We start from the raw sequence: 142,647 nt of genomic DNA, 5'->3' as shown, positions 1-142,647 counted from the left end.
CCAAACTATTTTGGGGGGAGGGGAGGGGGTTGTTTCTAGACAGGATTTCTCTGGGCAATGCCTCTAGCTGTCCTGGAACTTGATTTGTAGACCAGGCTGGCCTCGAACTCACAGAGATCCACCTATCTCTGCCTCCCGAGTGCAGCACCATGACTGGCTGTCTCAAACTTTTATATTGTGATAATCTTAATATAAATTTGAACAACAAAGCATGGTTCTTTGGAAGAAATGAGTTAGTATCTCTGAACGCTTCAGACTGTATTATCCATTGGGGTAACCTGTGCTTGTTAAACTCTTGACACATGGCTCCTCTGAACTGAGGTACGCTATGCACATAAAATCAATTTTGATTGTGGAGACTTAATACAAAATAATTTATATAAAGGGGATAGAAGAGATGGCTCAGCATGGATTGCTCTTGCAGAGGACCCAAGTTTGGTTCCCCATACCACATCAGGTGACTCACAGCTGCCTGTAACTCCAGTTCTCAAAGATCCTATCTATGCCTCTGCATACTCATACACACTACACATAGAGACCTGCTGCTCTTGCAGAGGACACAAGCTTGATCCCAGCCATTACAGAGCAGCAGCTCATAGCCACCCCTGACTCCAGTTCAGGGCATCCCATGCCCTTTTCTGGTCTCATTGGGCACTGCATGCATATGGTACACTGACATACATGTAGGCAAAACACTCATACACAAATAATAAAAAAATAAAATCTCAAAAAACTAAAAAAAAACCCATAAACTTCCTCTAATTCCTCAGTGATAACATGGTGCAAAAATTATATTCTGAATATTTGTGAATTTATTTATCTGTGTGTATAGTTGTGTGGATAGTGCCTCTGTGTGTGTGTATGTGTGTGTGTGTGTGTGCCTGCCACACACATGTACTGCCCAAGGAGGTCAGAAGACAGCATTGGATCCGCTGGAGCTGGAATGACAGGCAGTTAGAAGCTTCCAGACACGAGTGCTAGGAACTGACCTCAGATTACCTGGGAAGAAGAGCAAGCAAGTGCTCCTAGCAACTGAGCCATCCATCTCTCCAGCCCTGTGTATTTGAGTTGAATAGACTGTCTTACTGGGTGTGGTGGTGCACACCTTTGACGCCAGCACTTGGGAGGCAAAGGCAGATAGTTGGATTTTTGTGAGTTCCGGGCCAACAATAGTGAGTTCTGGGTCATCTAGGGCTACATAGTGAGACCCCCCCCCTCCCTCTCCCTCTCTCTCTCTCTCACACTCACACACACAAATATTTTAGTAACAATTAGTGTTAATTGTGAATTTGCCTTTGCTCTTTTATAGTTTGTCACTGGTTCTCACAGAACTCAGACTGGCCTCTTGAATCCCCATCCTCCTGCCTCTGCCTCCCAAATGCTGGGATTACGGGTGTGTGCTGCCATGCCCAGCCTTTTTGTCCAGGTCTCTGTCCTTGTCCTTGTTTTGACATAGGTGCTCAGTGAGTAGTCAAGGCTGGCCTACTATGTGTCTTCTTGCCTCACTCTCTCACATGCTGGGACGGCAGACCTGTGTCGTCCCATACTGCCCTGATACAGGCAACTTAAAATCACAGGGGAGCCCCGCATGCATGCTGTTTCTTGGTCAGCAGCGCTGGAACAACATCTCACATGTGGCAAACAGGTATACGTGTCAGTTCTTGTCACCATTCCTGCCTAGGCCGGTGAAGGTTTATCAGGTGGCAATTTTCACCGGGCACACGTCTCACCTCCGTCTCTAGCCTCTGATTTGAAGGTGGATCCCCACGAGGCATCTGTTTCCCCTCCAGCCTTGGGTATGGTCCTTCCTTTTAACTTCCTGTCCTCCCCCAGACTGCTCCAGAGACAGAGACACCCTCCGACCACCCACCTCCCCACCCCTACCCCTTCACCACCATCCCACCCCACCCCACCCCCGGCCGCCTCCAAAGCTCAGGATTTCCACAAAGGTGAGACTTTCTTGCTGTCTTGTCTTCCGTCATCAACTCACCCCAGCTGGCTCTGTCTGGTCCCAGGGGCTCTGAGCTGCAAGCATTCCCCCACCTTCAGACTGAGCCCCTCCCTCCTCACCTGGACTTCATGATCAATTCAAAGACCCAGTGTCTCTCCGTTTCCCCCGCAGCCCTGCCCTTTTGAGGTCTGGCTTATAATAGAGAGGTGGGACGGTGTTGCAGGGGCTGTTGGCAGGCTGCCCTGTGGCTGCCCCCCCCCCCCCGTGCCTTTTCCCCTGACCCGGCCCCCACCCCTGAGGCTGTGGGTCTGCTCTCTGCCTGGCAGCTGGCAGAGAGGCGATCAGAGTCTCAGCTGTGACTGCCCCCTCATCGGTTTCTCGCGAGACCCATGTAGACACCAGATGGCAAATTTGCAGTGCATTTAGCAGGGTGAGAACAGGTTTTGTTTGGGAAAATATCTCGATCAGCCAGTTGAGCTGAGAAGGGGAGGGGGCCAAGGACACGGCTGAGGAGAGCTGGTTATGCACGCGGGGAAGGAAGTAACTGGGCAAAGAACAGATTGCAAGACAGTGGTGAGAGACCCCAACAACAGAACAGGAGGAAAGCCAGAGAAAGGGGGAGATGCAGAACAAGAGGACAGAGAGCTCTGCGGGTGCCTTGATTGGACAATTTTTGTCTTTTTTTTTTTTTTTTTTTTTTTTTTGTTTTTCGAGACAGAGTTTCTCTGTGGCTTTGGAGCCTGTCCTGGAACTAGCTCTTGTAGACCAGGCTGGTCTCGAACTCACAGAGATCCGTCTGCCTCTGCCTCCCGAGTGCTGGGATTAAAGGCGTGCGCCACCACCGCCCGGCCTTGATTGGACAATTTTTACCTTTATTTAATTTCGTCTGTCTGTCTGTCTGTCTGTCTGTATGTATGTATGTATGTTTGCATGCATGTATGCGTACATGAATGCTTGTGGAGTGTGGTGGTCAGAGGAAGCCAGTTTTCTCCTAACGGGGGTTCTGTGGATGGAACTCGGGATGTTTGGCTTCCGTCCCCCTGGCTTCCTCCTTTTGTTAAGGGGTTGGGTCCTGGCCTCAAAGTTTCAGACTTCAAACTTGTTAGCTTCTTGCCACAGCCTCTTAAACCCTAGGATTACAAGAGTGCACTACTGGACCGGGTCCTAACTTTCATTCATTTATTTATTTGTTTACTTATTTATTATTACTTTCTTTTTAGACTAGGTCTCACTTTGTAGTCTTGGCTGGCCTGAAACTTACTATGTAGCCCAGGCTGGCCTTGAATTCATAGAGTTTCACCAACCTCTACTTCCCAAGTGCTGAGTACCCAACTTTTGTCTTTTTCTTTCTTTTTTTTGAGATTTATTTTTATTTGACATGTATGGGTGTTTCCACCTGCATGTATGTCTATGCAACATGTATGTGCAGTGCCTGAGGAGTCCAGGAGAGGGGGTTAGATCTCCAGGAACTGATGCTACAGGCAATTGTGAGCCACCATGCTGATGTTGGGACCCAAACCTTGGTCCCTTGCTAAAACAAGTGCTTTTAACCACTGGGCTATCGCTCCAGCTCCCTGATTATGTTTTTTGTTGTTTTAACTGTGCTAAAACACATATAACAGGAAGGTATGGTGGCCCTGCCTTTAATCCCTGAACTCCAGAGGCAGAGGCAGGTGGACTACTATGAGTTCAAGAACAGCCTGGTCTACATGGTGAATTCCAGGTCAGCAGGGGCTACAAGGTGAGACCCTATCTCAAAAATAAAATAAACCAGGCATGGTTTCACATACTTTTAATCCCATCACTCCAGAGACAGAAGGAGGTAGAACTCTGAGTTCAAGGCCAGTCTGGTCTACAGAGTGAGTTCCAGGACAGCCAGGGCTATGCAGAGAAACCCCGTCTTGAAAAATGAAATAAATACAGATGGAGAGATGGAGCACTAGCTGCTCTTCCAGAGGATCTGTTCGAGTCCCAGCATCCACATGGTCGCTCACAACCACCTGTCACTCCAGTTCCAGGGGATCTGTGCCCTCTTCTGACCTTCCCGGGCATCAAGCACTCATGTGCACACACATACCGGCATATGAAACACACATAAAATGAATTTTAGAAAATTTAAATAGTCCTTTTGGGGTGGGTGGGGTGGGCGCGTGGATGATGGTGACCGCCTTTAATGCCAGCACTTGGAAGGCAGAGGCAGGTGGATCTCTGTGAGTTCAGCCTGGACTACGGGGCGAGTTTCAGAACAACCAGGACTACACAGAGAAACTCAGTCTCAGAAAAACAAAAACAAACAAAACATATACTATACACTTTGCTATCCGAACCCTGACATCTTCATACATACATATCCTTGCCCTCCGCTCATATTCTTCTCCCTCCTCCCACTGGTCCCCTTCCTCCCCACACTGCACCCCTCTGCTTACACGTTATGTGCACACAGAGTTAACTCTAGACTCCACATAGGAGAGAACACCCGTATTTGTTTGTCTCTCCCCACTACCATCTCTTATATATTCCCTTTAAATCCTCCCTTATATAGTACTCCTTCTACTTTCATTACATGCACACACCACACACATGCATGCACACACACACTGTGCATATGAGAGATGAGAGAAAACAAGATATTCCTTTAGGTTGGGTTTTTGTTTTTCTTTTTTTGTTTGTTGCTTTTTTTGGGGGGGGGTAGGGTCTTACACATCCCAAGTTGGCCTTGAACTCAATATATAAGCAAGGCTGACCTTGAGTTTCTGAGCCTTCTTCTGATTCCCAAGTGTTAGGATTGCAGGTGAGAATCATAGCTGGTTGTTGTCTGTTTTCCCCTTAACATAGTGATCTTCAGTTTTATCCATTTTCCTGCAAATGGCATAATTTCATTTCTTTTTGCTTTTTTTAAAAAAATATTTATTTATTTATTATGTATGCAATATTCTGTAGGTGTGTATGCCTGAAGGCCAGAAGAGGGCACCAGACCCCATTACAGATGGTTGTGAGCCACCATGTGGTTGCTGGGAATTGAACTCAGGACCTTTGGAAGAGTAGGCAATGCTCTTAACCTCTGAGCCATCTCTCCAGCCCCCCATAATTTCATTTCTTAAAGCTAAATAAAACTCACACCACATTGGGGGTGCCCTGCTTCTGTGGCCTAAGCTTTCAGCTAAAGCTGTGTCTTGTCTAAAGAGAGGAAGTGACTGAGTTTAGGACGAGCTGGGAGCAGGAGAAGGCACTGAGGAACAGGCGGATGCTGGGAGGTCAGTCAGGATCCAGGCCAGGAGACAGAAAAGCCAGCTTCTCCACAGCCTGGAGACCTGGGTCACGTCGGGCTTGGCACTTTGTCCCAACAGGCAGACCAATGTGAGGCCCGGAGCTAGGGGCAGGGATTGGTTGGCAGGCTGGGGTTTTTGCAAGGACTTGTGTGTGGCAGCGGGCACACTGCCCCTCCCTGGGTAGACACTGCCACCTTCTGGCTCTTTGTCAGCTCACAGTCCTCAGCACTGGTTTCCCTACTGACCAGGATGCAAAAGAGGTCCTTTACTCTCTCTCTCTCTCTCTCTCTCTCTCTCTCTCTCTCTCTCTCTCTCTCTCTCTCTCTCGACAGGGTTTCTCTGGGTAGTCTTGGCTGTCCTGGAACTCGCTCTGTAGACCAGAGAGAGAGAGAGACAGAGAGACAGAGAGACAGAGAGACACACACACACACACACACACACACACAGAGAGAGAGAGAGAGAGAGAGAGAGAGAGAGAATAGGCCAGACTTCTGGAGAGGAGAGAGATAGACAGAGACAGAGAGACAGAGAGACAGAGAAGGGGAGAGAGAAACTGGGAGGAGGAATCTAGGTGAACAATTTTGTCAGCAGACTGCAAGTCAGATGTTCTGTACTAAGAATGAGGTAATGGAGCCACGTGGCAGGTCATAGATTAATAGAAACAGTTAATTAAGTTATAAGAGTCAGCTGGGGAAAAGCCTAAGCTAAAGCCAAGCTCTCATAGTTAATATTAAGTCTCCGGGTCATTATTTGTGGGCTAGCAGTCCAAAGATAGTCCTATAAGAAAGCTTGCTATTCCTTCCTAGTCCCCAAAGCCAAACTGAGGAGGGTGCTTAAGCCATGTGGTGTCTTGCCTTCAGCTCCAGGCTGGGTGCTGTGGCGAATGCACTGCCATTTCCATGAAAGGGTTAAATGAGACATAGGAAATTCCATGTTTACATTGTTAAAGAGGGGTTTTAGAATCAGCAGCAATCGGTGCAAGAGTGAGCTGGTTGGATGAATCATGGATGAAGAACTCTTTTTATTAGAGTGTGCACTTCTATTGGGGAGAGGGAAGGGACACACATTCCTAGTGGGCAGGCAGGGGAAGGTCTAATTTGATGACACATTCCCCCAGAGTGGGCACTAGTATGATATATGGTCCAGCTATAGGGTATAGGTGTAGGAGTACAGAGAGCTTTTCTTTACCTCCTCTGGTCCTTATGTGGTTTGCTAGAGAATCTGAGTGTGTGTGGGTGGTGGGGCAGTGTCACACTTGTCTTGAGTTTGGGTTTGCTCACCTTCACCCCTCTGAGTCCTACCTGTGAGCTTACTCTTCCCATCAGGGACCTGTCTCCTCTAGGAGAGAGTTGCTCAGATTATTTAGGCTGTGAGCTCTGGGCTTAAAGGGGCAGGCTTATAAATTTACAAAGAAATTTGTAGAGACACCATCTGGCCAAAATGTCTCCCAACGGTAACATTTGTTGCAGATCAAAGCTTGTGATCCAGATTTCATGCTGTTCTCAAAATTTACCCTTTGCTTATCAACTGCTCCGCTTTTAAATTATCCCCTCCCATAAGGGTGTGAGGTTGAGCTCTGACCGACCACTCAGAGAGAGGAAAAAGACCTACTTGCCTCAAGAATAAAAACCCAAGGGGATCTCAGTGGGTGCGCTTGCTTGGTTGATTTGCAGCCATGCATCTGTCTCAGAGGTAAAGCTTCTTGCTTTGGATTGTGTGGTCATTCTCCTGCAATCCCAGACCCATCTCTTAATATAGCGGCTGCTGTCTGTGATCCCAACACTCTGGGTGATGGGGCGAGAGGACTGGAGTTAGTTCCAGACGAGCCTGGGCCACAAAGAGAGCTCCGGTCTCAGATAACTCAACCCAGTCCAACCCAACAACCAATCAACCAACCAACACCAAGAAAAACCCAAGAAAGAGTGAGCTTGTCCAGGGAGGCCCTGCACTCCTATGAGAGTGAAGGGTCCGCTGGGGTGAGGCTGTGGCTTCCTGGGTACACAGGGCAGAATATGCCATTCATCCTCCACCATCTTCTCTGACTTCCAGCTCTGCTGATCACTCTGTTTCTTTTCTAGAAAGTTCCTTCCTCCCTCTACAGAATGGACTTATTAATTAGGTACCTCCAACAAGCCAGTTCCTCCTTTCTTTTTTGTTCCTCATGCCACCTGCTGATTCCTGTGGAGGTGGAAGATGCCATAGATGGGCTTCAAGGAGTTTGCGCTTGGAGAAGCTGAAAAGGGAGCCAGACACCCACTTACTGGGCATCAGCGTCACAGGGCTTCTCTTTCTCTGGCACAGTGTGTTAGTGAGGCCCCAAGACCAAGGCAACTTGTACAAAGAAAGCATTTAATTGGGGCCTTGCTTACAGTTCCAGAGGGTGAGTCTAGGATCACGGTGGCGGGAGGCAGACAGGCACCATGCTGAAGCAGTTGCTGAGAATTTTACTTTCTGATCCACAGGCAGCAAGCAGAAAGACTGGGCCTGGGTGAACTTTTGAAATCTTGAAGCCCACTCCCAGGGACAGACCTCCTCTAACAAGGACACACCCACTCCACAAAGACCCACCCTCCTAATCCTTCTCAAACAGTTCCACTCCCTGGATTCAAATATATGTTTATATTTTTTTTATATTTTTATATTTGAACCATTCTCGTTCAAACCACCCAACATGGCTGTCAGATGTTCTGGAAGCAAGGGTGCACACTCCTGGAGCCTCTGGGCTTGTGGAGGGAACTTTGCTGGTAGTCTTCCATGAACTCTGGCCAGAGGCTTTCTTTGTTGGTGGTGGTGCTGTTTTGTTTCTTCTTTGAGTTTACTGAGGGCAAACAGTCTCAGACAGCAGGAGAACCAACCTCAAAACCCAGCAACTGTGGGGCTGGAAAGGTGGCTCAGTGGTTTAGGATACTTGTTACTTTTGAGGATTCTATTCCCATCACCCACACGGTGACTCACAACCACCCATAACTTCTCTTGTCTTGGCCTACTAAGTGCTGAGATTTTGGGAGGAGGTGGGCAGTTTTCGAGGCAGGATTTCTCTGTGTAGCACTGACTGTCCTGGAACTCAATTTGTAGACCAGAGGGATGGCCAAGCAGAGTGTTATCAGAGCTCCTTTCTTCCCAAAGGCTCTGTCCTCGTGCCTAGCAGACTTAGAAGTACCCTTTGGGCTCACCCGCCTTCCCCCACTCTCCCTGCCCCGTACTACTCTTTCAGAATTCTGTATAAGCCAGGTACCATCCCAAAAGCTCTTAAAACTGAAAACCATTTCTATTTGTGTGTGTGTGTGTGTGTCACATGAAGGATCAGATGAAAAAATTGCAGGCAGGTTGTGAGGACCATGTGTGTGTTAGGGTCCTCTGCAAGAGCAGTAAGAACTTTTTTCCTGAGACAGGGTCTCTCCGTGGAACAGTCCTGGCACTGCTCGGTAGACCAGGCTGGCCCTAAACTCACTGAGATCCACCTGTCTCAGCCTTCTGAGTGCTGGGATTAAAAGCCTGTGCCACCACTGCTAGGTTTGTAGTAAGCACTCTTAACGGCTGAACCATCTCTCCAGCTTCATGATTTCTGACTTTTGAATCTCCTGCCCACACTTCCTAATACTAAGACTACAGGAATGTGCTATACCCAATTTTTTCTTTTTCTTCCTTTTTTCTTTCTTTCTTTCTTTCTCTTCTTTTTTTCTTTGTCCTTCCTTCCTTCCTTCCTTCCTTTCTTTCTGAGACAGAGTTTCTTTGTGTAGCCCTCGCTGTCTGAGAACTAACTCTGTAGACCAGGCTGGCCTCAAACTCACAGAGATCCATCTGCCCCTGCCTATGCCTCCTGAGTGCTGGGATTAAAGGCATGCTCCACCACTGCCCAGCACTTGGGCCACTACCACCTGGCCACTATACCCAACTTTAAGGGGCTCTAGGGATTGAACACAGGACCTCTTGCATGCTAGGCCAGCATTCTACCAAGCAAGGCCTATCTCCAGTCTAAGTGTTCATAGTGACACCTTCCTTTCCCTGCTGTATCTCCACTTAGGGCTTCTGTGCCTGAGCCAGACTCCCAGATGCTCCAGAGGTTCCTATAGAAGAATCTACAGGCCGGGCGGTGGTGGCGCACGCCTTTAATCCCAGCACTCGGGAGGCAGAGGCAGGCGGATCTCTGAGTTCGAGGCCAGCCTGGTCTACAAGAGCTAGTTCCAGGACAGGCTCTAGAAACTACAGGGAAACCCTGTCTCGAAAAACCAAAAAAAAAAAAAAAAAAAAAAGAACTAGTTCCAGGACAGGCTCTAGAAACTACAGGGAAACCCTGTCTCGAAAAACCAAAAAAAAAAAAAAATCTACAGTTCAAGGCCCATCTGAGCAACTGAAAACCTGAAATGAAATCTATTTATGACACAGCAGGTGTGTGGAGGCGAGAGGAGTACAGGAGTAGCTCTCTCCTTCAACCATGTGGGTCCTGGGGGTTTTACTCAGACGACCGACCACGCTTGGCACTCAGACGATTGTGCTGTTTCCTGCCGAGGCATCATGCAAGCCCCAGCTGAAATCTAGGGGAAGTTCCTTCCTCATGTGCAACTCATTCTCTAGGCTCAGTCCCTGCTTCCACGATCTTAGAAACATCCCCTCCCCCCAGGTCAGCCATGGAAGCTTCAGGCCCCACAGAGTCCATTTGCACTGGAGTGGGGAGCTTGCTGAGCTGAGTACATCCTGTGCCTACCTCTGGCAAGAAAACAAACTCAGCATTCCTCCCGCCAGGGCATTTCCAAGCCTTGTCCCACCCCACCCCCATCAGCATGGGTCTGCATGCCAAAAGGCCTTGCCTGGGAGTCCTGGCACCTGGCCCGCTAGCTGGGCCTGGAGTTTGGAGAGAGATGTTTAAACGCGATCAGCTGCTGTTCTCTGGCTCTGCCTGACTAATATAGGCATGACCCCCACCTCCTTTTGAGGAGCTGGAGATAGAACGTGTGCTAGTCAAGCGGTCTGCCGCTGAGCTATACACCCAACCTAAATACTGTGCTCTTAGTTACATTAAATTACACAGCAAAGAGTGAAAACCACTAAATCGTCTATAGAATCTGTATCCTTCCCAATCTGAGAAGCTAATAATCTTTTCAATCATCTATACTTTGTCTCTTAGGAGTCTGGGCAAATAACACAAAACTACCCCATTGCCTTGCTCTTGACAGATCTTGACTAGTAGATCACAGAGCTCTTTCCCCACAGACACTTGCTCAGGCACTACTGCTAGGTCAGAGATGAAACCTATTTGCTTCCTAATAAAACTCAGATCTAAATTACTGTAGAGGAAAATCTGGCTTCAAGGCAAGCCCGGTGAGGTGGCTCAGCTGGTAAAGGTGTCTCTGGCCAAGCCTGAAGAAGAGTTTTGTTTCTGAGATGCACTTGGTGAAAGGAGAAAAACCAACTCCCAGATATTGCCCTCTGGCTTTACACATGTGTGTTAACACACATACACATGCCCACACACAAATAAAGAGCTAATATCCTGGTGCTGGAGAGGTGGCTCAATCATTAAGAGCACTGGCTGCTCTTCCAGAGGACTTGGCTTTGATTCCCAGCACACATATGACAGCTTACAACTGTCTGTAACTCCAGTTCTAGGGGATCTGATGCCCTCTTCTGGTCTCCATGGGCACCAGGCAGGCACATGGTACACAGACATACATGCATGTAAAACACCCATAAACATAAACAAAATAAAATATTCTGCACTCATATACACACACACACACACACATCCACACCCACACACACCACACACACCCACACACACACACTAAACAAACACGAACAAACAAAAAACTTAAAAAAAAAATTTGAGAAGGGGCTGGAGAGATGGCCCAGAGGTTAAGAGCATTGCCTGCTCTTCCAAAGGTCCTGAGTTCAATTCCCAGCAACCACATGGTGGCTCACAACCATCTGTAATGGGGTCTGGTGCTCTCTTCTGGCCTGGAGGCATACACACAGACAAAATATTGTATACATAATAAATAAATAAATATTTTTAAAAAATTTAAGAAAAGCTAGGCAGTGGTGGTGTACACCTTTAATCCCAGCACTCAGGAGGCAGAGAGGCAGGCGGTTGTCTGTGAGTTTGAGGCCAGCCTGGTCTACAAAGCTAATTCTAGGACAGCTAGGATTGTTACACAGAGAAACCCTGTCTCAAAAAAACAAAAAAACAAAAACAAAACAAAGAAATTTAAGAAAAACCTGGGTGGCACATGACTTTAATTCTAGTACTCAGGGGGCAGAGGCAGGCAGATCTCTGAATTTGAGGCCAGCCTAACCTGGTGTACAGAAGGAGTTCCAGGACAGCCAGGATGACACAGAACCCTTCCTTCGGGGAAGGGGGATTAAAAAAAAGAAATGTAAGAAAAATTTTAAGCCAGGCATGGTGTACACACCTTTAATCCCAGCGCTTGGGAGGCAGAGGAAGGGGGACCTCTGTGCATTCAAAACCAGTCTGGTCTACACAGTGAGCTCCAGGACAATCAGGTTTACATAGTGAGACCCTGTCTCTAAAATAAGAGCAACAACAACAAAAGCCAACAAAACAAACAAACAAAAAGGTAAATAGCTGACACCTGCAATGAATACTCAGGTCTGTACTCCCCAACAATGAAGAACACACACACACACACACACACACACACACACACACACACCAAACAAAAACCCCAAAACCAAAAAAAAAAAAAAACATTGACCAGGATCAGGAAATCTTGAACTTCTTGGTGCCCAATAGCCAGCTTCCTCATTCTTCAAGTGAGGCCACTGAGTGCTGAAAGACAGCAGAGGAGAGGACACAAGCACTACCCACCAGTAGGGAAGAATGACCCTCAGAGAAACCTCCATGCCATTGCTGGAGCCTTGGGGAGCAGTCCCCAGAACCAGAAGAGGGAAAGCGTCGCCCCCTGGTGGCCAAAGACAGCAAGAACGAGAGAAAAAACTGCATTTACGATTGTAGGCGTGAAGGCACTCAAGGTGGAGGTGGGCTCTGATGCCTGGGGGAGTTGCCTCACATCTCCTATGCCACGTCTTTTGGGGCAATTTTTTGATTACTGATTGATGTGGGAGAGCCCAATCTATAGTCTATAGTGAGCCATGCTACACCTGTTCAGATGGCCCTGTTTTTTTTTTTTTTTTTGTTTTTCGAGACAGGGTTTCTCTGTGGCTTTGGAGCCTGTCCTGGAACTAGCTCTTGTAGACCAGGCTGGTCTCGAACTCACAGAGATCCGCCTGCCTCTGCCTCCCGAGTGCTGGGATTAAAGGCGTGCGCCACCACCGCCCGGCTGTTTTTTTTTTTTTTTTCCAAGACAGGTTTTCCTGTGTATTTTTGGCTGTTCTGGAACTTAACTCTGTAGACCAGGTTGACCTCAAACTCACAGAGATCTGCCTGCCTCTGCCTCCCTACTGCTGGGATTAAAGGTGTGCGCTCCCATTGCAGGGCTTGGCCCTGGGCTTTATAGCAAGCCGAAAGAGCCATGGAGAGCAAGCCAGTACGCAGTGGTTCTCCGTGGCCTCTGCTTTAGATCATGCCTCCAGGTTCCCACTCTGGCTTCCCTTCACGATGGACTATCAGCTGTAAGATGAAGTCAACCCTCCCTTTCTGGGTTGCAAAGGTTATGGTATTTGTCCTGTCTTCTGCTACTGGGGCCTTGCTGAAAGTGTTTAGTGGTAAACAATACATCAGGAAGTGGAGGCTGTCAGGAGGCCGACACAGGAAAGAGAAACAAGACCGCGGCGGGTGTACAGGCACATTTTAGTTCTACAGAACTTGGGTGGAACTCTGGTGGTGGGCAAGGTAGCCCTGTCCTCCAGCTCGTGTGTCTCAGCTGGCTGGGATAAGACTAGTCTGCTCCAGAAGGTTTGTGTGAGGTCTGAGTAAGATCATTCTAGAACAAAGCCCTGGTTATTTGTACCTTAGCGGAGCCACAGTGGGATCAAGGGCTGGTTTGAAGCCAGGTTCATCAGAAACTCACCAGGGAGGGCTGATGGGTGTTTCCTCACCCAAGAAGGCAGATGTCCTGAGGCTGAGAGCCGGAGTGGCCGTCCCCCAGCTGCTGCTCTCCTGGCCGTCTTTACGACCTTGGGAACACCTGACGAGGGGCCAAGTCCTCTGCGAGGCAAGTCTCAGCTGTAGATGGAATTGCTGTTCTACCGCAGGGGGAGGTGCCTACAATGAGAATGCTAAATCCCTCTGGAGCCAGGAAAGGAAAAAAAGGTCACCTTTTGTGCTGGGGGAGGGGGCGGAGGGAGGAGCAGCCCCCACCCGTGCCTAAGCGCAGCAGTCCGCCAATGGCGCTCTCCAGTTGCTACGGGGCTGACACCCTACATGATTACTGGCTCCTGAGAAGAGCCTTTGTGGTGGGAGCTGTGCCTGGAGGCTACTTGTGCGGGCACAGGACAGCCGGTGCATCCATTCTCAAGAAGTCTGACTGTCCCCTGAGTGTGGTGGCTGCACATCTTTGATGCCAGCACTGGGGAGGGAGAGGCCAGTCTGGTGTATGGTGAGTTCCAGGACAGCCAGGGATACATAGTGCGATCCTGTCTCGTCTCAAAACAAACAACAAAGAATTCTGGCTGCCTGTCTTGAAGCACCTGTGCTGTGGCAGATGATGGGTGACTGACTTTGACTTCCACGCCCACTGAGAGGTGTTGAAATGGGATCAGAAGGGACCTTTGAAGGGTGAATGGGTCAAGCAGCATGGCTCCTAATCTCACTCAGGAAGGTTTACCCAGGGAGACTGAATTTGAAGCCAGCCTGGACTACAAAATAAGACCTTGTCTCAGAAGAAGCCAGGGAAGTGGGGAGCGGGGCTTGGAGGAGGATGGGGGAAGGAGATGGACTGAGGAGGGTAGAGAGGAGGGCAAAGGATGGAAGACAAATGGATTCCGGGAGGTTTGTCTCCTCCCTCTGCCCCCTCCCCCATTCCACAAGTTTCTGCCCCAGGTGGACCCGCCTCCAGGTCTTCCCACTCCACTGGCCAAGTGAGCTGCCTCGAATGCTCAAATCCTACTGAGTGAGCTCTCACATATTTACCATGTGGTTGGGGTAACCTATTACTGTACCTGTTTCATAGATGATAAAATGAGCGGCAGAGAAGGTAAGCAACTCTCTGCAGCACAACCATGTGGGGTGAGGCTGGACTCCTCTCTTAGCCACTGGTTTATCGATGGAGAAGCATGTCCTAATCTGATTCTGACCTCAGGAAGCAGCTCGGCCACTCTCCTTCCTGAAGTTAGTCCTGGCTTCAGCTTTCATCTAGCACAGGGTGTTGATCTCAGCCGCATGCAATAAAATTGTTGTAGTTTTTTTCTGCATACCAGAAGAGGGCACCAGATCTCATTATAGATGGTTGGGAGCCACCATGTGGTTGCTGGGAATTGAACTCAGGTCCTTTGGAAGAGCAGGCAATGCTCTTAATGGCTGAGCCATCTCTCCAATCTACAATTTAAGAATTGTAGATTCTTAAAACATCCTGGGGGCTGGGGAGGTGGCTGTTAAGAACACTTGTTCCTACAGAGGTTTGGCTTCCAGAGCCCATATGGCTCTCACAACCATTCAGAAGTCCAGTTTTAGGGGATCTGATGTTTTCTGACCTCTGAGGGCACCTGGCAGAATGTGGTACACTGACATACAAGCGGGCAGAACACCCATCCATATGCACATATAATAATACATTAACTGCCCCAGGGGCTAATAGGCTAAACAAATACTCTACACCTGAGACACAGAATAGGCCCTAACCTAGGCCATTAGAAAACTTTTTCCCCTCAATTTTTAATTAATTATTATTTTCGAGGCAGGGTTTCTGTGTAGCCCTGGATGCCCAGGAACTCACTCTGTAGGCCAGGCTGGCCTCGAACTCACAGAGATCCACCTGCCTCTGCCACCTGAGTGCTGGGATTAAAGGTGTGCACCACCATTGTAATTTTTAACTTTTAAAGTGTGTGTGTGCGTTAGGGCAGGCACACACTATCACAATACATTGGTGGAGGTCACAGTACAATTCCCATGCCGGATCCACTTCGTGGAGTCTCAGGATCCAATGCCAGGTGTCAGGCTGCTTAGCATCACCTCCACCAACTGAACCAGCCCAGTAGCCCTAGGAAATCTTAATGAATATACAATTCTGTCCTGGAGTTAATGATCCACTGTGTCACTGAGGTGATGCTTCAAATTAATCAATTATTAATTAGGAATTGAGACCTGGTTATGGAATCAACTCAGCTCAAGATTGGTGCCTAGCTGTATGTGGTGGGTATGCGCCTTAGTGCCAAACTTTAGAGGCAGAGGATGGAGGCCATTCCCAGCTACAGGGTAAGTTTGGGAGTTCTAGGCAGCTGGGCAGTGATGGTGCACACCTTTAGTCCCAGCACTCAGGAGGCAGAGGCAGGCAGATCTCTGTGAGTCTGAGGCCAACCTGGTCTACAGAGTGAGTTCCAGGACAGGCTCCAAAGCTACAGAGAAACCCTGTCTCGAAAACAAAAACAAACAAAAAACAAATTCAATGCAATGCCCATCAAAATCCCAGCAAAATTCTTCAAAGACCTCGAATGAACAGCACTCATATGGAAAAGCAAAAAAAAAAAAAAAAACAACCCAGGATAGCCAAAACAATCCTAGGCAATAAAAGAACTTCCGGAGACATCACAATCCCTGACTTCAAACTCTACTACAGAACTACAGCACTGAAAACAGCCTGGTATTGGCATAAGAACAGACAGGAGGACCAATGGAACCAAATAGAAGACCCAGATATCAATCCACACATCTTCAAACACCTGATCTTATAAAGAAGCAAAAACTATCAAATGGAAAAAAGAACGCATATTTAACAAATGGTGTTGGCGTAACAGGATATAACATGTAGAAGAATGAAAATAGACCCATATCTATCACCATGCACAAAACTCAAATCCAAATGGACCAAAGACCTCAACATAAAGCCAGCCACACTGAACCTTACAGAAGAGAAAGTGGAAAGTACACTCGAATGCATTGGTATAGGGAACCACTTCCTAAATAGAACCCCAGCAGCAGCACAGACACTGAGAGAAACAATTAATAAATGGGACCTCCTAAAACTGAAAAGCTTCTGTAAAGCAAAGGACATGGTCAACAAGACAAAACGACAGTCTACAGAATGGGAAAAGATCTTCACTAACCCCACATCAGACAGAGGTCTGATCTCCAAAATATACAAAGAACTCAAGAAATTGGACACCAAAAGATCATATAATCCATAAAAAAATGGAGTACAGACCTAAACAGAGAACTCTCAACAAAGGAATCTAAAATGGCTGAAAGACACTTAAGGAAATTTTCAACATCCTTAGTCATCAGAGAAATGAAAATCAAAACAACTCTGAAATTCCATCTTACACCTGTAAGAATGGCCAAGATCAAAAACACTGATGACAACTTATGCTGGAGAGGTTGTGGGGAAAAGGGAACACTTCTGCATTGCTGGTGGGAATGCAAGCTGGTACAATCCCTTTGAATGTCAGTGTGGCGATTTCTCAAAAAATTAGGAAACAACCTTCCTCAAGACCCAGTAATACCACTTTTGGGTATATATCCAAGGGATGCTCAATCGTGCCACAAGGACATGTGCTCAACTATGTTCATAGCAGCTTTGTCATAGTCAGAACCTGGAAACAACCTAAATGCCCCTCAATCAGAGAATGGATAAGAAAAATGTGGTACAATGGAGTACTACACAGCAGAAAAAAATAACGACAGCTTGAATTTTGCAGGAAAATGAATGGAACTAGAAAACATTATTTTGAGTGAGGTAACCCAGACCCAGAAAGATAATTATCACATGTACTCACTCATAGGTGGTTTTTAAACATAAAGCAAAGAAAGCCAGCCTACAAACCACAGCCCCAGAGAACTTAGACAACAATGCGGACACTAAGAGGAACTTACATAGATATAATCTGCATGGGAAGTAGAAAGTATAAAAAAACAAGATCTCTTGAGTAAATTGGGAGCATGGGGACCTTGGGGGAGGATTGAAGTGGGGAGGGGAGAGGCAGGGAGGGGAGCAGAGAAAAATGTAGAGCTCAATAAATATCAATTTTAAAAAAAGAATAAAAAAGAGCTAGTTCCAGGACAGGCTCCAAAGCTACAGTGAAACCCTGTCTCAAATAAATAAATAAAACCAATCAACCAACCAAACAAAGGAAAAAAAAAAGAAATCAGAATAGGGCATCAGAGTCCCTGGAACTGGAGTTATGGGTGTTTGTGAGCCACCAGATGACTCCTGGGAATTGAATGTGGATCCTTTTCTAGAGTGAGAAGTGCTCTTAACCACTGAGCCATCTCTCCAGCCAGCAGCCATCTCTCCAGCCAGCAGGCTAGCCTTTGCTTTTTTCCATTCTATTTATATTATTTAAAATTTTGTGTATATATGTGTGGGTTTGTACAAGCGACTGCAGGCACCCTTAGAGGCCAGAGACATTGCATTTCTTGGAGCTGGAGTTAACAGGTGGTTGTGAGGCTCCTGATGAAGGTGCTGGGAGCAGAACTCCTCTGCAGGATCAGCAAGTGCTCTTAACCACTGAGCCCTTCCTCCAGCTCTAGTACTCTCTTTTTTCCTTTAGTAACAAAGTATAGGAGTGATAGCTTTCCTGGTTGCATTGTGGAGTTTGAAACAGTATCCATGAGGATTTTTTTTTCTTTTTCCTTTGCTGGGGATTGACCCTAATCAGGTCCTCACCCATGCTAGTCAAAAGCCCCACCGTATGGAGGCTTCAAACTTGTTTTCTGTGTATATGTATGATGGTGCACATGTGTATACATGCTCCTGTGTGTGTGTTTGTGTACATGCTTGAGTGCTTGTGTGTGTGTGTGTGTGTGTGTGTGTTTTTAACCTGATTCTGCTAGACTAACTGGCCAGCAGGACCCAGGGATCCGTTTCTTACTGCTTTCTCATCAGCACTAGGGGTAGAAGGAAACACCTCCAATTCCAGATTTTTTTCCTTTTTCCTTTTCTTCCCCTTCTTTCTTTTTTCCTTTCTTTCTTTCTTTTTTCTCTCTTTGAGACAGGGTCTCTTTACATAGCCCTGTCCTTCTGGAACTCACTCTGTAGACCATGCTGGCCTCAAACTCATAGTGATCAGGCTGGAGAGATGGCTCAGCAGTTAAGAGCACTGTCTGCTTTTCTAAAGGTCCTGAGTTCAATTCCCAGCAACCATCTGTAATGAGATCTGGTGCTCCCTTCTGACCTGTAGGCATGCTATATACACAGTAAATAAATAAATCTTAAAAAAAAAACAAAAACCCAAAAGCCTCATAGTGCTCTGCCTGCCTCTGCCTTCTGAATGCTGGGATTACAGGGGTATTCCACCATGACTGGCTCACTTCCTGATTTTTTCACATGTCTTCCATCTCTCAATTCATTTTTGTGTGTATGTTTGATTGTTTATATGTACATATATATGTGTGGGATGGTATGTGTGTGTGATGGCACACATCTGTAGGTCAGAGGTCAACTTGCAGAAATTGATTCTCTCCTTCCACATGTGGGGCTTGAGGCTCACACTCAGGTTGTTAGGTTCAACAGCAGGCACCATGACCCACTGAGCCTTCTTGCTAACTTTCTTTTCCTTCCTTTTCTTTTCCCTCTCTCACTTCATAGCTCAGACTCCCCTGCGACTCCTGTTTTACAGGCTGGCCTTGAAGTCTTGGTACTCCTTTGTCTAAGCCTTACCAAATCAGATTACAGGCCTGGGCGCCCCACACCTGGCTTTCAGTCTCAATTTCCCTATCACAGACAACGGTCCTTTGAGTGGCCCCATGGCCTGTGTCTCCTCACACCCGGTGATTATTCCTGTGGCAGTTGACCCTGCAAGTGCTGGATTTGAGGTCCATGCATCTCAAACTGGAGGGATGTTATGGAGTTGCCCTCAAGACGCTGTTCCAGCCAGCACTCTCTGAGACACAGTCAGAATATTTTGAAATGACTGAGTACATTTCCATCTCCCTTGCACCCCTGAACATTAAGGTCCTCTCAGGAAGGAATGTGCCTTCTGGTCCATCCCTACGTCAGGCTTGGCAAGCCACAGAGGCCCAGCACATGCCCTCTGCACCAGGCCACATTTCAGCGCTGTGCTGGAAGCGCTTTCCGTCACGGAACGCCCCCAGGAGTTGGCATTGTTACTCCCGAATTGCAACCAGGGGAACTGAGGTTCCCAGAGGCTCTGACTCCAGGCAATGAGACCCTAATGATGCAAATTCCATCTGCAAGTTGGCAGAAACTCTAGAACTCTGGAGTCTCCTGCCAGCCTAGTAATGTTGCATCTGGCCCATGTTAGTGGCTGTCAACCATTTCTCTTTGACTCTTGCTTGCTGGATTTAGGAATGTTTAGGATTAATTTAAGCCACAGGACATTCATGAAATTCAATAGTATTTCAGCATCTTCCAGCCCTGTGTGGAAGCAGGAAGATCAGAAATTTGAGGCCTTGTCTCTAAAAAAACACATCAAAACAGACAGTAACAGCAATTTTATCTCATTATTGTCCATTTTACAACGTTAGAACCAGACACTGGGGGTATAGCTCAGTTGACAGAGTGCTTGCCAAGCATGCTTGAGGTTCTGGGTTCGATTCCCCAGAGCTACATAAAGCAGCATGGTGATGTACTACTAACATCCCAGCACTCAGGAGGTGGAAGCAGGAAGATCAGGAGTTCAAGGTCATCTTCAGTTACCTAGCCAGGCAATAGTAACTGCCCTAACAGTTAAGAGCACTTGTTGCTCTTGCAGAGGATGGGGCTTTGGTTCCCAGCACCGACACATGGCAGCTCACAACCATCTGCAACTCTAGTTCTAGGGGATTTGATGATTGCTCCGGCCTACTCAGGTAGTGCACCTACATACATACAGGGAAAGCACACACACACACACACACACACACACACACATACGCGCACACACATGCACACACTGAAAAATAAATCTTTTAATATATGACAAAAGATCCAGGTGCTTGTGTATTTGTTGCCTGGTGAGGTTGTCTTCAATCTATGACCTTATACTAGAGAGGTCAACTACCTCATGAGACTTCTTATGAATTCCATTCATGACAAGTCATCCTCATGATGCAATTATGTTCCAAAGACATCACCACCAGATGCCATCACCATGGGAATAATCGTGTAACATCTGAATTGTGGGGACAGAAGGATACAGGCTAAAGCATCCACCGAGCAGAAGTTGCATTAGGCTGTGGGAGGGGAAAGCAGCTCTTTGACTTGGTAAAAGTCAACACAGGCACAGACCACAAAGCTATCCAGCTGTTGTACTGGTTCATGGGAGAGCTTCTGCAGGAACCTGAGCTGCGACTGACTGGTAGAGCTAGACTTCAGGGAGAAGGTGCTGGAAACAGGCACAGGACAGACTGGGGAGATCACCATAAATAGCTCGCTTAGCCATCAACATTCGCCTTCTGTTTTCCACTTTCTAATAATGGCACTGCCATTCTTCAGCCTTCTAGGGGGAGGTCTGACTCACTCCGACTCCTCTGCTGCCAGGCCTGTGTTCAGGCAGCTGCTGCACTAACCCGTACCATCCTGTCCTTTTTGGAAGTCTTCCAGGACCCATGTCAGGCTTGTCTTTTGGTCCAAGGACTCAGGTCTTTCTTCCCAGATGTAAGCCCCTGCTCTCAACATATCTTTATCTCTGTTTTGGGAGCCTATACTCTGCTTACAAGCACACCGTGATCCACATGCCTGCAGTGGAGGCTGGATGAAGCGTGAGACACCCCCTCTGTCAGCCTGTGGTCTGGACGCCTCACATTCTTGGTGAATATTCCAGCCACATACAAGCTCCTCCAGCAAAGGGGACTTTCTTCTTGCCAGATATCTCAGGTGCCATCAAAACTCCTCTTGGAAGTAGAGTAATCTCAGCACTGGGAAGTGGAGGCAGGAGAATCAGGAGTTCAAGGTCATTTCCCAGTACAGAGAAAGTTTGAGATCAGCCTGGACTACATAAGATCTTGTTTAAAAGTAACAACAAATAACAATAATAAAATGAAAGAAAGAAGGAAGTTTCTCTTGGGATTCTCCTCTTGTCCCTGGATCTGTGATAACTGCATCTATACCTGTCCAGCCTAAGAGGCCAAGCCTCTGAGATTCCTGTCTTCTACTTCGGGGAAGCAGGAAGCCCCTGGTGGGGATGGAGAGTAATTGCCACCCTTCTGGCAGTGGTAGTGTGGGTGTTGACCTCCATAACTGCATCTGATTGGTCTGTTCTCCAACCTTGTAGGTGTGGATCCTGAAGCCCAGGGACCTGATATTACCAGGATGGCATGGAAGCCAAAGCCAGCAACCTCCATGGTCTTTATCAGAGTTTTAGGCCAGAGAATCGGGAACCCAGTAAAAAGGCTTTCAGGCCAGCCGGCGGCGGTGGTGGCCGGCCTTTAATCCCAGCACTTGGGAGGCAGAGGCAGACAGATCTCTGTGAGTTCGAGGCCAGCCTGGTCTACAGAGCTAGTTCCAGGACAGGCTCCAAAACTCTACAGAGAAACCCTGGAACAAGCTGCCCCAAACCAGGCCTTCCTTTGACTGAGACTCCAGGAGCAAAGCTTTGAAGTTGGCAGTTCAAGGTCAGTTTCCTGGCTCAGCTCCACCTGGCAATGCTGATGAGATCTGGGAGCACCGGGCAGAAAGGCTGCTCTATTTGGTGCGATTAGGAAAGCTGGGGTGCGTCTGTTAGATTTCGAGACATAAAGCCCAGCCTTCGGGGAGCCTCCAGAAAATGGGTGGTGATGGATTTAGGTTGTCTCTGCCAGATTTCTTGTTTTTTTCCATGCAAACAGGCAAATAGGAGCTGTTGGGTCCGGTGGTGGCTGGGCCTTTGTTTAAGATATAGGAGATAGGGGCTCTCTTTCACGACGGCCTAACTACTGTTATAGAACGTAATTAACTTGGGAAGCGATTGTGCCATGAAGGGTGCCTGCACCTCAAACCTTTTACACACAAAATGCCACATAAGTCTCCTGGCAGCTCTCTTATGCCCCGGGAAAACAGATTCTGGCCACGCTAATGGACTTCGGGGCTAGAAGTCTGGTCTAGTGAGGAACAAAAGCCGGATTTCAACCCTTTGCCCTTTGCTTTGTTTTTGTGACAGGGTCTCAGGTAGCCCAAGCTGGCCTTGAACTCATGAACAGAACTCAGGATCCGCTTGCCTCCACCGCACTCGGAATTTTAACTCTCGATCCAGGTTAGTCCACCCAACTGAAGGTTACCAGGAGGAGATCCTAGATGTCCTGATCTTGGCTCAAGAACGCCACACTTGTCAATCGGCTAGATGAAGGCGCCTCGGTCGGGTCAATCAGCCAAACACGAAGGACGCAGGGGACTAAGGCGACCTGACCGCCACTGACATCCTGGTGGAAGCCGGGAGTCATGCAGCCGTGAGCCTCCGCGACCCGAATGGGTCTCACTGGCTCCTGCAGCTTCGGAGAGGGACTGAGTTGCCCAGAAAGCGCGGGCTCAGCGCTGGTGCGGCCCGGGCTCTGGAACAGGCCCAAGGGTGGCAGGCAGGCTCCTGCCCCGGCCCTAGACCCGCCTTCTCCTGGGTGAGACCCAATGGGGCGGCGGGCTCCGCAGCTCCGCCCCGGTTGGGTCCCGGCCACCCGGGCCAGCAGAGTCCCCGCCGCACAACCTGGTGCAGCGGCGCGCTCGGACCTCTCTTGCTCGGGATGGCCAGCTACCTGCGAACCGTGCACTCGCTCTGCAGAGCCCCAGGCTCGGCGCGGGCCTGGGCACCGGCCGCCCTGACTGTCCCCAACTGGCCGGAGCAGCCACGGCGCCACTGTGAGTGCCGCACCAGGGGGGGCGGGTGCTCTTGAAGCGCTGCGACGTGGCGACGTCTCGGGAGGGGGACCCCGGAGCTCTACTAGCGACACGCTGGCGGCCGGGGTACGGCGGTGTGCGGGTCGCGAAGGGCTGGGCGGTGGCCTCGTCCCAGGCTCCAGCGCCTGGCGCGCCCAGGCTGCTGCAGGGGTTGGGGCGTTGGGAACAGTGGCAGCTGGTGGCCTGGGGCATGATCACTGGGCCCCATCGGGGTTGGGGCTAACAAGGTATTCCGGGGGAGCGTTTCTGGGGGTGCCTGGACCCGGAATGGGGTATCCTGACTGCCCTGCGCCCTTGGAGGGGGGGACGAGCAACCCAGAGGGGCGGGAGCGGCCTGCTGTTGCTCTAGGCAGGGGAGGGTCACCTCGCGGTCCCGACTCAGACAAAGGCGAGGAGGAGAGGCCTCCATTTCCCCTTCGCTCCAATCCCCGCGCACTCTGGTCCCTCCTCCCCAGCAGGCCCACGTCAGCTATTTTTGGAACCTTTACTCGACAGATGGAGAAATGTCCTTCTATTTTTCCCGCTTTTGTTTGCCTGCCACTCCCCCACCCTTCGCTGCCCTGGGAGGCTCAGTGTGGGTCCTCTCTTGGCCTTTTCTTGCTGTGCCAGCCTTGAGCTGCTTGTGAGTCGGTCCTGCTTGGTGTACAAGCTGTGGAGAGCAGGCCGTGCACGCACATTGTCATTTTCTGCAGTCAGTCGTTCCCACGAGGTCGGCATTGCTTGCCTTCAACTTCCTTCTTAAACGTGAAGGTGCACATCGAGGCAAAATAAGCAGGGTTTAGCTAGAGTCTCCGTTACCAACAGACTGCCCCGCCTGGCTTGTGGGCATCCTTTACACCCTAGCTACACAGCGCCCTGCTACAAGACAGGGAACAATGTAGAGTGCTTGGTGACCTTTTTTGATGCCTGTTGCCACGGAAATTCTATCCTGACCTGGCCCAAAGCTCCTTGGGGTTAGCCAAGAGAATGAGGAAGAGGGGGGTGGGTCTGGCTGTGGGGCTTGTCCTGGCTAAAGTGGTAATCTTTAACTGAGTGTGGGAGCAGCTGACCGGAGCTGGGGGCCAGGAGGAGGGAGAGGGCGGAGCCCCTGGCCCTCCCCCTTTGCCAAGGAGAAAGGGACATTTCTGCTTTTGTGCTTCTGGAATCTCTGAGTCCTGAAACCCGGTCAAGTGTCTCGGGCCTCTAAGACGCCCGTATGGCAGCCCTGTAGCAAAATACGGTAGAAGTTAAAGGCATCCAGTGTTCTTTTTTTCTTTTTCATCTTTTCCCTTTTCTGGGAGGTCTGCATTAATGGCAAAACAAACAAGCAAAAACTACCCTGAGAAACCACACTAACAAGAAAATAAGGTTCCTTTGGGATTCTAAATGTGGATTTACGTTTTAAAAAGCCATCAGTGGAAGGTACTTCCCAAAGGTCTCCAAGTCGGGTGCTGCTTAAACACAAAACAAAACAAAACAAAAAAACCATCCTGTGTTTTTGCTACCCATAGTCCCACATGCATTTTTTTCTATCTTGTATCCTCCAGCAGCTACTTGCTGGCAGCTCTGATAAGTTAGAACTTGGGAAGGCCCAGGATTCAGTCTTTCCATGGACAAACACTTAGATGCCATTTATTCTACTCCCAGCTAGAAACTATGTCATTTCTTCACCTGAACTTTTAGGGTGAAGAAACTTCATCGTCACCATATATATATATATATATATATATATATATATATAGTGACCTGCCAGCCCTGCACACTTGGACGGGACAAGCAATTCCAAGTGTCTAAAAACCCAGAATAAATTATTCAATAGCTGGTCATCAATTTTTTAAAAAAACTTTGTTATTTATTATGTGTGTGAGAGAGAGAGAGATGGTGTGTGTGTGCGTGTGTGTGCGTGTGTGTGCGTGTGCACACGCGTGCACACGCGTGCATACATGCTACAGTACATGTATGGAGGTCAGAGGGTAACCCTGTGGAGCTGGCCACTCTTCCCTCCACCTTCGCCCACCGTCTCACAGGCCCTTTCAAGTTTTGCAGACCCAGGAGTCAGTTCCTGTTTCACCCTGAGCCTTGTTTCAGGCACGTCAGACAAGTCCCCAGCTGCCCACCCCCAGCGTGGCTTCCCCCAGAATTGGTGTGGGTTTTTGTGTTTGACCCAGTAGGTTTTGAAGGGAAACATCCTAGAACAGTGATCTAGAACAAGCCTAGAACTATGGGCCACTCTAGAACAGTGGTCTAGAATAAGTCTCAACCTGTGAGTCACAGCCCTTTGGGGTCGTATTATGATTTATTAACAGTAGCAAAATTACAGTTATAAAGTAGCAACAAAATGATTTTATGGTTGGGGGTCAGCACAGCACGAGGAACCGTGTTGAAGGGTCGTAGGATTAGGAAGGTTGAGAACCACTGGTCTAGAAAGTCTTGGCTGCCCCCAAGTTTTCCAGCTTTAGCTAGGCCCTCTCGGGCTCATTCTATCCTTGCATACTGGCAGGCTCTGGGGACAGCTGCTTGTGTGAAGCCAGCATCTGTGGCTTGCTTTGGAGTTTAGATTGTGGAAAATGTTTCAGGGCCCTGCATATGGCTTTCAGCCTCCAGCTCTTCCTAAACTTTCTTTTGAGCCAGTCTCACCAAATCATTCTGGCTGCCTTTAAAACTTGTGAACCTCCTGCCTCCACCTTCTGAGTAGGTAGGGTTATTTATAGGCCTGTACCTTGACACTTGGGTGCAAGCCCCGCCCCCCAGAGCTGAAGCCCCAACCCAGGGAGTCACAGCTGCCAGAGGAGCCTTCCATCACCGAGTTGCACCTCCAGCCCAGATTACTAGTACTCCTCTACTCTGTGAGCTGCTCTGGGCAGGGTGCCCGTCACACGAGTGTTCCCTGCTCATGTGTGGCTATGGCCCTGGGCAGTGGGAAGGCAGGGGGACACACACATTCCTGAAAGCAGAAAGTGAGCCCAGGCAGCCCTGATGTATGCTTGTCCTTCATTTATGCCTTTATCGTATTGTGTTCCTTTTGTGGGCCAGAAACCACACAAGGTGTCAGGGATCAAGCTGGAAGTGGGAGTGGGGAAGAGTTCTGCCTCTGGACTTTAATTCTAATGTGGAGGGGACAGGTACTTAAGATAGTTAACTAGTAGCATGCATAGTAACAAGCTAAAGAGAAGGGTCTCAGAGACGCACAGGGGACAGAGGCACTGGCTGCCAGGCTGGTGACCTGAGTTTGATCCCCAGGACCCACATGGGGGAAGAAGAGAATGGACTCCCACGAACTGTCTGGTTGTCCTCTGCCCTCCAAAGGTACACGACAGTGCTTGTGAGTGACTAGAGTAAACAGACGTAATAAAGAAAGAGCTCAGCTAGGAAGGTGGAAGGTGTACGGGAAGGTTTGAATTGGGCAGACAGAAAAGACCCAATTAGGTGAAGCCTGAGCAGTGGAGGAAGCTGATAGATAGTAGAGAGGGTGGGAGGGACCTGGAGGTGCCAAGGCTGCTTGCACTGTGTGATGAACAGGAGATGAAGTCTGTGGCAGCGGAAAGATTTTTATCTATCTATCTATCTATCTATCTATCTATCTATCTATCTATCTATCTATCTATCTATCATCTATCTGTGGTCTTTCGACACTGGGTTTCTCAGTAGTTTTGGAACCAGTCCTGGAACTAGCTCTGTAGACCAGGCTGACCTCGAACTCACAGAAATCCGCCTGCCTCTGTCTGCCTCCCGCCCGGCAAGATTTTTTTTTTTAAGGGAACACATTCATGTAACTTAGAGTGTGTTACTATGATTCCTCTATTTTATTAGTTACTCTTAATCATTAACTCTGCCTGATTTGTAGGTAAACTTTATCATAGTATGGACATCAGGGGAAAGTACATTGCAAGTGGAGTTTGGAACTATCTGCAGTTCCTGGTACCCATGGTGGGCATTGGAATAGATCCCTTGTGGAGAGGACCACTGTGTCTTCAGTTCTTGGTAGGATAGGGAGCATGGACAAACGGCCTTGAGGCTCCATCTTGCACTATCATTTCCCCCACCACTAATGTCACCTTTAATAGTTCCCATCTTTTAGAAATCCCATCTCAGCACTGTGGTAGAGGGCAGTTTTGGGTCTTACACGTATGGTTTCATGTTTTCCAGGCTATGCACCCTCTATGCTGCTGAGGATGATCTTGAACTTCTGATCCCCTCTGCCTCCACCCTCCTAAATGCTGGGATTACAGATGTACACACACATACACACGCACATGCTCAGTTTATGCAATACTGGGGCTCCTGTGTGCTAGACAGGTCCTCTCCTGAGTCACACTCCCCAGCTTCCTCTCTTCTTTTGGTGCTGACAATCAAATGATTACCTAGCGCTGGAAGATTTGTGCTTGCCACCTGGGCCACACCCTCAACCCATAGGCCATTTTTGAGGACTTTGAGTTTTTATTTTGAGTGAGAAAGCTCTGCAGGATTTCACAATGTGTACTGCAATCAGATGTTTTGTTTTGTTTTTTGTTTTTTAAGATTTATTTTTAGCTGAGATGGGGTGGCACACACCAGCACTGGGGGGCAGGGGAGGCAGAGGCAGGTGGATCTCTGTGAGTTAGAGGCCAGCCTAGTCTACAAAGCAAGTTTCAGGACTGGCTCCATAGCTACTGAGAAACCCTGTCTCAAAAAAAATTAATTTTTTTGTAATTTAAGATTATTTGTGGGAGCCCACAGATGTGGATTCGTCTCAACTTAACCAAAGGTCAGAGAGCAGTCCTCTTTTTTTTTTTTTTTTTTTTTTGGTTTTTCGAGACAGGGTTTCTCTGTATAACAGTCCTAGCTGTCCTGGAACTAGCTCTTGTAGATCAGGCTGGCTTTGTGAACTCACAGAGATCCACCTGCTTCTGCCTCCCAAGTGCTGGGATTAAAGGCGTGTGTCACCACTGCCCGGCTCGAGCAGGCCTATTTTTGCTCCTTTAAGATTATAACAGGAGGTTTGACCCAAAGTGTGCCCACTAACAGGATGTTTTGATTGACCTAGGGTGTGGTTGGTGTGGTTACTTGATACTTTGGGTATGGAGAAGGTGATTACTTTTTTGTTCCTTGTATCAGGTAGAGAAGTCTCTTGCCTTCCCCTTCTTTTTGGATTGGGGTTTACAAAGCCTGTGAGAAATAAACACGGGGCAAATCTCAGGACTTACTGGATGCCCTCCTGACTCTATCTTGTCTTTGTTTTATTTCCTACCTGACATTCTTTTCTTTTTTTATCTTTTTCTTCCTTTCTTTTTTCCTTTCCCTTCTTTCTTTCTTTCTTTTCTTTTTTTTTTTTTTTTTTTTTTTTTTTTGAGAAAGGGTTTTGCTATAGCTTTGGAGCCTGTCCTGTCACAAGCTCTGTAGCCCAGTCTGGCCTCGAACTCACAGAGATCCACCTGCTTCTGCCTCCCAAATTCTGGGATTAAAGTCACCCGGCTTCTACATGCCATATTTTTTTTTTTTTTTTTTTTTGGTTTTTCGAGACAGGGTTTCTCTGAAGCTTTTTTAGAGCCTGTCCTGGAACTAGCTCTTGTAGACCAGGCTGGCCTCGAACTCACAGAGATCCACCTGCCTCTGCCTCCCGAGTGCTGGGATTAAAGGCGTGCGTCACCACCGCCCGGCTCTACATGCCATTTCTTAATCCTCACGCTTCTCTCCAAGCACGGAAAAGTAAGCTGGGCAGGACCCTGCTGGTTGTTGTTGCCTGGATGCATAATACAGCAATTATTCTTATTTGATGCTTACAAATGCTTGCTGTATGTACACCATGTGCGTTATACATGTCTGGTGTCTGTGGAGGTCAAATGAGAAGTCAGATCCCCTGGAACTGGAGTTACAGATGGTCATGAGCCACCACCATGTGGGTGCTGGGAATCAAGCCTAGGTCCTCTGCAAGAGCACCAAGTGCTCTTAACTGTTGAGTCATCTCTCCAGCCCCTAAATAATTATTTTTATTTATTTTATATATGTGTGTGTCTGTGTGTGTGTACATGTTCACGTGCGCGTGCGTGCCATGTATGTGCTGGTGCCTCTGAGGCCAGAAGAGGGCTTTGGATCCCGTGGAGTTCCATGTGAGCTAACAGGTATGGGTGCTGGAAATCAAGCTCAGATCCTAGCAGTACAGCAAGTGCTCTTAACTTCTGAGCCATCTCTTCAGCCCCATGGTTTGTTTATCTTTTGTAATGCTGACAGGGGAACCTAGGCCCTTGGGAGATTCAAGCCCCATTACTTTGGAAGTTTTCAGAAAGCCTTGGGTATTGCTCCTTGTGTTTCAATGACACATCCCTTCCTCTCCCTCTTGACATGGGCACGTACGAGCTATGGTGTACATTGTGGAGGTTAGAGGTCAACCTTGGGTTTTGGCCCTGCGCTTTCACCTTTTTGAGAAAGCATCTCTTACAGTTCCCCACTGTGTGACAGGCGCCTACTGAGTCCAGCTCTTCTACATTGCTTATGGGGTTTTGAACTTGGATCTTGTGTGGTAGGCACCTCCCCTGCCCCAGCCCATCTCCCCTGCTCCAGCCCATTTCTAGTGGTTTAGATGGCTTATCACCCTTGTCTCTTTGAGACGGACAGAGCATGGTTTACTTGCAAAATAAACTACAGAAAAAAAGTCTCAAATTCCCACCATCTGGGTACAGGTCAGCCTGGAACAGGGAGGCCTCCCTCAGCCCGGCTCTTCTTGCTCCTAGTGAATGTCACTGGGTCACTGGGTCAGGGGTAACTCATTTCTTCAAGACAGGCTGTGATCTAAGACTGTGCGTGTATGTAGTGGGGTATGGGTTTGAATTCTATTTTTATTTTGGTTAAAATATTAACTATGACAACATTCCTTTTTAGAATATTTTTTACATTGATTTTTTTTTTTTGTGTGTGTGTGTGTGTGTGTGTATGTGTGTATACATGTCTGCCACAGCACCTGTATGTCAGAGGACAACTTGCAGGTGTTCTTTCTGTCCACCAGGTAATATCCAGGGATTGAACTCCGTGGTTAGGCAGGGCTATCTCTGACCCTTGGATATCTTTTATTTATTCTTTGGTTTTTTAAAAAAAATTATTTTAACAGTATATTAAAACTTATTCCTTGACAACTTCACACGTCCATACACTGTATCTGGACCATTTGTGCCCACATCCCCTCCCACTACCCACTTACTTCAGTAGAGGTCAGGGTTGTTACTATGTAGCCATTAGTCGCAAACATCTGTGGAACCTTTCCATCTTGCAAAACTGAAACACTGTATCTAAGAAATGGTAACTTCCAATTTCCTCTTCCCTTGGCTGCTGCCAGCTAGCTGGCCGCCTCTTCTCTATGCTTTAATGATCTAGGCCAGCAGTTTTGAACCTATGGGTCTCGACCCCTTTGACAAGCCTCTCTCTCCAAAAATATTTACATTATGATTCATAAGAATAGCAAATTTACATTTATGAAGTAGCAACGAAAATAATTTTATGACTGGGGGTCACCACAACACGAGGAACTGTTTCAAGTATTACAGCATTAGGAAGGTTGAGAACCACCTAGGCACCCGTGTAAGTTGAAGCCTAAATATTTGTCTTTGTTTTTCTGTCTTGTTTTGTTTGTTCTCTATTTATCTTTTGAGGCAGGGTTTCTCTGTATAACAGTCCTGGATGTCCTGGAATATTTTGTAGACCAGTCTGGCACCAGACACACAGAGATCCTCCTGCCTCTGCCTCCTGAGTGCTGGAACTAAAGGTGTGCACCGCCCCCACTCTGGGCATAACTGTCCGTTTGTGTCTATACTGTCCTTAGGGTTCACCCATGTTGTGGCGTGTGATAGGATTTTTTTTTATTTTCTTCCTTCTAAGTCTGAATAATATTTCATGGATGTACAGATCATATTTTGTTTATTCGTTCACTCATTGCTTTGACACTACCTTTTGGTTTTTGTGACACTGTAAAGAACACGGGTGTGCAAGCATCTTTTTCTGAACATGGGTGTGTACGAGCATCTTTTTCCGAACATGTGCGTGTAAGCATCTTTTTCCAGTCCCTGCTTTGAATTTGACTCTGGCTTCTGTTCTCTTGTCTTGTTTGCTTGTTTATTTATTTTGGCAGTACTGGTGGTGATGGGACCCAGGGCTTTGGCCAGGCTGTGCAGATGCTGTCCTATTGAGCTGCATTCCTGAGCTGATCTCCAACTCCAGGCCATCCTCTTGCCTCAGTCTCCTGAGGGCTGAGATCACAGGATGACAGCATCACACCCGGTTTGATCACCTGATCTTAACTAAAAGGCTAAGACGTCATCTCTCCTGGGTGGCTTGTTGGTTGAGATGTGGTCACTTGGAGCTCAGACTGGCCTTGAATTCTATATGTAGTCAAGTATGACCTTGAATTTCTGATCCCCATCCCCGTTTATGCAGTCCTAAAGACTGAACTGTGAATACCAGGCAAGCGCTCTACCAGCTGAGTCACGTTCCCAACCCTACCCTCATGACTTTTTCTAAAGGTTTATTTTATTTTGAATGACGTGTATGTGTAAGAGTGTTGAGCACACATGAATCCTTGCCTGACATGCATATTGGGAACTAACCCCATTCTCTGATTCTCTGGAAGAAAAGTATGTACTCTTACCCTCTGAGCCATCTCTCCAGTGCCTTCTGAATTAAACAAGAAAAATTTTATGTGTATGAGTATTTTACGTGCATGGATGCTTGTATGTGTACGATGTGTGTGTCTGGTGCTCAGGGAGTCAGAGAGTTGTAACCCACCACGTTGGTGAGAATCCAACCTGGGGCCTAGAGCCTTTCTAACAGCAGCCCAGCCATCTCTCTAGCCCCTCTCCTGATTTTTAAAAGCATTCATCGCCAATGGATAGTTTAGAAATACCACTACCTGAACCAGCCATGGTGGTATTGATGATGTAATCCCAATATGCAGAAGAGAGAGGCAGCAAGATTTTTGCATCTGAGACCATCTTGGGATACAGAGTTAAAGATCCTGCTCTTGCTGGGCAGTGGTGGCGCACACTTTTAATTCCAGCACTTGGGAGGCAGAGGGAGGCAGGAAGCAGATCTCAGTGAGTTCAGGGCCAGCCTGGTCTACAAAGCAAATTCCAGGACAAGCAGGACTGTTACACAGAGAAACCCTGTCTCAACCCCTGCTCCCCCCAAAAGATCCCGGTCTCCCCAGATCAAAACCTAAACCAAACAACAACAAAAATCCACTAACTGGATGGGGCCTGCTTAAGAACGTGTAGGGGGCCTTGAGTTCAATCCTTGGCACCACCAAATAAGAGGGGGAAAAAGGAGCCGGGCAGCGGCGGCACACACCTTTTTTTGTTTTGTTTTTCAAGACAGGCTTTTTCTATAGCTTTGGGGCCTGTCCTGGAACTTGCTCTGTAGAGATGGCTCAGTGGTTAAGAGCACTGACTGCTCTTCCAGAGGATCCTGGTTCAATTCCCAGCACCCACATAGCAGCTCCCTGCTGTCTGAAACTCCAGTTCTGGAAACTCAATACTCTCACGCAGACATTCATGCAGGCAGTGAACATAAAAACAAATTTGGGCTGGAGAAATGGCTCAGCAGTTAGTGGGTGGCACACACCTTTAATTCCACCACGTGGAAAGCAGAGGCAGGAGGATCTCTGAGTTCAAGGGCAGCCAGGGCTATGGGAAACCCTGTCTTGAAAAACAAACAAACAATTCTAGAACACTTAAAAAAAAAAACAAGAGGGGCTTGCTGACAGTTTCAATGGTTCTCATCGTGGCAGGGAGCACGCAGGCAGGCCGGCAAGGTGCAGAAGTAGCTAACAGCTACATCCTGATGGTAGGCTGGGAAAAACAGATTGGGCCTGACATGGGCTTTTGAACCCTCAAAGCCCACCCTCAGTGGCTCATTTCCTTTAACAAGGCCACATCTCCAAATCCTTTTCAAATAGTGCCAGTTCCTGATGACTAAGCATCCAAATATACGAGCCTATGTGGGCCATTCTTAGTCAAGCTACCCCAGGGGTGTACTTCAGTGGACGAGTGTTTGGGGTAAACATGCAAGGCTCTGGGATGTCTTTGATATGGGGTGGGGTGGGGTGGGATGAACAGGACATCAGTTTCTAGGGCAAAGCAAAGGGGTCTACCTAGCTGGCTTGGAACAGGTCCCTGCCCCTAGCTCCTCTGGGAAGCCTCAGCAACCTGGCGCCTGACATCACTGCTGCTTGTTCTGTTACCTGTCCTCTCCCTCTCCCTCCCTGTGTGGCTTCACATCTTAATACTGCAATGTCTATGATGCTCACTCAGCACCGCGTTACTAAGTGAATAAGTAGGCCCTGTGTGTGTTCCCTAATTCCGCAAACATGCCCATGTACACCAGGGTGTGATCCTGACTTTGACATCCCCTCTACCCGCCCCCCCCCCCACTGAGGGGCGTGGCACCCACATCAATGCTGGCATTAGCCTATGTCATCTGATGCTGAGGTTGAGATCCTTAGAACTGGCTTAGGACATAGTTTTGGATGTTTAAAAATAATCTGACAACCTGTCTTTAAATGAACTCTCAGAAGAGGCTTCTAGAAGCTAAGCAAGTTGTGCCCAGCAGTCTGTCTCGGGCCCTTCTCACTTTAGCTTCAGACCAAAGTGAAAGAATTCTGTAGTTGGGGTTGAAGGCATCTGGGGTTTGGTAATGGAGCCAGCCATATCTGCTTTTATTTCCAGGGAGAGGGCCAGTTCACGTCTGTTCTTTTGGCTTCTTGGCATCTGACCCGCAAGGACAGACTCCACTGAGACAGGGACCTGGTTTCTTTCTTGCCTGACAGCAATCATACTCCCTAGATCTCCTTTTTCTCCCTAAACAATCTCTAAGGTTTTCTCTCTCTTTATTGTCCAGTCGTTTGCACATCTCTGGGAAGTGAAACGCTTTGCTCACTTTGTATGAGGTTTACATTCGAGGTGTCATGAGTCATGGCTGGGGTGCATTTGTAGGGCAGTGATAGGGTTAAAGTCGGTTAGGCTTTTCTTTAGTTCCTTCTTTCTAGACAATCTTTCAGGTATTCCAGGCTGGCCTCGAACTTACTATGCTGCTAAGGATGATGTTGGACTCACCTTGAATTTACCTCCTCCTGAGTACTGGGATTACTGGCACTTGCCACCACATCCAGTTTATGGGATTTTGGGGATTGAGCCCAAGGCTTCGTACATGCTAGGCAAGCATTCTGTCAACTGAACTGCAGCTCCATGTCAACTTGTTGAGGTACTTTTAAAAAGTCTTTTTAAGGAGCTGGAGAGATGGGTCAGCAGTTAGGAGCACTTTCTGTTCATACAGAGGGCTTGGGTTTGGTTCTCGGCATCCACATGGCAATGCACAGCTATCTATAACTCCTGTTCCGGGCAATCTAATGCTCTTTTCTGGCTTTCTCAGACACTGCATGCACACGGCTCACATACATACATACATACATGCAGGCAAAATACCCATACACATAAATAAATATTTAAAAAATTAACATTTCTTTGTGTGTGCATATGTGTGTATGTCAGAGAGCAACAACTTGAACAAGATGGTTCTCTCCCAGTATTTGGGTTCTAGAGATCAAACTCAGGTTGCCAGTCTTGGTAGCAAGCTCCTATATCCACTGAGTCATCTCGCTGCCCTAGTTGGGGTTTTGGGACTTTCTCTGGAATGACCAACTTACCTGAGCTTCACTCAGAGGCTGAGCTCCCTTCTCAGGTGTCATAAGCCTGTGTTCTCAGAGAGGGAGGTCCAAGTCCTCTGGGCTTTGTTGTGTTCTTCCTACATAACTGATCATCTCATATTTAAAATGGAAGCAATGAGGATCTGGAGAGACCCTCAGAGGTTAAGAGCACTGGCTGCTCTTCCAGGTTCAATTCCCAGCACCCACACGGCAGCTCACAACTGTCTGTAACTCCAGTTCCAAGGGATCTGACACTCTCACACAGACATACATGCAGGCAAAACACCAAGGCACATAAAAATAATTCAAAAATCATTAAAGAAAAGAAAAAAAATATTTAAAAAAATAAATCAATAAAACAGAAGCAATGAGTATTATAACATCCACCTGTAATCTTAGTGTTTGGGGAGTGAAGGCAGAAGGGTCATGAGCTTGAGGCTAGACTGGCTATACAGTGAATGTCAGGCCAGCCTGGGCTACATATCCAAATGCCATGTAAAAAACAAACTAGTGTGGTAGTGCAGGCAGATAACCCCAGACCTGAGGAGATAGAGGCAGGAAGATCAGACATTCGAGGTCATCTTTGGCTCTATAGAGAGTTCCAGAGCCTGGCTCCCCATGACCCTGTCTGCAAAACACCAACCAACTGAACAAGATGGCACTAGGGATATTAACCTTGGGGTTGCATTGCAGGCTTGGACTGCTGTCAGGCACATGCTGGGCTCTCTCTCTCTCTCTCTTTCTCTCTCTCTCTCTCTTTCTCTCTCTCTCTCTCTTTCTCTCTCTCTCTATTTTGTTTGTTTGCTTGCTTTCTCAAGACAGGTTTCTCTGTGTAGCCTTGGCTGTCCTGGAACTCACTTCGTAGACTAGGCTGGCCTCGAACACAAAATAAGATCTGCCTGCCTCTGCCTCCGGAGTGCCAAGTGTGCACCATCACCACCTGGCTTCATGCTGGGTTCTCACTGTGGGTTTACGCATGTCTCTCTAGGCTTCAGGCTTTTGAGAGTTCCCAGCTTGCAGATAGCAGTTTAGCTTAGTGCCTTTGAGAGCATCATATTTGAAGGACATACAGGGGACAGTGAAGGGCCGAGACTTGGAAAAGTGGGGAGTCTGTCCACCCTGAGGCAGGAACCCTGACTTGTTCTGGACCGGGTAGTCCCTGCTGCCTGTGGTTCTCTATTAGTCTCTTCAGCTTCCAAGGTAAGAGGATCGGCTGGGTGTGATGAATTAGCTCTATATGACCATCCTCCATGTGGGAATGCAGGTCTTGAAAGTAGGAGAGGGAGCGGTTGTTGGACCATTGATGTCTTTGGAGGTGATGTGCTCTGTGCCTGTTTCTAGATGCTGACAAGAGGATCAAGGTGGAGAAGCCCGTGGTGGAGATGGACGGCGACGAGATGACCCGCATCATCTGGCAGTTTATCAAGGAGAAGGTACCACCCCTCCCTCGGTGGGTGGCGAGTAGATGGTCAGTGCCACAGGGTATCAAGTCCCCACGAGTCCCGCAGTTCCCTGGTGGACAACGGTCCTCTGTTTCCACTTTCTGCCCCGCCCTCCTCATCCTAACAATATTAGAAGCTGTTAGTTCTTTTTTTTTTAAATATTTATTTATTATGTATACAATATTCTGTCTGTGTGTATACCTGCAGGCCAGAAGAGGGCACCAGACCCCATTACAGATGGTTGTGAGCTACCATGTGGTTGCTGGGAATTGAACTCAGGACCTGCTCTTTGGAAGAGCAGGCAATGCTCTTAACCTCTGAGCTATCTCTCCAGCCCAAGCTGTTAGTTCTTGGTCGTCAGCCAGTGCCTGTCCTGAGCAGTCTGGGCCTCTCGCTGGTGCTGAAATGTGCGAGCTTTTCACATCCTGTTCCTCTTTCTTTCGGAAGCGTTTTTATTACACTTGTTTGTTGGCGTGCATGAGGGTGCCATGGCGCACATGTGGAGGCCAGAAACTTGTCAGTCCCCTCCTGCCGTGTGAGCCCCAGGGATCAGAGCGAGCCCCAGGGATCAGACCCGAATTGTCAGGCTTGGCAGTAAGTGCCTTTACCCACAGAGTCACTTGTCAGTCCCAAATCTGTTCTTATTTAAAAGAAAGAGAAAAAGACCGTAATTGGTGGCTGGCAAGGTGTTCCAGTGGGTAGTGGGTGAAGGTGCTTGCTGACCAGCCTGATGATGTTTGGGTTTTTGCTTGTTTGTGTGTTGAGACAGGGTTTCACTGTCTAACAGCCCTGGCTGTCCTGGAACTCGCTCTGTGGACCAGGCTGGTCTTGAACTCACAGAGATCCGCCTGCCTCTGCCTTCCCGAGTACTGGGTGAAGGCGTGCGCCATCACCACCTGGTCCAAGTCTGATGATGTAAGGTTTAACCCCTGAGACCCACATGGAGAAAGAGAATGTCAAATTGTTGCAAGCTGCCTTTTGCTCTTTCCACACTCGCCATGGCACACACGCGCCTCCGCACATACCCGCACAATAAATCAGTAAATATAATAAAAATTAATTTGTGTGTGTGCGCAGAGGTCAGAAAGGGGTTTGGTGTCCGGCTACTCTCCACTTATTTGCTGAGGCAGTCTCTCCCTGAACTAGGTGCTTGTGTTTTCTCTGCTAGGCCAGAAGCCAGCAAGCCCAGTGGTCTCCCCCATCTCCCCCCCAGATCTGGGTTTACAAGCATGTACAGACACCCTTGGGTGCTGGAGTCCAAATTGTTCCTCATGATTTTGCAGCAAGTGCTCCTAACCGCTAAGCCGTCGCTCCAGCTTTTTTTTTTTTGTAATTAATAAAGTTATTTTAGATTGGTTTATTTTATGTGTATAAATGTTTTGTCTTCATGCATGTGTCTGTACCACATGTGTGCCTGATGCCCTCAAAGGTCAGAAGAAGGTGTCAGACTCCCTGGAACTGGAGTTACGAGTGTTTTTTTTTTTTTTTGAGATATCTTTTTTTTAATTTTTTATGATTTATTTAACTTTATTTTATGTGCATTGGTGTGAAGGTGTCAGATTCCCTGGAACTGGATTTTCAGACAGTTGTGAGCTGCCATGTGGGTGCTGGGAATTGAACCTGGGTTCTCGGGAAGAGCAGTCAGTGCTCTTAACCATTGAGCCATCTCTCCAGCCCCACGGGTGGTTTTGAGTTGTCATGTGGGTGCTGGGAACTAAACCCAGGTCTTTTCCGAGGGACACACGTGCTGTTAACCCCTGAGCCATCTCTCCAGCTCCCCTACCTCCTTATTTAATTTAATTTAATTTTTAATTAATCTCACTCTATATTCCATGCTGACCTCAGACTCACAGTGACCCTCTCCTTCAGACCCTTGAATTCAGGAATTACAAAGTCATGTGCTATCATACCTGGCTGTGAGTCTTTTTTTTTTTTTTAATATTTATCAGGGCTGGGGAGATAACATAGCTGATGAGAGAAATTGTTGTTCTTGCAGAAGGCCCAGGTTCAATTCCCAGCCCCGACAGGCAGTTCACAACTGTCCGTGTTTATAACTCCAGTTCCAAGGGGTCCAATACCTTCTTCTCATCTTCATAGGCACCAGGCTTGCATGTGGACAGGCATATATGCAGGCAAAATAGTTGTACATGCACTGGGCATGGTTGTGAAAGCTTTTAATCCCAGCACTCAGGAGGCAGAGGCAGGCAGATCTCCGTCTGTGAGTTCCTGGCCAGCCAGGACTATATAGCGAGACTCTGTTGCAAAAAACAAACCAAAACAAAACAAAAAAACAACAAACAAACTTGTTTTTAATGATATGTAAATGTGTATGCCTATGTGTGGGTATGCACACATGAGTGCCAGTTCGCATGGTGGCCAGAAGTGGCAGATTCCCTGGAGCTGGAGTTACAGGTGGTCCCCTGATGTAGGTTCTGGGAATTGAACTTGGGCCCTCCAGGAACAGGACACACACTCTTTAACTGCTGAGCCACTCCTCCAGCCAGAGACAGTGTCTTAACTGTGTAGCCCAGGCTGTCCCCAAAGTCATGATCTTTCCTCAGCCTCCCAGTGCTGGGATTTCAGGTATATGTCACCATGTCTGGCTGAAGCTGTCCCTTCCATGTTAAGATCACAGATCACTTGGAGGAGAAGAGGGACCCCACTGAATAGACTTGGGATTTCCCTGATTTGATGGGTCTGTAGAATAGCAGTAGACACTCACTCCTGGCTCCCTTCTGTGGAGCCCATTGTGGCTTACCCCTCAGAGTCTTAGCCCCCTGCCATCTCCGGTCCCGCTGACGAATGGCTGACACTAGCTCCCTCCTGCACCCTCTCTACCAGATTTCCCTCATCCTTCACCTGACCAGGTGACTTCTCATGCCTTGGCACCCTGCCCAAGTCAGTCTTCTAGCCTGACACTTTGCTTGGGCTCTCTTTCCTAGCTTATCCTGCCTCATGTGGATGTCCAGCTCAAGTACTTTGACCTTGGGCTGCCAAACCGTGACCAGACCAATGACCAGGTCACCATTGACTCTGCGCTGGCCACCCAGAAGTACAGTGTGGCTGTCAAGTGTGCCACAATCACCCCCGACGAGGCTCGTGTGGAAGGTATGAGGTGTGGTGGGGTCACAGAGACCGGTAGGCTGGAAGGTCCCAGGCTATCACACACAGATAGAAGCAGCTGCCTATGTCATTCCTTAGGAAATTGGGAGACGGAGCTTCCCTGGGGCTGATTTCATCACTTGGGGTCTGAGTTGGGGTGATGGGGGGCTGAGAGGTCAGTCCAGTCTTGCTGGGAGGGCCTGCCGGGCCTTTGAGGTCACTATGGTGCAGTTGGGGGAGGGTGTCATGATGCTGCAGAGCTGGCTAGGGGTTAAAATCGTTTTCCCTGAGATTTTCAGCCTTTTCGTTCTAAGGCTCCCCTCTCTTTTGCCATGTGGCTGCTTGATCACCCCCGCTACTCATGGTGTGACCTTTTCTCTTCCTTTCTCTACTTCCTTTCTTCTGGTAGCTGCTGAGATCCACAGCTTGCCTGTCTTGTTATTTTCCTCTTAAACGCCAAGAAAATTGTTCTTAAGCTTCAAAAACAACATCAGAAAAATATGGTTTAGGACTTTCCCTCCTTCACTTCTGCAGCATGAGGAAGCTAGGAACAAGCATTCCAGATGGTCTTCAGAGCTGGGGGCGTAGCTCAGGGATGGAGAAATTCCCTGGCATGCCTTCATAAGGCCCTGGGTTCGATTCCCAGCACTGCAAACCAATAATAAAGGGGAACTCAAGAGACATCAGCAGTCTGTAGACCACCTGCCTGTCACACATATCACACATCGGAGTGAGTTTTAGTCCTCAGCTTTTCCTTGATGCTCCCGAATCCTGGAATTAAATACACACACACACACACACATACACACACACACACACACACACACACACACACACACACACATATATGAGGCCAGGCAGTGGTGGCACACGACTTTAATCCCAGCACTTGGGAGGCAGAAGCAGGTGGATCTTTGTGAGTTCGAGGCCAGCCTGTTCTACAAGAGCTAGTTCCAGGACAGCCCCAAAGCTACAGAGAAACCCTGCCTTGAAAAACCAAAAATAAATAAATAAATCACTAAACAAACAAACAAACAAACAAAATTAAAATTTTTGAAAAATGAGTAAAACACAGGCCCTTGTGCATGCTAGGCAGGCACCGTGCTGCTGGACTGCATCTCCAGCCTAGTGCTGGGGTTTACAGCTCATTCTTTAATGGACAAGGTCTTAGTGTCTCAGGCAGGATGGGGTGGAGGGAAGCTGCCCTTTTTCTTCAATGAGTAACCTCTGTGTGGACGTGGTAAAATGGCGGCCAGGCACTTTACAGACAATTTATTTAATGACAAGCCAGCGTGCTTGGTATTTTATCAGGGACTCCATTTCACAGCTCAGGCTAAGGCAGCGTTACCACCCTCACAGTCAAAGCTGGTAGATCCCAAGGCCATGTTTATATTCTAGACCACTGGTTCTCAACCTTCCCAATGCTGGGACCCTTTAATAGAGTTCCTCATGTTGTGGTGACCCCCAACCATAAAATTATTTTCGTTGCTACTTCATAACTGTAATTTTGCTACTGTTAGGAATCATAATGTAAATATCTGTGTTTTCTATGGTCTTAGGTGACCCCATAGGGGTCGAGACTCACGGGTTGAGAAGCCCTGCTCTAGACTCTTCTACCTTCTCCAGGATGACACCTGGACCCCCTGTCTGGCTGTGTTTTGGCTTGGGGTGCATTCTGATGGCTCTGTGGTGGGTCTATCTTATCCCTATCCTTACAGAGTTCAAGCTGAAGAAAATGTGGAAAAGCCCTAATGGAACCATCCGGAACATCCTTGGGGGAACCGTCTTCAGAGAGCCGATCATCTGCAAAAACATCCCTCGCCTCGTCCCTGGCTGGACCAAGCCCATCACCATCGGCAGGCATGCCCATGGTGACCAGGTAGGCCGGGCTTGGAGACAAAGTCTGTTGACTCACGCTCCCCAAAGGAAGCCCTGGCTCGAACTACCTGTCCTCTGCAGTACAAGGCCACAGACTTTGTGGTAGATCGAGCTGGCACATTCAAGATGGTCTTCACCCCAAAGGACGGCAGTGCGCCCAAAGAGTGGGAGGTGTACAACTTCCCCGCCGGCGGCGTGGGCATGGGCATGTACAACACCGATGAGGTAAGGCTGGCCAGGGCCTCCTCGCCTGCTCCACTCCACCTCTGCCTATTTTGTAGCTTTCTTTATTTACGTTGGCCGGAAAGAGATAGAAGAGAACAGTTGCTCAGAAAAGAGGGCCTCCTTGCACAGGCCAGGATTGGGTCACATGATCACCTTGGAGCCAATCACTAATGAGCAGGGAGGAAGGGCTCTAATTGGCTAAATTGGAGACACTAGTCAAATCTAGCGGTCGGGATAGGCAGTTTAACCGGACCTGCCCCCACCCAGGCCTGCAGCGACTTTAAGGTCTAAGAAGAATTGTGATAACTCCCCGAAGCGAAGGTGGTGGGGTCTGCTCCCAAAAGTCTGGAGGGAGAAGATGGGCCAGCCAGAACAAAAGGGGTTCGCTCCATGGTGGCAAGGGTTGAGGAATCTTACGGAGGTGATGCTGGCCCTGGCCCTGGGACCATGGCGAGCCTGGTAGTCCACAGGCTGGGGGCCATGCTCTGCCCGCTCTCCCCACAGTCCATTTCGGGCTTTGCGCACAGCTGCTTCCAGTACGCTCTCCAGAAGAAGTGGCCGCTCTACTTGAGCACCAAGAACACCATCCTGAAGGCCTATGACGGGCGTTTCAAGGACATCTTCCAGGAGATCTTTGACAAGTAACAGCCTCTGCCGCTTTCTGAGGGCACTGCAGCCTCCCAGCTCCCCTGCGCCATCCCTACTCCACCTGGGGAGGTTGCGCTTGGTTCAGCTTTAGCTTTGAGGTGCAGGGAGGGGTCCTTAAGCTGCCGACCTCCTGTCCTCTCCCCGAAACAAGCCCTTTTGCCCCCAGGCACTATAAGACTGACTTTGACAAGAATAAGATATGGTACGAGCATCGGCTCATCGACGACATGGTGGCCCAGGTGCTCAAGTCTTCAGGTGGCTTTGTGTGGGCCTGCAAGAATTATGATGGAGATGTACAGTCTGACATCTTGGCTCAAGGTATGCTGGGACGGCTTGCTCCCAGCGCGGGCAGCTGTTGGTATTCCATCACCGGAGTGATTTGTTTTCTTTAATTAAAAGATTTCAATATGATTGTAAGCACAGGGTTAAGTGAAAGAGTGGGGAAAAAGTAAGATTCACCCAAGAGGATGGGTGTGGACTCCTTAGAGTCATCTGGAGGTGTGTGTGTGTGTGTGTGTGTGTGTGTATGCATGCATACGTGCTTGTGCGCGTGTGTGTGCATGTGTGTTCCCATGTGGAGGCCAGAAGTTGATATTAGCTGCCTTTTATTGGCTTCCCCCTTATTATTATTATTATTATTATTATTATTATTATTATTATTTTATCTGTCTGTCTGTCTATATTTGGTTTTTCGAGACAGGGTTTCTCTGAAGCTTTGGAGCTTGTCCTGGAACTTGCTCTGTAGACCAGGCTGGCCTTGAACTCACAGAGATCTGCCTGCCTGAGTGCTGGGATTAGAGACATGCGTCACCACTGCCTGACTGATATATATATATATATATTTAAAGATTTATTATTCATGTATTTTATGTCATGTATTTAATGTATATGAGTACTCTGTCTTCATACATGCCAGAAGAAGGAATCTGATCCCATTACAGATGGCTGTGAACCACCGTATAGTTGCTGGGAATTGAACTCAGGACCTCTGGAGGAGCAGTCAAGTATTCTTAACTATTGAGCCATCTCTCCAGTCTCAATATATTTTTTCTTAAATTACATTTCTGAGATCAGGCATGGTGGCATGATAAACAGAGGCAATTGGATTTCTGTGAGTTCGAGGACATAGTGAGTTTTAGGATAGTCAGAGCTACGTAACAGACCCTGTCTAGAAGTCTCTATGTATCATTGTCTGTCTGTCTGTATGGCAGTACTGGTGATTCTACATGGGGCCTCATGAAAGCCAGGCAAGTGCTCTACTCATGAACGACAGCCCCGGCCTCTATTTACCTGTGCATGTGCACACGCTGCAGCGCACGTGTGGAGGTCAGAGGACACCTTGCAGGAGTCAGTTCTGTCCTTGCACCTTGTGGGTCCCACCGAGCCTGACCTCGGGCTTGACCTCACGTTGACCTCAGGCTTGGTGGCAAGAACCTTTACCAGCCGAGCTGTCTTGTCTTCCCTCTACCTTATTGTGTGAGAAGGGTTTTTCCAGTGAGCCTGAATCTAGACAAGCTGGTCTGTGAGTCTAGGGGTTCTGCCCGTCTCTGTCCCTGCGACTGGTGTGCCACAAGGCTGCTCTGATAGAAAAGGGAGTGCAGGAGGCTGAGTACAGGGGTCCACAATTGTTGTTTTTTGTTTGTGTTGGTTTTTCGAGACAGGGTTTCCCTGTGTAACAGTCCCAGCTGTCCTGGAACTAGGTTTTGTAGACCACACAGATCCGCCTGCCCCTGCCTCCCGAGTGCTGGGATTAGAGGCGTGCGCCACCACCATTACACTTGTAGTCACTGCACTGAAGTGGGCAGATTGTTGAGAACCTGATCCCAACTTGGGTTCCACAGTGAATTCCAGGCTAAACCAATATCAAAATAAAACAAGACAGAAAGGGGGCTCTTGTGATGGCTCTCTGGGTAAAGGTACTTGCAACCAAGCTTAACAACTTGAGTTTGATCCCTGGAGTTGAGACAGTGTAGAAGGCAGACTCCTGTAGGTTGCCTTCTGACCTCTAGACTGGCACATGTGCGCTGTCCCCTACACAAAATAAAAACAAATAAACCTAAAGACAAAATCTGAGCGGAATCTTTGGCGTATGGAAGTTGCCTACTTTTTCTCCCTGGAGCCCTCCCATTCCTTGTGGGTCTGGGAGAGTTTTTTGATTGCCCAGAGTCCTCGACAACAGAGGCATTCCAGCTGGAATCTGGATCTGGGGACGTTTGGAAATACGTTGCAAAGTTTGAAAGTGGCCTAACAGCAGCAGAAACTGTGATGGTTGCAAAACCGCTGCTGGCAGCTCATTTCTGCTGGAAGTGGCCTTCTGTGAGACTGACAGCCCCAGGCTGTGGGGTCTGGGACAGGCGCACGCAGACCTATGTTAGCCCATTGATGAGAGCTGCCTGCGAGGGCCGTATTGTCCTCTCAGCTGCAGTGGGCTGGCGTGGGGTCAGAGGTGAGCAGGCTCCCATCTAAGAAGAAGGGTTCTGTGCTGACGCATGTCTTGAGGAGAGATCTACCCACCACTAGGCTTTGGCTCCCTCGGCCTGATGACATCTGTGCTCGTCTGCCCTGATGGGAAGACAATCGAGGCTGAGGCTGCTCATGGGACAGTCACTCGCCATTACCGAGAGCACCAGAAGGTAAGAGTATGCATCTCATGGTCCAGTGCCCGCTGGCCCTGATGGCTGGGAGGATGAGCCTGATCTGTCAATCTAAAGATGGATAGCGGTATCTATCTGGGACTCAGCTGTTGATCCTGTGGCCTGTCCCCAGGGCCGACCCACCAGCACCAACCCTATCGCCAGCATCTTTGCCTGGACAAGGGGCCTAGAGCATCGAGGGAAGCTGGATGGGAACCAGGATCTCATCAGGTGAGCACGCGGGGAGAACTTGAGTTGGTCCAGCCCCATGGTTTGGCCCAGCCTGTCTTGGGGGGCCTCACTGCCGCATCCCCTGCAGGTTCGCGCAGACGCTGGAGAAGGTGTGTGTGGAGACTGTGGAAAGTGGAGCCATGACTAAGGACCTGGCTGGCTGCATCCATGGCCTCAGCAAGTGTGTGCTTTGGGATACAGGGTCTGAGACCTCAGAGCAGGTGGGAGGAAGCCAGGGGACCCCACTTAGGATCCCTCTTGTGAGTCAGTATAGCTGCCTCGGGTCTGAGGCAGGATAAGCCTCCCTAGACCAGACCTGAGTTGGTTCCCATTGGCAGTTGCTCAATTTCTTTAATCTCCTCTCCAACTGTCCCCCAGCTTCTCTTGTAAGACCTATGTCAGTCGCTTGCCACTCTTAAGTTTCCGCTAAGTTCATTGTGGCCCTTTGGCAGCGGGCTCCTGGCAGATTTGGGCCTGTGCCTGGTGGCGGGATAGCCATTCTGATACCTGAGTGCCTTGGAAGGGCTTGACTGATGGCCTTCAGGAGGCCTGAGTCGCCCCTGATGTTCTCTCGGCAGTGTGAAGCTGAATGAACATTTCCTGAACACCACGGACTTCCTGGACACCATTAAGGGCAACCTGGACCGAGCTCTGGGCAAGCAGTAGGGGCTGCCACTGCCCAGCTGCAGTGGGCACTCCGTACATGGTAGAGGGTGAGCCTCACGGCCCCTCTCTCTGGTGGCCTTTCTAGGGGACATTTTGTTTTTTTATGATGGAGATGTTTTTTAAAGTATGTGAGCGTTTTTTCCCTCACAGTGGACATGAGGCAGGAACGGTGTGCCTTACCTCAGCCAGTCAGTGTGTTTTGCATACTGTAATTTATATTGCGCTGAATCACATGGTGCCATATTTAGCTACTAAAAAGCTCTTCGCCAAACTGTCTTGCTGTGTTTGTCCCTGAGTGGGAGGAAGCAGCTGGCAGGATGCCCCAGGGACAGGGTTGGGGTGCCTCCGGCTGTTAATAGGTCAGCTAGGAGGCCGCCTTTCAGAAGAGGGAATGAGGCAGCCTGTGGGCCTCATGCATTCTACAGACTTTTGGGGTAAGGCCCTGTGTTCTTCACAAAACTGTCTGTGGCGTCTCAGTCTCCTCCCTAAGCAGGAGGCAGCTGGGGCCTAGGGGCAGAAGCTCATATAGAATTCCCAAGGAGAGCCGGGAGGAGGTGGCGCACGCCTTTAATCCCAGCACTCAGGAGGCAGAGGCAGGTGGATCTCTGAGTTCGAGGCCAGCCTGGTCTACAAGAGCTAGTTCCAGGACAGACTCTAGAAACTACAGGGAAACCCTGTCTCGAAAAACCAAAAAAAAAAAAAAAAAAAAAAAAAAAAATTCCCAAGCAGGATCCCTTCTAGCTAGCTCTCTCCATCTAGGGATTATCACTGTGATATTCTAAATATTTATTAACATAGGCACCTCTTGTCCGTGTAGACTAAGTGAGCATCCCCAGTCCTAGTCTTCTATTTGAGACAGGGTCTCACTGTGTAGCTCTGGTTTGTTTGGAATTCACTATGTGGATCAGGCAACAGTCTACCTGCCTCTACTTCCTGAGGGCTGGTATTAAAGACCTAGATTTTTTTTGTTGTCATACTCTTAAAAAAAAAAAAAAAAAATGCCGGGCGGTGGTGGCGCACGCCTTTAATCCCAGCACTCGGGAGGCAGAGGCAGGCGGATCTCTGTGAGTTCGAGACCAGCCTGGTCTACAAGAGCTAGTTCCAGGACAGGCTCCAAAGCCACAGAGAAACCCTGTCTCGAAAAACCAAAAAAAAAAAAAAAAAAACAAAAAACAAAAAACAGATCCTCCCAGGCCCTTCTTTGCACGGCTGCCCAGGCTTTCTGAGGTCTGTGTATATGGGGTCTCCTGTTCTCAGTCTCAGGTTCATCTTCACTATTTTGGCACAACTATAAAAGGGGGAGAAGCTGCTCCAAAGCCACATGCATTCAGTGGCAAGCATGTCCTCATGCAGTGATTTCATTCTCTCTCTCTTTTGATAATATAGTTAGTTCTCTGTATCCAAAGCTGGTTTTTTTTTTTTTTTTTTTAAGCAGTGCTGGGAATTGTGTTTAGCTAGGCCAGCATTTTATTACTAAGATCACTAAACTGATTCAGGCGGTGGTGGCGCACCCCTTTAATCCCAGCACTTGGGAGGCAGAGGCAGGCGGATCTCTGTGAGTTCAAGACCACCCTGGTCTACAAGAGCTAGTTCCAGGACAGGTCCCAAAGCTACAGCGAAACCCTATCTCGTAAAACAAAAACAGCAAAAAAAGACCACTAAGTTGTATTCTCAGCTGCCTTTTTCTTTTAATTGGTCTTATGCATCCTAGACTAGCCTCAAATTTCTTACATGACCTTGAACTTCTTAGCCTCTTGTCTGCACCTCTTGAATGCTGGGACTATAGGCACTTGCCACAATACTCTGTGCTGTGCTGGGGATCCAGGGCCTCCTGCACAACAGGCAGGGGCTCTACCAGCCAAGCCTCATTCACAGCCCTAGCCACGGGCTTTAAAACCCTTTTATTATTTTATGTGTATGGGCATTTTTCCCTGCATGCATGTCTGTGTACCATGTGCACGGAGGGCACTGAGGTCAAGGACACTGGATCTCCTGGAACTGGAGTTAGAGACAGTTGTGAGCTGCCAGTGGGTGGTGGGAATTGAACCTGGATCCTCTGGAAGAGCAGCAAGTACTCTTAACTGATTACCCATTTCCCCATCCCCTAGCCACAGGTTTTATGTTTGCAGATGCAACCAACCTCAGAGTGGGGATATTTTTTGGGGAAAAACACCCCAAATTCAGCTATGTCAGTGCATGCCTGTAATCCCAGAACTTGTTGAAAGATTACCATGAATTTGAAGGGCCTGTCTCAAAAATCAAAAGCAAAACAAAAACTCTGAACAGGTTTTTCTTAGTTTGGGAAACTGAGGCAGGAAGACAGTTGCATTCTAGGCCAGCTAGGGATAGATGGTGAGACCCTGTTTCAAAGCCTCTCAATACTGTAACAACAGCAGTGGAAAAGGCGGGTGTGGGGGTACACATCTGTAATCACAGCTCTCCATGGGTAGATTTGGGGTACAGAGACCTTGTCTCAAAAACCCAAATAATCCCACCCTTGGGTAGGGGCTTGGAGCGTGTTCCCCTAAGTGCATGGCAGGTCAGGTGGCTGGGACAGTCTTGCACTTCCAGAGAGGGAAGCTGTCTGGTATGTGCCTGGGGAGCCTTGCTGGGGCCTTGGTGGGGAGAAGGGCCACCAAGAGCAGCGGGAAGAAGCAGGTACAGTCGCCTCGCTAAAGAATATCCATTTATTTATAATTATTGCTAAGTAAACTTCTCTTTTAAACAGGAACATAAAAACACAGTAGGGCTCTGCACAAGTGGAGTCTAAACAAGTTGGTTTGTATACACGTCAGTGAGAGTGGAATCCGACCAGGGCTTGAGCGACCCTTTCCAGAAGGCTGGGAGAGGTGAGGCCGGAGCCTTGCCAGGACCGCCCCCAGCTCCAACTGTGCACTGTGTTGTACCTTCCTCTCTGCATTGCCCAGGCACAAGGCATAGGGCCGGGGGTTTTCTGAGCATGGTACCCCTCAGAGGGTTGTGCCAATGGCGGGCTGGGAGGCAATGAGAGACCCCACCCAGGCCAGACTTCTCCCTTCTGTTTCCAAGACCAAGGCCACCGCATTGGCAGGAGGAGGAGGTACAGGGTGCTTTTTGGTACCAGGGGAGAAAGTCATTGTGGGAAGAGGTAGTTTGCAGGGGTGATGCCTTCTGCTCAGCAGGAGAAATGTCTTGTACAGTGATGTCGAATCACTGCCACCTGAGGGTCATCATGGCGGGCACCTGGGAGGCTGGGAGCCTTGGGAAACCACACGTGGGCCAGTGTGTCCACCTTGCCCCCATTTGGAACAGTTACCCTGAGGCCTGGCTTGGTGTCTCACTTGGGGACACAGGCTTGGGGGCAGCTGCACTTCAAATCAGCACCTTCCACCCCAGCTGGGTCCCCCTCTTGGTTTTTCAGCCAAAGCTGGTGGCTTCATCTGTGCCTTTTCGGGGTTGGCCCTGCCTGCTCCTCCCCTGGGGGGGGAGGTCTTGGGATTTGTGGGCAGGGTTAGGGTGCTCTGGAGTTTCTGAATGTGTTCCTCACTACCTGGAGGGTGGAGGGGAGGAGAGTGGGCAAGGTGAGAGGGGGCAGCTGGCTGCATGGAGTCAGAGTTCCCTGGATGGTAGAGCCACTGGCTGGAGAGGGCCTGGTAGGCTCTCTGACTCCTTCCCTCCTGCTTTAGCCTTCTGAGCCCCCCCCCCCCACCAGCTAGTGACACACCTAGGGCCAGGGCATGGGTCACAGATCATGGGTCCCTCCTGGGCCCAAGTACACAATGCCTGGCTGCTTTAGAGAAGCAGGGAGTGCACAGCACACAGGAAAGCTTCGGCTTGCCTCTCCATCACTCCATCCAAGATGACAGACGAGAGAGTTGGAAAATTACCTTTAAAATATCCTCACTTGCCCAAAACTGAATCCTCCCCTCCCCCCGTCTATGGTTTTCAATTTCCTTTTCAAATATGCCCTTCCCTGGGAGCCTGCTGAGCCTCAACTCACCCACTCCTTACAACACCTGCTCGCTCATAAAAAAACAAAAACAAAAACCATTCTAGTCCTCCTCTTGGTCCCCAGGGATGTCACCCTGCCCTTCCCCTTGGCTCAACCTGTCCTTGTTAATGTGTGCCAGACACAAGACACGTCCTGATTTTGTTTGGTGAGGACAGAACTGGATGAAGTTCACCGAAATGCACATTGGGGACGTTCTTCCCAACAGGGCTGAGGACGAGGGCGCTCTGCCGGCTGGCTGGGAGGGGGCTCTGGAGGCTGGGCTCCCCGGCTCTCCTACAGGCAGGGCCAGGGCTAGGGCCGCATGCACGTCTGCATGGAGCAAGGGGAGGCCCAGGAGGTAGAAGGCAGAGCGCCCTGCCTGGCTGTTGAGTGACAGGGGAAGGGAAGAGGTTCTTGGGTCTGAGCAGGATTGGGGTGGGCAGTGCTGACCAGTGCAGGAGCTCAGATGTCCTTAAAGGCCAGAGTCGGTGTGGAAAAGAGACGAGACCTGGCTCAAGCATTCTCTTCCTCAGGGACCCCCATGGGCCTGAGGCAGCTTGGAGAAGACACCTAAGTCTGTGCCCCCATGCCTGTAAGAGACCTCACTAGCATTTCCCCTACCCACCCACAGCAGCAGGCCAAGGAGAACCAGAGCTGGGCCTCCTGGTTACCTTTCCCTCACCGGGATGCCTAGGTCTATGCCCAGCTCCCTGCAAGGACAGTAGTACAGTCTCCATTTGGTCTAAAGGTCCCTAGTGGTGCAAATGACTGGAGGGTAGGGAGGGGGGCCGGGCAGCGGGCAGTAGCTTGGTTCTGGGCTGCAGAGGTGCAGGCCTCAGTACGTGGGTCTCACCCTGTGCCCTCCCCGCCCAGTCAGTGGGCCTGCTATAGCACATTGTAGTAGGCCATTTCTTTCATGGCCTGCTCAGTGAGGGCGCTGGCCTCCGTGCCGTTGTCCACACTGGTGTAGGTGTAGGCGTTTTCCTCGAAGTCCTCCATCTCCTGTTGGCTGTCAAGTTCAGAGGGGTCGGGGCCTGCCAGCTCCATCATGGGGTCTACAAGAGAGGGGCACAGTTAGGCCTAAACACTGGCCATCCCCAGTGTCCTTCGGGAAGTGGGGGACCTTAAAGTCCAGCCATTGTTTTCTTAGTCCCCTCACTCAGAGGCATGTACGGACCCTACCGCTGGCTGTGCGCGGGCCTTGGGCTGAACAGATCCACCCCTGCTAGGTCACTAAGCCCTCCTGGGTCAGTCTTCACAATGTCTGTCATTGGTCCCCCTTCCTATGTGACTCATTTAGTGCTCACTGCCTAGTGCTTCCCAGATTTCATTTCATCCAGTGTCAGCCTGCAGCCTCGGTTTGCAGGTCAAAAGGTTGAGCAACATCTCGAGGTCATCTGTCAAGTAGTCCTGTGACCTTGCAAAGCTCTACCTCAGCACTGTTAGTGTACCAAACCTGCCCCACCCTGGGCCTGGGTTCTCAGCCAAGGTAGGTTGTCAAAGCACCTCCGGAGACAGAAGACTGCCTGAGAGGTCTCTTGTAATTCTGTCAAATTGAAATCTTACTATAAAGCTTGCTGTGGCAGCAAAGCCAGAGTTCCTCCTGAGGGGATATGAATTGGTATGAACGGGTCGCCCTGAGAGACTGGCTGGCAGGGACTGAGGCTCACCGGCTAAGTGCATTCTGCCTGGACACAGACCCAGCCCAAGGTTTAACCTGATAGATCCAAGACGGGCTTCCTAACCTTGACATTACTTACATCTGGGATCCTCTGCCCCACAGGATATCGTAGTGTCTTGTATTCTACCCATCAGACGCCAGGAGCATTTTCCCAGTTATGACATCGAGATGTCACTTGGGGGAGTCCAACTCACCCCACATCTGCCAGTGAGTGGCTCGGAACTGGCATGTAACCTAAATCTGACTGCTGGGTCAGAAGGAAATGGCCTATGGGCAAGTTATTGGCTTTAGGAAAGGGAGACCACCTTCATTCTTTTCCTGGATGTGCCAGGAAGCTCAGTGTTGTGGTAGCTACTGGGGGTCATCTTGAGTCCAGGAGAAAATGTTGGGGCTGTGGGGTCTCACAGAGGTAGCCTAACCCTGATGTCATTGTTGAGGGGTTGATCTACCCACCTTTAAAGATGTCCTGAACTTTCAACCCTCCTTTCTGCCCTTTTATATAAGCCTTGGCTATCCTGGAATGTACTATATGACCAGGCTGGCCTTGAATTCAAATGACTGCCTATCTCTGCCTCCCTGATGCTTGGGATTAAAGACGTTCTCCACCATGTACAGCTTGCTTTCTTTATTTTGACTAAATCTCATGTAGCCCAGACAGACTGTCCTCAAACTCATTATATAGTCGAGAATGACCTTGAACTTTTGGCCCTCCAGAGTGCTGAGATCAGAGTGGTACACCTGGCCTATGGGTTGCTGGGATCAAACCCAGGGCCTTGTGCCTGCTCAGCAAGCGTTCTATCTACCACCTGGGCCACACCTCCAACTCCTTCAAACCGTGGAGTTGCTGCGTGGAACACACAGAACCCTCCTGACCTTGTAAACGAGGTTAAGTGTCCTAGCAAGCCGAGCCTAGGTGGTTTTCCCTTCAAAGCCTACAGCCATATCATCACATTCTGCCACTGGCTATTTAACAAGCCAAGCGTCCATGACCCCGCTTTATCGCCGTTATGTCCAGCCAGTCTTGAACTCAGTATATAGCTGAGGATTGTGCTGAACTCCTCCTAGCCTGTGTCCCTGTGCTGGGATTATTGGTGTACGCCAGCCTCATCGGGGCATGTGCACTGACCCACCTCCCTAAATTACAACCAAGGCGTTTCACTTAGAAAGAAGCTACCCATTCCAGCTTCACAGCAGAGCTGTGTGGGTATCCAGCCGACGGCCGGGACCCTTGGCCACTTCACTCATCAGTACAGTCAGGGAAGGACCAATGCTAAGCATTCCTGGAAGTAAGGAACAAGACTGTTCCTCTTTTCCCCCCCGAGAACCAGATTTGATGGCTCCGGTCATTTGCAAAAGGGCAAGGTTGGCTTGGCCTCTGCTGGGGAGTAGCCACAAGGGAAGTCCACTGTAGGAGAACTCTCAAAATAATGCACAGGGAACAATCCAAAGTGCTTCAAAATCCAGACCCCAGCTGGGCCCTCTGGAGTCCAGACTCAGCCATCTTCAAGTGTGCTGGAGAGATGGCTCAACGTTTAGCGCTATTCTCCCAGAGGCCCCAAGTTTGACTGCCAGCACCCACATGGTGGCTCACAACTGTAACTCCAGTTCCATCAGATCTGACGGCCTCTCCTGGCCTCCACCAGGCAAGCATGTGGTACACAGACACACATGGAGTCAACACCCAGACACATAAAATTAAATGTTAAAGGAAATCCTCAAGTCGCTCCCATGGGCAGCCAACGAGACATCACTCTGTAAGGGCTACATCAAAGGAATTCAAAGGGGGTCTATTGGAAATGCAATCCCTTTGCCCTATCCCAAAAACTGCTGGAAGCCCAGCCATTTAAGCCAGTTTTGGGGAGATTCTGAGGAGGTACATTAAACAAGGAACAGAGAGCCTTTGGTAATGCAGAGTCTGGGGCAGGATGAAGCTGACATGTCCACTCCAGACCATGTGTATCACGGACTACAGAGAGCGTCCAATGCAGACTATAGGGTTCCTTCTTCCCTACCAACACAGCCTTGGAGAAACTACCGGAAAACTATCTTCAACAAGCCAGTGTCACCTGCTTTGCCAGGAACTCCAGGCCATTTACTGGCCAGATGCTCCAAAATCAAAGTCACTAGCCATTTGTAACGAACTGGGAATGGCTAGTCAACTCCTCTGGCATTGCCAAGACACTGCCTGGAGAGACCTCCTTGGGAGGAGAGCCTCTGGGATGCACCTTCAGCTGCCCCCTCCCCACAATGGAGCTGGAGACCAACGGTCAGCTCTGCTGTGACTGGACAGAAGTGGGGGTGTCTCATAACAACTTGCGATCTCTACCAGTTGCCAAGCAAGATACAAGATTCTCTGGATATTTTTTTCTTATTGTTTACAGTTTTTTTTTGAGAGACAGGGTCTTATATTATGTGGCCTGGCTTGACCTCAAACTTGTGGTAATCCTTCTGCCTCAGTCAGGATCCCAAGTGCTTACACTACAGGTATGTGCAACTGCACCTAACCTCTCTGGAAATTCTTTCAATTATTACTGTTATTATGTAACGCAGGGGCTCACTGTGTAGCCCCATGCTGACCTTGAACGACAGTTTTCCTGGCTGAGTCTCCTGAGTGCTAGAATTGCAAGTGTGCACCACACCACACCCAGCCCTCTTAGACCTTGGCTTCTATTTTAATTCTTTTTCTTACATTACTTCTTTTATGTTAATCTCGTAAAGATTAACGGCAGGGCTACCTGTCCCTCTCCTCAATATGTGGCTCTCATTCTTTCCAGCAGGCACCGTGGCTGGTTGATTGTCCTAACCTCTCTAAATGTCTGAGAATTCCCATGTGCATGGGGAGGTGTGACCTCACAGTTTCCCCCTTTGTCCCTTCCCCATCCGTTTATTTGAAATCATCATAGTATCTCGTGATAACGATGGGAGAGATGGCTCATCTACAGCTCTCTGCCCTGCAGTTTCTGCTAGAGGAGTCATAGCAGAGCCAGCCTCCCTCTGAGGGTCACATGAGTTACACAGCACTCAACATGTGTAAGTTATGGTTTTTATTATTGTTTTAGTGAGCCCATGGAAGTCCTTGGAAGATGACATAAATACCCCATTATTGCCACGATGGCTCCCCAGGCTCTCCCTCTCTCCAGACCTGAGCCCACCTCAGTGAAGTCTCGGCCTTGGCCAGCCTCCCTACGCCCCTAACTGGACAGGAGACTCCTGAGTGCGTCATGCCGCTGTCACTCCTGTTCTGTCCACTGCGCACAGCCCACCCACCTTGGCTGTCCAGGCTGATGTCCATGACGCCATGCTTGACCTTCATGTGCCGGCTCAGGTTTCCCTTGAGGTTGAACTTGCTGGAGCAGTAGGGGCACTTGAATGGCTTGCTGCCTGCGTGCAGGTGCATATGGCCCAGCAGGTTGTACATGCGGTTGAAGGACTTCCCACATACCTAGAACGGGGGAAGGCAGCAGAGGGTTGCAGGGAGCCTGCCATCCTGGCCAGTCTCCTCCCGCTTCCTGACACACACACAGCGTGCTGTCCTTCCCTGTGTGACCGGAGGGAGGCAAAGGACTGCTGCTCCTTGCATCTCCTGCCTGCCCTGCGCTGGAGGTAGGAACTGCAGCTCACATCACCGCACCCTTCACCCCCACTCAAGTCTCTGATCCCCACCTGCCCTCGTCAACCCCTCCAAGCCTAGGCAAGCACCCGCCATGGGGACAGTCCCGTACCTTGCACTTGAATGGCTTCACGGGCGAGTGCACAATCATGTGGGTCTTGAGCGTCTGCTTCTGCACAAAGGTCTTGAAGCAGATGTGGCACTGGTAGGGCCGGACGCTGGTGTGGATCAGCATGTGGCGCTTCATGTTGGCCTGCAGGGTGAACTCTCGGCCACACACCTCACACTTGAACTCCTTCACGCCCTGGGGAGGCAGAGGCATCACTCAGGGTTGGGGCACTAACAGGTGTGGCTCTGGGGAATTCCTTTTCACGAAAAAAGCATGTGTGCATACATATGTGCCTGTCTGTCTGTACGTGTGTGTGTGTGTGTGTGTGTGTATGTGTGGGTGGGTGTATGTATGTGTGCGTGTGTGTACCACTTTCAGAACTTGGGTCTCTCCTTCCACCAAGTGGGTTCTGAGCAGCAGGCTCTGTTATCAAGCTGGGGGCAAGCACCTCTACCTGCTGAGCTATTCTGCTAGCCAGCTCTGGGGTGTGGCAGGGCTGTTGTTCCAGGACGCCTTCCAGCACAAGGCAGACACAAACAGTGTGCTTTCTCATCTCTGCCTGCCAGGTAGGTGTGTAAGCGGGTCAGCTGTACCAGTGTGCAGAGATATAAGGGGATCTGCCTACCCACCCATCCATCAATCCGTCCATTTGTCCGTTCACCTCTCAGTTTATTTGTCCAGCAAACAGGCATGTGTACCTGCTAGAAGTCAGCACCACAGGCCTGTAGTCAGCAGGGCAATGCCTTTGTCCGGACAACTTTCATGACATCAAGGATGTGCAGCCAGGCGGTGGTGGCGCACGCCTTTAACCCAGCACTCGGGAGGCAGAGGCGGGTGGATCTCTGTGAGTTTGACGCCAGTCTGGACTACAGGAGCTAATTCCAGGACAGGCTCCAAAGCTACAGAGAAACCCTGTATGCGGAGGGGTGGGGATGTGCTTGTTTATCTTCAGTTACATCTCTTGGGGCACAATCCCTTTGGAAACACCATTAAAGCTGTGTTGCTGGGGACAGAGCTCAGCGGAGGAGAGTCTTCCTAGCATGTGCAAGGTGTCCTAGGTTTGAGTCACTGAGGCTGAAGCAGAGGCAGGAGGAGCCAGTGTGAGGCAAGACAGGACTATGCAGCGAGAACCTATCTATAACAAAACGTTGGTAGGAGTAGGGAGAAGTGAACAAGAAAAAGCTGCCAGTCATGGTAGCACAGGCCTGCTAATCCCCAGATACTCAGGGGAGATTGAGACACCAGGGTGGAAAGCCCAAAGGTAGGCCAACAAATTCAAGGCCAACAGAGACAATTTATCAGTAAGAGCCAGGGGGGTGTGGTGGGGCTGGAGAGATGGCTCAGTGGTTAAGAGTACTTGCTGCTCTTCCAGAGGTTGAGTTCTGTTCCCAGAACCCACGTAGAGGCTCACAACCATCTGTCACTCCAGTTCCAGTTCTGTCACCCTTTCTGGCTTCCATGTAATGTGCTATACATACAATACATACATGCAAGCAAAACACCTCTACATGGAAGTCAACATATAGAAGTAAGCATAAAAAATATACAAAAGCAAAATATGTATAAATATAAAATATATATTGTAGCCGGGCGGTGGTGGCGCACGCCTTTAATCCCAGCACTCAGGAGGCAGAGGCAGACGGATCTCTGTGAGTTCGAGGCCAGCCTGGTCTACAAGAGCTAGTTCCAGGACAGGCTCCAAAGCCACAGAGAAACCCTGTCTCGGGGAAAAAAAAAAAAAAAATATATATATATATGGTTTAAATATTTTATATAGATATATGTGTAAATATATATTATATAAAATAAAAATGTATAAAAGTAAATATATAAAAACATATAAAAGTAACTATTTAGGGGGCTGGAGAGATGGCTCAGAGGTTAAGAGCATTGCCTGCTCTACCAAAGGTCCTGAGTTCAATTCCCAGCAACCACATGGTGGCTCACAACCATCTGTAATGAGGTCTGGTGCCCTCTTCTGGCCAGCAGGCATACACACAGACAGAATATTGTCTAATAATAATAACGAATAAATAAATAAATAAAAGTAAATATTTAAAAGGGCACAGAAGCAGACAGATCTCTAAGTTTGAGACCAGTCAGGGATACATAGTGAGACTCTGTTTTGTGTTTTGGGGTGGGGGGGCTGGGAGAATATCCTTAGCAGTAGTGCACTCATCTACCAAAGATTATGTCCTGGGTTAATCACCAACACTTGGAAGAAAAAGAAAAAGAAAAGAAAACCTTTGTGCACCCCAAGGAAAAATGGCTAAGGCTCAGTTCTGCATAAAACTCTTGGGTAGCAAAAGCTCCCTGCTCCTCCTCAGCACCCTTGAAGATGTGTTTTCCCAGCTCTCCCTGGAGATGAGAGCCACCCGGAGCTGCTCTCCAGCAGACAGCCTGAAACCCCACCCTAAAGAGGCTCATCCAGTGGGGTCTGGGATGGCCCAGGAGTTTTCAGTTGCTTTGATTCCCCACCCCAGGTGATTCTTATCATGGAGATGCTGGCTCCAGAGCAAACTGTCTGGTCTGAGCTGTTGCAGGCCTCTTTATGGCCTGGAGCTGACACTCACTCAGCACAGAGCTGTGTGCACAGGGGATGCTGGGAGAGCAGGAAGAGAACTTCACCCGGACAGAGAGGCATGTCAACGGTCACAGCGGCTGTCCCAACTATCTAACAGAAAACTTCGGTATTATGTGTTTTCGGGCATCTGTGCTGGTGACTGAACCCGGGGTATTTATGATACTTTAGCGGAGCCAGGTGCTCTTGCTCGAGATGTACACCCTCGTTATCCTGTGACATGGTAGGCCACATGACCACCAGGGGGCCCCTTTCAAGAGTTACAAGCACAGACGTGTGGAGGGGGGTGGAGAGGTGGACAAATTAAGACACTGACACAAACAGTTTCAGCTTTCGTCACAACCCTTTATCTCTCTGCACATTGGTAGGTAAGGGTTGAAGTCTCTGAGCAGAGGAGAAAGATGGCAGATACACCGTACACACATCATCCTTCACGCCCACCCTCGCAGGCATTAATAATCAATTAGAGTCTTGCTGATGAGCCCGGACTCAGTGTCAGAACCCTTAACATTATAATATTATATTAGCAGCTGCTACTACAACTGCGGTCAAGCCTCTGCAGTGGAACCTGCCAATGCTCCCTGACCTAGCAGAAAAGTTCTGGGGGCTGGAGAAGTTCAGACTCCTGGCCTGCAGGCTGAGTAATATCCACATCTGCCACCACAGGTTACCGTACAGAGGAAGGGCTACTCACAGCTTTGAAAGGTAAAGTTGGCTGGAGTTTGAAGGATCAGCCAAGTACCAGCACGAGACGGTTAGGCCTAAGAGATTCCATTCTACCTTCCAGGGTGTAAGGGCATCTTGGGGGAGGTGGTGATGGCTGAGAGGCAGGGGGCAGAAAACCGGTGACCTGGCACCAGGAAGAAGAACTGGAAAGAAAGTCATATATATTTTGCTTTTTCCTAAAGCGAAGTCGAAGGTTTTGTTAGACTTTTGTGATAACAAGAACTCCAAGCTACCCTCTGCATTTCTTCTGGTCGTGGCATTTACCTGCCTGTGCTCAGTCCTGGGAAACAGGGAGGGACCCTTGAGCCCTGCGGGAGTTCCACAAGCACTTCACACCAAAATCTTATACATTCCTCTTCTCTCTGTGATGTGTGTGTGTGTGTGTGTGTGTACATGTGTGTACGTGCAATTGCCCAGGTGTAAGTACAGGTGTCTTCCTCCAATTGCTTCTCTGCCTGATTCTTTGACCTCAGTGAACTCACCGTTTTGGCTATGCCAGCTGGCTAGTGAGCCGAGGGGACCCACCTGTTTTCTCTCTTCACTGGTGGGGCGATGCACACCGCCATACCTAGCTTTTATGGGTGTGCTGGCAACCTGAACACAGCAAGAGGAGGATTGACAGGGGCCAGCAAGCACTTTACCCACTGAACCAACTCCCCAGGCCTCAAGAACATTTTAAAGATTAGTTTTTCTCAAAAACTCAGTTTAATTATGTTTCCAATACTCTACTAAGATAACTCTCTAAGTATGAAATTAAGTAAAGTCTGGGCTGGAGAGATGGCTCAGTGGTTAAGGAACACCCAGGTTAGATTCCCAGCACCCTATGGCAGCTCACCACCACCTTTAACTCCAGGCCCAGGAGATCGGATGCCTTCTTCCGGCCTCCATGGGCATCAGGCATATGCTGTGGTTCAAAGACATACATGTAGGCAAAACACTCGACAGATAAAATAAAGTTTACCTGTGTAAATCTCATCCAGGACCTTGGGGTGCTGGAGAGGGCGGGACAGGTGGAACAGCCGAGGCTGGTGGCCTTACCTTGTGGGTGAGGGAATGCTGCTTGAGGTGATGGATCTGGCTGAACTCCATGCCGCATTCCGTGCACACGAAGGGCCGCACGTTCTGGTGCTTGAGCATGTGGTTCTGTAGCTGGCTGCGGTAGTGGAAGGACTTGTCACACTCGAGGCACTGGTAGAGGGTGGGGCCCTGGTGGGAGGCCAGGTGGCGCTTGAGTTGGGTCAGGGTGGAGAAGTCTAGGCCGCACTCGACACAGACGTGGCAGCGGCCACTCTCGTGCTTCACCTCGTGGGCCTTAAGCTCGCTGGGGTAGGCGAAGCCGCGGCCGCAGAAGTGACAGCTGTAGGGCTTGACCTCAGAGTGCAGCAGCATGTGGCGTTTGAGGTGGCTGGTCTGAGTGAAAGCCTTGTGACACACCTGGCACTTGTGGGGCCGCGTGCCCTGGTGCGTCAGCAGGTGCGTCTGCAGGTGGCTGGGTTGCTTGAAGAGCTTGCTGCAGTGGGGGCACGAGTGTGGCTTGATGCCGTTGTGGCCCAGGATGTGCGTCACCAGATTGTACTTGGACGTGTAGGACTTCTCGCACATGCGGCACTGCCAGCGTTTCTGGCGGTCACCCGCTTCCACCAGGTAGGAATCATCAATCTGCACATTGATGTCCAGCCGGTCCAGCTGTGCCTTCTTGTGCCGCTCCACCGTGGAGCCTGCCGGGTCGGCCTCGAACTCGCTGGACTCCTGCCACACGAAGCCCTGCTCTGGTTTGACGAGTTCTGGCGATGTCATGGTGGGAGGCTCAGGATTGCTCAGGGGGGCCAGGTGGGGCGGCTCAAAACCACATTCGGTGGGCAAAGTCTCTGGTCCAGGTAGTGCCATGCTGGGCTCGGGGAAGCCATCCCGGGTTGGGTTGGGGAAAGGAGGATCGAATGGGGCCATGTCCAACTCTGGCCTTGGAGTTCGTGGCAAGTGCCGGAGCGTCCGGGGCTTGCGGCTGAAGGCGCTGAGGTCGATCATCTTGACGGCACTGCTCTGCACCAGGGCCTCGCAGCCACCACCGGCCACCTCGGCAGGAGCCTCTGCGGGGCTTGGGTCCTTGTCATCACCAGGCACGGATACCTCATACACTTCCTGTTCCTCTTCCTCTTCCGCTTTCTCAAACTTGACCTTGGGTACCAGCCGCACGGGGGGCCGCGTCTTCCTCCGGGTGTGCTTCTCAAAGGCTGCCTCTACCTCCAGCACCTCTTCTTCCGGGGGCTCTTCCAGGGCTCGCCCATTACAGGCCAGCTGATAGATGTCGGGCCCTGGTGGTCCTGGCTCCCCCACGGCTGTCCCAGACAGTTCTGGCCCTAGGTCTGGATAGAAGGCCTCAGCACTTATGGTGGCTCCAAAGAGCTCATTCTCTGAGACCAGGCCCAGCACGGCAGCCTGAGCCAAGGACAGCACCACCACAGCGTCCGTCTGTGTCCCTGAGTCCATGAAGCCCTCCATCCTGTGGCGGCCGGCTAGGAGGGCATTTCTGTGGGAGGAAAGGAGCATGTTAATCCTGCGAGTTCCGTGCTGAGTGGGCAACAGACTCAGCAAGGACAAGGGCCCAGCTAATTTGGGGTGTGTGTGGCTCTGATGTCATGTGACCCCTGCCTTGAGAATGGGATAAGCGTGTAATTACGGGGAGCAGTGACAACCTCTGTTTGTCTAGCCATCCCCTCCATCTCTCTAGGAGGGCTTGGGTAAGCCCCACCTCCTGAGTCTTTCCATCTGTAGAACGGAGGAGGGTTGGACTGCATCTGTGATTCTTCTCTCTGAGACAGGGTCTCACTATGTAGTTGGAGTTGGCCTCGAACTCATTATCCTCTTGCCTCAGCCTCCCAAGTACGAGGATGACAAATGTGTGCCTCCACTCGGCCGTTCAGAGTTTCATCACCCCCCCACCTTCTGTGTGGTGTATGCATGTGTGTGCACGTGTGTGGTGTGGGTGTGTGTGTGTCATGTGTGCACCTGCATGAAACCCAATGATGCCAGGGTCTTTTTTTTTTTTTTTTTTTGGATTGGGCCTTATCAATTAATGGGTCTACCTGGCCAGCAAACCCAAGGGATTCCCCTACTCTGCCTTCCAGCTTGGGGGTTACAGGTATGTGCTGCCACACTTAGATCCTTGGAATCCCCCATCCCCACCCGAGACAGGGTTTCTCTGTGTAGCTTTAGAGCCTGTCCTGGAACTCACTCTGTAGACCAGGCTGGCTTTGAGCTCTGACTGCCTCTCCCTCCCGAGTTCTGGGCACACCTGGAGTTTTTAATTGGGAGCTGGGGTTTGTGCAGCAAGCACTTTGCCCACAGAGCCATCCCCCAGCCCATGTCAACAGTTCTTAAGCTGCGTCTTACAGGTTCTTCACGGGGCCCTTAGAAATCTGTTCCAAAATGTACAACTATAACTCTATTTCCTCTGAGACAGGATCTCAGTGTGTAGCTGAGGCTAGCCTGGAATCTGCCTCCAGAGGGCTGAAATTATAGACGTGTGTCTCCAAGCCTGGTGATTTATGAATGAAGTTGAACAGCTTTTTAATTTTCTTTTTTGCAGAGCTGGGGATTGGACCCGGGGCTTTGAGCATGCTAGGCAAGTACTCTTCTACTGAGACATAGCCCCAGCCCTTCTGTTTTAAAAATTAATTACTCTATTATTTTAAGAACTGATTTTTAAAAAAAAAAAACCCACCTACTCAAAATATAATGTGCCACATACTAAAACGCATCAAGAGTCCCATGGCTGTGCTGCTGCTGGGGTAATTAATTCTGCACAGACCCTGGGATGTACTGAGGTGTTAAAACAATTGTTGCCATTAGCAATGGCATGGCTGCACGAACGAGGAACACACACACACACACACACACACACACATTAAAAACAATACAGCAGATAAAAATAGATTAGGTCCCAACCAAATATGGGCTACTGCCGGTCAGCCCTAATGCTAAACAGTCTATCATAGGAGCCATTGTTTTTCTTAATTAACTAAATGCCATATGCATAGATATCTAAACACACTGATATAAAGATAGCTTTAGCTGGCACAGGAGTTGCGCGTCAGATCCGATGGCGAACGCTTGCGAGGCCACTGTCTGACTTGACTGTCAAAACTGGATCCCGGGTTCATATCACCTTCTGTAATCTAACAGATTCTCATAAATAATAACCACTGTACCCCTGTCCAGCTGTGAAACCAGCAAAGGCATCCTCCTTTCCCCTGGCTCCACGAGCACCATGAACCCCACCTTTGCACAAAGTGACCCCTGCTCTGGTGCCCCTTCCCAGCAGGGCTTGCATGCTCCGCCAGTCTCTTGGCCCCATCTGCCGGCTCTCAGGCCCATGCTGGCTTCTCCAGGTTGGTGCTATGGGGGCCTCCTCCCGGGCTCCAGACGCTCGTGTTGCCTTGCCCTGGCTAGGTTCCTGACACACTCCAGAAGAGGGGTGACGCTAGTGGGGTGACAGGGCCAGGCACAGGTCCGGTGGGCAGTCCTTCCTCAGGAAATCAGTCCTGGCCTGGTGCTGCCCTGCCCCCCAGCACTCAATGGAGCTTCCTCTTCCTGAGGCTGGCTAAAAATACCCCAGACAGGAATCCGGCCTCCTTGCAACAGACAAGAAAGCTTGGACCATTAAAGCTCAGAGCAGGGCTTTGGTGGAAGGGGTCAGCTGGACTCCTGGGGGGGGGCGGGCTTCAGGGTCCATGTGAAACTCTCCAGGGGGCTAAACTCAGCTCTGGACACCCTCTACTCCATGCCCAGCTGCACTTGACTAGGGATTTCCCACGTCAGTCACTTCTAATGGATTACAGAAGGTCACTTCTGTGCCTCAGTTTCCCCATCTAAACACTGGGAATGAAAACACACAAGAAAGGCGCAGGATTCCCGAAGAGCATAATGCAGGACCAGGGTCTTAGTTAATTACAAAGCCCTAACGAAGAGTGATGAGCAACTGCTTTATTGTCCTCAATCCCCAGAAAGAAGACGGTCACGGGGCTGAAAAATCAACTTCCCATCCCTGGACCCCAAATTCAGCAAAGCTTTGGTGTTTGCAAGGACACCTGTTAGGAACATTGAACTCATGAGAAAAAACATTGCTCCATCCCAGCTGGGTGGCAGGCCTCGTGGTAGAGAGAGAAGGTGAACAAGACAGGGGCTCTGCATGGAGCCTGCAGAGGTGTCCTCCTGGGTCCATCACAGTCCAATGCCCACTGCCACGGCTGACTTTCCTGAATATACTGAGATGTGGCTGCCTGCCATTTTGGCCCATCCTAGATACGGTACCGGGCAGGAGCCCGAGCGTGTGTGATGGCTTTGAGCAAACACTACACTCAGCAAACCTTCTAGACTGAGGGACTGGTCATCTATGGCAAAATTGTGCTTGGAACCCGGCACTGGAAGCCGGGTGTGCCGGCACTGGCCTGGAATATGCCAGCACTTGAAAGGTAAGCTAGGGTTGGCTGTTGAGAATCATCCTCAGCTACAGACTGCGTTTTGAGCAGGTGACAGTAACGACAACCAAGAAGAACTTGGGCTGGGTGCTGAGTCCTGGGTCTGCTACCCCCTATTGTGTCCCAAATCTCAGTTCCTTCATCTCACTCCTACAGAGGGTTTCTGACTTTAAAGAGACACAAGATGAGATGGTGTGGCATTCCTCGGAAGCTCAGTTGTCACCCACACTCCTGCAACCTCAAGAGAAGGGTGCACAGGGCCTACTTCCCATGTAGACAAAAGAGTGACCACTGATTATAGGCCCACCGTGCCCGAGGGAGCAGGAGCGTGGGTCTGGTTCCCTATTGTGAGAGAAATCATCCAATTAACCATCCAAACTGGGGTCCCCTCCAACAAGGAGACACCCCTAATGTCAAACATACAAGATGTAAACTAAGCCTGTCCGAGGTCACCTGGCCTCTTCTTCCTCCTCCAGAAACAGACGGTTTTCACGGGAGCCCGTTCTGGCTATCAAAGGGGGCTCACCCAGAGTCGGTGCTCTTGGAGGGCCGAGGTTAGGGGCTTAAATATTGTCAGTCTGTCCTGGCAGGAGACGCTCTACACCGTATCATTACTGAGGGCTCCAGGCCCCATTTAACCCTAAAGCAACCCGACTCCACGGGCCAGGGAATGGTGCCTAAGCAGCAGTGACAGGCGTTCTAGGAGCAGAGCAGGGCGGCACCAGGCATCTTTAGCACCCAGGGGACTCCAATTCCAAGGCTGCCAAATCTGGAGGTCACATCATAACTGTGTGTAGGAGCTGCCCAGAGCCAACTGAGGCCTGAAACCTGGTGGCAAGGGCTCGGCTCTATGTTCCTGTGGTCTGGTCTCTTGGTACAGCCATGTACATACATGACTGTGCAGAAGGCGCTCTATTGATGTAGAGGTGGAGAGAAAGAGATGCTAAGTGGCTTGCCGCTCGGCCTGTGGGTCTTATGGGCAGAGATAAGTGGAGGGGAGGTGGCCTCCAGCCCAGTATCCCTTTCATCCACTTAGACCAGTCTTTTGGTTTAGCTGTCCCCAAGTCCCCTGGCTTCTTCTCATAGGCTACAGTCCTTCTATTTGATGCCTTGACCTAAACTGCTCAATGCAGAACCTACACCACTTGTGGTACAGGGGTGCTGCAGGCCCCCAGGACCCCCATGGCTCCTCCCTTCTCGAGGCAAAGCCTTCCTTTGTCACTTGTGCTGGGGACCACACAACCAAAGCTCCTGACAACGTCCAAGAGAAGAGAGCTCGGAGGGCCCTGTGCTCTTCCAAACCGTGTGGCTAAATGACGGGGTGGGGGGTGGGGGCGCACAGGCCGGACACGGCCGTTAGTGCAGGCACCTCTGCTAAACTCCTCCCACTTCCCAGCCTGTCTTCCCTCTCCCCGGGGTGTGAAGAAAGTAAATGTTAAAGGCGCGGATAAAGAGTGGCTGCCAGTGTGCAGTAATGCAGGGAGTGGGCTAAGGGAAAAAAAAGAGGGAGGGGGAGGGGTGAAAAAAGGCAGTGAGGAGAGAAGGGGGCAGAAGAGGAGTGAGATGGGGGAGGGAGGGAAAGAGAAAGAGGCTGTGGAGGACAAGAAACAAAGGCGGGGTGGGGGGATCCACACTGACACAGAAGCCCAGGGCTGCCCTATTTCCCAGTACTCATGGCACCTCTGGGCCAGAAGGTCAGGCCTGATCCCAGAGGGAGCAAGTCTCCCTTTGAGACCCAGCAGCACACTTCCCCACCTCAAAGAGGGCCCCGGGCTTCTCACTGTTACTCCCAAAGTGTTTTGTCTCTGTTCTATGGCTCCAGGGAAGACTGATAGAAGCCCAGGGACTATGGGCCAGTCACCTGACACCTTGAAGTCTCAGTGTTCCCATCTATAAAACGGTTGCAAAGGCCTACTTGGAATCTCATATCTAAAGCCCACATCCCACCTGCCTGCCACACAAGGGTCCCCTCATTACACAGGGCCCTGGCAGCTCCTATCCTCAATAGGACCCGCCCCCCTCAATACCCCAGCTTAAGGATAAGGAGGCTTGGCTGGGTGGGGGGTGGCACACACTTTCAGTTACAGAACTCGGAAGGCAGAGGCTTGTGGATCTGAGTTCAAGGCCAGCCTGGTCTACAGAGCGAGTTCCACGACAGCCAGAGCTAGAGAGAAAGACTGGAGGGGGGGGCAGGAGGGCGGGAAGAGGCTCAGGCAAAGTGACCAGTGTTGCCTTGGACAGAGGTGGTGAGCAGAGGGGAAAGGGTCTAATTTGGGATTGGCAGGTTAATTGTCAGTTTGAAGGAAGGAGCGACAGAACCTGTGACAAGATATTCCTTGACTCTCACCACCCTGGGAGTTTTGAAAGCCAACTAAAGGAAGCAAGTGTGGTGGCTTTTTAAATCCCAGTATTTGGGACTCGGAGGCAAGAGGATCTCTGTGAGTTGGAGGCCAGCCTGGTCTATAGAGTGAGTTCCAAAATAAAATAAAATAAAACAACAACAACAAAATAAAACCAACCAAAAAAAGTCAGGGGCATTCTACAGGCTTCTTGTGTCCACTAACTGCAACTGACTTAATCTGGCAATTATTTCCTGAGGGCTCAAGAGGACCCACTCCTCAGTGCAGCCTGGGCAGTAACCAGGACGGGTACTGGGAGGCCCAATTGGCCCTCCTTCTCAGTCTTCACTGAATTAACAGACATTTACCAAGCACTTCCCAAGTGCTGCGAAGGTATTCACGGAGGGGGGGGGGTGAGGATGGAGGGGGTGTCAAAATAAAGCTCATGCCAACAGATGGAGTCTGAGATCTGCAGGAGGGATAAGGCTCTCAGGGAACGAGAGAGAGGAGGTCTCAGTGAAAGGTTGTCACTCAGACCTTCAGATTGTAGCCCAAACTTCCCTTTCTGGCCCTGCTATCTGAGCTGTGCTGCTGTGAGGAAACAGGGCCTAGGCCCTGAGGTGGGGTAGCCTGAAAGGGAGGAGCTGAAGAAACACGCATGGAATTCACAGGGTAGCAAAACCTCCTTCTCGGCTTCCCTGTTGTTTGCACAGTATACTCACTTGCAAAGAGCACTTCTCCTCAGAGAAGAAGAGGAAGCGAAAGCCCGAAGCTGGACGCTTCTGCAAACCTTCGGTTCCTTGCTACAGTCTATTCTGTCAGCCATGGGCCACCCACAGCATCAAGGGGCCCAGGGGAAGTGTAGCTGGATTCTCTCTTCCTCGGCTTCCCCTTTTCTCTGAGACCAACTCCATGAGCTAGCTACTACATGGGAGCTGGGTCACGATCCACAGACCACACAAAGGTCTAATATATGTCAGCCCCTGCTCTGTTTGGACAATCTGTTACCCACATGGTCTCGAACTTGTGAGCTCAAGAGATCATCCTCCTTCAATCCTCCTGGCTCAGACCTCCCCTCCCAACCCCCAGAATCTTACACTGTGGCCCAGGCTAGTTTCGACTCACGACACTCCTCACTTGGCCCCCCAGGCACCAGGGTTACAGGTGTGCACCACACCATCAGGCCCTCCGCACCTTCCTTTCAAAATAAGGACACTGAGGTCACAAATGGAGCCATGGCAGTAGAAAGACAAGGCTGGGCTACAGGTCTCCAACCTGGATGCCTATCTAGGCCTGTGGTCTGGAGGCCAAGTCCCCAGGACCCCTGGAAGCCACAGGCTCTCTCTCAATCTTCTATCAAACAGCACTCACACCCTCCGAAGAGACCCACCTCTTTGCTTTACTGCAAAGGATGAACACGCACTTCACCGTGGCCTTTTGTAGAAACCCTTTCTTCTAACCGTTTTGCCCAGTTTCGGGATCTTCACTGGAACTTTGGGGTCCCTCCAGCCCATTGTTGTCATCTCACAGAGGTGGGAAGCAAAGCCCTAAGACCCCTGTGCCATACTCGCGGACTCCCGCCTCAGCATTCTGGGCAGGGCACTGCCTGCTAATGTGAAGGGCTGTAAGGGCAGAATATGGGGAGAGAGGGGCCCCAAACAAGTGTCACGGATCAGGCAGGGCAGGATGCCAAACCCGATGGATCGAGAGCCCACATTCACTTCGCATTGTGCTGGCGGTCAAAGGACCCGTGAACCTGCCTGGTTTATCTGGGCCGGCGTGGCCACGTCACTGTAGGCTGCTTTCATTTTCCATCACAGGCCCTGCCTGCAAGAGACTCTGCACAAGAGTCCCCCCGTGCTCTTCCTTGTTCCACAGCCTTCTACTCCTAGTGTCTCATCTGCAAGCAATCTTCCCCGTTCCACCCCACCTGCTGAGGCCCCATCCTCTAAGTTCTCAGCAAGTTCAAGTTTAAATCCTTTTCTAATACTTTGCTGTGCCAGGTGCACACCCGCCACACCTGGCACCTGGGAGTTCAAGGACAGTCCCTGGGTTCCTTGTGAACTCCAGGTTTGCAGGGTTACACACCAAAATCATGTCTCAAAAAACAAACAAAACTCCCACAACACTCCTTTTCCCTTCTTGGACCCTATCAATTTTTAAGGGCTTGTTAATGATCTAATTATTATTAGGACAATTACTGGCTTTGTATCTGTCACCCCAGTTAGGTGACAATGCCCCAGGGAGACATCTTGCCCATTCGCTCACCCCAGCAGAGCCAGGTGAGCACAGACTCAAGGAGAAATAGGTTGTTGAGAAGCGCAGCTTGGCAAGCTGCCATTTGGAAAGCCGGGACTGGCCTCCGTTTCCCTGAGTGGCAGGACCAGTTCCTCTCCCCATGGGGAAGGACGGCAGGCCTCCTGTTTCTGGAAGGCTCCTTGTCTTCCTTCTAATTCCGGAAGCACGTGTGTTCTCACCAACGAGGATGCTATCTATGCCAGACCCCCCCAAATCTCCAGCTAAACGGAACAGGGAAAGCAAACAAAACTCCGGTTCACAAGTTCAGGGGGCAAAGATAAGAATCACAAATGAGCAACGGGAGACGGGAGCACTCATTGGGTTTGAACCTTGCCAGGCCCTTCCATGAGCACCCCTGAAAAGTCCTCTAGGAGTAGGGGACATTTCCACCTCGCAGGTCCAGAAACTAAGGCAGTCCCTGCGGGCAGGGTGAAGCAGGCTCCCCAGGGTCTCTCTACCCAGATCTGGACAGGATCAGCTTCCAGGGTCACCTCTTCCCTCCGTTGCTAACCTCTGTGGTCCAAAGGACCTCTCACGGCTTCCCTTCCTGTCACCTAGCCTCCAGTCGGGCCCCTCCTCTGCAGAGTCCTCTGCCTTCTCCATCCTGTCTTCCTCTCCCTCCATTCCACCTCTCTTCCGTTTCCATGGCAACCCCGTCCTCCGCTCTGCCACTCGGTCTGGTCTTGCCTTCCCATCTCTTCTCTTTCTCTCCTCTTTCATGTCCCTCACCATTGCAGTGTAGAGTCCGGCTCTCCCCCGTGTCCTCCCCCGCTGCCCCTTCTGCTCCCTTTCACTCTTCTTTTATCTCCTCCAACGGCCTCTTGTCATCTCGGAGTGACATTTATTTATCTCTTGCTTAAAAATAAAAAGGAAGGAAAAGAGAAAACAGAAACTCCAGTCGATTTGGCCTGGCCCTTCCAGTTTAGTTCCAGCCTCCCTTCCCATAAACCAAAGGGTCAAAGCCCTTGGACTGCCAGGAGGAAGGAAACCTCCCTAAGGGACAGGGACGGACCCTCTGGCTGCCAGACACTGTTCCCTCTTTGACATATAGTTGGGGGTGGGGCCTGCTGGGAGAGGCCCCCTAGAGTAGCCTGAGGTACCCTCAGGATAGAGCAAGGCTCACACAGGCCCAGAATCTCCCACGATGCTGCACTAGGTAGGAATTCACTGTTCTCAGGGAAACCCAACCCAACAGCCTGAGGCTCCTCTCCCAGGCCCACCAGGCCTTAAGAACTGGTGCAGGCCTTTATTCCCAGCACTTGGGAGGCAGAGGCAGGTGGACGGCCAGGGAAACACAGAGAAACCTTGTCTTATTAAGTTTTCAAACAAACAGGTGGTAGAAATCATCAATTCTTCAAGATGCACTTTTTCAGGGTTGGGGGTGTGGTCTAGTAGCAGAGCACTTGTCTGGCGTGCAGGACACCTAGGGCTCCCTCTCCTTGGGGCGGGGGTGGGGTGGGGTGGGGTGGGATATTGAGGGTTTCCTCCCAGTGTCCTTCCAGCTCCCACAGACTGAGCTCCTAGTAGGGACTAGGCAGAGAGATGGACATCTGTGTTTTTATTTTACAGACAGACAAACTGAGAGGAGGGACTGTTGTTTGTGTGAGTCACACGGCCCAGTGTGGATAGGCTTGGGCCTATTAACTACGTGCTTGCTTTATAGACCCCACTTCTCCCTGCACTCCCAGACATTGCATACAGGCTTGTATACAGGAAGGGATGGGAGCCATTGCTATCATTATTACCACCAATGCCGTTACCTATTCCAAGGGACAGGTAGGCACTGGCAGGACACAAAGATCTTCAATATCAGGGATCTCACAGTTTATTAGAGACAAGATTAAAAGTCACAAACCAGAAAAGGCTCCTCTAGGCCACTACACTGCTGTGCTTAATCTGAACTGATCAGAAACAAAGGTCCAGGAACGGATTTACCAAAGAAAGGAGAGCAAGCCGATTATGCCGGTGGCCTGGAATCTCAAATCAACACAGGATGGGAGAAATGGTATCAAGTCCCCTGTGACGTGGAGTGAGATGAAGGTGCCCAAGGGTCATGAGAGACCTCGGCAGTAGCTGAGTAACATTGCGTTACAAGGAGCTGGCTGAGATCCTTCAGTCTCTGAGTCCTGGGCTCCCAGGGCCCAGAGGGTGCTAGGGGAGGAGGCCAGGGCCTCCCTCTGCAAATGAGCAGAAGAGGATGTCTATCTTCACCCAGCTCTGCCACCTTGAGCTGTGCATTCTCCAGCAGGTGGCTCAAGCTCCTGGGATAGGGGCCGTAAGCCAGGTGTTTACCTTCTGGGGTCATGGGTGTAGAGAATGGCACCTTGGTAACAAGACCCCTTCCACAAGCTGGGCATGATGGCGCGTGCCGTGTTTGTCACCCTGGCACTTAGGAAGTTCGGGCTAGAGGACTGTTGCAACCTTAAGGCTAGCCTGGGCTACGAAATAAATTCCAGGCTAGCCATGGTTCTGTAACAACAACTTGTCTCAGAGAGAGAGAGAGAGAGAGAGAGAGAGAGAGAGAGAGAGAGAGAGAGAGAGAGAGAGAGAGAGAGTCGGGACAGGAAAGGAAGGAGGAAATGAGGCAGAGAGGAGCTGAGTGGCCTGGCCGAGGCTCCAAGGTGAAGTGGCTGGGTCTAGCCTCATGCCTTGCTTTCATGAAAGCAGTGTGGGAAACGCTGCAATCTGCAGCTAAGGCTTGTATACAGGAAGGGATGGGAGCCATTGCTATCATTATTACCACCAATGTTGTTACCTATTCCAAGGGACAGGTAGGCACTGGCAGGACACAAAGATCTTCAATATCAGGGATCTCACAGTTTATTAGAGACAAGATTAAAAATCACAAACCAGAAAAGGCAAATCAGACAGGAAATGAGTATGAGGGTGTGTGCCCCAACAGAACATAGTAACGTTCCCCCCGCCCCTATTTAAGGGATCCGGAATGTTCTTCCATGTAAGCCAGCACTGTGAAAGACAACAGAATTGACCTGAGCTATAGCATTAGACTGACGTCTGCCCCTTCCTGCCACGCTGGCTTGTGTGAGCCTCGTCACCTGACCTATCCATGGGACATGATTTCTTCTTTCTAGGTGATCAGGAGGTGGAACAGAAGCCCACTGGACGAATGCAACCGTTGTGGGACACACTCGAGGAGGGTGGTTAGGAGGCCTGGCGATGGGTATTTAGGAAGCTGCCACTCAGAAAGATGCAGCAGGCACAGGGTGGAGGAAGGAAAGGAACTGAGTACAGGAGAGCAGCAGACAGAAGTGCTGAGGTTGGAGGGCAGGCGAGGAGTGTGGCCGGGCCCTGAGCCCTCCCCTTTCTCACAGCCGTCAATGACTCAATGACTCATCCCGGGGCCTCCATCCTCCATCCTCGCGCAGATCAGCGCAGCCCGTGACAGTACCGCCTCTCTCCTCCGCCTCTCCAAGCCGAGCGGGCACTGGTATCAGCATTTACTTTGCAGTCACCCACACGCCCAAGTCAGGACTGGGTTTACGCCAGGAGAAGCGTGATTTGGGTCTCCAGGGGGCGGGACCGCTGGAGTAGACACGGGCAGAAGCCAGATACACACACTGGCCACAGGGAACCAAGGGCACAGACCTGGTGCACTCACTTCCGTACAGGGAGATGAGGGGAAGCCAGTGCAAGAAGTGGAGGGCCCCAAGTCCAGCGTGCTGCCCTCAACCCCACAGTCTGCGGAGGGACACGCATATGTGAGCAATGAAGGAGCAGGAGGAGGCTGGGGTCGCGGCACTATCCTTAGGGCATGCGCACTGCGGGCTGCTGGGTTTGCAGGTACCAGATGCTAACAGAGGAAAGGGCTAAGAGAGCCTGGCTGCTGCCGGCTGCAGAAAGGTAAGCAGGGAACTTGGAAGAGACGGAAAGTCAGAAGCAGGCAAGCCCCAGGAGATAGCCTTAAGGGTAGGTCTCTGGAGGAAGGCAGGCTGATGGATGTGGGGAGGTGCCCAGAGAGGAAACACCGGTCTTCTATCTGAATTACAAAGGATGGCACACAGGAGTTCGTGAGGGAGAGCAGGGTGGTGGCTCTTACAGTGTGTGTCCAGATGCTGACTTTGAGATGCATGGGTGTGGCCTAAATGCCCAAATGACTCTTACAGTCAGTAATCTTTTGATCTTAAGCCAAGCGAATGCCTGGCCTTCCCTGGAGGTGGGAGTGTTCCCTCCTGGCTCTCCCTGCTTGTGGGGTCTGAGGGCTAAGTTAGCTCAGCTTCTGGTACCCGGAAAGAGGGTAGCTTTACTGGGGGAAGCTCAGTCTATAAAGCACTCGCTGTGCTTATGAAGCCCGAGCTTGGATCCTCAGAACCCACATAAAGAGCCAGGGATAGAGGTGGGCACCTGTAACCCCAGTGCTGGGGAGGTGGAGCCAGGAAGTTCCCTGGGGTTGGATGGCCACCTAGTCTAGCCAAACAGGCAAACTCTAGGTTCAATGAGACCTTGTCTCAAAAAAGAAAAAAAAAAAAAAAAAAAAAAGTAGAAGAAACAAAACGGTAAAGAGCAACTGAAGAGGACACACACCACATAGCCACAAAGGCAGGTGGAGTAAGGAATGAGCATATCCATTCACCCAGCACAGTGCTGCACAGTTTGCAAAGTCCCTTCCAGCCCGACAGCATTGAATTCTCCCTACCAGGGGCTGCACTGGCCTGGCCTGGCCTGTGCACACATTGCTCTTGCTCTTGTGGTGAAGTGCCAGCGCTAGTGGTAGCAGACTGGCTGGCTGCCCTGAGAAATAGCGCCAGCCCGCGCTCTCTAAATGCATTATTTCACTTAATCCTGACGAGCCCGTGGGGAAGCAGAGACGCAGAAAGGTTCAGAACAGTTTTCAAGTATTGCTTCTCAGAGCTCAGCGTCCCAGGCGGCTGATTTCAGGGATGTGGGCACAGCTTTTAGGAGACTGTACAGCCATTTGTAGGGTTGACTCTTTATATCATAGTATTTTCATGGGAGGGCTCGAGGAACAATGGGTTGAAAATATTCAGAGGGCTGGTGAGATGGCTCAGCAGGTAAAGGTGCTTGTTAATAAGCCTAAGGACCCGAGTTCGATCCCTAGGGCATACCTGGGAAGAACACAGATTTCTGCAAGTTGGCCTCTGACTACAAACACATACACACTCACAAAATAATAAACAAATAATAAAAATTGGCTTTATCTTCCTCCCCAAGGCTTAGGGAACACTGCAGAATGTAAAAGTTAGGAGTAGCGCAGTGAAGCCATCATCTGGACAGGACATGGCCTTCATGAAGTCACTGCGCGGTCATTCGCACAAGGTCAAGATGACAGGATCAGTCAGCATCCCAAAGCAGGCAGCACCGATTCAACTGAGTGTGTTACAAAACAAAGAAAACAAACAGAATCCAACAAAAGGACATGAAGCGGGGGGGGGGGGGGGGGGGGGGGGGGGGGGGAGAAGAGTGTTAGGGATGTCCGGGGGAAGTTAGGGATAAATATGATCAGGATGCATGTGCATACAAAATTGTAAAGAACTGTAAAAAAAATAACTGTAAAGAAAGATATTCTTTTAAGTTTGCTTTATTTAAAAAAAAATTGTTCTTAAAGGTTATGGAGGAAGCTGAGCATGGGGTCTCACACCCAAAAGATTGGAGCAGGATTGCCACTAATATGCAGCCAGCCTGGGCTACCGAGAACTTCCCTGTCTCAAAAGAGCATAAAGCAAGTGTGGTGGTACACCTCTGTGATCCTAGCACTCTGGAAGCAGAGGCAGGAGGATCTCTGCGAGTTTGGTCTAGCCAGGGCTACACAGGGAGAACCCGTCTTAAAACAAACAAAACCCCACAACCAAGCCAAACAACAAAAGGAATCTCCTCAGCTACATACTGAGTATATTGTTAGCACAGTGTATCTGAAGCCCGGAGGAGGAAGAGGAGCAGACAATTAGGGCGAGCGATGCCATTTCTGCTGTCAGACATGTGCCATGCACTTAGGCCTAGATGGTTACATCTGTGCTGCACATGCACAGGCTCCTTCCTTCGCTGTTATCCCCTAAACAGCACAGCACACCAGCGACTCACGCAGCATTGACATTGTGGTAGGTATTATTATAAGTCATTTAGAGACGCTTTAAATCAGACGGAGGATGTGTGGGCTGTGTGCAACACTACGTCATTTATATAATCCCCAGGAGATGGGGGCACAACTGTTAAAAGTCATTTGAAAAGCAGGCTGGAGCCAGGTGTGATGGGCCACTGGCACCTGCAGTCCGAGTACTCAGAGAGTTACTCGGAAGGATACGGAGTTCAGGGCTAGCTTGGACTACACACTGAGCTCTAGGACCACCGCCTGGACTACTTGAACTGTCTTAAAATTGATAAGACAGACAGACAGATAAAACCAGACAGCCTGCTGTGAAGCACTAAACCCCCGGCTTGGAGTGGAGCCTAGAGTTTCTGATTCCTTCAGCAGGTGCAGCAGGAGCACTCACTTGACGACCAAGGCGAACAAACCCCAATGGCCCGTGAGTGTTTGCAATTATTGACTTTGGTGATTCCATGGCCACACAGCCAGTTCCTGGAGGAGCTGTCTCCTTGGTGCCAGGCCTTAAAGAGGCAGGGAGAGCGAGATGGCTCAGTTAAAAACACTTGCAGCCTCAGCCTCAAGGCGGGATTTGATCCCCACATCCCAGGACAGAGAGAACTAACTCCCCAAAATTGTCCTCTGGCCTCCAACCCCCCACGCCCACCCACCATGCACATCATGAAAGAGGTATTTATTGCTTTATAGGTGCCCTGCTGCAACGCTTGGAAATGTTTTTGCCCAAACCGGAATAACCTGAAGGCCACCCACACCTGTCCCGGCAGGTGGGATTTGCCAGGCGCTGTCCCAAGAAGCAGGTAGCACCAGGAAGCAGTGGCAGCCCTACTTAGTCCCTGGCTGCAAAGCCCACAGGCAGGACTCCACTGGGGGAAGGGGTCACCCTGGCCAGATTTGTCTCTACCAAGTCCTTGAGGCACAAATCCTGAATACCCCTAGGGAACAGACTCAGAGCCTGCACACAGTAGTGCCACAGTAACCCTCTCCAGTGCCACCCTCCTCTGAGTGACGCTCTGTCTCCCAGGAACCCCAGGGGAGTCCGCTCACTTCTGTCTTCTCCCTTCTGCTACCCTCTGTCTTCCTTGGCTCTGCTATAGTTCTCTGCTGGGGAGGAAATGGTTGGTTTCCTGTCTGAGGGATGGGCCCTACCTCATGGGACACTGTCATTTACCCAACTGTTCGTGGTCAGTATCCAGGATCCTGTGTTTACTTTTGCTAATGAAAAATTCAATTCACATGCCAACAAACCCAGAAGTAACACACGAGGTGTCTCTGGGAGGTTCTGGTAGCTGGGACCCACAGGCTTGGAGGTAGGCGTGTCACATCCTGGCCAAGCCCTCCTCTCTTGTTACCTTGACTACAGCAGCCCAAGCCTCCCTCCTCCCAAGAGCTCCTCTTTCTGGCAATCTGGCTATCCTAAGTCCCCCACTGTCCACATGCACAGGATCCAGGACAGGTAGCATCTTCAGGATGGAGGGGCAGACAGAGAGGCCCTCCCTCCTCTATGAAGAAACCAGTTCGGGTCAGCAGGGTAGGTTCCATTTGCAGAAAGTTGGCCCCAGTATCTGCCAACTGCTTTCCCCTGTCTTCTCCAGACCCTGTGTCCAGATTCCCTCTGGTACCACAGCAGGCCACAGCCTAGGCAATGCCCACTTCCCTTCTCTCCTCCACATGACCATGATCAGGGGCTGTCCACGGCCCCTACACTGGGCTCTGTGACCTCTGCCTACCTTCTGGAAGGTCACTACTGTCTGCCAGCAGACTTTGCCGCTCTGCTGCCCCATCCTTTGCCTTTTGCCTCCTGCATCCAAGGCCTTGCCTCTGTCCTGCTGGGTGGCCTCAGGGAAGCCATCCCTGCAGCTTCCACACTGACCTCTCTGCTAAGGCCACTGAGCCACCACCCCAGGCCTGCCACTATTCTAGGTGTCAGTTGCCCCTGTCCTTGAAGCCAGACACCACCACTTTCAGCTTTCTAGACTCAAAACTTTCAAAGTCACTTTGGAGTGGCTGAGATTAGCCAAACATGGATGGCACAACATTCTTTCTCCTTTGATTTCATTAGGACAAAGATGGCTGTCCCACCCTCCCTTGAGTAATCACAGTAGCAGGTGACTCCCAGAGTTAGCTGGGACCTATGAGAGAATACAGAGATAGGACTGACACGACCCAGGAGGTGTGCCTACGCAGGGTTTCGTGGGTTCTAACAAGAACACTGCATGGAGAGGAAACCTAGATTTGTAACAGTCCTGAGACAGGGGACTGAAACCTGAACACACCTGGAGAAGAGTCAGGGCCACTCCCGGCCACAGCAATGGTGCCCCTGCATCTGGTCCCATGTGGACCCTGTAGGCATAGAGTCCGTACTCAGCAGATACGCCATAGCTCTCAGGAGGGACTCACTCTCATCTTCAGGAAACAGGCCAACACACAGAGAGCACCTTCTCCCCCGTCCCAGGTCTAGCTAATATAGGGCCAACTGCTTCTGCAGGTGGAGATGTGCCAGCGTGGTAGGGGGAATCACCACTAGACAGTTGTCATGCATACGTGGCTTGACCTTCTTGAGTTCAGCCCAAGTGAAGGTCTCCACATCTCCACTAAGGCCCCCCTGGGCCAGGAAGACTAAAAGCAGGCTCCAGTCAAGTTTGAGGGATCTGTATTCACCTCTGACTTCAGTCTCAGAGCCATGCTGGATTTCCCTGACTGAAGGACTTGGGGTTCCTTATCCGTGACAACAGGTGCATCTTGTTCAATGGGGACCTTTCCGAATTCCCTGCCCTCTCCGAGATGGGGCTGGCACATACCCGTGTCTGCAGAAGGAGGTCTCTGTGCACACAGTGCAACGGAGGGAAAAAGCCCTTACCAGCCACTTCTCCAACTTCTCCCACCCCTTGGAAACAGAAGCGCTATTCAAAAGGGAAAAAGAAGACTTGAAAGAAAAAGAGAGAGGCAAAAGAAAAGGAATGGGGAACTGAATAGAAGAAAAGGGAGGAAAAAGAAGTGAGAAGAGAAGAGAGCGATCCCCGGGGAGGTGGGGAGCGCCGAGAATGAAAGGCAAGAGCCAAGGGAAGGCGAGCAGAGACAAAGAGTGGGAGAGAAAGACACAAGCTTTAAAGAAAGAATGTTCCAGCGTGAATGCAGCGTGCAGGAGAGAGAGGAGCGCTTGAAAAAGAGCAGCCCGAAGCGGTGACCCCTCATTCACACGAGGTGCCAATCACGGGGACAATGCCAACCCTTTCTTCTTTTCTCCTTCCCTCCTTCCTGGGGGTGGAGAGGCTGAGAGCTGCAAGTTAATTTCTGAAAGTGAGAGAACACATTCCATCCCACCAGGGAAAGATGAGCGCTGTAAAGGCTTCCCCCAAACTCACAGCACACCCCAAACGCTCCCTCAGGCCCAGCAGCCATCAGTTCTAGTACAGGGTTGGTCAGGCCTGCCCTCAGCCTGGGCCCTGGCTGCAGTCACTATAGCATCCTGGGTGAGTGGGGCGGAGGGTGAGAAGCACCTCCTGGGCAGCCCTGCTGGGTATCTGTGAGCACTGTCCCAGGGTACAGGAGGAGAGCCTGAGGGGCAACTGCTTCCCCCAGGCCCTGTCTACCTGCGCCAGCTGTCGGGTACCACAGCGAGGTGCCCTGAACAGGGTAACTGTGTGGAAATGACTGAGAAACAGTCCCGGTCCCCAGCTGATCAGGCTGGGCCTCGGTCCAGGAGACTGAGACGGTGGGGCGGGCGGTTCTCAACACTGGACTCAACTGTTGGGCTGGCGTCTCTCGGACGGAGGAGGTCCTGTGGGCAGAGGCTTGCTTCTTCAGACACCATGAGAGAGCTACACTTTGCTGAGTCATCTAAGGCCCAAGACCCTTAGAAAGAATAGAGAACACCTGCCGGGTGGGTGAGCGGTGTGTAAGTCCCAGTTACTTGGAAGGCTGAGGCAGAAGCTTTGCTTTATTTAGCGCAGGAACTCAAGGCCAGTCTGGGCAACACAGCCAGAACCCATTCTTGGTAGAAGGGAGGAAGCGTGGCTGCCCTGGGCTTGGATTGGAACCTCCCTCTTTCCTACAGCTGGCCACTGTCATGCACTGGGCAGTGCCTAGTTGATGTCCAGCCCCAGAGTGAGACAATGTTCACACAATGGTGACCAAATGGCTCCCCAACTGTTCTCAGAGATGGCAGGTGAGTGTCCCTGGCTCCCCTTCTTCATCTTGTCTTGTCTCCCTCCTCCTATCTTCCAGGATCCAATGAGTCATAAACCTGGAACGGGGTCACCTTTACACAATGGCTGTTTTCCCTTCTGATCATGCGGGGTATTGAAAAGTGCTGGGAGTGGAGAGGCGGCAGGAGCAAACGGACTGGCTTATTGATTGATTGACTGATTGAGCAAGGCTCTCTCTCTCTCTCTCTACTGAGCACTCTGTGCAGACGCCAATGGTGTGGGGGTGGAATGAAACCAGACCAGGGAAAGAAACCCTTTCTGGACCATTTCTGGACCATCTCCACCAGGAAAGACTCAGTTCGGATAGGCCCTAGAAGGGCTCTAAACCCCCAAACGCAACAAGGAAGTTACAAAGGGAAGGGACGTGAGGCAAATCCAGACTCACAGGGCGGAAACTTGATGGGAGTCACAGCCTGATATGATATGCAAATGCCGGCATATAATTGATGAGCGCCTACAGTGTGCTAGCCAGCGCCTATACACTCCTGGGGTGACAGTGAGCAAGATCCTAAGCAACAAACGAGAAAACCGCCAGTTATACTACAGTGAAGTTGGGCAAAACTGAGAGCAAGGAGCAGTGGGCCCCAGGAAAGGCACTAGGAGAGCACAGAATCATTTTATTAAACAGCATGTTAAACAGCAAAGCAAGCTGTATTTTCATTTATAGGATGAACGTTGATGCCTGTGATCCCAGTCATTTCGGAAGTAGAGAAAGGAGGACTAATGTGACAAGGTCATCCTCGGCTACACAATGAGTTCAGGCTAGCCTGGGCTACAAGTGAGACCCTGTCTCAAAAAACAAACGAAAACAGAAATGGGGAGATGGCCCACGGGTAAGAGTACTTACTGGCTGTGCCAGCATGAGGACCTGCCTTAAAACCTCAGAACCTACACAGGAAGCTGGGGCTGGTAACCTGTACCTGTGACCCAGTGCTGGGGCGAGCAGGAGGGAGAAAAGATCACTGGAGCCTGCTGGAGGAAACAAGGCGGACAGCGGCAAAGAGGGACACTGGTCTCCGGCCTATGCAATTGCACGAGTACACACACACACACACACACATCACATGCATACACACAATAAATAATTAAAAACCAACAACAAAGCTCCTGTTTGTTTTGAGAAGGTTCTAAGGAATCTTGCTGACACACCACACCAGCACCAGTGCCTGGGAATGAAAACACAACCCATTGCTGAGGTGACAGAGAAAACACCACACAGATGGTTTCCGACCTCTGGGTGTTCTGGGAGGAATCTGAGACAGGGACAGAAAAAGTCACTTGAGACCTGCAGAGACCGTAATTAACACGCTTTACCATTATTTTATCGTTTTTCATGTATGGGCGATTTGCACCATACATGAAAAATAATAAAATTGTCAAAAGTGCCCTCAGAGAACAGGAGGGCATCAGACCCCCTTGGAACTGGAGCTACAGGCAGGCGTGACATGCCATGTGAGCGCTGGGAACCGAACCAGGGTCCTCCAGGAGCGTAGTCTCTGCAGCCCCTTAATCCCTTTTTGAAAGAATCAATGAAGTCAGCACAGGTTGGTACTCAGTTCAGCAGTGAGCAGTACTGACTCAAAAGTGAGACAGCAGAAAGAAGGAAAACGTGATGAGACATTATGGAGAGACCTCATCTACAAGACGATGGGGCAGAAGTCCCGAGGAGGAGCTGCAGTGCTGGGGTCAGGTAGACAGACAGGCAGGGGTGAGGAAGAGCTTCAGGCTGGGGTGAGGGGGGAGCTGCAGGCAGAGGAGAGGGGGAGCAACAGGAAGGCATCTAACACAGCTTGGTTCTTCCTAAGCCCACAGGTTTGATGTGAACATGAATGCCAGTGCATTACTTTGATTAAAACAAGCCTGGAGCCGGGCATTGTGGCACACACCTTTAATTCCAGCACTCAGGAGACAGAGGCAGGCAGATCTCTACAAGTTTGAGGCTGGCCTGGCCTGGTCTACAGAGAGTTCCAACCCTGTCTAGGGGAAAAAAAAAAACAAAAACAACCAAACAAAAAGCCTGAGATGTGATGGTGCATATGTGTAATCTCAGCACTTGGAAAGTAGAGCAGGTGGCTGCAGCCTGGGCTACACGAGACCTTGTCTAAGGGGGAACGAAAGGAAGGAAGGAAGGAAGGAAGGAAGGAAGGAAGGAAGGAAGGAAGGAAGGAAGGAAGGAAAAGCAGAGGAAAAGCCTTGTAAAGGAGTTACTTTTAAATCAAACCAAGATTACTCTTTTTTTTTTTTCTTTTTTGGTTTTTCGAGACAGGGTTTCTCTGTAGCTTTGGAGCCTGTCCTGGAACTAGCTCTTGTAGACCAGGCTGGTCTCGAACTCACAGAGATCCGCCTGCCTCTGCCTCCCGAGTGCTGGGATTAAAGGCGTGCGCCACCGCCGCCCGGCCCAAGATTACTCTTAACTCCTTGATGATATGGGATTTCCCTCTGTATGCTGTGATTACCATTAATGAATAAAGAAACTGCTTTGGACCTACAGCAGGGCAGAACTTAGCTAGGAGGCAGTGGGGAGAATAACCTGAATGCTGGGAGGAAGAAGGCGGAGTCAGAGAGACGCCATGGAACCACACAAGATAGATATAGGTCAAAAGGTAAGCCACAGCCAGGTGGCGATATACAGATTAATAAAAATGGGTTAAATTAATATGTAAGAGTTAGCCAATAAGAAGCTAGAGCTAATGGGCCAAGCAGTGATTTAATTAATATTGTTTCTGTGTGATTATTTTCAGGTCTAAGTTGCTGAGCGGCCAGGAAGCAAGTGCTCACTCCCTCCAACACCTTAGGATATCCGGAGGAGAAGCAAAAGGGACTGCCCGTGCCTCTAAGAAAGGCTGGACCTCAGAGGCTCCTGTCTCAGGAAACACAAGATGAGCCTGGAGGAAGCAGCTGGGGGAAAAGCCTACAGTGTAGGCATGTGCTCTTAGAGATCAGAGCACAGGAATGTCAGCCTGGAAGGAAGAGGCAAGACCAGAGACCATGGGCTTCAGTTCATACTGGGACCAGATCCTCAGGAATGCTGGGAGGACTCACAACACTGCAGACCTCACAATGACACCTGCAGAAGATTAGCTGTCGCACGTGTGTGCCTGAGGTCCGGGATTCCTCACAAGCCCCCAGAAAAAGCTTGCCTTCTCATCAAGCTCACTGCGCCCAAGAGGCTGCAGTTCACTGGGCCTCACGCGGGCACACAGGTCCTCGCCAGCCACGGCGCTAGGACCGCAGTAGTCCCCGTCTTTAAAGTCTGAAGCATACTTAGCACCATGTTCCCCACACCCCAAAGTTCTGACAAAGGAGTAGGGAAATGCAGAGCACACCAAAGGGCCCAGGGAGTACAGAAAAGCCAGGAGACACAGCCTGGACCGGGAACCTTTGGACTCTGCTCTAACAGGTGTGGCTAATCTCACTTCCAGGATCTCAGCTTGTGCATGGTGCAGGGTAGAAGGTGGAGAGAGGCATGGAAGGGGTGCAACAGCTGATGGATGTGGTGAGAGCAGAGTTAAAAATGACCGAACGGCCTGATGAGGCCGGCCATTCAGGGTAGGGGCCCCCAGCACTTGGGTTCAGTCACGAAAGCTCAAAACCATGGCTATACTGCATTAGATTACATTCCATAATATTAGGCTCAGGGCTGGACTCGGGTGACTTTATCCAGTCCCCAGCTGCCCCTGCAGTTTGTGCCACAGGGCTGGGCCTTAGTCCACGGCTGCCTCATAGCCTGGATGTGGGCCCAGCTTCAACCTCTCAGACTCCTAATCCATGAAATGAAGACCGCACAGGGCCAACCATCCAGGTTTGCTGTGGAACCAGCAAGATAACCTTTACAGTCAGCTGCGGCCAGTTATAAATAAGTTACTAAAGCCAGAGGGAAGATCTCATGACTCACAGGAGGCAAGAACAAAGGCCACACCTCCAACCATAGATGCCCCGCCCCTTACGATTTTCCTGGATACTCTGAAGCGGTGTTCAGGGAAGTTCTGGGATAGTAAACAACTTGAAGGTATTCAATCTGGCAAATCCAGAGCCCGTTCTAAAACACAGCTGGTTTGCATAGACCCTTCAAAGTCACACATACACACCCCACACACAGAGCAGGGGGCCTGTTCTGAATTAAAAGCCAAAGAAAGAAAACCAGATGTAACACGCAGACAGGAAAGAGGCACAAATGACATTTTAGGAGGACGACCGGGAAAATTCAAATTGGGGGATATCATGGACCGTATCACTGAGGAACCGCAATTTCTAGTTACGATAATACCGAGTGGGGAACCCTGGCTCCTACTTGGGGGTGAAGCCTCACACAATCCAGTTTCAAATGATTCAGGAGAACCACATGACAGGGAGCAAGGGACAGCAAACGTACCGGATCCAGTCAAGTTTGGCAATTTCAAAATAAAACCTTCTGAGTAATCAGACCCCGTGGGCAAGCTGCGACCTGTCCTTTGGGTCTGCAGGACCAACCGGGCTCTAGTTTCTTCTCCCGTCTGCCCACTAGGGAGCACAAACAGGGTTAAGCAGACCAGTGTTCCCCATCTGCACGGCGGGTATCAAAACACGCTACATAGCCTAAACAGTGGGGTGGATAGGCAGGGGCACTCAGACCTGCCAGGGCACCAGCTGTCCAGGGCCCGCCCAGCCCAGCTGCTGCAGGCAGAGGGGAAGTCACAATGTGGGCACAGCTTGGTAGCTCTGGTGCTCAGCTCAGCATGTAGGCTGGCCAGCTAGGCTTGCTGGGGTGATCCCAAGCCCTTAGCGGCTTCCTCCCTGGGGGTGCCACCTGGTCTCTCATGGCCCATCTCTCACGGCATGGACACCGAGTTCCTCTTTCTGTACTGTTTTGGATGCATTGCTCTGTGGGGTCCTGGGCACTTCGAGGGTAATGTCTCAGGTGAGAGTATCCCCAGCATAACAGTGCAGCTTGGCCCTCATCCCCTTCCAGGCGGGTGGTGGCGAGACTCAAGCTCCTTCCAGCGGTGGTCCCAGCCTTCCCCTTCAGAACAGCAATCCTTTCCTCTCACTCTCTAGGGAACTCTACCCTGCTCAGAGCTCTCCCAGTGCCCCTAGGCAAAGCAGTCTTCACCACCCCAATGCACTGGGGCTAAGGATAAGTTCCGAGGCAACTGGGCCACCTTCCCCAAGCTTCACTCGGGGGATTTCCAGTGAACCCAAGAGAATACATGCAAGTGCCTAGGTTGGGCCTACCCCAGACCCCTGGGAACTTTGAAATGCCCTTCAAATAACTACAAGAAAATCGAGACCCCTGATTCCTGTCCCAAGGGTCCAGGCCTGTCATCCTGAGCCAGGCTACTGACTTACCCAGTGCCCTCTCCCCTCCTGCCACTCAAGAGCCTCCCACGCCTTCAGCCTGCCCCCTTACCCTCACTTTGCTTATGCTATGGCCTCCCTGTCTCCCCCTCCCCAGATGCCAGTGTTCTTTCTTCAAGGCATGGGGGAAGTGTCTTTTCAGAAACACCTCTCAGAGAGGGAAGCCAGTTCCCTGTTGTGTGGAACTGAGGACAAGAGCTGGGAACACTTAAGAAGCCAGCACCTGTGAGGTCATGATGAGGGCCTGGATACCAGGCTCAGCGAAGAGTTTAGGCGAAAGTCACATACACTTACACACACATATTTAAACCTTAAGTGCTAGGGATGGGGCCTTGTATATCCTAGGCAAACATCCTACCACAGCTTTGCCACGAACGTGTGCTGTTCTTGTGAGTTTTGTTTTTGAAAGAGTCTCATATAAACCCCGACTCACTTCCAACTTGTGGTAATCCACCTGCATCCATCTCCCAAGTGATGATGGCATTATAGGTCTGCACCACCACCATGCCTGATGCCACGCCTGTTCTGAAGATTCTTCTGGTTGCTGCATGAAAACGCAAGGGGAGACCAGGATGGTACCCCAGCTCCTCTCCTGTCTTTCACATGCCCCACTCAGTCCCTAGCTGCACAGCCTGCAAGGAAGCAGTGAACGAGAATGCTAGCCAGGTTGGTTCTGTCACCAGGGCTCACGGGGTGTCACCAGGGAATGGAAGAGGCTTTCTTTCCACTGTGGCCAGTGGGGTTGACAGCTGAATGTGGGGAGGACACGGCAAGGGACCGAGGGCTAACAATGAGAATTCATCCCAGGCTCCCAGTGGGCAGAGACCATCTGGCCAGAGCCAGAGGCCACTGAAGGGACGCCCCTTGGTGAGGAAGACATTACCCCAGCCACTTCAGAGAGGCTCTGGAAACCTAAGGAGTCTGGTGTCACCGAAAAGAACATTAAAGTTGAATGGCACCAGATGAATGGCTGGGAAATGTTACACATCAATCCAGTCAAGGGCTTCCCCTAGATAAAGTAATAGAAAGAGGAAGAAGAAATGGAGGAGGAGGGTGGGCAGGCGAGGGGGAGGAGGGGAAGCAGAGGCCAGGAGAGGAAGCTGGGAGAGGAGGGAGGGAAGGCCTCAAACTCTGTGAGTTTACAGAGAAAGGGGGAAAAGAGACAGAGAAAAGAGGAAGGAGAAGTTGGAGTTCGTTCCCTTTAGAAATGCAAGTTTCAGGGCTGGAAAGAGGGCTCAGTGGTTAAGAGCACTGACTGCTCTTCCAAAGGACCCAGGTTCAATTCCCAGCACCCACATGGCAGCTCACAACTGTCTGTAATTCCAGGGGACCTGACACCCATGGCAAAACACCATTAGAGAGAGAGGAGGGGGGGAAGGAGGGAGGGAGGGAGGGAGGGAGGGAGGGAGGGAGGGAGGGAGGGAGGGAGGGAGGGAGAGGGAGGAACAAAGCTATTAATGGGGAGGTCAACCTCCTCTCCTACCAAAGAGAGGTCATGCCTCCAGAATGTCTGTGCTACCATCTGGGCTCTACACTCCGAAGGACTTGTTCCTGGTCTCACGTTCTGCAAGACTGTCCTACTCGTTTTCAAACACAGGGTGTTTGGTCACCTGGCCCAAGAAATTATGGAGGGAGACCTGGCTGACATTTCCAGAGGACATTGCTGCCAGCAGCAGGGCAGGAGGAGGGTGGCTGTGGGTGGGTCCGGGCTGCTGCTAGGTGTTTGCTATCCAAACACTAGTCCCGCACTGTTGACTCAGCCACCAGGTATTAAAAAACAGAAGGCTTCACCCCCAAGCTGAGGATCCGGCCCTGGCTGAGTTGCGGGCACTAGACTCTGCTGGACGGTTCACACTAAGTGGCCCTGACCTGTCCCTGCATACAGGAAGCACACCAACAGCACCTGTTTCGAAGGGCTCAAATGACCCAAATCTCTTACCAGGGGATGATTTGGCAGAGACCTAAAGTCTCCCCCAGGTGTGCAAAGAAAACACCTGCAAGCCAAACCTGGCACAGCCGGAGTGCAGGTGAGCAGAACAAAGCCAGGCTTAGGAGGCCTGCCAGGGTGTCATGGGCCCATGGTGGCAGGGGCCTAGGTAGAACTCCGAGACAGGGCGTGGAGAGGCTAGGGAGGAAGCCAGGCCTAGAGGGCCTAGTGATCAGAGTCCCCTGACTGCTAGGGAGGGCCCTCCAGGAACTGAGTTAATCATCCGGAAACTGCCTGCTGCTTCCTGACAATCCCGGCTGCCACCAACGCCACAACCACCCCACCACCGGGAACACACACAAGAACTTGGAAGCAGGATGGTGCTGGCAACTTCCTGCAATCCAGTTTCCTGATAACTTACACAAGGCATTCTCCCTCTGTGGAACCCCAAACCTATTTCATGGACTGCTCCATAAATATTTCACACAAGAACCCTTCATGAGTGACAGTCATTCTCATTCTAAACTCCAAGGAGCTGGGGAAGGACCCAAGGTCACACGGCAGGACTCTAAAGGCCACCTTTGGCTTTCTTGTTCCACCCACGGGTCACCTCAGTGTTCAAAGAGTTCAAAGTCAGTCTCAATGGGACAAGGCAGGGACCAGGCAGAAGCACTCAATGGAGAGGCCTGGGAGCCAGTCCCTGCCGCGTGAGGGGCTGCTGGGAGGGCAGATGGCAGGAGGGCAGGCTGCTACCTCTTCTGCCACTCTCCACTTCTTCTGCCTAACTGCACACGCGCATACGCCACTGCTTCTCAGGCTCTCTGAGGTACAGGGTGAGTTCTGTTTATCTCTGCAGGCGGACACTGATGGGCAGCCCTAGGTGCTGAGGCTTGTCACATCAAGTGCTAAGGATGGGACCCAAGGCTTCCTGCAAGCTAGGCAAACAATCTACTAACTGAAACCAGACTTCTTCCTTAATATCTTTTTAAAATTTTACTTTATGAGCGTTTTGCCTGCATATATGTCTGCACCACGTATGTGTCTAGTGCTTGCGGAGACCAGAAGAGGGCGTCAGATCCCCCCCAAAACTGGAGTTACAGTGGTAAGCTGCCATTTGGGTGCTAGGAATCTTCCAGATCCTCTGGAAGAGCAGGAAGTGTTCTTAACCACTGAGCCATCTCTCCAGCTCCATTTTCTAATATTTCAAACACACATTTTTATCAGTCATGGTTGGGAGGTGTTTAATTTTCCAAAGTCATCTTTTTGCTCTCCTTTCTCGTAAAAACAGAAAATAATAGTTAATCCCAGCACTCGTTGGAGGCAAGCAAAAGCAGGCAGATCTCTGAGTTCAAGGTCAGCCTGGTCTACCTATCAAGTTCCTGGTCAGCCAAGGCTACATAGTTACTACATAGACACTGTTTTGAAAACCCAAAAGAAAGAAAAGAAAAATATATTTAATTTAATTTCTTAAATATTCTTGGAAGTTCTATCTACATATATGTGGCCTGCCAAGCTCCATGGAGCAGAGGTTTGAAGTAAATGAGCTCACCTGGGCTCCGTGCACAGTTAAACCATGTAGTTAGCCAGCTTCAGAGTCCCACTGGGTTTTCTCCAGATGCTAACCAGGCGACTGCAGGTCCCACCTGGGCAGAAAAGGCCGCCCTAAGTGCCCATGGGTGGCCGTAGCAACTGTGACGCTTGTGACTCACTGGCAAGTTTCAGGGTGGTCCAGTGGACCTGGGGCTAGGCCAGGCAAGGGGATTTCTATAGCCACGCTCACCTCCAACAGGAATGATGAACACTGTGGCCACAGAAGAAGCCCCATTGCCTAAGAACCAAGTGATGGGACAGCCAGGAGCTTTGCAGACCCAAAGCAAAAGGAACTCAATGAAACCAAGCAGGTTTATTCTGCTGGGCCAAGTGCCGGTCCAACCCCGGTGTTGAAAGGCAAGAGCTCTGTTTCCCGAAGCTTTCTGGGTGTCCTCGGGTGGAAGTCACGCTATATGGTTTTCTGAGCTCCTCCAAGATCGGATGGATGAACTGCTTCTCGGGAACCGTTTTAACACAGGTTCTGTGCATGTGTGTGTTGAGGGTGGGTTCCCAAGTGATGCTATACCCTTGGTCCCCCCTGCATCCTGATCTCTAGAGCTCTGCTCTGCTCTCATGGCTTTCCTGTTCTTCATCATTCAGTCCAATCCAAGTGTTGTATTCGATCCATGACCATCGTTCTAATTTTGAACGAAGCCATCCCTACCAACTGTCAGGGCCATATCTCATGAGCTGAGTCTAAGCCAATTTAAAGGATGGTAGCTTTTGTTGGTATCCTTTTGTTATGTAACAATCCACTCAGCAATTTTATTTATTTACCTGAGACAGAGTCTCGCTATGTAACTGGGGCTAGCTTAGAACACACAGAGATCCATCTGCCTTTGCCTCTTGAGTGCTGGGCTTATGGGTGCTCGACACGTCTGATTCACTCAGCAATTTTAAAAACATTTTTTTACGTGTGTGAGTGTTTTGGCTCCATGTATGTCTGTGTACTGTGTGCCTACAAAAGCCAGAAGAGGGCAGTGGACCCCCTGGAACTGGAGTTACAGGTGATTGTGGGTGTTGGGAACTGAACCCAAGATCCCTGGAAGAGCAGCCAATGCTCTTAACTGCTCAGCCATCTCTTCAGCTCCCACTCAGCAATTTCGACAAACTTAAAAGGATGCTCTCCATGACTTTACACTTAGAGGAGTGCTCTCCTGTCCTGTGGGTGGTGTGACCTTCCTTCCTTCCGGAAAGGAGGCCTCCCATTCCTCACCACTGGGCCTGCTCTTGCCTGGCTCCCTTTGGCTTCGCTAATGTCACAGGGGCTGCGTGCAGCGTGTGTAGCCACAAGGCATATGGTGCAGAAGGCCTGTGATCTGTGGAACATTCCTGGGAACACCAAGACTTAAGCCAAACACCTCTTCCTTGTCTGTTAGCATCAAAATGGAGTTGGTAACAGTTGCTAATCCTTATAGCTGTGAAGATTAATTTATGAGAATAGCTGTAAAGATGTGTAGCCGGGTCTCTACTCAGCACTCAATGACTTTGTGGAACTACTGCTATCAAGGTGCTCTGGTTTTTTTTGTTTTTTGTTTTGTTTTTTTTTTATTTTGCTTTTTGTTTTTTTTTTTTCTTTGATGCAGGGTCTCACTTAACTGAGGCTGACCTTGAACCTCCTCAGAGTAAGGATGCAAACTGCCACACCCAGCCCTAGAGTTTACAAATCTGAGAAGCCAGGTGGTGGTCACACAGGCCTTTAATCCCAGCACTTAGGCAGAGGCGGGCAGATCATCTTTGTGAGTTAAAAACTGTCTTGAAAAACCAAACCAAACCTCCAAGAAGAACGCAGAATCTAGTGCCTCTGAGCTGGAGTCTGAGCTCCTATACTTATAGGGTAACGCCAGCCAGGCCAGCCTTCCTGCCTTCTGCCCCACCCCCACCCTTACAGCATTGAGGATCAACCCCAGGCTCTCCTGAATGCTCCCCGGGAGCCACACCCAGCCTTCACTGAATAACCAGAATGGTGCCCACACCTGGCTAGGCCTTTTAGGTTGTGCCAGGAGAGCTGACCCTGTACCACACCCCAGGCAGGAGCTTGCTCGGAAAGCCCAGCTGAAGAAGCTCTCTGCAGACGTGTTCCTGGGCCAAGCCCTTCTTGAGAAGTTTCCCAATGGGCGCCCATCCAACACTCACATTAATTACCTCCACAATATGCCAGGCGCATGCGGCTGGACTCTGGAGGATAAAACAGCAGCGTGGGACAGAAGAGCCTCCCCACCATGACCACACAGAACTGTAACGTCGGCGTGAGTGGCTTTCTCTATACAAACCAATCACATCACAAAGCGTTTGGAAGGAAACTCGATATTCCTTCGCACCCTGACCTGCCCCTCGTGTTCTTTCCTCATGAATGTGTTTTCCATGACTCGGATCGAGGTTTGTGCGATCCATTGCCCTGGTTATTTTCCCAGCAGCGGAAGTCATATGCTCAGACTCACTCATTCACGTTCACAGCTAAGACTGTTCACCACAGGCCTGCCCGCTTCAATCCAACTGCTTCCAACTTGTCCAGCAGCCCAAGTGACCACTGCCGTGCAATTGGGAAAGGAAAGATGAAGAAGAAAAGGGGTATGTTATATAATTTGACGGGGTCAGGCGGGCCCAGGTTGAAAAACCACAGTGAGTGAAATTTAGCAAGTTACTTAACCTCTCTGATTCTCAACTTCGGCCAAATGGGCATAATGTCTGGGTGATGGTTGGTTGTATTTGGCAACTTGACATAATGGGAATGGAGTACCCCCAAAGAAGGAAGACTCGATGAAGGACTGTCTAGACTAGGTTGGCCTGTACCTGTGTCTGGGAGGGGTTTTATTAATTGGAGTAGCTGAGGTGGGAAGGCCACCTGAGTATGGGCTTACACTCCATGGTTGGCCCTGAACAGAATGGGAAGGACACGGAAAGCTCAGAGTGCATGTGTGCATTAACTCTTGCACTGCTCCCCGCTCTGGCCTGCGGATGCAATGACCAGCTGCTTCCAGTCCTTGCCACCAGCCCATCATGGTGGAGCACACCTAATCTCGCTCAGCATTCCAGAAGCAGAGGCAGGCAGCTCTCTAGGAGTTGGAGGCCAGCCTGGTTCATGCATCTCCAGGTCAGCCTCTAAGTGGGCAGATGGAGTCAACATGGCAAACACGAGCATCTGTCCTATCGGGACTACGGTGTGTGGATGTTTACAGTACAAGTATTTCAACTTTCCAAAACATTTGAAATTTTTTCCTAAGAAAAACCCTGGTGGGAGGGAGTCTTCCAGGGCTGAGGATGCAGCTTAGTGTTATAGTTGCTTGCCTGGCATGCAGGAGGCTGTGTGTTTGAGACCCAGCACTACAAAACAACGAAACAAGTCCTTCCCTCCAAAAACAAAACAAAAACCCTCGTGTCCTTTCTAACTTGAAATAAAAATAGCACAATACTTTAACTAAAAGCATGCATTGTAGGGCTAGGGAGATGGTCCTGTGGATAAAAGTGTTTGCCAAGAGAGCATGAGGACCTGAGTTTGGATCCCTAGAAGCCACAATAAAGCCAGGTGGGGTAGCATCCACCTGTAACACCAGCGCTCCCATGGTGGGAGAAGACAGTTCCTAGAAGCACCAGAGAGCAAGAGACTGTCTCAAACAAGATAGAAGGCAAAGACCAACACTGAAGGTCCTCTAACCCCACGGTGCAGACACACACGGCAAATGTGTATGTGCACACGTGTGAGCACGCTTGAGCACCTGCATGCAAACAGGCACAGCCACACCAGGTAAACAAGCTCACTGTATTCGTTAACTTACTCGACAGCTATTAACTCAGTGTAGTGCCTGCCACATACTGAACTGACTTGGTCCCTGTGTGCATCAAGACAGCCATTTTACAATTTCTTTGCACCAGGTACTCACTTGCTAGTGGGGTCTATTCATATTGCTTTCACGTTTGTCTTCATTTTATTAAAACTTCTGTTAAACTGGGTGGTGGTGGCGCACATCTTTAATCCCAGCACTTGGGAGGCAGAGGTAGGTGGATCCCTGTGAGTTCAAGGCCAGCTTGGTCTATCTTCAAAGCTTGTTCCAGGACAGCCAGGGCTACACAAAGAAACTGTTTCAAAAAATCAAAAACTTTTGTTTGTTCGTTTGCTTGCTTTCTTACTCATTCAGTTAGGGTTTGGCTCTGTAATCCAAGATGGCCTCCTCCATTATTTGGCTATCCTCCTGCTTCAACTTCCTGAGATGCTGGGGTTTGTCCCACATCTTAATTTATAGTACAAGACAAATCTAAGCTGTGAGTGGAGACAGGTTCCATAACGGTAACAATGTAAAGGAGAAGACAGAAGGATCTCAGACTGGCCTGCTTCATCTGCCACAAAACATAAAACATAAAACCAATAACTAAACAAAAACAAAACGAAACAAAAAAAAAAACTGATATCATCAACTACAAAACTGTATATTTAAGAAGGCTCTTGGGTAAAGCATCAATCTATTTATGGTAAGTATTTATGATACAAATCTTTTCCTCATTGTTTTACAGTCTGCAAACAAATGTTTTTTTCAGAGCCAAATCTGTTTGTTTTAGGTTCTGTGGCCTTGGGAATGGACCCCAGAGCCTTGGGCAGCTAGACAGGGGCACTCAAGCACTGAGCCACACCCCCAGGCCTTGACTTTTTTTTTTAATTGGTTCTGAACTTTAAAAAAAAAAAACAAAAAACCAACCCCAAGCCTTAGCTGTGCCGTCCATTAAGATGGGTTTACTGTTAATTTCACTACTTCTTTATGTTATTTGTTTCGGGATTACCAAATTGAAGGAATTCGTGCACAGCGTTAAGCCGCGACGGTGCTGCAGAGGCCTACGGCTGGCTGATTTCAACACCCGTGACTGTTGTTGGTCACTTGTAACTCTGGCTAATAGCTTAACAGGTACTCTGAAGCATGCTAAGAAGGCACCCACACTTCTGTTCCTCTTTTGGCATATTGATTAGGTAGAAATGTAATCAAGTCTCCCCCAGCACATACCGGAGTTAATATGGTCTTGCTGCTTTAACTCATTAGCATACCATCGTTACTATACTAAGCTTTCCTAATACCGACTCTCCTTCCTTCTTGCCCCACTGGGTTGTGGTGAATGCCTTGCTTAATATTATTGAATTCGATTTTTTACCGAGCATTTTCCTTCTTGAATCTGGTCTCTTTGCGACGTTTACTGCCGGTCTTATTTCGCTCTGTAGAATGAACCAGCGACTTCTCAATCTTTTGCTAAAGCCACAGAACAGTGTAACACTATCAGCACCATCAAATTTGAAAATAACCAGAAAAAGCATCGGGAATGGTGTCTCGGGTGGAGGAGGCAGCGCTCTGATAAGAATCACGATTTTTTTTCCTCCATTAGCAGCATATACATTTGAGGAGCAAGCATTTAATTGAGATTTTTCAAATATAAGCCTATTGCCATGCATAAATTTTCCATTTAAAGAGCTCTAGATCTATTGAAATGCCCCCCCCCCCCTTCCTGGTCCTAGTATTGTTTTCTTTTTTCCTTTCATTCTCAAATAAATCTGCCAGGTTAGGCTACTTTGTTTAAACAGACTCTGCTCTAGGACACGTTAGTTTCAGTGTTTGTTAATTTCAGTGTTTCTGCTTTTATCTTTTGCTGATTTTTTCCTCCCACTTCCCTGGGGGCTGTTTTGATACACCCACCCCTCCAAGATCTCAAGCTGAACACTTCATTCTGCTTTTTCTTTCTCTTTTTCATAATAAAGGCACTGATGCTGAGCCTAGAACCACTGTGTCCACCCCCCCCCCCCCCCCCCCCCCCCCCCCCCCCCCCCGTAGTAGGTTTGGTTATGCTTTTCTAGGCATCTGTCACTATCTTCTTGTCTTCCCTGATCCAGGAACACCTCGGAAGTAGGTTTTACAATCCTGTTGAGTGGCTGGGTTGGGGCTGCCTCGTGTTTGAATCTGCAGTATTTAGGCTGGGTTTGCAGCATGGTGATCAAAGACCCCCTGGTCTGGCACTGTTTCTGTTTGGGGTAGTATGTGAGTTCTTGCAGTTGGTTAAGGGAGCTGACAGCATGTCTGCCGAGCATATGCTCACTCGCAAAGCCCAAGCGCTTGGAAACTTTTTCGCTTGCCATAATGTTATGTCAAGAGTAAACGAGGAGGAAGCAAAGTTCGATAGGCCCGTGGCCATGTTCAAGGGCGGTGTGTGGCTGAAAACAGCAAGGGGAGGGACCACTATGAGGACCGCAAGGCATTCATAATTTCTAGTTTAGGAAATCATGAACAATTTTTAGTGCTAACGTTTTCACGTGCATCAGATTCCCTTCAGAACCATAGGGCTGACTAGCATGGCTCCCTCCCTTTTCTCCACACTGCTGATAAAACCGGGTTTCCGCAACCCTCCTCCCCGTCAGTCAATGAAGCCAGCAGAAATAACTGGATTTGGACACAACACCTGTGGACGGCAGCCTGTGAAGGACCTACCAGGTTGCTCTGATTCCGGCAAAGGGAATGAATGGGGATGATCGTGTTGGACAGCCCGCTAGCTTCCTCTGACCTTTTATAATAACAAGGGTTCTGGAGAGTGTGGCCAAAAACCCTAGGGAGGTCTAGAGCTAGCTCTAAAACTGTTCCCAGAAAGAGAAGTATGTGCCAGGCACAATAGGGGAAAAAGGTGGTCCCTGGCTGTACCTGAAGCACCCATTTTACAATGAATAAACCACCCAGCTGCAGTCCTGCCAGTCACCTGGGCTCCTGCCTTACCACCCTTCCTCCAGTTTCCTGGAGTCCTTCCGCATTGAGATCAACCTCCTGTCCCTACCCAGCATTCTCCTTGCCCTGAGTTCTGTATTGAGGCCAAGAGGTCTAAGAGAATGCAGACAGGAGTAACCAGTTGTCTCAATCAGTGTCTACTAAGTCTCTCCTCCCCAGCGTAGTGGTCAGACTCCACCCAACGTGGTGGACAGTATAGGTTCATGGAGTCAGAAGAATGTCAGGGAAATGGACTCCTGGCCCTTTTCTGTAGGACAGGGATTAAGAATAAGATGGTCAACCAAATACAGCAAGATGTCAGTCAGGATGGAGGCAGAAGGAGAGGAAGACTCCTGCAAGTTGTCAAGCTGTCCTCAACCTCTAGTTCTCGTGCTCACTCTCTCTATGTGTTACAGACAGACAGACAGACACACACACACACACACACAGAGAGAGAGCAAACAAACATAAAACACACACAGAGAGAGAGAAAGAGAGAGAGAGAAAGAGAGAGAGCAAACATAAATCTAGCCCAGCATCTAACATACAACAAGTGCGCAAACTGGCTCCCTCCTCCCTTTGCTGAGGAAGCCCAACTCAAGCTTATACCACGTTTCAACAGCTCTTGTACATCCTCAAATGCAGAATCAGGTATGTATGCAGAACACGCCACAGTGGAAGCATTTTAGTTTGGGTAATTTCTCAACGAGCTCTAAGAAACACGGCCAAGTACAGAGGACACACTTTTGTAAATTATCGGCTAACATAGAGAGGGAGCTCTAGGAGAAAACAATAAAGAATTCAAGCCAAAGTACCGTATGCATTCCCATGAGGGGTCCTCAGCTCTCGAGCCAACATTCCCAAGGGGATTTCCACACGCAGATATGGCCAAGTGCCTGGTCACGGTCATGCCAGGGTGATCTCTCATACTGTTTGCTCAGAACCCACTGGTGGCCATGACAAGACTCTAGAGGATGGCTGAGCCTTTGACACGTCCAAGTTTGCCCCACCTGTATCTCCATCTCCATCCTCCATCTCCCATTCACACCCAGCCACTGCCATCTCCTCAGATGCCCTGAGCTTGTGCTTTGCAGAGCTCTCTTTGCCTGCTAGACACCCTCCCCATCAACCCATGACCCCACCCTCCCCCACCCCTAGGACATTGATTTCCAGGCTGGGGAAGAAACTCGGTGTGAGAGCTTCAGAGTTTCCAGCATTGAGAGCCACCCCGCAGTCTGCTGCTAGCACTGCAAACACAACCAGCCAGGCGTGGGGGCTCTGGTCTGTAACCCCAGCATTTGGGAGGCTGACGGCAGGATGGTCTCCACAAGTCCAAAGCCAGACTGGTCTACAAGGCAAAACACGGTCTCAATAAAAACAAAATACGGAAACAACAAAAAGCCACACCAGAAAACAAGATAACAAAACCGCTGGGGGAAGGTTCCCCGGTGTTTCACTGAGGGATCTTCCCCTAGCAAATACCCACAGTGGGTTCCACAAGCTGTGTATAAATCAGATACCCAGCATCACTTGCTGATTAGGGACAAAGCCAATGACGTTCACTTGTATATCACAGAATTGGGCCCATGGAAGGCACATGATAAAAATCTCCTGATTAAATGGAGAAATGGAGATGAGAAGAGAAAATTTTAAGAGGCCAGAAGATTCAGGGCAGCACACAGACCTCTGACTTCACAGCCTCGGGATCCACAGCAAACAATGACAGCACTGATCACAGACACAAATGCAGATGCAGAGTTGCCTGTGCCCTGTCCCCAGGGAGGCTGAGGATGATGGTGAGCCAAGCACACCTGTTTAGATCCTGAGCTCTGGGGCTCATCTGTGAGTGCTCTCCTGCCCTCTGAGCTCAGGTCTACAGGGTCTTTTGGATCAGGGCCTGCCTGGGTAAAAGTAGCCCGTGTTTCTGTGTAACAGTCTCAGTCTACGAAGGTAGGTGACAAATGACCAAAGCTGAGAGGGTGCCAAGTTAGAAGTTAGCTCACACTGGCTCCATCTCAAGCTACCCACAGCAAAGACCCTCAACCTTGGACCCATGACTCCCCACAGTGCTAAAGGTGGGCAGAACACCTCTCAAAGCGACACCCAAGTGGTCCACCATTAAGAGTAGTCAGTCCATTTCCCCAAATGAAGCTGGCTAAAGAGCAAAGTGACAAGCTCCATCTGAATCTAAAGTTGCAGAAGGGAATCTATCACGCTCTGTCACCAATGGGGGAGGGATACAGTGTGGGATAGGGGGATACTGCACTAGGAAGAAAGGGAGGGCAGAGCAGATAAGGGATCTCATCCACCAGCAAGATAACAGGGACAGAGTGACAAAGGAGCTGGGAGCCGGGCTGGTGCTTGGAGAGAAAGGAAGAACATATTAAAATTTAAACAAAGCCCACCCCAGGGGAAGCATCCAGGCTCCCTCTCCCAACCTGCGCCTCTCATTTCTAGCTGGAGTCGTCAGGTTCATAGAAACTCAAACGACGCTTCTCTTGGGGGTGGGCTTGTGTGCCTTTTTTTTTGTTGTTGTTACCCATTTGGGCAGCAGCAGCTGGCATGCACGTTGGGTCTCTTGGGGGAAGGCAGTTTGGGCATCCTCAAGCCTGTGGCCTTCCCAGGCAGGCTTGAAAGAAGACTGCAGCAGGCTGGGCTGGGCCTCAGCTGGACCAGTCCTGTCAGGACAGAAGGGTTCAGGGGTAGAGGAGTATTCTGCTGTGTGGACATAGCCAAACACAGGACTCAATGTCAGCATGAGTAAGAAAGAAGCTAAGGAGAGAAGGCCCCAAGAGCCCCCACTAACTACCATGTGGAGCAGGGGGAGGGAAAGGAGGAAGACCCAGGCAGGACAAGGAACAGGAAGGCCCAATTTAGCCCACACGAATGCTACTTCCTCAAGAAAGTCCGTCTAACTTCCCTCTGTTCCTTTACCAGATGAGGATTGAAGGCTTAGGGTGTGGGAGGCCCAAGTCTGAACAGAAGCCTGCACAGGATATCAGGAGCTCCCTCCCACCCAAGGCCCAGCAGGGCCAGCCCCAGCATTTTCCCACAGTGGTCTCTAGATTTTGGACAGGATGTTTGTTTTAGGGCTATCTTCCTACCGAAGAGACAGGCCTCAGTTCCCTGACAGGTTCCTTTCTGCCTTAAGCCCTAGGAGAAGGTTTCCCAGGGAACCACAGCCTGAGTTGTTGCCTGAGGTTAGAAGGGCAAGACAGGGCCTCTCAACCCAGACCTGGTGCAAAACAGAGGCACTAAGATAAACTTTTCTTTCCCAGGCCAACGAGGCTAGCATCTCCCAGGCTTTTTGCTAGCTATGCATGTGGGAAAGATTTGGAAAGAGAAGTCTTAAAACTTATAATCCCCCAAAGCCAAAACCAAACAAACAGACGATGTTAAAACAAAAGATGGTGTTCAACGAAAAGAAACAAAATGCTATGGGTATTTCTGCAAGGCAAGTCGCCTCCTAACTATGTCCTTAGGGGAGAACAGAGGCTGTCCTAGTTAGGGTTTCTCTGGCTGTGAAGAGACACCATGACCAAGGCAATTCCTATAAAGGAAAACATTTCATTCACGCGGTGGCTTACAGTTCAGATGTTCGGCCCGTGATCATCATGGCAGCGCACGGAGACAGACACTGTGCTGGCTACAACTTGCTCAGAAGGCTACAGGAAGTGAACTGACACACTGGGTGGTGTCCTGGGCAGTGTCTTGAGCATAGGAGACCTCAAAGCCCGCCCTCACAGTGACACCTCCAACAAGGCCACACCCACTCCAACAAAGCCACGCCTCCTAATAGTACTCCCTTTGGGGGTCATTTTCTCTCAGACCACCACAGAGGCTAACGCTTATATAATGTCTGTACTTGGGAAGCTGAGGCAGGAGGTTTGCCAAGAGTTTGAGGCCAGCTTGGGCTACAGAGAGTTCCAGGCTAGCCTGGTCTACAGGGTGAGACCCTGTCTCCAAAATCCAAAACAATGACAACAAAACCCAGAACACAACTTAACTGCAGAAGACTGCATTAAATAAATCCCAGTCCTGGGGCTGGAGGATGCCTTACTTGGTAAACTGCTTGCTTTGCAGATGTTAGGACTCGAGTTTGAGCCACACATTTAATCCCAGCATTTGGGAAGCAGAAGCAGGCGGGTCTCTAAGAGTTCAAGGCCAGCCTGGTCTACTACTAAGAGACTTCCAGGACAACCATGACCATCACACAGAGAAACCCTGTCTTGACTTGGGTTTGACTTCCACTACTCAAGCAGCTGCAGCTACCCCAGTACTGCGCAGACTGAGGCAGGGGGATCCCCAGGGCTTGGCCAATCAAAGCCAATTGGTGAACTCCAGGCAGACAACAATTGAGGAAGACACCCAATGCCAACCTCTGATTAAAAAGCCCATCCACTGGCTCAAAAGAATGCTATAAATTCTTTACAGTGATCTGAAGGAGGCTGTTTAACCCAAAGAGAATTTTAATTAAAAAACTAATTTAACACTGTTAATTAAGTAACAAGATGGTACAAACAGTACAATCTCATATTTTGAATTGAAAATATACTGAAAGGGTTTATATAGACTCTCCTTTTAAAATACTAATAATTATAGATTTTTTCACCCATTTATAATCCTAATTTTCCTGCAACAAATCTCTTTGTAATAAGAAAAAAGTCATACTGGGTGGTGGTGGTGCACGCCTTTAATCCCAGTACACAGGAAGCAGGGGCAGGTGAATCTCTTGAGTTCGAGGCCAGACAGCCTGGGCTACACAGAGAAGCCTTGTCTCAAAAAAAACAAAAAAGAGGTCAATCAGAGGTAATTTTTATATGACCTCTGTGTGTTATTCTGTCTGTCGTGCATACATGTGTTCTTGGGGTGTGTGCACTGCACCATGTGCACACAAATGCACTTGTGTGTCTGTCGTGCATACATGTGTTCTTGGGGTGTGTGCACTGCACCATGTGCACACAAATGCACTTGTGTGTCTGTCGTGCATACATGTGTTCTTGGGGTGTGTGCACTGCACCATGTGCACTTGTGTGTCTGTCGTGCATACATGTGTTCTTGGGGTGTGTGCACTGCACCATGTGCACACAAATGCACTTGTGTGTCTGTCGTGCATACATGTGTTCTTGGGGTGTGTGCACTGCACCATGTGCACACAAATGCACTTGTGTGTTCTCTACCTTATTTTCTTTCCAGACAGATGTCTCACTGACACTGCAGCTCACCGGACAGACTGGCTCTGCCTGTTCCCACTTCCCAGAGCTGAGCTTACAGACCTGACTGGCCTTTTACATGGCTGCTGCTGGGCCTCTATGTTCGTGAAGCAAGCAAGCGCTTTCCCAACTGAAATGTCTCCCCGACTCCCTTTTCGTTAATTTTGAGACAGGGTCTCATGCTATAGTTCCACACTAGCTTGGTACAGACTGGCCTTGAACTCTTGGTAACCCCGTGCTCTTTCTAGCTCAGTCTCCAGCAGAATTACAAGTTATGTATCACCATGCATGGCTACTGTTATTCTGAAAGGGGCAGGGGCAATGCTAGCTCCAAGATACAAACTTTTCATTCACCAAACACATTATAAGGAGTTGGATTTGGAAAAAAAAAAATAGTTTACAGAAACTTTTTTTATTGGACAAGGTTTCTCTGTGTAACAGCCCTGACTGTCCTGGAACTCACTTTGCAGACCTCGAACCCACAGAGATCTGCCTACCCCTACCTCCCGAATGCTGGGATTAAAGGCATGCGCCACCACTGCCCAAGGAAACACCCAGTACGGAGCCATACAACTCCACAATGAGGTTTCCAAATTCTGAGGACAGAGCCTCTCTGTGCAGGTCCTCTCCATGTGGGGGGATGAGGAGCTGAGGGGGGAGAAAGTGAAGCCCCTTCATCTTGGCTATTCTTTGAAGAAAGGGCAGTGGCCACCACAGCGGACAGTAAATTCAGACCAGAGGGGAAATAGCCAGTCTCTAGCTAGGTTTACCTGCAATCCAGCAACTCAGGAGACTGAGGCAGAAAGACTGCTCAGTATTAGAGGCTAGCCCAGGCAACATAGCAATAGTCTCTCTTGCATGGGGATGTATGTGTACGTGTATGTGTGTGCGCGTGCGTGCACGTGTGTTCTAGAAGTGGTGGCTCATACCCATAATCCTAGCACTTGGGAAGCAGAGGTAAGAGGATCAGGATTTTATGGCCAGCCTGGGCTACTCTGCTGATTTAAGACTAGCTTGGGCTACTACATGAGACCTCATCTCAAAAAGGTTAGGGGCAGTTTCTGTGCTGAGATTTGGGGGCAGAGAATTAATTTTCACAATCTAGGTTTTTTTTTTTTTTAAAGTCTCCAAAGTCGGGGTCTGCAGCGAAACTCCCATGAGCTCTCTAAGAGAAGCATAACCCTGCCTACACTACGGGGAGGTTTCCCCAGATACGGATGGAGCCGAAGAAGATGGACAGAGCATTTAGAACAGCACGTTAGTTAGATGTGGTCCTCATTCAAACTGGTGTCCTGGAGCCCAAGGGGGCACAACTCCACCTGGCACAGACTTAATTATTCACGTACCAGGGAAACCTCAGGAGCAAGGGAGGCGGCTGGATGCCTCCAGGCCTTGTTATGATCAAAAGCCTATCTTAAGTATCAAAAACGCATCTCTCTGGGGAACATTTATATTCGGCAGCCCCTCTTCACTCACCCATGCAACTCCATCACCGGGTAGGAAACTCACATGGTGATGGGACGGCACCGAGATGACCGATGAGACCCAGGGACACGGCAAGGCGGGCTGTCAGGATGTGGCCCTGGTGAAACTGCCAAGTGACAGGGTGCTGCGCCCATCAGCTCAGACACACAAACCCCAAGAACTTCCTAACCCTGTGACCACCACCTGGAAGGACCCTGCCTTTGTGAAGAAACAGGAACTCTAACTTGTAAATAAACATGATATCACACACCAGGCCATCTGGTACAGGATGGCTTCCTATCTCTTAGGCCATCCAACTCCTCCTGTAAATCAGTCTTGTATTATACACATACACGGCTAGTGCCTCCAGCCTTGTCTCTACACCGCGTTTCTCCTCAGCACAGGGACAGCAGTCAATAACCCCAGCTTTGGAAAACAATGCAGATATTTCTGAGACCAAAAATGAAGACAAAAAAATACCTAACTTTTCTCCCCTTGAATTAAAGGCATACCACCCAATTTACACCTCTGTTTAGAAAAATCCTTTTTAAAAATTATTCTGCTGGAATCCTTCTAAAGGACTAAGTGCTTTCGGCTCCGAAAACTTCTTGACCATAAGATGAAGTAAAGGCATCAGCTTCAGAGAGCAGGAAGTGATCTCTCCGGGCATCTGGCAATGGCCGGCACCTACCTGAGGCCAGTTCACAGACAGTCATAAAAGCTCCCTTGAAATAATGCCGAAGTTCAGACGTTCTGATGAAAGCTGGCCACTTCAAAGATAGGACTACAGAGTCCATCTCTAATCTTCCTCATTGTGTCTGATGCAGCTGGCAGGGCTTGCCTTCGCCACCTATTGCCCAAGCTTTGCCCTGGAGACACAGCAGTGATTTACACACAATTCAACTGGGTCTAGCCAAGAGGGATGGAGGAAGACAGGCTCTTGACCAATGAAGTATCAATTAAAAAGAAGAGAGCTTGGAGCTGGGCAGGGTGGTACACATCTTTAATACCAGCTGCCAACATTTTATAATCTGTTTCTTGTCCCTTCCTGGCCTCTGCTGAGAGCCTTACGCACACCAGGCCAGCAATGTAACCCAGTCCCTATATTATGGAAGCTCACTCTTTTTTTTCTTCTTTCTTTTGTTTTTAAATTTATTATGCATATAGTGTTCTGGGCACCAGATCTCATTATAGATGGGTGTGAGCCACCATGTGGTTGCTGGGAATTGAACTCAGGACCTCCGGAACAGCAGTCAGTTCTCTTAACCTTTGAGCCACCTTCCCAGCCCTTCGTTTGTTTTTCAAGGTAGAATTTCACTGTGTATTCCTGGCCATCCTAAACAAGAGTTCCTTCCGCCTGCCTCTGCATCCCGAGTGCTGGGGTTAAAGACGTGCGCCACCACTGGCCCATTTCCCTCTCTTCCAGTTCACGTCCAGCTACCTCTAGGTCATGCTCTTTGAGCAGCCCTCTTATCTCTCCATACCAGTTGTGAGGCAAGGGTTGACATCTGGTGTTGTAGCAACACTCATAAACTGCACCGAACACCAATACCTCAGAATACCTTAGAAAGTGCCTTTCAGAGACTGGCCAGAAAGAGCAAGCCGGACTCGTCCGCAATCACAGGACAGGTGGCCTTACAACATTCTTGTTATTATTCAAGAAGAGTAACATTGATTTTACCATAAATTCTGCTCAATCAATAGGTATCTATTAAGCAATGACTCTTCCCAACAGTGAGCCAGGCACTGGTCGGTGATCCAGAAAGAAGGAACACGGCTCCAAGCTTTCAGAAAGCTCTGAGTCTAAGTGTGGGCGTCTGCGCAGGCCGTCCATTTTGTTTGAAGGTCCTAACAAACCCTCAGCCTGGCAGCACAAAATCCACTCCCTTCCTACTTTCACAGGGAACAGCAAAAGCCTGGTTTTCCACTCTGCCTCTCCCCACCCCTGGGGCAATCAGAGAGGACCTAACTGGGCCAGCAACTTCCACATCGGCACTAAAAGGATCAGGTGTGCTGGCACTTGTTTTCAGTCCCAGGCAGAGGCAGGAGGATTTCTGTGAGTTTACGGCCAGCCTGGTCTACAAAGTGAGCTCCAGGACAGCTAGGAAGTTATACAGTGAGACCCTGTCTAAAAAACAAACACATGGCCGGGCGGTGGTGGCGCACGCCTTTAACCCCAGCACTCGGGAGGCAGAGGCAGGCGGGTCTCTGAGTTCGAGGCCAGCCTGGTCTACAAGAGCTAGTTCCAGGACAGGCTCTAGAAACTACAGGGAAACCCTGTCTCGAAAAAAACCAAAAAAAAAAAAAAAAAAACAAAAAACCCAAACACATGCAGAGCGCCGCCTGTAAGCACCAAGAGCAAACAACCGCCAAGCTCGTATTTTATACCCAGTGAAACTAATTCTTAAATATAATAACATCAAATTTTTAGCCAAGTAGAAACTGAAACTTTCCGACTGAAAAACCATTGCCATAAAATGTTATAATCCTAGGAAGAGCTGAGATGAAGGGGGAAACCTGAGGAAACCAGATGCTGAAGACGAGGAAAAAGACAGCGATGAGCACACACAGCATTTAGAGCAGCTTCCGGGCGGTGAGATGGATCAGAAGCTACGGGACGCCAAGTCTAACAACCTGAACCAGAGCTCACTCATTAGCTCTCACAGGGCAAAACAGAGCCAACCCTCCTAAGTTGTCCCTCGAGTTCTAAGGAGTGAGCGAGTGCTTGAGTGTGCACACACACACACACACACACACACACACACACATACACACATTTTTAGCGGCACTTGTTTTAGTTAGGGTTTTCCATTGCTGAGACACCACGACCACAGCAACTCTTACAAGGGAAACATTTAATCGAGGGGGCTCGCTTACAGTTCGGAGGTTCAGTCGATTATAATCATGGCAGCGTGCAGGTAGACGTGGTGCTGGCTACATCAGAAGGCAACAGGAAATGGTCTGTGACAGTGGGCGGTATCTTGAGCACAGGAGATCTCAAAACCCACCCCCACAGTGACACACTTCCTCCAACGAGGCCATACCTACTCCAACAAAGCCACACCTCCTAATAGAACCTAACAGTGAGTTTATGGGGGACAATTACATTCAAACTACCACAGCAACTAATTTATTTATGGAATTAAAAAAAAGAAAAGAAAGCCGGGAGGTGGTGGCGCACACCTTTAATCCCAGCAGGCGGATCTCTGAGTTCGAGGCCAGCCTGGTCTACAAGAGCTAGTTCCAGCCGGGCGGCGGTGGCGCACGCCTTTAATCCCAGCACTCGGGAGGCAGAGGCAGGCGGATCTCTGTGAGTTCGAGACCAGCCTGGTCTACAAGAGCTAGTTCCAGGACAGGCTCCAAAGCTACAGAGAAACCCTGTCTCAAAAAACCAAAAAAAAAAAAAAAAAAAAAAAAAAAGCTAGTTCCAGGACAGGCTCTAGAAACTACAGGGAAACCCTGTCTCGAAAAAATAAAAAAAAAAAAAAAAAAAAGAAAGAAAAGAAGGTGGGAATGATGTTGTATGCCTTTGAACTCAGCACTCAAGAGGCAGAGGCTGGCATAGCTGTGAATGAGGTCAGCCTGGTCTACACAACAAGCTACATAGTGAGAGCCCCTCTCCAAAAAGAAGCAGGCGGATCTCTGAGTTTGAGACCAGTGTGGTCTACAGAGTGAATTGTAGAACAGTCAGGGCCACACAGAGAAACCCTGTCTTGAAAAACAAAACAAGACAAAAAGACAAATGAATGCTAACGGGGACTACAGTGATTGTACTGTTTGGGGGGGAAGATATAGGGTGTGGCTAAGCACACCTTTAATCCCAGCCAGGTGAGCTTGAGTCTCGCCTAATTTACATACTGAATTCCAAGGAGTCTCAAAAAACGAACAAACAAAAGACAAGACACCAATAATCTCTAAATCTTTTGCAGTCTGTATACGTAAGAAGAAAAAAAAATAGGCCGGGCGGTGGTGGTGCACGCCTTTAATCCCAGTACTAAGGAGGCAGAGGCAGGAGGATCTCTGTGAATTTGAGGCCAGCCTGGTCTACAGAGTTAGTTCCAGGAGAGGCACCAAAGCTACAGAGAAACCTTGTCTTGAAAAACAAAATGAAACAGAAAAATAAAGGAAGGAAGGAGGGAGGGAGGGAGGGAAGGAGGGAGGGAGAGAAAGAAGCCGGACGGTGGTGGTGCACGCCTTTAATCCCAGCACTCGGGAGGCAGAGGCAGGTGGATCTCTGTGAGTTCGAGACCAGCCTGGTCTACAAGAGCTAGCTCCAGGACAGACTCTAAAGCTGCAGAGAAACCCTGTCTCGAAAAACCAAAAAAGGAAAGAAAGAAGGAAGGAAAGAAAGAAAGAAAGAAAGAAAGAAAGAGAGAAAGAGAGAGAGAGAAAGAAAGAGAGAAAGAAAATAGAGCCGCGTTTTTAGGAGGTGTAGACAGGCCTCTACAAGTTTGAGGATGGCTTCATCTGTATACAAGTTCTAGAGCAGCCAGGGCTAGACAATGAGGCCTTGTCTCAAAACAAAACAAGGGGCCGGGGCTGTAGCTTAGTTAGTAGACTGCATGCTAGCACAAAGTGCAGACTTCCACCCTCAGCACATCTGGATGTGGTGGCACATCTGTAATCCCAGCAAAATATCTAAAACCATACCAAACGGCCCGAACTCCTTGTTCTGTCTGAGCATAGTTGTCAGGATGGGTCACAAACCAAAGCAGTCCAGTTGGGGACTGTGTATGGGGGTGTGTGGCCAAGGGGGAGCCCTTACCACTCAGGCTGGACTAGACATGTGGATGAACGCAGAGGACAGTGGCCAAGGTGCCAAAGTGCAGCAAGGACAGGAGAGATGGCAGAAATTGCAGGATCAGAATGAAGGACCAGTGAGAAACCAGACCTAAAGGGCTAGGCTGTCCCTGATAGTAGCCATGTGGAGAGAGTCAGGCAGAAAGGGAAGGAGGGAGGAAGTGGATTCTCGTGGGAATGGAGGGACACAAGAAAGGAGGCAGGACCCAGGGCAGTGGTGGGGCATGCCTGTAATCCCAGCACTCGGGAGGCAACAGCAGGCGGATATCTGTGAGTTCAAGGCCATCCTGGTTTACAGAGCTAGTTCCAGGACAGCTAGGGCTACACAGAGAAATCTTGTCTGGAAACCACCCCCCAAAAAAAAAAAGAAAGAAAAGAAAGGTAACAGGAGACTGGCCTGTCCACAAATGTAGACAGAAACCTGGAACCCAGGATAAGGAAGCCCACTCCTACTGAGGCAACCGGGGGTGAGGGTTAGGGGGTGGTGGCAGCACATGATGGAAGGGCAGGGAAGCAGGCACAGGTTTCCAGCTTGGGCAGGGGTGAACAGGCCCACATCAAGTAGGGGTACAGAGGTACTTAGGCCTCCTTGAGGTCTAAGGCTAATAGAGTCACAACGATAGAACAAAGCACTTGTCAAACGTGACCGTTTGTAGGTCCAGGGTCCAGCATCAGAATCAAAGTGAGATTAACCAACCACACCACTGGCTTCCAAAGGGCACCTACAGTTCTCAAGAGAGCAGCTCGGATGTGCTCAGTACTGGGAAGACTGGTGTGACTGACAGGTAACACCAGCGGTCAAGTTTCCCTCTGTGTTTTCCCAGGCCATGCAGAACTGCCTTCACCACCAGGAAGCTACAACCGTGCCATCATGGGAGGGTGTCGAGGGTGGCACACAGCCACACAACCTCCCCCACCCCCAGACAAACCACATGCAAGGGAGCTGTCACCAGAGTTCTCATCCATGCTTTCCGTAGCTGCCGTTCCAGCCTCGTTCTGACTCTGTCGTTCCTAACCAGGGGTACAGAGGGAAGACAGGCCACGATCTCTTCTGCTTAGTTCTGACTGCTCAGAAAACCCTCACGTTCCCCCACAGCTCTACGCGAACTCCCAGAAATAAACACACAATAGAGCATATATATTTAATACCAGAAACTCGTACAATGGCGGGTGTGAAAGATGAAACCAAAGCCCTCTTAGAGGCCAGCTTACTCCTGATAGTGATTTGACCTCGTTTGCAAACACATGCATACATGCTATAAAGGGAAAAATCATACGAATGAAAATTCAGATAGCTCGGGAAAGAGTAAAAGAGAAGGCAAAGCCTCAGTGCAGGGACAAGGCAGTGGGGGTGGGGGAGGGTCGGGCCTGGGAGCACCACACGTTAATTAGGAGGTAATAAAAGCAGTTATTTCACCTTATGATGCTGCTGACACGCATTTGGCCCAGCTTCGGCTTTAACACCCTTTAATCTGTTCCGTTTGGGGATCTACCCCAATTTCCTCTTACAGCCCCCTCCCCTAATTCAAGGGTGCAACTCTTCAAAGGCTCTGCTTGCGGAATGTTTAGTCTTCAAGGCTGAAGGCATCTCGCTTGCTAATTCTTTGCTTTGCAAATTAGAGGAACTTGGACCCAGTGGTGAAGCGGGATTTCAGGGGCAGTCTGGGAACCTGGCCCCAGCCACTCTCTGTTTCCTTAGGAAAATTCTTCCTATCACACACATGAACAACCAGGAAACACTTACTACGGGGGAGGGCGCCTCGTTACTACCAACAGGATCTCACCCCCATCCCACCTGTGTCCGAGGATGCTCGCTACATATGTCTGGCTGTGTCTAGTGCTTGCTACATGTGACTTCAGCAAAGTTATTCTATTTAAAGGAGCTAATTTAAAGACTGAAACAGAGCTCCCTACAGTAGCACAGGCCCCCGCAATTCAAGCACAGGAAGTACAGGAAGGGGGATTCAGAGTTCGAGGCCAGCTTCAGCTCCACAGCAAGCTGGAGGGCAGCCTGGGCTACAACACTATCTCAATCTCCACCCTCCACAAAAGAAAAAAAAATAAGTAATTAAGCTAATTGGCGGTATATAAAGTACTTATAATTGTGCCCCGGACATAGTAAGTACTGTTGAATCAAAGATCTGGGTGATATCTAGTCACAGTCTGCCTTGGCTATGGAGCAAGGTAAGTTTAAGCCTTGTCTCAAAATAAAAAGAGAGGGTAAGCAAGATGGCTCAGAGTAAGGGTACTGACCAACCATCACGTCTAACAACCCAGGTTCAATCCCCAGGACCCACATGGTGGTAGGAGAAAGGATGCCCACAAATTGTCCTCTGACTGCCACATGCACATACACCCCTCCCCCACACAATCATTTTTTTAAAAATGAAAGTGAAAGAAAAGGGCTACAGCTGTAGCCAGCGGTGACGCTCTCTCTGGCTTTGCACGTAAGAGACCCTGGGTTCTATCGCCAGCAGCTTAGCTTAGACCAGTGGTTCTCAACCTTCCTAAGGCTGCGACCTTGTAATACAGTTCCTTGTGTCATGGTGACCCCAACATACAATTATTTCATTGCTACTTCGTAACTGTAACTTCAGTACTATTCTAAATCGTAATGTAAACATCTAAAATGTGACCCCTGGGTAGGGACAAGACCCACAGGCTGAGAAACACTGTGTCAGAGCCAAGGGCTCCTCTGATGCTAATGAGTAGTCTTCTTCCAAAACACCACATACAAAACCTGCATGGCTCCAGTAAAAACCCCATCCCAACTGCAGGAAATAAAGGACCCTGTCTAGTCCTCCCTGAAATGACTTCAGGGAGCCAGGGACCAAGTTCCCACCCATGAACAACTGAGCAGGTTCCCCGCCCTCCCCCCCTTTAACTTCCACTTCTGGCAGAAACCTTACCTCTCTCTTCCCTAAAGCCCTTTGACCTTGCCAGTTTTCCCTACTTAGGCTCAGTCTCCCTGAGTACAGTCCGTGCCACAAAGCTCCAATACCTCTTACATCTTCCTGATCCATGTCACAAAAGCTCTAAGGGTACTGAGTGCTTTCCTAAAGTGAAAGAGGAGTTCCCCACGGGTGAAAGCTGCAGGGCGCAGCGGTGGAGGCAGTAGTGGCGCTGACCCTGGCCCTCAACAGGCTTGCAAATAGCACAAAGCTCCAAACCTAAAGGTCAGAAACGCCAGAAGGGCCCTGGGAAATTGCCTAATTCCCTGCTACTTGGCAGAGCCGGTGTTCCAGGTCACACCGCCCCTTGCCTGCAAAACTTAATAACCTTCCAGTTCCGGTCTTGTGTCCACCTGTGCCACCTCTGGGGCGCTCTTGTTAAAATGCAGGCTCAGCAAACCTGCCGAGGGGCCCAGGAGTCTGCATTCCTACCAGGGTCCCAGATAATGCTGATGGTGCTGGTACATCAACCACATAGAGAACAGCAAGATTCATGTCCAAGTGAACAGACCAAGCCAGGCCTGGTGAAGTGTGCCTGTAATCCTAACACTGAGGAAGCAGAGGCAGGAGGGTGGCTGCGAGGCAGGAGGGTGGCTGCGAACGTAAGGCAACCAGGGTTTGGTGGCACACGCCTGCAATCCCAGCATTGGGAGCTGCTTGAGGAGGATTGGGTGTTCAAGGCCAGTCTCTCAGCTACACAGCAATTGAGGCCAGCCTTAGTTACTAAAAACAAGCAAACAGAAACCCACCAAGAGGAGAGAGGAGCTGTCAGCAGGATAACTTTGCAGGCTAAGGCACCTGCTGTCAAGCCCCACGACCTGAGTTCAATCCCCCAGGATCCACATGATGGAAGGACAAAATTGTCCTCTGATTCCATACAAGGTGCTATGGCATTCTTGTGCCCAAACGCATATATAATGAAGAAATAAAATGTTTGGGGGATCGAGAGATGGCTTAGCGGTTAAGAGCAAGGGCTGCTCTTCCAGAGGACCCAGGTTCAATTCCCAGCATCCGCATGGCGGTTCACAACCATCTGGAACTGCAGTTCCAGGGGATCCAACACCCTAATGCAGACACGAATGCAGACAAAATAGCAATGCACATAAAATTAAATAAAATCTTTAATAAAAAGAAATAAAATGTTTATAAAGGCTTTTCAGTCAGACGGGTACCAGCTGTCTAAACCTGTGCATTATTACCCAGAGTGCCTTTCTCTTCTTTACTGTTTCTATTTCCAAAGAAAGAAAAGACAACAATGTATACCACCCTAGTTAAAGCCCTCCTTCCCAGTCAGGAGGCTGTTTCCAATGCCCTTTCTTCAGGGACCGTCCCTTCGCTCCTCCCTCCCTAATTATTGCCTCCTATGCCTCTGAACTTTTTCCTTTGAAGCATTTATAATAACTGTAATTAAAGAGTATTTGTGTAATTATTCGTTTAATGTCTGTCTCCCAGACAGACTTCAAGCTCCAGGAGAACGGGTCAGCATAGTGCCTAGAACACCATAGACTGCCCAGACACTGGCAGCTGCGCTGGTCTGGACCACGCTGGGCTAGCAGACTAGCCTGTATGTGTGGGACATCTGGAGATTCCCAAAGCCAATGGTGACCTTTCTTTCGTGTGTGTTCCTATATGTGGGTGCATTTGTGTGTAGGTGCACATACACGTCTGCATGCAAGTGGTGGTGTCCACTTGGTTTTGAGATATGGTCTCCTGGATTAGTTAGGGTGCCTACCCAGTAAGCCCCAGAAACCCTCCTGTCTCCAACTCTCCAATTCTAGAGTTACAAGTATGTACCATGGATTTCATGTGGGTGCTGACCCTCTAACTCTGGTCCTCCTGTTTGCAAGGCAAGCACTTTCCTGCCTGAGCCATTTGCCCAGCCCTCAACAGTACAGTCCTTAGCTTTAAAATTCCCACCAGCGTAAATGTACTCCAATCGGGTAGGGGTGTAGCTCAGTGGTTCTGCACATGTGCAAAACCCTGGATTCAATTCAGGCATCACCCGTGTTCATACATGTGCACATGCATCCTAAATTCTTGTCAGGTACAAAAAATAGTCCTGATCTGGGACTGCTACTGGGGAGTAATTAGAGCCTGAAAAACAAGCCCACCCTTTCAGCCTTCATGGGCCGAGCCATCATCAGGCAGTGAGGACCCTCTCTCTGCGGCAGACTGACAACGTTTTTCTCGGCTTCTCTTCCACTGTCCTTTCAGAAGAACCCAAAAGCTGAAGACCCAGTTCCTTTGTACGAGTAGAGGTCTGGCCACGTTGTTATTGTAGGGAAGCGAAGTCAGAAGCCACTCTGCCTGGCTCAGACACTAGCTAGCTCTGAGGCCCCAGACAAGTGCCTTGACTCCTCTGGGCTGTTTTCCAGGCTACCAAATGAGAGCAACAGCAATGTGTTTGCCTGCACCTGACAAGGACTATGGGAGATTATAGATATAGATATAGATATAGATATATACTTCAGCATAATCCTGGCCCGGAACACCTGACTGTATTATTCTCCCAGAGTCTCCAGTCCAATTCAAAACCTCTCTATTGTTTTGCAGAATTCTCCACCCTGTGGCTCCACCCATTCAGGATCCACTCTTCCCAGCCCCCTCCTGCCTTACCTGTCTGGAGCTTGTGTGAGACAATGAATCACAGCACAACTCTGCAGTTCCCATCAATCACCTCCCTGTCCCTGCCTCTGTGTGTCATTTCTGGGCTACTCCTGGGAGGGCAATGCTTTTCCTAATGCCCAGTACATCATTCAACAAGTATTTATGAAAGGCCAACTGTATATTAGTCTCACATGGGCTTAGCAATGGGCAAAGCAAATAAGCAATAAATAAATCAATAATAAATAGATTGGTAGGGGAAAATCCATGTAGAGCCAAGCTCTCTGCTCCACTAAACAGATATGCTAGCAGATCTAAACCCTGAATGGAGATCAGCTAGCTGAGGCCCTTCCTTCTGTCCCCATTCTTCCCCTCCAGCCAACCCTAAATAAACCACGCACAAGTACAAAGTATGAAGAAAGTATTCCAGATCAAAACCCAGTAATTTAGGGACATCCCGATGACTATGACTAAACTTCCACCCCGCTGAACTGCCAGGGCTTTAAAGAGGTTGGTGTTAAAATAGCAAGCTCTCCTGATAATTGTCCTGGCCTGCCCAGTCCCCCAGAGCAGCAAGGACGGCATACCTAGAAAATAAGGCCTTTTTACCCTGGCCTGCACAGGCACTACAAGCCCCTGGTTGGCGCCATGTCTTCATGGCCATGTTCTCTGAAGGATGTGTGGCCGGGAAGGGAAGCCGTAGCAGCAGTCAAGGTAGAGGCCTTGTGGGAAGTGCTGGGAACAGATCCCGGGGGCTCATGAGTGATACACACACACACACCACACACACACACACACACACCTGCTATTGACTGTTAGGTCAATGGGCGCTCTGTCTTGGATGTTTTTAAGCAGTCTCTGAGATCTTCTAGTTTTGAAGTCAAAGCAATGGTTTGACCATCTTTAACAGAGACCTAGCAGAGGTGGGATCCTTCCCTTTTGCGAACTGAGTGAGCTTGCGTGGGGCCAAGCCCTGGTAAGGCGTGAGGGACCTGTGGGTGACTGCGGCAAAGGAGGAACCTGCACCACCAGTGTGTGGGGAGTGGTGGGCCCCTCACCTGTTTCCTCTGAGATGCAATAGATGCTTCCTTTTAGTTTTCTAACTATTCAGTGGTTCTCAACCTGCCTAAGGGTGCAACCCTTTAATACAGTGTCTCATGCTGTGGTGACCCCCCCAGCCATAAAATTATTTCACTGTTACTTCATAATTGTAATTTGACTACTGTTAAGAATCATGCAGGGCAGTGGTGGCACACGTCTTTACCAGCATGGTCTACAAAAGCTAATTCCAGGACAGCTAGAGCTATTTCACAGAGAAACCCTGTCTCAAAAAACCAAAGAATTGCAATATAGGCCAGGCAAGGGTGGCACACACCTTTAATCTCAGTAGCACTTGGCGGGCAGACAAATCTCTTTGAGTTCATGGCCAGCCTGGTCTACAAAGCTAGTTCCAGGGCAGCTGGGGCTGTTACACAGAGAAACTCGGTCTCGAAAAACCAATAAATAAAAGTTAAAAAGAATAATAATGTAAAATATCTGATATGCAACCCCCAAAGGGGTTAGTTACCCACAGGTAACTTATACCTTCTAGAAACAAGCTATGCCAGAGCAAGGCGTGATGGCACACGCCTAGTCTCAGCACTCGGGAGACAGGAAGATCACCAGTTCAAGGCCAGTCTGGACTATGTAGTGAGACTCAGTCTCAAAAAAGAAGGAAATAGTCGTTAGCTGCTTCCCAAGATCAGCCTTGCTAGAGAGGTTTCTAGGCCACAAGGCAAACCAGAAGCTATGCAAACTCTCTGGTGATGCCCATTACTCTTTCCTCCAACCCAAAAGATGTTCCAGACCTTGTCTGTCTCCTTGTCTCTAGTCAGAGATCCTAAAATAAAATGCCTCGTTGTGACAAAAGAGCACGAAATAAATGCCTCATACACCATGGGCCCAAGGGTCAGCTCAGAACAGCTTGAAGAAGACACACAGCGAGGCAACCGAGAAGTCAGTCTGTCCCCGTGAAACTCACTGAAACTCTTGGCACAATGTCATGCAGGAAACCAGACCAGACTAGAGGAACAAGATAGGATCCACCTGTCCATTTCACCCTACCCCAAGCTCTACCCAGTGCCCTCCCTCAGGCAGCAAAGCCAGCTCCACAAGGTGGCTGGAACTGTGCACCATCAATTCAAGGTTGTGCTCCAAGAACAGCAGGTGCCTGGCACGGGGTTAGGGTGTGGGATGAGAGGGGAGCAGACCAAACCACCGAGCCAAGCTCTCAAAGCTAAGTTTGCTTTGAAACAAGTAAAGAAGCGATGGTCACACGACCTCTCAAAATAAAAACCAGACAGGCCCATCAGCTTTGATAACAATACACTTTCTTAAATCTAAAGACGGTGAAGGACCAGACCTTTTCCCCCTTTCCCACACCAGCTCCCTGAACCTTTGAAGAGCCCTAGTAAGGTGATACAAGCCCTCCCCCGCCCCCTGTTCCCACACACCAGCTCTTCTCTTTGGCAGACATGAACTTTGACTGCTTTTACTTACACCCGCACAAAAGGCAACGCTGAGAGGGCAGCGTCAAAGCTGGCTGGATGACCCCCAACAGCACAAAGTCCTCCTCCCACCTGTGGGGGAGTTTTGTGAGCTTCCGAGGTACCCACAGGGACTAGTTACGGCTTCAGGTGGACAGTGGCGGACAGTTTCCATTGTAAATGGAAAGAAAGACGCCCAGGGTGCCCTTCGAAGATAGGGCACTGGGCCCGCGGGTCAAGTGTCCCCTCACTGGCAGGCTGGCCGCTAAGATTGTGGAGGAACTCCGCAGTGTCCGGGTGAAAACACACCCAGGCTATTGCATGGCCTGGCCGGAACCATCTCGCAGGGCGTAGAGATACATTAATGACCGTTTTGGATTAGTTAAAGGCCACACGAGCACCTCCCTGGCCTCTTAAATCTTCCCAAACTACAGTTTAGACTGGAGGGAAGCAGTTGCAGGGACCATAAAAGTCATCTTAAAAGGCAAGTAAAAAAAAAGAGAGAAGAGAGAGAGAAAAAAAAGAAAAGAAAACCAACAACCCCGCTACGCACGAGTTAGCAAGTCCGCAGCTCGGGGTGGGGGTAACACCGAGGCCGGTTCAGTAGGGTCTGAGAGTCGGGGAAGGAAGACCACCGAATTCTGGGGGCTCCTCGATCTGACGCCGACGATCACGCCCCACAGCTCCGTCCAATTAGGAAAATGACCGCGAGGAGAGGGAGAGGGGGCGGCGAGGAAGGGAGGACGAGCCACGGGAGGCTCCAGACAAGCCATGGGGATCTGCCCACCCTTTCCCTGCACCGGGCGAGCGCCTTCAACAGGTCCGAGCCGGGGCTACCGAGGGCGACCTGGGGCCCGCGGCACCCGGCTGGAGACCCCCATTGACCTCGAGGGGCGCCCGGCACCCCAGCAGCGCGCTGCTCCCTCGCCACCCCCGCTGGCCCGGCCGCGCGGCCACCCCACCGGCTCCCGGAGTAAAAAGTTTGTGGGCAGCCGCAGGGGCGGGGCGGCGAGGGGTGAAACTTTGAGTCCCGGGCCGGGTGCGGGGGGAGCGTCCCCGAGCGCCGCGACACCCACGTGCGGGCCGGAGACCGCCGCCGCCTCCCCGGCCTCCCGCGCCGCCGCCGCGCTTTCCTTTCATTTTGCCTCTCTCTGCCTCTGCTTTTCTCTCTCTCTCTCTCTCTCTCTCTCTCTCTCTCTCTCTCTCTCTCTCTCTCTCTCTCTCTCTCTCTCTCCCTTCGCGCGCTCTCCTCCCTCTCTCTCCTTCCCTTCCCCCCTCTTCATTCCCCCCCCCCCCAGACGCCATCTCTCCCTCTTTCCCCAGCTCTCCCTCTCTCGCTCCAGCTCTCTGGCATGAGGGAATGTGGAAGTGAAAGGAAAAGACGACATGTTTGCAGCGCGGCTGCGGGCCTGCGCGCCGCCGTCCCCGGGGAGAGGCGGGGGGCGGGTCGACCGCGGCCGCAGCGACCCACCCCCGCGCCCCCAGCCACCCCGCCGCGGGCCGCCGGGGGGTTGGCGGGGCCGTGGGCCGCGCGGGACACTCACCCTGGGTCCGGGCGCGGCTCCTGGCGCTGGGGGCCCTCGGCTGGCCGGGGCGGGCGGGCCGGGGGCTCCTGCTGCCCACCGCCCGGGTTGCTGCTGCGCGCCGCCTCCACGCGCGCCCGCCCTGCTCTGCCACCCTCCCTCCGGCTCCTCTCTTTCTCTCTCCCCCTCTCTCTCTCTCCCTCCTGCTCTCTCTCGCGCTCGCTCGCTCGCTCGCTCGCGCTCTCTCCCTCCCTGGAAGAAGGGAATGAGGCAGGGCTGACGTGAAGGGATGCTAAACAGCTCCTCCTAAGCCAGCTCGCAGAGGAAGAGAGACAGAAAAGCAGCCCTTTTATCTCTCTTTTGTTTTCTCACTTCCTTCCACCCCCCCAACACCCCCCTCTTGTCGGCCCAAGTTTTCTTTTTCTCTTTCTACCGCAGAGAGGATTTTTCTTCTTTTCTTTCGGTGCAACTCTGCTACTCGAATTGCAAGCCTGGAGGCTTCTTTTTTTTTTCTTCCCCTTTCCTCTTTTCTTCCTCCTTCCTCCTTTCTTATTTCTCTAAAAGGGTTTTGTTTGCTGTGGGAGTTTCGTTTGAAAATCGAGTCACGCCTTTTTCCTTCTTTTCTTTCTCCCTCTCCCTCTTTTTTTCCCTCCTCTCAGCAGAAAAGGGGAACAAAGATTAACAAGCGGGGGAGAAGGGAGCGTCAGAACCTCGAATGGAAATGGGGGGCTGTCCCTACCAGGCACAAAGGGGGCCCGAGAGAACAGCCCCCAAGCCTGGGGTGTCCTATCCCAAAGAAGAGCCTTTGGGATGGGAGTCCGGGGGAGTCCCTAGGAGCCCCGTCCTTCCGAAATACGGGTAGGGGCTCTGAGTCCGCCCCCTCCCCAGTCAGGGGTGAAAACTGGGGGCGGGGGGTTTGCTCTTCACTTAATGTATTTTTTAAGTGGGCAGATGGGCTTGAAGCAAACGTAGCCGCAGAGCCCTGAACAGTAAAGCGTCTTTAAACAGCTGTTCAGAGCCCTGGACGGTCAGACTCGAGGGAACAGCTCCGGCTGCGATCTCTGGGACCCGGGTGCGAAGGGGTTCAGAGGAGTTCAGCCCTTCGCGGCCTCCCCAAGTCCATGGCCTGGGTTAGGTCCCGGGGTGCACGGCTGGGGGCGCCGAGGCGTGGTCGTTAGCTGAGGTCTGGGCCCTTGTGGCTCCCTGCGGGGCCCGGGGTTCAGCATAGCCTGGCCTCCTCCCAGCTCTGGGACAGGCCGGACACCCCGCCTCCAACCTCCCGGACACCCGCCACTCAGCTGCGCCGCTCGACTCCGACGCAGGGCGGGTACAGAGCCCGCGGACAGAGCCGGGCAGTGTCGCCACCAAGGGTCAATTATTCATGGGGCGCCTGGACGTACTCCCAAGACCAGCTCTGTCCTCGGCTTCTCCGGAGGAGTGGAGACAACACGGGGGAAAAGTTCCCAGAGCAAAGTTGGCCACATTTCTTATTTTCCCAAGTAAGTATTGAGCACCTGCTGGATGCCTGGCCCTTGGACTGGGGCTGCAGCTGGGCGAGAAACTTGAGGTCTCGGCGGGCCCAGACAAAGCGAGGGAAGCTGCGGCTCCGGACCAGGTCACCGAGCCGAAGAGAAGCCTGGATCCTCTCCCCTCCCTGCGCTCTTCCTTTCCCTTCCCTCCTTCCTCCGGGCTGCATCTCCTTGGCTCCACCCCTTCTCATCAATTCCTCCCACACTTCCCTGCTCTCCCTGGCTTTTCACTGGAGGGTCCCTTCTCCCAGCTAGGAGCAGACGCTGAGCCCCATTGTCTCTCCCCCAATGACTGCAGCCTCCTAGGGATGGGACCAGCCACTCCTTCCCCTCCCCCCAGCCCAAAGGCCTGGGCCTTCGCTGACAGGAGCCCCAAGGCCACTGCCCCTCGCCCCACCCTACACCAGCTCACGGAGCTGTGAGCAATGACTCCAGTCACTCAGAACATGATTTATTTCTGGCAAGGAGTGAGAAAACAGAAGCCAGAGAGTTGGTTCAGCAAGAACGACCCCATGATTTCAGGCTCAGCACATTGGGGCCTCTCTCGTGACCCCAGCGACTTCCCAGTACACCCTTGTAGTAGGGAATGCCGGAAGCCACAGTTCTGTCATTACCTGACCCTTTTCAGAATACCCAAGCCATAGCCTCCAAAAAAGAGACAAAGTCATCTCTGAGTCGTTCATTCAACTACATCCGCTATGTACCTGCTTAGTGCCAACCCCTCAGCCCGGTCCTAAAGACTTAACCACCAGCCAGTCGGGCTCCTTGGAAACTGGTAGAGGAGCAGGAGAGAGCTGGGCCTCAGAGCCAGGCATCATGCATGCTTGTAATCCCAGCACTCGGGAAACTGAGGCAGGAGGATTGTCAGGAGTTTAAAGCCATCATACCTACGTTCTAAATATCGGGATAGCCAGGACCATTAGAGCAAGACCTTGTGTCAACAAAACTAAAAAGGGAGAGGCACGGTTGTTGTACATGATTATAATCTCAGTCTGGAAGGTCAGAAGTTTAAGGCTGGCTACAAGAGACCCCTTCTCAAAAAGATAAAAAATGCTGGGGGATGGGGGTGGGAACAACAGACAATTTGAGTGCAGTGTGAGGAAGCATCTTAGAGCACAAGGGTGGTCTGTGGACGCTTCCTGAAGGTCACTTCTAGATAAGTAGGGCTGTGTCAGTCAAAAGCACAGGAGGGAGCCTGGTGTGGTGGCACCAGGCCTTTAATCCTAGCCACTTGGGTGGCAGAGGCAGGCAGACCCTGTCTCAAAACCACCACCACCACCATCACCACAACAACAACAAAAAAAAAAAAAAAAAAAAAGTGGGAGGGAACAATTTGCCTGCAGGACAAAAAAAAAAAAAAAAGGACAAGAGGACAAGGACATTCTAAATTCTAGAAACTATTGAGTTCTAGCAGCCAGGCCTGGTGATATGCTTTAATCCCAGCACTGGGGAAACAGAGGAAGAAGCAGGTGGATCTCTGTGACTTTGAGGTAGCCTGGTCTACATAATGAGTTACAAGCCAGGCACGATTATATAGAGGGGAAAAAAGAGATGAATTCAAGTACTTGCAGCACTATAGAGTGCATGCTGGGGAATGAGGATGGTTATGGGCACAGTGGAGGACAGGATTAGTGTCAGGGAAATGTTCAAAGTCTATTCCATTTTACTTGCCAGCTTCCTCAACTCACATGATTAATATGCTCAGTAAATAATGTAGCCCCAGTTTCCTGCCTTATAAAAATGGAGGTAACTGAAGTCAGGCATGACGACTGTACACACCTTTAACGACCTATAACCCTGACACTCTGAGGTGGAATCAGGTGGATCTTGTGAGTTTGAGGCCAGCCTGGACGGCACAGAAAGCTCCTGTTTATAAAGAGACAGAATCAAAAGTAAGTAACTAGCTGTAAGTTCTAGCTACTGGGGAGATATAGGCAGAAGGATCAAAATTTGAAGGCCAGCCTGGGCAACATATGGAGACCATGTCTCAAAATAAATTATAAGAAAGAGGGCTGGGAATATAGCTCAGTGGTAGAGCACTATATCTAGAATGTGTGGGGTCTTGTGTTGTATTCTCAGAGCTACCAACATAAAAATCTTAAGTTCAAGGCCAGCTTAGGCCACATAGTGAGACCTTGTTTCAAAATATTGAGGAGAGGCTATAAAAGTCGGGGGAGGGGGTTAGACCTGTGAGTGTCGTGTGTTCAAGCGCCCAGACTTATGCGACATAGACCTGTAGGGCTGAGTCAACCACTGATCTTCTCATGTAGAAGATAGGGAAGCGGGGCTGGAGAGATGGCTCAGTGATTAAGAGCGTTGACTGCTCTTCCAGAGGATGCAGGTTCAATTCCCAGCACCCACATGGCAGCTAACAACCGTCTGAAACTCCAGTTTTAGGGGACCCAACATCCAAGTAAAAAACCACCAACGCACATAAAATAAAAATAAATAAGTTAAATAAGATAGAGAAGAAAATACCTGCTTCCCAGTGTGCAGTGAAACTTAAAAAGAGCACACACCTTTTGTGCGGTTTGCTGCATAAGCACCTGCAATATATGGCAGCTTTTATTCACTGTTGCTATAAAATGAAGGAGTGTCGGGGAGGTGTCCTTGCAACCTGGAAATGAGAAGCTGGGTTGAAAATCATAGTGACTTACAGGCCAAGAGCCAGCTGCTGCTGAAATGTTTCTTCAAAGATACCTTGTCCCAGGAGGTGGCTGGCAGGGAAACACCCACATTTGATCCAGAGGGCCAGGATGTCATCTCAGGAGCATGACCGGAACTAACTGTGCACAAAGGCCCAGCCTGGTCCATGGAGTTCTAGCCTGCCTGAGGAACCAGTAGGAATCAGAGGAAGATGGGGTCCTGGGAAACCAGCAAAGATTCCTAGGAGCAGGGCACAAACAGAGGGTGATTCACACGGAGTGGGAAAGGATTGTTGAGTTCTCCAGAGTCCAGTTAAACCTCTGTAAGACTCCTAGCCCTCTGCCAGGGCTCTCCAGGTACACTGCAGATGAACATCACAGCAACAGGATGCCCTGTGGATCCAAGAATCCAGGCAGACACCAGTGCCCCACACCTTCCACTGTGGAGGCTGTGCATTTCTATATTGTAGTTGATTTTACCGCAGTATTGGGAACCCAGGGCCTCCTGCATGCCAAGTACACATCTCCAGACTGCCCCTTCCCTCTTGCCTACAAATGCCCCTCTCTCTCCCCAATTCTGGGTCTCATGGAGCCCAAGCTGGTTTCAAACTTGCTGACCTGACCTTGTATCCCAAGAGCTAGGATTCCAGGTGTGCCCAACCCCACACCTGACTTTTTCTCTTCTCATAGCACAGATACATTGTGACAAAACTGGAAATCACCTGGGAACAGCTGGAAAACCCACAGAGAGACATTATATGTTAGTGTATAGTCGTGGGCATTCCACTTCCCCATATTTACATGTAGAGGCATATAATAAAACTACATTAAATAAGCCAGTAAACACCTTTGATCCCAGCACTTGGGAGGCAGAGGCCAGCCTGGTCTACAGTGCAAGTTCCAGGACAGGCTCCAAAACTACACAGAGATACTCTGTCTCAAGAAACCAAATAAGTAAAGAAGTAACAATAACAAATAAATTAATTAAATATTGTTAAATAACTGGCTATATATGTGTATATATGTATATACACACACACACACACACACACACCTATAAACCTATAAATGTTAGCCTGGAATGATGGCTCAGCCATTAAGAGGGCTTCCTGCTCTTGTAGAGGACCTATGTTTGATTCCCAGCACCCACATCTGGCAGCTCACAAACACCTGCAACCCCAGCTCCAGGAGAGCTAATGCTCTCTTCTGGCTTTTGAGAACACTTACATGCAGGTGACATACACATGAACATTAAAAATAAAGTTTCTGGAAGTAGTAGCGCTTGCCTTTAATCCCTCTGAATTCAAGGCCAGATCTCTGTCTACAGAACACAGAGTTCCACGCTGGCTAGAGCTACACAGTGAGTTTCAGGATGGCCAGAGCTACACAGAGAAGCCCAGTCTTGAAGGAAAAAAAAAAGTTGAGAACTATAGAGGAAGACAATTGACATCAGCATGCACACACAGAGCACACATGCATAGACCATATACACATATAAATAAATATAATTACAATACAATAAATAAATGGGATTGAAAAGTAAATTTAACAAAACCGCATCGCATAACTGAGATGTAATCAGTCTGATCAAGTAATATGTCACAAATACCTTTTCCTGTCTGTTAACACCCACAGTATCGTTCATAACAAATTACACTATTCCATAGTATATATGTATACAAATTGTTAGATGGTGGGATGTGTGCAGGTTTTCAGTGTTATAAAACTGCTAGGATAAGCATTCCTTTTTTTATTGTTTGTATTTTCAAAGGCTATAGATACCCTTTATTTTATTATAGCATTGTTTATTTATTTTGTTGGGATGTGTGCATGCAGTCCACCATACAGGTCCCAGGGATGGAACGCCAGTCACCAGCCTTGGTTTTGGTTACCTTTAGCTGCTGGCCCATTTCACCAGCCCTTGGGTGTCTCGGGCTGGCCTTGAACTCACTAGTAACCCAGGCTGGGCTGGAACTCTCAAGATCCTCCTGCCTCTGCCAGACTGACGCCTGGCCAGGTGCACATTCTCGTACAACATTCTTTGTGCCAGGCTTCGAGGGGGCTTTACCATAACTAAGCCAGAATTTACAGCTAAGGCTGGGATTTCTGTGCCTGGCCTGGTTTATCTCTTTTCATAGGAGCGAGTGTCCCTCAGGAATTTCTCTGTCTCCGCCTCCCTTCCTCTCAGACAAGGTCTCCTGTAACCCAGGCTAGTTTCATGTTTGCTGTGTTTAGCTAAGGATAACCTTGAAATCCAGTACACCACCTCCCAAGTCTTTCCCCCGTCAGGATCAGTGCTGTCATTCATCCTTACACACCCGCCTCCTAAAAGAACCTGTCTGGGCAGATGCCCCACCTTCTACTCTAACATCTTATTAACTAATTAATGTCGTTTCCTGGAGTGGCTGCGATGAAATGGAATGAAACCAGGTAACTAGCAACAGAAAACACAGGATGCTGTATCTTGCAAACTGTAAAGGCTCTTTGGATGTCAGTAGATCCCAGGGATAGCTCAGGTTCAAGACATTGCCATTTAGTCAAATAGCCAAGCGGAAGAGAATCTTCCACATTGACACTAGAGAGCCATCAGCTGTTTCTATGGCAGGTGACACACAACTCTCTTCCAATGACTCAGAAGCCCCAAAGTCATCCTGAGCTGAAACTTGAAAGTAGGTGTTTTTTTGTTTTGGGGTTTTGTGTGTGTGTGTGTGTGTGTGTGTGTGTGTATGTGTGTGTGTGTGTCAAGGACCATTTTCCTAAGGATAGATTTGTCAGGGACCATCATCCTTACAGGGATAGCAGAGGTCATTGCCCTAAGGATGTTTACAGAGATCCCACCCCTCATCCCAACTATCTTGAGAGCTATCTGTTAATGGAACCCACCCCTTACTCCAATGCTAATGGATCACATCTGTTAACTGAACCGCCCCTTACTCCAATGTTAATGGATCACATGCTTCGCCTTACTCCAGGTGCTGGCTAATAACCTTCAGTTACCCCAGCAGAGTTCCTGCCTACCTACCTCCACCCCATTCAAGGGTATATAAGCTATAACTTTCACCCCAATAAATGGAGACCTTGACAATAGAATCTTGCTTGGTTTCCTTCCTCTTTTTAGCTCATGTCTTGCAGGTTAGCGCCCCTTCAGGTTAGAGAACCCTGAATAGCTGACCTTGCCGGCGGGGTTACATGTGTGTGTGTTTGGTTTGGGGTTTTTGTTTGTTTGTTTTGTTTTTTTAGTTTTTTTGTTTGTTTGTTTTTGCGACAAGGTTTCTCTGTAGCTTTGGTGCCTGTCCTGGAACTAGCTCTTGTAGACCAGGCTGGTCTTAAACTCACAGTGATTCACCTGCCTCTGCCTCCCGAGTGCTGGATGGTGGCACACACACTTTTAATCCCAGCACCTGGGGAGGCAGAGGCAGATGGACCTCTGAGTTTGAGGTCAGCCTGGTCTACAAAGCTACTCTTAGCTTAGTGAGTTTGGGGCTAACCCGGGCTAAAAGTGGCTGTTTCCCCTTTCCCCTCCCCCCAAACAAAAGAAAACTAGCAAAATGGGATGTGGTGGTGCATGTCTGCAATCCCAGTACTCAGGAGGTAGAGACAGGGGACTCAGGAGTTTGAGGCCACCACCCTCAAGCACATAGTTTAAAGCTAGCTAGCTAGCCTGAGCTAATGTCACACACACCCCACCCCCAGAAAAAAAGAGGAAGAAAAATCTGCCACAGAAAATTTCATAAGAGCTATAAACAGGCAATAGCCTGCTTCCTTAAACAAATGAATAATAAATAAGACCATGATTATACAAATTATGATGGGAAGGCAAGTTGATGCAAAGCCTGGACAATAATTTGATACTACAGATTAAGGGAACTTTGGTCTGGAGAGTTGGTTCAGTGGTTCTGAGCTCTTGCAGATCTTCCAGAGGACCTGGGTTCGATTCCCTGTACCCACATGTTGGTCATTATGTAATGGCAGTCACGGGGGGGGGGGGATCCACTGTAACATATGATACAGACATATATGCAATGAAACACTATATATACACTATATATATGGTGTTGTGTTTCTTCCTGCGGCTTGTGTTTACTGCAGAGTAGGAGGGAGGAACCCAGGACTCGACCACGTGCGTGGGAAGGGGGTGTTCCACAGTGGGGTGAAGGGACAGGAGGGGGGCAGGAAAAGAGGAAGAAGAAGAGAAGGGGGGAAAGGAGAGGGAGAGGGAGAAGGAGAGGGAGGGAGAGGGAGAGAGAGAGAGACAGGGGGAAGCAGAGAAGTGGGGAGAGAGGCAGAGGCAAAGCTGCCTCTCCGAGAGGAAGATGGAAAAGAGAGCAAGCTCAGGCAGGAAGCTGAAGATCAGCCTGCCTCAGCGGATGGGGGAGGGAGTGGGCGTGGCTCGTCTCTTAAAGGGACAGGGACCAAAACCATAACATATGGTAATAAAAATAAGTCTTTAAAAGTATATTTTATCCCAGCACTCGGGAAGCAGAGGCAGGGGGATCTCTGTGAGTTCGAGGCCAGCCTGGTTTACAAGAGCTAGTTTCCAGGACAGGCTCCAAACCTACAGACAAATCCTGTCTCAAAAAACAAGCAAACTAACAAAAGGTTTTTTTTTAATTTTAAATAAAAAACATTTAAATTTTTTTATTTTAAATATTTTAAAAAGGGAAATTTAATAGCTTCTACCTCCTGGTTTTCTTTTTGTTTTGTTTGAGACAGGGCTTCTCTGTGTAGCCCTGACTACTCTGGAACTTGCTCAGTCGACCAGGCCGACCTTGAACTCACAAAGATCTGACTGCCTCGGCCTCCCAATTGCTGAGATTAAAGGCACGTGCTACCACAGCCCAGCCCAACCTGTGTGTGTGTGTGTGTGTGTGTGTGTGTGTGTGTTTAGATATAGTTCTATTTTTATGTTATTTTTTGTAACACTGGAATTGAACTAGGAGCTTGCACACGCTAGGCAAGAACCCTACCACTGGGTTAGATCATCTGCCCTCTTTTTGCTTTAAAAACATTTATTTTTTTGTGTGGATGACTGTATGTCTTTGAACAGACATGTGTGTACAGTGCCCACGTAGGCCCGAAGAAGACACCAGGTCCCCGGGATTCGAGTTAGAAGTATCTGTGCACGCCCAAGTGGGCGGTGGGAATAGAACCTGAATCCTGTGCGAGAGCTGTGAACACTCTTAACCACTGAACCATCTCAGCTGTTGCTTCTCATTGTTAAAATTCTTTTGTTTTTTTCCCATTCACTCCCATACCATCCAGGCCCCGCCCTGCTTAGCTTTGAGGTCAGAGAAAAGAGGATACATTGAGGGAGATATGGCTAGAGTTTTGTGCTAGCCTCTGAATTGATACTTTATTTTTGATTTTTCTCTTTTATCCCCAAGCTACCTTGGAGAATCCTCAGTAACCGGTTCATAAGAATAATTTCCAGTTGTAGCATTTTGGGAACAGGGAATGTGGTTCAGATGACAACTTCATTTTCAAATTTATTGGGATCTTCCCCTGCGGTGGAAAATAAGATCTTTGTTTAAAACTCTTTTTCAGTACCGGGAAAACTGTCTGGGTAACTTAAGGGTGGGAGCCAACAGCCCAGCTATCTAGAGGAAGTGGAACGAAGAGAGAAACGGGAACGGGAAGTTTCCAAGAGGAACTGGTTCTGATAGCCAAGGGCCAGAAGCCAGAAGCCAGAAGCCGTGGCTCTCCACCTGGTGCATGCTGGGAGGTGGGATTCTAGCCTGTGGAGGTCAAGGAGGTCAAGTTAGCTGCTCCCCAAGTTCTCCCCGTCCTGGCCGCCCTGTGAGCTCTTTCCTTTTCGGAAGTAAAGCAAGGGTTTTTTTGTTTTGTTTTATTGGTTTGTTAATTTTGTGTTGGACAGTCTAAGGAGATTCTGTGTCGAAGCAAAGGAACAAACAAACCCGGAACAACAAAAACAGATTCCAGTTCTCTTTAGCTTCAACTGGCCTTGACTTGCTGTGTGTCTAGACCTGGACTTAAACTCAAAGCAATCCTCCTGCCTACCACCTAGCTTGTTTTATTTGTGAGAACAGGTGTGAAACCTTGCCTGTCAGGTGCGTGTGGCTCAAGGACTGGTGGGGTGAGGTATTAGACCGAATCTCCTGTATCATAAATAAAATAAATAAATAATAGATTACAAAGACATGGATTATGGTGTCCCATACTTGAGACCTGCTCTACAGAGAATAGGCTCCAAAGCTAGAGAAACCCTGTTTCGAAAAACCAAAAAGAAAAAAAAAAATAGTTTAGTAGTAGAAAATGTGATTACAAAAAAGAGTTTATATCTAAAGAATCTGCAGGTCAGGCCTGGTGACATTTGCCTTTAATTCCAGCATGCTCTGGAGGGAGAGAGGCATGTAGATTTCTGTGGATTTGAGGTTAGCTGGGTCTACGTAGGAAGGTCCAGGGAGGGCTACATAGTGAGACCTGGTCTCAAAACAAACAGAACCAATACAGCGTAGGCAGAACCACTGGGGGTGGAGGCAGAAGCAGGAGGATCTTGGCAACTTCAAGGGCAGCCAGAACTGCATAGTGAAATTGTCTTAAAGAATTAAAACCTGCAAACAAGCCAGGAAGTGGTGGCGCACACCTTTAATCCCAGCACTCGGGAGGCAGAGGCAGGCGGATCTCTGTGAGTTCGAGGCCAGGCAGATCTACACACCAAGTTCCAGGACTGAGAAACCCTGTCTCAAAAAAAATAAAACAAAACCATGAAAACAAAACACCAATAAATCCTCGCCTTTGTAAATGCATTCCAGAGATCCGAAATCAGGTTCTCTCTCTCTGTCTCTGTCTCTGTCTCTCTCTCTCTCTCTCTCTCTCTCTCTCTCTCTCTCAGGTAGAATTTCACCCTGTGGCCCAAGCTGGCCTAGAACTCCTGCCTCAGCCTCCTAATTGCTGGGATTATTGGTGCAAGCTACTACACCTGTGTTCTTCAGACTGTTTACTGAACGGCTTGAGGGAAATTCAGGAGAATAATCCTACAACTATGTACTCAGGTTTAGCATGATGCTCAAGGACAACGACTGTTTCCTGAGCCTATGTGAAGGTGGCACTGGGTACAGGACAGGTCGGGGACTCACAGACCCAGGGACAAACTGGACAGGCTAAGGAGGATGGCTTGCTGGGATCTTCGGGTGGCCCTGCTTGAAGTCTGCCCACGGGATGGTTACTTCCCAGGCCCCTCTCCAGGAACTCTCTGCCAGCCGGTCTTCTCCTCCCCCATCCTCCCCTTCCCCCCCCCCCCCCACAACCTCTTTATCTCTCTTCACAAAAAGCTCCATTCTCTTTTTTGCACAATACACTTCCACAATAGATACTCTATTCCACCCAGAGCTTAAATCAGCAACCAAAAGGCTGGTTCCTCTTCCCACCCAGTTCTCCAGACATTTCTAAAGGAAGAGAAGTAATCGCGTTGGGCAACAGAACCTCCAGTTGCCTGGTTTCTCCTACAAACTGGAAGCTTGCTGAAGGTTCCCTGTGGGGCCTTTGCTTCTGACTAGAGAATACAAAACAAACTTATGCCCTGTTTTCTAAATGTCCAAACAATTGTTTCAGAATACTGTGATTATTCTGGCCATGAATACAAAACCAGGATAACCACGAAAGTGCAGGAGGGGACAGAAGATGTGCTTGTGAATCACCTTGGCTGAACATGTAGCACACGCATGTACAAACTCACCAAGCTTTACACAGGAATTATGGGCAGCCTTTACATGCCAGTTTGATATGTTTTAGCACCGGGTGGTGGCGGCGCACGCCTTTAATCCCAACACCCAGGAGGCAGAGATAAGAGGATCTCCGTGAGTTCGAGACCAGCCTGGTCTACAAGAGCTAGTTTTAGGACTGGCTCCAAAGCTACAGGGAAACCCTATTTTGAAAAAACAAAAACAAACAAACAAAAAAGAGTGTCTTCTCTGACAGAGGACCAGAATTCAATGCCCAGCAACTGCTTGGGAGTCTCACAGCTGTCTAGAAATCCAGTTCCTGTGGATCTGAAGTCTTCTTGTAGCCATCTGCACACAGACTCACACACACAAAATGAAATCTTTCAAAATAAACAAAGTGCAGCCGGGCGGTGGTGGCGCACGCCTTTAATCCTAGCACTCGGGAGGCAGAGGCAGGCGGATCTCTGTGAGTTCGAGACCAGCCTGGTCTACAAGAGCTAGTTCCAGGACAGGCTCTAAAAAAGCTGCAGAGAAACCCTGTCTCAAAAAACCAAAACAAACAAACAAACAAAGTGCAAAACGAAAGTGCTGTGTGCTGGTTGCTCTGCCAGAGGACTCAGGTTCAATTCCTACCACCCGCAGTTCACAACTACCTCTAATTCTAATTTCAAGACCTGAAAAAAATACATACATAAAATTATATATTTCTCTGTGTGTTTATGTTTGCGGGGGTCTGGAGAGATGGTTCTTCACTTAATAACAGTTTTCTTTCTTTCTCTGTCTGTCTCTGTCTCTGTCTCTCTCTCTCTCTTTTCTTAGACTGTAGATCGGGCTGGCCTTGAATTCACAGAGATCCACCTGCCTCTGCCTCCCAAGTGCTGGGATTAAAGTCGTGCGCCATCACCACCTGAATCTAATAACAGTTTTTAACAGTTAATGGCAGAGCCTCTTGCAGGGGGGCTGGGATCAGTGCTCAGTGTCCACATGGTAGCGAAGAACACATGGCTTCAGTTCTTGGGAATCCAATGCCCTCTGCTGGCTGCCCTCTGGAACTACATGCATGGGGTGAACAGACATACATGCAGGCAGAACATCCATAATATAACTAAAATAAACACATCTTTAGAAACTATTTTTGTGGGCAGTGAGATGACTCGGTGGATAAAGGCCCTTGCCATGGAAACCTAGAACCTGAACTTGATCCTTAAGACTTATGTAAAGGCAGAAGGAGAAAACTGATCCCACCAAGCTGTCCCTTTGTCCGCCACACTGGTCACACACACACACACACACACACACACACACACACACACACACACACACACACACACACTTTATTATTATTTGTTTTAAATAAAAATGACTTGCTTGGTGGTGGTGCACGCCTTTAATCCCAGCACCTGGGAGGCAGAGGGAGATGGATCTCTAGTTTTAGGCCAATCTGGTCTACAGAGTGATTTCCAGGACAGCTAGGGCTGCACAGAGAAACCCTGCATCAAAAAATAAAAATAAAATGACTCGGCAGTTAAGAGCTGTTGCTCTTCCCCACGGTGGCTAGCAACTGTCTTCAAGTACAATTCCAGAGGCTGCAGCACCCTCTTCTGGCCCTTCATGGTACTGCATGCATATGGTGCATAGACATACATGCATGCACAACACCCATAAATACATAAAATAATACTTTTTTATTTTTATTTTTTATTTTTTAAGTATTTATTTATCTATTATGGATACAATATTCTGTCTGTGTGTATGCCTGCTGGCCAGAAGAGGGCACCAGACCTCATTACAGATGGTTGTGTGCCACCATGTGGTTGCTGGGAATTGAACTTTGGAAGACCTTTGGAAGAGCAGGCAATGCTCTTAACCTCTGAGCCATTTCTCCAGCCCAATACTTTTTTTTAAAGAGTAAAGACTAGGGGCTGGAGAAATGGCTCAGAGGTTAAGAGCACTGGACGCTCTTCCAGCTCTTCCAGAGGTCCGGAATTTAATTCCCAGCAACCACATGGCGGCTCACAACCATCTGTAAATGAGACCCGGTGCCCTCTTCTGGCCTTCAGGCATGCACGCAAGCAGAATACTGTATATGTAATAAATAAATGAATCTTTTTTTAAAAAAGAAAAGCGTCAAGGCTAACCTTGATTACATAGAGTTCAAACCAACCTGGGCCACATAAGGCCTTGACTCAAAAAACCAAACAACAGAGCCGGGCGGTGGTGGCACACGCCTTTAATCCCAGCCCTAGGAAGGCAGAGACAGGTGGGGTCCAGGACCGCCAGGGCTGTTTCACAGAGAAACCCTGTCTTGAAAAACCAAAAAGGAAAGAAAAGAAAAGAAATTTAAATTAAAATTTAGCTTCCATGGTCACATCTGTAATCCCACAACTCCGCAGGGTGAAGCAGGAGAGTTTCAAGTTCAAGGTCAGCCTGGGCTACACTGGGAGAACCTGTTTCAAAATAAAGTAAAAATAAGAGGAATTGTGCTTTGGGTCAGAAACGTCCCCTGTAGGCTTTCTCTTTAGGACCCTTGACCATCAGCTAGCGGTGCAGTTCTGAGAGACTGGAACCTGGCTGGCGGAAGTGGCTCACCGGGAGCGGTTCTCTGAGCTGTAGCCAGCTCCTTCCTCAGGTTCCAGTGTCTCTGCTTCCTGAGCTGCCAAGATGCTGTCCCCACACACTTCCACCTCAGCAGAGCTGTCTCCCCTGCCTTCCTGGACCCTCAGATTCCGCCCTTGTGCTCCCTGGACAAGAGGTTTCCGCACCTTTCCGCAGCTTTCCAAGCTGCCTTTATCCGGATTTCTCCTCGGAAGTATCTCCCCGCACCCAGGTCGCTGCACCTGCCTCTTCTTTCCTTTCCTTACCCTGAGATTATGAACGTCTAAGAACTGGCTTTCTTCTTAAAGTTTAAACAGTTTTTTTAAATTGTGAGATTATTCTCTTGGAAAAAGTGGTCTTATTATGTAGCCGTCAGAAAGTCCTTTGCTGGCTGCCATGTTTCCCTTCTATACGGAGCCGTGGGGTTCTGGCATGGGAGACACTTAAACGAAAGTTTGGGGCTGAGGGAGTTCAGTGGCAGAGCCCTTGCCCAGCACGAGCAAGGCCCCAGGTTGCGCCCTCCTGGCGCAACAAACACTGCTTTGATAAATGAATGGAGGAAGAATTTAACAAAGGTGGTAGGAACACTGAGGCACAATCAAGGAAAAGCCCAGACATGGCTTCCAAATACAAACGCACGCACATGCCAATGCATCCATGCACACACCCACAGGACAGGTACATATACCATGTACACATATGTAAACACACACAAAGTTGGGCATGCTGGCGCACACCTGCAATCCCAGCACTGGGGAGATTAAGGTAGGCAGTTTCAGAAGGTCAAGGTTATTTTAGGGTACATAGAGAGTTCAAGGCCAACCTGAGCTAGCTGGGAGCCTGCTAAAAATTAAATGGATTAGCCCGATGGTGGTGGTGCAGGCCTTTAATCCCAGGAGGTAGAGACAGACGGATCTCTGTGAGTTCGAAGCCAGCCTGGTCTACAGAACGAGTTCCAGGACAGTCTCCAAAGCTACAGAGAAACTCTGTCTTGAAAAACAAACAAAAAAATTAAATGAATTAATGAATGGTGGTAGAGGAGCAGGGCATGCATTTCACATGTGAGAAACTCAGGTTTGATCTCCAAAACCTACCCCTCCATAAAAAAAGTTAGCTCCAGACTTGACAGTGGCATGAATATTAACTTAATAGGTAATGGAGGCACCAGGACAGGGGACAGAAGTGCTGTATTTGAATCATTTGGGGATGCCAGGCACGCTGACACATACTTGTATACTACTCAGGAGGCTGAGAGAAACAGGTCCTTCGAGCTCACAGGTTCATGCCAGCCTGGGCACTTGAGAGCCCCATTTCCAAAGGAAATGAAGTAGCCCAGCCTGGCCTTGGGAAGGACTTTAAACTTCCGATCCTCCTGCCTCTTCCTCCCCAGTGCTGGGATAACAATACCACCACATCTGATTTACTCAGCACCAGGGAATCCTGAGACTTTTTTTATTCTTGTTGGGTAAGTGCTTTGCCATTCAATTTCCTTACATAGAACCCTTCCCCCTGCAGAGAGAGTCTCAATGTGTGGCCCTGGCTCCTCACAGTCAGGGCAATCCCTCTGCCTTGACCTCTTGAGTGCTGGGTAATCCCAAGCGTATACTCCCATGCCTGCCTCGCTTCCATCACCATACCAACTAAAACAAAATGAAACACGTACACACAACAAGAAGAAGAAGACTGAGCTAATTGGCTGGTAAGTTATGGGAACATTTAGCCTCTCGCATGATACAATAAGTAAATTCCATCCACACTACATGATCATAAGGAAGATCAAACTGTGGACAATGTTGTAGGTCAAAGAAAATAGGCACTTGCAGGCACCAGGTGAAGCAATGGATTTTTTGAATCAAAGGGAAAGAGGATATCATTTGTAAATTGTAGCGCACCACGCCCTTCTGCGCTCTATGCACCACCATACAGTTCGTGAACCGGGCAAGGGGCTGGAGATTGAAACACACAAAGGCTCACAGAGACACAGGTCATCCTTGAAAGAGGAATGCCCCAAGAATGCCCCCTTTATTGTGTTCAGGAGCAGCTTATATAGGGATCCTTAACTTATAGCCATCCCCCAGCCAAATCCACCAGAAACCACTCTCCTGCCATCAGGAACTCCTGAGGGTCTTGTGCTCAGAGCAGCTGTAAACTGTCTCAGAGCAAAGGAAAACAAGTTGTTTCAAGAAATTCAGGATCTGGGGTGAGGGTTCAGAGCTCCCAACAGTAAATCAGTCAAGTTTAAAAGTATGAAGAAAATAAATTGCCTTCAATACATATTTTTGTGTGCGTTGCACTCATGCTTGTATGTGTGTGCCTGTGTTTGATGTCCAAAGATGTCAGAAGAGAGGACTGGATCCTCTGGAACTGGAGTCGTGGTTATGAGCCGCCTGAGATGGGTGCTAGGCATCAAACTTGGTTCTTCTATAAGAACAGCGAGCACTCTTAACGGCCGAGCCATCTCTCTGGCCCCATCCAACAATATATTATTAAACCAAGAAAGCATGAGCCGGGTATGGTGTACTCTGGGAGGCTGTGGCCGGAGAGTTCAAGGTTGCCTTGGGGCTTCCTGAGGTCTGTCTAAAAGGAAAAGAAAGGAACACAGAAAGAAAGATAGTGCTCTCATAAAAATTACAAATAATTTGGGCATGATGGCGTATACCTATAATCCTAGCACTAAAATGATGGAGACAGAAGGGTCAGGAGTTTAAGACCAGTCTTGGCTACGTGATAGCCTATCTCAAAATTCTAAAAAGGAGGGAGGAGGAGGAAGAAAGAGGAGGAAGTAGAAGAATAAAAGGAGGAGGTGGGCGAAGTTATCTGGGTGTGGCAATGCATGCCTCTAACCTCAGCACTTGGCAAGTAGAGACAGGAAGACCAGGACTTGCAAGTCAGCCTCAATTATATAAGAATTTGAGGCTACCCTGGGTTGCATGAACCCCTTTCTTAAAGGCCCAAAAAGAAGCTGGGTAGTGGTGGCACAGGCCTTTAATTCCAGCATTGGGGAGGCAGAGGCAGGTGGATCTCTGAGTTCAAGGCCAGCTCGGTCTACAAGACAGGTTCTAAAGCTATACAGAGAAACCTGGGAAGAAAGAAAGGAAGGAAGGAAGGAAGGAAGAAAGAAAGAAAGAAAGAAAGAAAGAAAGAGAAAGAACATGGCCCCTCAAGGGCTGCTACAGTTAGGGTTTAGGTACCACACAGGACTTGCTATTGGAAAGGAGCTGGCGTTCTCCAGTGACTGCCCTCAGCAGTGGCTAAGTGCTCATGGGATTTGTGTGGCTTATGGGGGCTGGCCTACTCCACCTGTACTCTCCTGATGAGTCACTTGGGTAACATAGAGCTTCCCACGTCCTGCCGGCTTCCACACCAAGCCTGCCTCTCATTGGGCTTCATCCAACAGTACCAATGTCCATTGGGAATCAACTGAAAACCTGGCATTCCTGCTCTTCCACCTCCATGCTCTTTAGCATCCAGGAGTAATTCATGTCTCCCCTTGAACTGCAGCCCAAGGAGTGCTCACCCTGCTTTCGGTCGGCATCCTCTCCAGCCCTGTCCAGCCGGCATCATCTCCCTCCCCTCTAACAGACTGGAATGACTTTAGGTATGTGCTCTGAACTCCTCAGACCACTGTTTTTCTTTATTTTCGATGGTTTCAAGTAGTCCAGGCTGGCCTCGAACTTCTGAGCCTTCTGTCTCCATCATCCAAGTGTTGGGATTACAGGTGTGGGCCACCACGACCCATTTATGTGGTGCTGGGGACTGTGCATGCTGGGCAAACGTTCTACCAACTGAGCCCTAGTCCTGTGCTCTTGAGAACCTTCTCTAAGGGCTCAGCAGGGACAGTGCCTGTCTTGCAAGCAAGAGGCTCTGCTTTGGATCCCCAGAGCCCATGCCCATGCAATTGCTGGGCAAGGTTGTGCTGGTCCATAACACCAGGACTGGGGGTTGGGGTCAGGGTAGATTTCCAGGGCTACCCAACACCGACAGCTCCAGCGAGAGACTCAGTTTAAAAAAAAAAAAGATGGAGAAGGATAGAGGAAGATAGGATACCCAAAGTCAACCTACAAGACTCCACAAACACACACACCCCACCCTCCCCACACACATACGACACTCATGGACACACACATATACACATGCACACGAATAAACATTCTTTCACATCACTTCTTGGTCTCTTGGCTAAGAGCAAGTGTAAAATAACCTCTTTCTAGATTAAAGTCACCCTCCTCCCACTCTTTTTTTAAGCTCTGGACAATCACCCAGCTTCTTTTTATCTTTTTCTTTTGGTTTTTCCAGACAAGGTTTCTCTGTAGCTTTGGTGCCTGACCTGGAACTAGCTCTTGTACACTAGGCTGGCCTCGAACACACAGAGATCCACCTGCCTCTGCCTCCCAAGTGCTGGGATTAAAGGCATGCGTCACCACTGCCCGGTCTGAACATTCAGTATTGAAAGTGTTCTTGGGAGGCTGAAGCAGAAGGATCAAAGAGTTTGGGGCCAGACTGAGCTACCCATACATAAACACACAAATCCAAACCGTAGCAGCCCCATCTTTCTAAAAGGACAGAGGGAGGAGGTACTGAGAAGCAGAGGTGCAAGAGTTTGGGTGTCTTTCCTAGCAGGAGAGCGGTACAGCTCTATTTCCTCAGGCAGACACAGTTCATTCCCCGGAAGACCAAGCCCTAAACATCCTCCCAATTTATGATTTACAAAGCTCTCCTTGACCTCTGCCCCCTCCTACTGCCTCTTAAACCGCTCTTGGCTCAGGAGCTGTGGGACAGCCTCCTGTTCTCTTTGCCTTTCCACGGAGCCAATTTGCCAATCACGTGACAGGAGTCAGGGTAGGGCTGCAAGGTCGCTTATCTGTGCACCCTTAAAGAGAAGCTCTGAGGTGTGTTCTGGATTCATCTCTATGTAGAGGAAGCAAAACCACAACATAGGAAGGGGAATTCTGCATCACAGAGAGCTCCGTCGTCAAACTCAGACCTTGGAAACGCTCCGAAGGAAGCCCCCTCCAGGTCCCCACCGGAGCCTCCATCTGCCAGCCCACGCTCATTAATTAAGCCTTCTTTCTCTCCAGCACCGGCACTCCGAACAAACACAGACAGGCTTTCCCAACGTGTCATCCGGCCTTGTACGTTTTGATTTCTATTTTTCACTGCAAATATCCAGTATCTTCATTACATTAATAATAAATAGTTCCTCAGGCTAGCCTGGGATATTTACAATGAACCTCCCTCCCCCTCCCACCCAACACACACACACACACACACACACACACACACACACAGAGAGAGAGAGAGAGAGAGAGAGAGAGAGAGAGAGAGAGAGAGAGAGGGAGAGAGAAATGAGAGAGAAATGTACTGACGTTCAAACAAATTAAAAAATGAACTTTTGAGCATACCCCTACTGGAAGCTGTTTGCCACTTTGCTTTTAAATGGAGTTCTGTTTATCTAACTTCCTTTACCCTTTCTTTGTTTCTTCCTCCCTTCCTTATTCCCCTTATTTTTACTTTTTTTTTTCACACCCCATGTCCCATCTATCCTGCTGCTTTGGGCTGTGTGTGGTGCAGGGAGGAGGGGGAGAGAGAATTGGATCCAAGGCCTCACATTTGCTAGGTGAGTGATCTGTACTGACCTACATCCCTAACCTTCTTTCCACTCTTTGTTTTGAGATAAGAGCTTGATAAATTGACCAGACTAGATTGGAGCTCACTCTGTTCATGAAGGCCTTTAACTTGTGATCCTCCTGCCTCAAGCTCTTAGGTAGCCTGAGTTACAGCCTGCATCACCAAGGCTGGCTGATCCTGCTTCTTTAAAATTTTTTTTTAATTTTTGTTTTTTGTTTTTTTTTTTTTGGTTTTTCGAGACAGGGTTTCCCTGTAGTTTCTAGAGCCTGTCCTGGAACTAGCTCTTGTAGACCAGGCTGGCCTCGAACTCAGAGATCCGCCTGCCTCTGCCTCCCGAGTGCTGGGATTAAAGGCGTGCGCCACCACCACCCGGCTGTTTTTTGTTTTTTTGAGACAAGGTTTGTCTGTGCAGCTTTGGTGCCTGTCCTGGAACTCTCTCTTGTAGACGAGGCTGGCCTTGAACTCAGAGATCCGCCTGCCTCTGCCTCTCTTTTTCTTTTTTTTCTCTTTTCCTTCTTTTTTGTTCTCTCTCTCTCTCTCTCTTTCTTTTTTGAGACTGGATCTCAGGTAGCCCAGACTGGATCTCAGGTAGCCCAGACTGGTCTCAAACCTCGTAGATGACCTTGAGTCTTTTGATCCTCCACCTTCCAAGAGGTGGAATCACAGGTGCATGCTAACACATCTGGCTGACACATTTTCCTGGTCCACACTGAGCCACCTAGAACCACTGAAATTCAGTTAACTTTTTGGAAACACAAGCTGAAGGGCTCTATTAGGCTCAAGCATGGCTCCCCCATTTCCTCTGCCTAGCTGAAGCTGTTAGATTACCTTTCTAAAGCTAACCACTGAGGTCTATTCTCTTTTGGCCATTTCCTCCTCCTGAGGCTGACCACCAAGGTCCAGCTATCCAAGTACTGAAGACCAGCAATGCAAAGCCCCCTTTTGGCTACCCTGATTAACATGCCAATCAAACTAAACAACTCCTCTTAGTACAGGGCTTCCCTTTTCCCTTTGTAAACTGCCATTTGCCTCCAAGCCACCTCTGTCCCCCCTCTATCTCCAGAGTCAGCCCTTTGTCCCCCAAGGACAAATATCCCTTCTCCCATCCCCTGTTCCTTTTCCCTTCTTCCTCTTCTTCTGTCCCCATCTAGAGTTTCTTATCCCCTGCCTCTGTCTGTGTTGGTGCAACTAAATCTCCTTTGTGCTGAGAACTTGGTCTCTGCGTGTCCTGGGCCGACCTTCCTTCGGTTCTCTTTTCCTGAGAGGAGACGACACTTGAGTAGTATAAGATGCCCCTCCAGGCTCACAGGTTGACTACTTGGTCCCTAACTTGTGACACCATTTTTGGAGGTGCCAGAAACCCGAAGAGGAGGACCCTAGCTGGAGGAAGTGAGTCCTTCCTTTGGAGGGTGTGTCCTGACCCCTTCCCTGTCCCTGCTTCCTGTCAATCACGAGGTAAGTGAGCAGCTCTCCTACCACACACATTACCTAAGTAATGGTTCTCTGCCCAAGCATTCATGGATGGAACCCTCTGAATCTGTGAGCCCAAACAAGCTACACCTCCTTGGAGTGACTGCATCCGGTGCTTTGGACCCAGTGATAAAATAGTACCTAACACAGCAGCCATCTTGCTTTGAGAGAGAAGGTGAAGCCCAGGAGCAGGATGGCAGAATTGAGAAGTGGGAACCTGGAGCTTCCTTGACCTCTTGATCAAGCTGCACCTGAAGATGGGCCAGCTACTGGGATTTCTGTTCTGTCAATCAATGCATGTTTCTGCTTTAACTAATTTAGGTTGGATTTTCTGTCACTTGCAATCCAAAGACCCCTCCCTGGTTTTCTGTCTCTAACATCCGCATACTCTTACACGAGGGAGTCCCCCAGCCAACTCAAGGGTCCCCAGTATTGATTTCATGCTGTTTCCTCCTCTTCTTTGGAAGGTGAATGCTGCACACACACCTTGCTCAAGAGAAAGGAACTGTTTTGAAAGAGTCTGAGCTCCAATCTCCTCTGTGCCTCCAGATAGGCTTGTCACATATGTTCCTAGGGTTCTAGCAGATACTCTGGCTGCCAAATGGTTTCCATCCTGAAACCCAGACAGCTCTTCAGCAGGGAAGCAAAGCCATCCTCAGGCTGAACTCTTGAAGCCAGCTTAAACACATAAGGTCCATGGACTCCACTCTGCCTCCAGAAGCAGAGAAGTCAAGGAACAGTGAGCCTGGCTGGCAAGGTGTGACCAAGGGGCTGGACCCAGGAATCAGCCAGATCTGGGCCTCGTCTTCCTGATCCTCACTGGTTGTGTGATGGCAAACCCCTGGATCTCCTGAACCTCAGTTTTCTCCTCTGTCAAATGGGGGGAGCAGGACCTGTCTGATAAAGTACTTTGTGGGGATTGAATGACTTAGCGTTCCCATTGTTGTGATAAACCAGCTTGGCCAAAAACAATATGGAAGGAAAGGGTTTATCTCAGCTTACAGCTTGTAGACCATTGTCCAAGGAAGTCAGGACAGCAACCTGGAGGCAGGAGTGGAAACAGAGGCCATGGAGGAATGTTGCTTACTGGTTTGCTCTTTGTGGCTTGCTCAGTCTGCTTTCTTATAGCACCCAGGGCCACCAGTCTAGGTTTGGTTCCCAGCACTCACAAAGTGACTCACAACTACCTACAACTTCAGTTTCTGACACCCTTTTCTGGTGCCCTTGGGCACTGTATACACGTGGTATACTTATATACCTACAGGCAAAATACATACGCATTAAAAAAGTTATGTGTGGCTACATCAGAGCTGTCAGGTTGAGGGGGGAAGGGCTGTCGGAGGCTTTCTGGTCTTGCTTCCTGCCAGACTTGCTCCAGGTTCACTGAGAGACTCTGTCAAATGGGCAGGTGGAAACCCACCTCTGAGACTTGTGTGTAGTGCGATGAACTCACAGAGGCATCTGGCTGCTGCGTTGCTGGGAGCACAGTGACCCTGGGCTGGCTATGCAAGGGGCAGTCCATGGTCAGGTTAGCAGGAGGGAGGCTGCTCTTATCTTTATGTGGACCAAGTTAGCGTGTTACTTAGATGGGGATTTTCCTCACGGTCAGGGAAGAGGAAGAAGACACAGAAAAGAGGAAGAAAGGATCATGGGGAAACAATGGTGCTTTGGCGGAAGAACCATACAGAGCGACCTCATCTTGAGGACTGTGAGCACAGACTGGGGGCTGTGGGTGGGATCCAATCAAAAATCTCCGGCATTGGTTTGAGAAGAGCTGGGTTCGAGTCAGCACCTCTTAGTGCCCCAGAAACTCCCTTTAATTCCAGCCAAGACATTTTCCTAATTATTTTGCATTACCACAACAAAACACTGAAGGCTGGGTGCTTTCTGGGGAAAGGAGGTTTGCCATGTATGGTGGTGCATCCCTGTAGTCCCAGCAACTCGGGAGGACAGAGAGCAGGGTTGCTGTAAGTTTCTGGCCAGTCTGGTTTATGAAGAGCGTTCCAGGCATGTAGCAAGACTGTCAGGATGTGACGGGTGGCAGCAGAGATAAACATTGTCATGGCAGAAGCACTGATGGGAGGGAGAGATTGCACGGTGTAACTAGAAGCCAGAGCAGGCAGTGAGGGCTTAGGCTAGCTCCTCTTCCTCCTAACAGAGTCTAACAATAGCCCCTGCCTGGCCTGGAACTTGCTATGTAGACCAGGCTGGCCTTGTACTCACAGAGATCTGCCTCCTCTGCCTCCTGAGTGCTGGAATTAAAGGTATGTGCCACCATCGTTGGCTAGTTCTTTATAAACAAAACAAAAACATACTCTTTTTTTTTTTCTTTTGGTTTTTCGAGACAGGTTTTCTCTGTGTAGCTTTGGAGCCTGTCCTGGCACTAGCTCTTGTAGACCAGGCTGGCCTCGAACTTACAGAGACCCACCTGCCTCTGCCTTCCAAGTGCTGGGATTAAAGGTGTGCACCACCATCGCCAGCCCAGCCTGTTTTATTCTTAATTAACTAATTAATTAATGTGTTGTGTATGTGTGTGTATGTGTGCGCACACACACTTGAGCATGCATGCGCTCATGGGTATCTACAAGTCATAACATACACGGAAGTCAGAGGCCAACTTTTGGAAGTGGGTTCTCTTCAGTCGGTTCCTCCATCTTGCTTCTGAGGCATGGTCCTCTTTGTTTCAGTGTGAGTTCTTGTCTCCCCATCTACCTTAGGAGTGTTGTGATTACAGATGCATGCCAACACACCCAGCTTAAAAACAAAATAAAAAAGCCCATAGGTTCCCAGGACTAAACTCAAGGGGTCAGGCTTGTGCTTTAACCATTGAGCCGTCTCTCTGGCCCCAGAAATTCCAATTTTGAAGGAGCTAATTCACTCTCAAGAGAGACCGGACCCCATCCCGGAGCCCAGCATTCCTCTATGCATGTGGGTGGAGCCCCTGTGACTGTCTATTTGGACTCACCCCGCCTGAACTCTTGCTACACTGAGACTAAGCTTCCAGCATAGAAACCACTGGAGGACAAGCCCGTGAAACTATGCGGGGGCCTTCTTACTTCTGTGAACTGGGACAAGGGCCAGCTCCTCTGAGCGCCAAGCACTTTTGTAAAATGCAGCCGTATTAACACGTTTCTTTTGAAAAATTATTCCTTTAACTTTCTGAGATTAATATAATTATATCTTCTGTTCAAACTCTCCCTCATTTCCCATCTGAACGCATCTCTTTTTATGAACCGGACTTGGAGTCTGAATGAAATGGGTACTTCAAATGCTGCCTAGATGTTCTTAGGAGCCTATAGATAGATCCTTCATATTCAAAGCTTTAGGTGCTGCCATTTCATAAGAGACATTAAATACACTGAGTGTGTGTGCATGTGTGTGTGTGTGTGTGTGTGTGTTCACATGCACGTGTGTGGAGGCCAGAGGTCTACTTGGGTATCTTCCTGAATCACTGTCTACATCATCATCATCATCATCATCATCACCATCATCATCACCATTGTCATCATCATCATCGACAAGGGCTCGCTAGGAATTCCTATCTGGTCTTGAACTCAATACGCAGGACAGGATGGCTTTGAACTCACAGGGTCTGCTTTTGCCTCCTGAGTGCTGAGATTCAAGGCCTAAGACACCCATAGTTAATCAATCCATCCATTTTGTGTTTTGAGACAGTATATCTTTCTGGACATGTAGCTTTATATAGACTAGCTAGTCAGCAAGGTCCCGTCTCTGATTTCTTAGCCTGCTGTGCATGCAAACACACACACACACGCACACACACGCACACACATACACACACATTCTAATAACAATAATAGTAAAATTGACAGTACTGATTCTTTCTTTACTTAGCTCCCTCCCTCTACTACTGAGCTATATCCCTAGCCTTAATATTTCTCTGGCTTAGGATGGCAATGCATGGGTTTTCATGGGTAGCTGGAAGGGAGATAGCCAGGGTTGGCAGCTAGGACCCCAGGAATCCCCCATTCAGTGCCAAAGTTCTAGGGATTTGCTATTAAAAAGAGTTTGGGGCTGGAAAGATGGCTCAGAGGTTAAGAGCAGTGGCTGTTCTTCCAAAGGTCCTGAGTTCAATTCCCAGCAATCACAACCATCTATAATGAGATCTGGTGCCCTCTTCTGTCGGGCAGATATACATGCAGGCAGACCACTGTGTACATAATAAATAAATAAGCATTACTCGTCTAGGAAAAAAAAAAGAGTTTGAAAAACTGCCCTGCCCCCATCTAGAGATGTTGTTTCTGTGGGTGGCTGAGGCAGTCCTGTGACCAGCAGCAATGACTGCCTCTCTTTTCTGGAACTGGAATGTAGGGCCTCTGTCCTGACAAATTGATGTGCAACTTCTAGATCTGATTTCTAGAATTCTCCGTTCTGTGTTCTGTAGAAGGCTCCCAGCATGGAGTTCCCGCAGCTCTAGGGCCCTGCTGCTGATGCCTGCTCAGGAGGGCCTGGGGCCAGAAGGCTTTCTCAGACCACCAGAATCCTTGAGAAATTAATCCATGGGGGTGGAGGGTCTCAGGTCTCAGAGGCCTTTAGGAACACGAGCCCTGTCTTTTGTGAAGCCCTAGGTCGGTACACAACAGGCTGTAATTAATATCATGGGCACTCTTGAAAGACATCCCACTGCTCTAATAAAAAATGAAAACCATTGGGCCCAGTGCCCAGAGCCTGCTGACTCAGTCAGGCCAGAAGCCTCCAGCAGAGGGTGCTCACGTTAACCGGAGGTCTTGCTCCCCCCACCCTTGCCAAGCAAGGCCGCCATTGCCAATCACCCATGGGGAGAATGAAGCCCTATCCCAGCTGGTCTCACTCAGCCAGAGCTGAGCAGCGCAGATGGCAGAGACCTGCCAGGGTATGAGTCAGTTAGAGGAGAGGCCTGGGGCTGTGGGGATGCCTGGAGGAGAAGGGGCATGGCCTAATTTCCATTGACCACTGGCCAGCTCTGGTATTTGCTACCCATCTTGGGCTGCGGGCGTGGGTCCAGCTAGACTATCCTCACACACTGCGGGGAAACGCCCCTGGGGGCACCGACTCTGCTCGAGGTACTGCCTTGACTCCCTGTGGCCCTCACGTGGCCGTCTCTGCCTGGTGTCAAGGCCTGCACTCTGTGCCAGTGCTTGCTACAAACTGTGCAGGGTGTCTCCATTCTGGCTGCTGCAAAGAGCCTGCCCATCCTCTTCCCCGGAAAATGTAGAGGGCACTGCTGCAAGGGCTGAAGGGGAGACCGCAGGCGACCACACGCTGGTCACACATCAGGCACGCGACAGCGTTTTCTTTCTGCGGGTCTTGAATCTGATAATTAGCAGAACTTGAATTCCTGATCCTTCTCTCTCCGCCTCCAAGTCGCAAGTACTTGTGGGTTTACAGACATGGGTCACCACATCCATTTCTTGTTTGCTTTATAAAGTTAAATTACATTGAAATGTATGGGTATGGAGGTTTCGCCTGTTTGTCTGTGTACCACGTGAATGCTTAGTACCAGTGAAGGCCTGAAGAGGGCGTCAGAGTCCCTGGAACTGGAGATTGGATCAGGGGCCTCACTTCTTTCATTTTTTTTTTTTTTTTTTTGTTTTTTGTTTTTTGAGACAGGGTTTCTCTGCAGCTTTAGAGCCTGTCCTGGAGCTAGCTCTTGTAGACCAGGCTGGTCTCGAACTCACAGAGATCCGCCTGCCTCTGCCTCCCGAGTGCTGGGATTAAAGGCGTGCGCCACCATCGCCTGGCACTTCTTTCATTTTTTATGTTTTGTTGTATTTTGTTTCTATCTGCCACAAAATAGAAAATAGT

At 49.6% G+C, this 142,647-nt stretch overlaps 2 protein-coding genes across 7 annotated transcripts; one reads left to right on the top strand and one right to left on the bottom strand.

The window, feature by feature from the left end:
• The first annotated feature begins 22,869 nt into the window (after positions 1–22,869).
• On the top strand, positions 22,870–45,833 carry Idh2 (isocitrate dehydrogenase (NADP(+)) 2). The gene is made up of 11 exons (XM_038314233.2): positions 22,870–23,057; positions 36,079–36,170; positions 39,122–39,287; positions 41,000–41,160; positions 41,241–41,384; positions 41,889–42,025; positions 42,199–42,350; positions 44,553–44,665; positions 44,799–44,896; positions 44,985–45,077; positions 45,475–45,833. The coding sequence occupies exons 1-11, from the start codon at positions 22,943–22,945 to the stop codon at positions 45,560–45,562; spliced, it is 1,359 nt and encodes a 452-aa protein (XP_038170161.1). The 5' UTR covers positions 22,870–22,942; the 3' UTR covers positions 45,563–45,833.
• Positions 45,834–48,235: 2,402 nt separating this feature from the next.
• Znf710 (zinc finger protein 710) lies at positions 48,236–115,476 on the bottom strand. Of its 6 annotated transcripts, none has more exons than XM_038313513.1 (5): positions 115,315–115,476; positions 59,278–60,766; positions 54,936–55,127; positions 54,481–54,655; positions 48,236–50,587 (listed from the first exon to the last, which is right to left on the bottom strand). In XM_038313513.1, exons 2-5 carry the CDS (start codon positions 60,736–60,738, stop codon positions 50,418–50,420), a joined length of 1,998 nt encoding a protein of 665 aa, XP_038169441.1. In that variant the 5' UTR covers positions 60,739–60,766; positions 115,315–115,476; the 3' UTR covers positions 48,236–50,417. The 6 variants fall into 6 exon arrangements, with proteins under 6 accessions (XP_038169441.1, XP_038169440.1, XP_038169439.1 ...); XM_038313512.1 differs by lacking the exon at positions 115,315–115,476 and adding an exon at positions 114,324–114,726; XM_038313511.1 differs by lacking the exon at positions 115,315–115,476 and adding an exon at positions 113,784–114,264.
• Positions 115,477–142,647: the final 27,171 nt, after the last annotated feature.

This window comes from Arvicola amphibius, chromosome 12, assembly GCF_903992535.2.
Source record: "Arvicola amphibius chromosome 12, mArvAmp1.2, whole genome shotgun sequence".
Taxonomy (NCBI): domain Eukaryota; kingdom Metazoa; phylum Chordata; class Mammalia; order Rodentia; family Cricetidae; genus Arvicola; species Arvicola amphibius.
The sequence above is the reverse complement of the archived record's forward strand: the minus strand, read 5'-3'. Positions and strand labels throughout refer to the sequence as shown.

Excerpts from the sequence above, each read along its gene's own strand:
- Znf710 (XM_038313508.1), bottom strand. The coding sequence starts at position 95,141 with ATGAGAGATCACCCTGGCATGACCGTGACCAGGCACTTGGCCATATCT. Across the intron at positions 60,767-95,028 it reads CCCTCATGGGAATGCATACG|AAATGCCCTCCTAGCCGGCC; the intron begins GTACTTTGGCTT and ends TTCCTCCCACAG. Across the intron at positions 54,656-54,935 it reads TGAAGCCATTCAAGTGCAAG|GTATGTGGGAAGTCCTTCAA; the intron begins GTACGGGACTGT and ends CCCCCGTTCTAG.
- Idh2 (XM_038314233.2), top strand. The coding sequence starts at position 22,943 with ATGGCCAGCTACCTGCGAACCGTGCACTCGCTCTGCAGAGCCCCAGGC. Across the intron at positions 36,171-39,121 it reads GGCAGTTTATCAAGGAGAAG|CTTATCCTGCCTCATGTGGA; the intron begins GTACCACCCCTC and ends TCTCTTTCCTAG. Across the intron at positions 41,161-41,240 it reads GGCATGCCCATGGTGACCAG|TACAAGGCCACAGACTTTGT; the intron begins GTAGGCCGGGCT and ends TGTCCTCTGCAG.